The 144179-nt window shown below is 37.5% G+C and overlaps 8 protein-coding genes and 1 long non-coding RNA gene across 20 annotated transcripts in view; 3 read left to right on the top strand and 6 right to left on the bottom strand.

The window, feature by feature from the left end:
- The first annotated feature begins 238 nt into the window (after positions 1-238).
- On the top strand, positions 239-14799 carry LOC116303155 (uncharacterized). Its single transcript, XM_089037205.1, has 11 exons — positions 239-431; positions 1500-1551; positions 3148-3271; positions 4384-4596; positions 5213-5689; positions 10720-10869; positions 10953-11657; positions 12027-13616; positions 13933-14061; positions 14134-14262; positions 14647-14799. Exons 3-11 carry the CDS (start codon positions 3172-3174, stop codon positions 14718-14720), a joined length of 3567 nt encoding a protein of 1188 aa, XP_088893331.1. The 5' UTR covers positions 239-431; positions 1500-1551; positions 3148-3171; the 3' UTR covers positions 14721-14799.
- A 1306-nt stretch (positions 14800-16105) lies between these two features.
- On the bottom strand, positions 16106-17953 carry LOC116303162 (putative G protein-coupled receptor 45). The gene has a single exon (XM_031712655.2). The coding sequence runs from the start codon at positions 17742-17744 to the stop codon at positions 16548-16550; it is 1197 nt and encodes a 398-aa protein (XP_031568515.1). The 5' UTR covers positions 17745-17953; the 3' UTR covers positions 16106-16547.
- A 2774-nt stretch (positions 17954-20727) lies between these two features.
- LOC116303160 (protein alan shepard) lies at positions 20728-59588 on the top strand. 9 transcript variants are annotated; one of them, XM_031712648.2, is made up of 20 exons: positions 20728-20808; positions 26473-27448; positions 37935-38228; positions 40243-40302; positions 41991-42140; positions 42781-42947; positions 43658-43716; positions 44290-44381; positions 48507-48569; positions 48994-49088; positions 49258-49319; positions 50143-50202; positions 50303-50331; positions 50477-50523; positions 51118-51166; positions 51642-51680; positions 52154-52219; positions 52581-52790; positions 53597-53763; positions 54576-59588. In XM_031712648.2, the coding sequence occupies exons 3-20, from the start codon at positions 38007-38009 to the stop codon at positions 54577-54579; spliced, it is 1641 nt and encodes a 546-aa protein (XP_031568508.1). In that variant the 5' UTR covers positions 20728-20808; positions 26473-27448; positions 37935-38006; the 3' UTR covers positions 54580-59588. The 9 variants fall into 9 exon arrangements, with proteins under 9 accessions (XP_031568508.1, XP_031568507.1, XP_031568506.1 ...); XM_031712647.2 differs by lacking the exon at positions 20728-20808 and adding an exon at positions 24402-24526; XM_031712646.2 differs by lacking the exons at positions 20728-20808; positions 26473-27448 and adding an exon at positions 30690-30815.
- Positions 58527-74056, bottom strand: LOC116303159 (putative ATP-dependent RNA helicase DDX23). The gene is made up of 31 exons (XM_031712644.2): positions 73720-74056; positions 73340-73384; positions 73067-73103; positions 72624-72683; positions 72415-72501; positions 71940-71991; positions 71475-71533; positions 71214-71279; positions 70892-71004; positions 70023-70086; positions 69858-69937; positions 69608-69744; positions 69262-69350; positions 68954-69029; positions 68557-68626; positions 67836-67902; positions 67367-67432; positions 65498-65542; positions 65350-65389; positions 64941-64990; positions 64704-64850; positions 64050-64111; positions 63297-63328; positions 63125-63182; positions 62402-62471; positions 61999-62037; positions 61877-61920; positions 61229-61312; positions 60649-60695; positions 60294-60415; positions 58527-59749 (listed from the first exon to the last, which is right to left on the bottom strand). Exons 1-31 carry the CDS (start codon positions 73965-73967, stop codon positions 59648-59650), a joined length of 2358 nt encoding a protein of 785 aa, XP_031568504.1. The 5' UTR covers positions 73968-74056; the 3' UTR covers positions 58527-59647.
- Positions 74057-80511: 6455 nt separating this feature from the next.
- Positions 80512-90723, bottom strand: LOC116303154 (PAT complex subunit CCDC47). Its single transcript, XM_031712634.1, has 16 exons — positions 90466-90723; positions 90032-90072; positions 89516-89575; positions 88901-88966; positions 88240-88367; positions 87977-88023; positions 87532-87650; positions 86784-86849; positions 86277-86378; positions 85735-85842; positions 84945-85030; positions 84391-84449; positions 83867-83979; positions 83589-83666; positions 83416-83505; positions 80512-82538 (listed from the first exon to the last, which is right to left on the bottom strand). Exons 1-16 carry the CDS (start codon positions 90698-90700, stop codon positions 82467-82469), a joined length of 1470 nt encoding a protein of 489 aa, XP_031568494.1. The 5' UTR covers positions 90701-90723; the 3' UTR covers positions 80512-82466.
- Positions 90724-93068: 2345 nt separating this feature from the next.
- Positions 93069-98837, bottom strand: LOC116303157 (ADP-ribosylation factor-like protein 5B). The gene is made up of 9 exons (XM_031712640.2): positions 98614-98837; positions 97120-97180; positions 96465-96519; positions 96083-96175; positions 95498-95581; positions 95301-95351; positions 94848-94922; positions 94196-94221; positions 93069-94064 (listed from the first exon to the last, which is right to left on the bottom strand). Exons 1-9 carry the CDS (start codon positions 98657-98659, stop codon positions 94019-94021), a joined length of 537 nt encoding a protein of 178 aa, XP_031568500.1. The 5' UTR covers positions 98660-98837; the 3' UTR covers positions 93069-94018.
- A 992-nt stretch (positions 98838-99829) lies between these two features.
- LOC116303153 (band 4.1-like protein 3) lies at positions 99830-115250 on the bottom strand. 2 transcript variants are annotated; one of them, XM_031712632.2, is made up of 22 exons: positions 114912-115246; positions 112654-112758; positions 112102-112144; positions 111894-111972; positions 111424-111468; positions 111252-111304; positions 111062-111135; positions 110934-110980; positions 110342-110429; positions 110093-110181; positions 109796-109853; positions 109183-109280; positions 108665-108736; positions 108029-108097; positions 107596-107633; positions 106223-106411; positions 105671-105829; positions 104645-105233; positions 102025-102189; positions 101819-101878; positions 101683-101745; positions 99830-101208 (listed from the first exon to the last, which is right to left on the bottom strand). In XM_031712632.2, exons 1-22 carry the CDS (start codon positions 115044-115046, stop codon positions 101061-101063), a joined length of 2466 nt encoding a protein of 821 aa, XP_031568492.1. In that variant the 5' UTR covers positions 115047-115246; the 3' UTR covers positions 99830-101060. The 2 variants fall into 2 exon arrangements, with proteins under 2 accessions (XP_031568492.1, XP_031568493.1); XM_031712633.2 differs by lacking the exons at positions 99830-101208; positions 101683-101745; positions 101819-101878; positions 102025-102189 and adding an exon at positions 103567-103903 and having other exon boundaries at positions 114912-115250.
- Positions 115251-115980: 730 nt separating this feature from the next.
- Positions 115981-141637, top strand: LOC116303158 (ATP-binding cassette sub-family B member 6). 2 transcript variants are annotated; one of them, XM_089036920.1, is made up of 21 exons: positions 115981-116005; positions 116776-117611; positions 117895-117980; positions 118500-118591; positions 119053-119142; positions 119549-119651; positions 119988-120077; positions 120543-120664; positions 121474-121583; positions 121837-121902; positions 122406-122531; positions 124401-124477; positions 132202-132265; positions 133565-133650; positions 134180-134342; positions 135130-135203; positions 135524-135624; positions 136058-136170; positions 137235-137329; positions 138933-139001; positions 140271-141637. In XM_089036920.1, the coding sequence occupies exons 2-21, from the start codon at positions 116802-116804 to the stop codon at positions 140458-140460; spliced, it is 2727 nt and encodes a 908-aa protein (XP_088893046.1). In that variant the 5' UTR covers positions 115981-116005; positions 116776-116801; the 3' UTR covers positions 140461-141637. The 2 variants fall into 2 exon arrangements, with proteins under 2 accessions (XP_088893046.1, XP_088893045.1); XM_089036919.1 differs by having other exon boundaries at positions 115988-116114.
- The window catches only part of LOC116294088 (uncharacterized), a 15772-nt gene continuing 5172 nt past the window's right edge, over positions 133580-144179 (bottom strand). The window contains exons 2-3 of one of the 2 annotated variants that reach the window (XR_004196888.2): positions 135078-135183; positions 133580-134316 (exon numbers count right to left, since the gene is read on the bottom strand). This is a non-coding gene — a long non-coding RNA (uncharacterized LOC116294088). Of the gene's footprint in view, positions 134317-135018; positions 135184-144179 lie in introns of both variants that reach the window. The other variant, XR_004196887.2, reaches the window with a different exon arrangement.

Genomic DNA, 144179 nt, shown 5'->3' on the forward strand with positions numbered 1-144179 from the left:
CATGAACGTATTACCAGATTTTGCTCGCATACAGTCCACAGGATTCCCAACATGCAATAACTTTTGTGTCAAGATTCAAAAACAATTTTGACCATAGTCCTCATAAATAACTGAATTACCTGCATGTGATAGAATGTGCGGTAATGCTGTCTACTGAATTGAAGGAGCAAATTTTTAAAAAAAGGTTGCGAGACAAGTTGCACCAATCGTTACGAAAATTATAATTCTTTTTTACTTTTGGCAACGATTGAGTCTCCGTTGCAACGTGTAAACACCTTGCAACTTGTGTCGCAACGCTGTTGCGAAAATTCAGTGCTTAGTGTTATCGCGCCTTTGGTCTTCTTCGCAGCCGTTGGAGGATCTGTGACCGAAACTAATGACGATTGCGAAGAGACTTTCGCGTCTTTGATAAAAGACTTAGGCAACCAGAGGTTAGTAATTAATTAGCTAGCTATCTATTTCACGGGTATTTCTGCTCTGCTCTGCTCTGCTCCGCTCTGCTCCGCTCGTTTCTCCTCTCCTCTTAATTCTCTTCATTACAGACCTTTAATCTTATTCCTTCTCGACTGTAATGTAGACACAAACATTTCAAGCCAATATCAAGTCTCTTAACTAATATATTAAACGTGTATTACGATATTTACAAAAACAACATCCTTCAATAAACTAACATAAACTACAAATTAAAATTGTGGGCGTTAAAAAGAGAAAAAGTGTGCTAGTTCTTTTAATTATAATCACTGGCATTTGACAACAAAAGAAAACAAAATTAAATATATCAATTTGAAGACTTCATATATTAAAAACACACATCAAAGTCCAAACATGTCAACATAAAGGCTACGCTTCATGCTTTCGTTTAAGACCACTATCAACAAAATTACAAATATCAAGTCTTTTACATTAAAAACTTCCATCAAAATCCAAACTCCTCAACATAAAGACGGTCCTGAAGGGGTAAAATGGAAGCTGGGATTCACATTTTTTGGGCTGGGAAGTTGAGATTTTAAGCACTGGGAGAATGAGATTCACAAGCAATCAAATAATGGGATTGAGATTTGAGCAAAACATAGGCTGGAACTATGTGTGATTTGGTCAAAATGATGGCTGGGAAATGGTATTAGGACCCCCTTCAAGACCTTCCATAAAGTCCTTCACTTCGTGTTTACTTTAATGACGCCGAGCAACCAAAGTGGACAAAGAAAGTCTGATTTGTTTAGAATTAAAACGACTCTTATTTAAAGATTATTTTATCAGCCGACGCAGTACAGCATCAAATGTCTATAAACCCCAAAATTGCAACTCCTAATCTATAGAATTAAAATAAAAGTGAATAAATGTTTTGCCGAGAAGCGAAAAGAAATATTTACACAGCAGTCAAAGGTTGATAATACAAATTTTCTGTGTTTGAAGTGCTAAACAATGGCACGAAGTCTTGATGAACGTTTGGTCTTCCATGAACTCAGGTTAACTTAGTGTTGTTTTTCCTTTCTCTTGAGTACTTTTGAGGGGAACGCTCGAGGGACACAAGCACCAGACGCTGATTCTAAGGTACGTGGGATAGAAAACTTCTTGCCCTAGGTTTGCGCTACTCTTGACCTTAGACTTGAAAACAAACTAAGCTAGTTCGTAAAATCCACACAATCTCAATCTAGAACTTCCCCCGTAAACTCATCGAGGAAAATGAGATGAAACGTTTTTCATTGTTTCGCAGTATTCAGTCTTTTGTGTTCCTTTTAGAGTCAGGTTTTTCATTTTTAAACATTACAATTAAGACAACTACTCTTGCAACCCGATTATGTGAAGCTTCAAAACATTTCATAGTTATATTTTCAAGCGCGGAGAAGGACGGGAGGGAAGGAGAAAAGGCGGCGAACTGAAAAAAGGCAGAGAAGAAGAGAAACGACAGAAAAGTACAGGGATAAAGGATACTCAGGAAGAAAATCATTATTGTTATCAAATTCATTCAGTTTACTAAAGTACTATTTTATTAAGTTTTTCGTTTTTTGTTTTTTGTTTTTGTTTGAGGAGGGCCTGAGAAACGGGGCTCAAATACGCTATGAAATGTAGAGCCAAAGAAAGAGGAAGGCAAGCAGTTATGAAAGCGTTTTGTTATGGGTTAACGAAAGACAAAACTGCAATTTAAAGTGATCATCCGAAACACTTGAAAGTCGAACCATTTTTAGTCTATAGATTAAATCTAATGGTCTATCAGGAATAAACCATAGTGTAGCAAAAAGTGCTGGCTTTCAATTTGAAAACCAACTAACTCACGTTTTCAACCTAATTTCAAGGATTCTCTGTATCAATCTTACATCAGGTGATTTATTTGACCGATGAGTAAGTTTGGCCTCGTGGCCTATTGACTCGTAGACGAAAGACTTTGAAGGGCGAGAGATCTAATTGTTAATTAGATGTAATTACAACAAACAGCAGCAAGACTGCTTTAAGACTCTCGAGTAGTGTTCCCGGCCGTGGCTTGAACTCGTTATTTATCCTCAGAAACAGGTTAACAAAAATTCCGCGTTCGTCTGTCGTGAATGCTCGTTTATTTACGAAGTGTTTAAGCCGGAAATTTGTACATCCAAGCGCTAATTGGTTCCAAAAAATAAAACCAACATGATGCCATGGCTATTGTGGTTATGGACGCAAACGCATGTACAGTCAACTATCGCCTTGCGGACAACCCGATATTACAGACACCTTGCCATTACGGAAAGGAGAAAAATCCCCGACAAAAACACTGACAAAGGAATGACCGTAAATAATTTTAGCTATTGCGTACGCTCGCTATGAGCCTTTTCATAGTTTAAGAATCGATTCCACTGCGCATGCGATTTTATCCCGAATTTTTCACCTTCTTTTGTCTAATCCTTCTTTTGGTTCTTAACTAAACAAAAGGTGAGAAATTCGGGATAAAATCGCATGCGCAGTGGAATCGATTCTTAAACTATGAAAAGGCTTATTACGGACATGAAGTAACAATCCCGAAGATGTCCGCTGTAAAGAGAGTTGGCTGTAGCAAAAAAAAAAATCAATACATTGCAAATGCTGCATTGCGCTCTACATCTATTGCTATGTAAAACAGTTTTTCTTTCCAAACCAATTTCTATTTGCTCAGTTTTGTTTCTTATCTTTTGTAGCTAGCTCTTGCCTCTTGCCTGGTCTTGTATGGAAGTCACAATGCAGTTAATGTACAATGTAGCTCTTCTGTTTGCTTGCCTGTGTTCTCAGCTGGTATACGCAGATTACCATCATTGCAGATACTCTAGTAAGGATGACGTTTCTTAATATCAATTATCATTGTTGTTTGAACTATGTAGGCGAGTGTTTGTTTGTCATTACTAAAGCCTATTGAAAGGTCTTGTTGCTTGGACGTCGTAAACAAAGAAACACAAACCCAGCAGTTTAAATAGTACTTAGTGCGAGCGCAAAAAGTATAGAGCTAAGTTAATGGACGAAAATCAAGTTGCACGGAATTGATGGTCGTTATCAGTGTTGTAGGGTAATTTTTTTCTATTGGACAATAAAATCGTTTATTGTGTAAATGCATGCATTGTTCCTGCCCTCAACAGCACTTTAGATGTTGTGTGTGATCTCTCTCCATATCCAAAATGACTAACGTTATTCCGCCATGTCGTATATCTGCTTATTGAGTGGTGTTTTTTTCATTTGCATTTAAAATAAACCAAATAAAACAAAACACCTAAACCCAAAATGGCGCACGGCCGGTTGAAAACGAGGCATCCAGGGCCAAATTTACAAAAATTTACAGTATTTCAGTCTTATAAATTGATGCTGCAAAATTGTCGCTATCCTGGATGTAAGAAGAAAAGAAAGACAGAACAAGTGAACAAGTGTATCTTTGCATTGACACCCTATTGTTTCTTTGCATTTTGCCCTCGATGCCTCGTTTACATGTAACAAAATCGGCCTTGCATGTAACCATAGATACCAGGCAATGATCTTTTGAGGTCACTTAAAAAGTAACGCGCCAAGAACGCTAAGTTGTTTGACTTCAGTAAACTCATATGCACAGCTGCATTTATCCATGCCTTGTCATTGAAATGATCCGCGCACGTACGGACCTTAAAAAAACAAATAATCATTTGAATAGTGTTTTCTCTTTCTCTCTCTCCTAGTCCCCGTGTTCAGTTTGGTTTCCCGCCAAAAAAAAAACAAAGGGGATATTCTCAAATTCAACTGCTGCTGTTTTCTGATCAGCTAAATAATACGATGAGAACCAGAATGGCTTTGATTAGTTACTGTTTTATTCTACTATGCCAACAGGGTTTTGGGTCGTGTGGTACAATGACATGTTACTCAAACGCGCAAATATTATTATTTCTTAAATTTATTTTCTTTCAAATAAATTTTTTCAAGGGTGGAGTTCATGGAGTGATTGTAGCAATAAATGTGGCCAAGGAACGCAAACACGCACAAGATCTATACGATATGATCGACCGAACTGCCAAGCAACTAGCGAAACACGAGTCTGTAATAAATACGCCAGAACCACTTGTGATTCATCGTCTGGCCAAACTTGTAACCCTAACACTGGGCAATGTGAATGTAAGCCAGGATACAAACCCTCAGGTTAGTCGCGCGCAATCGTTAAACAAAAAGATGATACTCTGGGGAATGACAAGCGGTCTGAAATGCAGGCGTAATCGTTACGTCTTATTAGTTTAGTTAAGAGATATATTTCTTCTCAGAGGTAGTAAGATACCGCAGTGGGTATACACTCAACCCAGGATGCCCAGGATGGAGTCAATGGGAGAGTCACTAAACACTAACGTCAACAAATCATATCCTTACCTCCATTCCCCTAAAACAACTATATGTTAAAAATAAACTGGCATTGGAAAAGGGGAGTCAGTCACAGGCACCCGAGGATATGCCACTGTCCCGGATGTCACTACGTGCCCTCATAAAAACATTACAACTAACTATGAGTAGAAATCCTGTTCGCTTGTTTCTGTTGTTTACCCAGGGGCGGATCCAGGAATTTGTACGTTCAGGGAGGGGTGCACCCCTTAGAAGGGAAAAAAAAAAAAAATTATTTCTTGGTTAAATCTTTGAAGTTGGGGCACAAAGTCAAACCAGGGAGGGGTGCGCACCCCCTGCACCCCTCCCCTGGATCCGCCACTGTTTACCTGGTTATTTGTGAAGGGTTAGACAAGTTTTTTTTTGTTTTCCTTTCTTTCTAAAGGAGGCGATCAACTTCCACATTTCCCCTCCGACTTTGCTTGGAGTTACAATGGAAAATTACCCGGTATGCGGTGCCTTCAGATCAACGAACCAAATGAACCGACGTCAACAACTTGGGATGACAACTACCTGTGTTCCTCCGGTCAAAAAGCTGATCCGGGATTCCGGTGGTCGGCTCATGGAAAGATTAGAAACATGAAATGCGTCTACATTCATAATACCAAGGATTCACATTGGAAATGGAATTACCTGTGTGCGCCATATAATTCGCCGTATCGATTACGGTGGTTTCGCTTTATAACCGCAAACCCAAGTTGGATTAAAGGAAATTATTGTATCAAATGGTTGGAGCCGAATGCCCCAGTTTATACTTACTGGCCGACGGGGAATTACTACCTGTGCAGCAAAAGAATCGGTGGCGGCGATGATGATGATGATGATGACGATGATGGTGATGACGATGGTCACAACAAGCCAGGTACGAATCTTGATTCATTATCCTATAGAAGGGAATACACCCTTCTCATAATGGCTGACGAGCGCACGAAGACGACGACACCCAGTCATCTTTCAAGGCTGCTCGCTCATTCAAAATAGAGACGGATAGCGCAAATTTAGATCAAAACAAAAAGACCATTTCTATACTTTTCTTAAATAATCGCATTTCATTTGCTTTTATATATTTTATGAACTAATGACTAGTTGACCTCGTTTTCGTGCACTTGTCAGCCATTATGAGAAAGGTGTATAAGATGGGTGTATTTTTGTGTATTTTTGGGTTGATTTCTGTTTCAAGACGTGTTCGTGTTGGTGGGGAAATAGTTATACGTCTTTAATCAAACAATCACTTCTCTAAGTATCTAATTACAACTGCGTAAGCTAATATTGTAACATCTCCCCTTTTATAATGTTTGAAATACAGGGCTGGGATGATATAGAAAGATTTTAAAGATTTAAAAAATAAATGACCAAACAAAATGGCTGACTAAACTACGAAATGATTATATGGATATTAAAGTTCAACTGTAACAAAATCAATGTCCTATAAATGTTTGGTAGTCAAGTAAACCGATCAGGTTTCTTAACCACTCTCTGACTTCTTCGCAGTATAGGTGGATTGACCGCGGGTTCTGACGCAGGTAGAACTTGAGGTGTCCTTGCACTGGCTGCCTCTGGTGATGCTTGTGTGTCACTAGCTGGTTCTTTCGGTGCTTCGTCGACGGGCTTTAAAAGCTGTCTGTTTCGGCGAAGTAACTCTCCGTTCGACTCAACTAGGTATGACCTGTCTGAGAGTTTCTCTTTACAGTTCCCTACTTCCCAGGGCTTGCCTCTCTGGTTTGGCGCTACTCTTACCTCTTGGCCTATTTCTAGGTCTGGTAGGACCTTTACATGTCTGTCGTAGTGACTTTTGGCTTTCTGGCGCTTAAGGTGGATTTTGGTTGTCACACCTTCCGCTACTTTGGGATACAGAAGGTTAGTTGCTATGGGGACTAGTGTCTTTGTTCTCCTAGACATCAAGCGCTGTACTGGGCTGCTCTGCATTCCTTGAGTGGGGGTATTCCGATAATCTAGCAAGGCTAACCACGGATCTTTACGGTCTTGCATGGCTTTCTTGAGCAGGCTCTTGGCTACTTTCACTGCTGATTCCGCCTTTCCATTTGACTTTGGGTGGTATGGCGATGAGGTGACATGTTTGAACTCCCAGTCTCTTGCGAATTCAGCAAACTCGTTGCTGACGTATTGAGGCCCGTTGTCGGATACCAGCACATCGGGTATCCCATGTCGACTGAACTGTTCCTTCAGAAACTTGGTAATGGATGCTGAGGTTGTATCTTTCAGGGGACTTATTTCTATGTAGTCTGAGTAGTAATCTACCAAGACTATATAGTCTCTGTTCTGCAGCGTGAAAAGATCTGTGCCTAGTCTGCTCCAAGGTCTGTCGGGTATTTCGTGCGACTGCATTGGCATGCTGGGGTTACTTGGTTGATATTCTGAGCACACATGACAAGCCTTTACTGCATTTTCGATGTCGTGGTTCATTGCTGGCCAGTAAACGCGATCTCGTGCTTTCCTTGCACACGCCTCGATTCCTTGATGACTTGAGTGTAACCTCGCGACTACTTCAGATCTGAGGGCTCGAGGTATGATGATGCGTTGATTCTTGAATAAGATGCCGTTGTGGAGTGTCAGTTCCTCTCGGAAATGCCAGTAGTCTCTGATAGCTACTGGTACTTTGTCACGTACGTCAGGCCATCCTATTAGTATAGTATTCTTAAGTGACTGCATTGTAGGGTCTTGCTCTGTGGCTTTTTGTAGTTGCGCTAACCTTTCACTTGTGACCTTTACATTGTCGAGGGGGTTGATTCCTTCTAGTTCTAGCGCAAACACTTGGAACTCGTCTCCAGGTTCTCCTTGGTCTGCGAGGAAGGCTCGTGAGAGGTGATCTGCCACGTACATTTGTTGTCCTGGCTTGTAAGTTACGTTCAGGTTGTATCGCTGTAGGCGTAATATCATCCTCTGTAACCTGCTGGGTGCTGCTAACAAGGATTTCTTGAAAATCGCTTGCAAAGGTTTGTGGTCTGATTCTACTGTTATCAGCTCTCTCCGTGTGATGTACTGGCTGAACTTTGCACAAGCGAAGACGATTGCAAGACATTCTTTTTCGATTTGTGCGTAGCGTTGCTCAACTGGTGTGAGAGTTCGGGATGCAAACGCTACTGGTTGGCCGTTTTGAAGCAAGGTTGCTCCGAGGCCTTTCTCACTAGCATCACATTGGATAGTGACTTCTTCGCTCATGTCATAGTACTTGAGTACTGGATGCGCAATCACGAGTTGTTTAACTTCTGAGAAGGCTTTGTCGTGCTGGCGTGACCACACAAATCTTGCATTCTTTGTGGTTAGTTCACGAAGAGGCAGTGCGACTTCTGATAGTCGAGGGAGAAACTTGGAGAGATAATTTACAAAGCCTAGTAGGCTGAGTGTCTCTTGCTTGTTGGTAGGCTTTGGCATTTCGGTCACTGCTTTGACCTTATCTGGATCTGGCTTGAGTCCGGTGGATGACAAGATGTGTCCCATGAACTTCACTTCTTTTCTCCGCATGATGAGCTTCTTGCTGTTCAGCTTTAAGTTGATCTGTCTTGCTCTCTTGAGCAGACGTAGCAGATTTTCGTCATGGTTTTTGTTGGCTTCTGCTAATGTGTCACCGTAACCGACCACTAACATATCGTCGCGGAGCACTTCCACGCCTTCTAGGTCTCCCAGTCGCTCGTGTAGGGTGCTTTCGAATTCCTCTGGGGCTGAGCTGACGCCAAAAGGCATGCGTAGATATCTGTAACGGCCAAATGGGGTCCAAAAGGTTGTAAGCTTACTGCTAGCTTCGTCCAAACCGATTTGGTAGAACCCATCCTTTGCGTCTAACGTTGTGAAGACTTTGGCCTTGCCGAGTCTGGGTAGCATCTCGTCCATCGTAGGCATTTGGTATTTGGGTCGTTTGATCGCTTTGTTTAGATCTTTGGGATCCAAACAGATTCGTATCTTTCCAGGTTTGGCTACAACGACCATGCTGCTGATCCATTCGGTGGGTTCTGTCTCTTTGACGATGATTTTCCTTTTCTCGAGTTCAGCTAACTTTGTTTTGACTTCCTGGCGAAGCGTAACTGCGATTCTTCTAGGCGCGTGTTGAACTGGCGTGACATCTGGGTCAACTGCGATTGTAGCGTTACCAATGTTTCCCAATCCTTCGAAGACGTCTCGAAAATCTTTTAAGATACTTTCTTTAGTTAGGGGCAGAGTTCCGGTTTCTTGAACCGCGTGGACTTGATGATCGATGTTTAACTTGATTAGATCTAATTGTTGGCATGTTTCGGCTGATAAAATTGGTTTGTGGTTTCCGTTGACAACCTGAAATTTGAAGCAATGTTTTTCGTTGACCTTAAGTGTCACTTCACCTAATGTTTCCATGACTGATCCATCAAACAATCGTAGTTTGACATTGCTTTGCTTGAGCGTCGGATTACCGTCTTGGTTGATGATTGCTACATCCTTGTGGCTGATTACGTTACAGGTCGCTCCTGTGTCTAGTTGGCAGTCCAAATCCGTTTTATAACTGGAATTGGTGTTCATAAACTCAAGCTTTGCAAAAAGCTGCTTGCCCTTCGTTTTCACCGAACCAACTTCTTCAATCTTCAACGTGAATTCGTCGGATGAGTATTCTCCTTCTTCTGATTCTCCTGATTCAGCTGTCATCGTTTTGACATTGCTTGACCTCGATTTACACACAGACGCGAAATGGTTTTGTTTCTTGCACGTTTTGCATTCACGGCCATAGGCGGGGCAGTCTTCTAACTTGTGTTTCTGAGAACCACCACAGCGGTAGCACTTGTAACTGCTCGTTCGTCGACTTGTAGTTCGTTTACTGTCCTCGCTTGGCGTTCTGTGGGAACGTCTGTTGTTGTACTTGTCACTTGGCTTGCTTGGAGATTTAGGCTTCCGTTCTCGTATTTCATTGATTTCTTCGTTATTTGTCTTATCCACTAGACTCATGGCTTTTAACTGACTGCTAGCTAATTCACTTGAGCGGCAAATGTTGAGGGCTTTGTTGAGATCTAGACTGTCCTCTTTTAAAAGACGTAGTTTTGTTGCGTGTTCTCGTATACCAAGAACGAGTCGATCCCTGATAAGCTCTTCCGTTAACGGACCAAACTGACATGATGAAGCGCATTTTCTAAGGCGATTTACGTAGCCATCTACGGTTTCTTCTGGGCCTTGAGTACAGCTGTTGAACAGATATCGTTCGTACACCACGTTGCGCTTTGGTTTGAAGTAGGCTTCTAGCGCGTTTAAGCATGTGTTTACGTCGTTCTTTTCTTCGTCACTTAACTTGAGATTAAGGAATATTTGCAGACATTCCTTCCCCATTACAGAGCGAAACGTTGCTAGTCGTATCTTTGGGTCTTGCTGGTACAGTCCGGTTGCGACTTCGTAGTCCTCCCACTGTTGTTTAAAGAAGTCCCAATTGTTTACTTGATCTCCTTTGGTATTCATCGGCGTTGGTACCGGAAAATGCGACGTGAATATTGGTCCTCGTGGACCGCTGCTGGTCGAAGCTTCCTCCTTACTTGACATATTACTTCTTCAATGCCTCGGCAGTAGGAACTTAACGGTTTTTTCAGCTACTTTGGAAGCGTTATTTCCAATTTATTTCTGACACCATGTTTCAAGACGTGTTCGTGTTGGTGGGGAAATAGTTATACGTCTTTAATCAAACAATCACTTCTCTAAGTATCTAATTACAACTGCGTAAGCTAATATTGTAACAATTTCATTGCTTTGTCTATCTTGATAATGATGCCTTCAGGCATGATCGCGCGAAACGTCGAGTAAAAGAGAGTTTGTCGTCATTAACTTTGTAATTACATTGGTTGATTTTGTTTTAAATTGCCAACTAGAAAACCGTGGGATAATGCATGACAAAGTATGTAAAACCTATTTTTTTACTAAACTGAATAGGACTGAAACCCAATAAACTGGTATGCACGGAAATAAACGAGTGTGATTCCAAACCATGTCAAAATGGAGGTGTGTGCAGCAATCTTGTGAACAGCTACAATTGCACATGTCCCCCCGGATTCACTGGCTCAAACTGCGAGACAAAAATAGGTAAGTTCTCTGATAAGATCGCCGGCGTTTGAGTACTCTTGACTCAATAGTGCGTTCTTTACCTAATTTAATTTATTCCACAGATTCTACTGTACAGCCAACAACCAACTCGACTATTCATGTAACGACATCTGGAACTAATTATAAATCTACCAAACCTACCACTGACACTCTGCAAAAACGCAAACCCAAACCTAAAACGACTAAACATCCACATAAAAGTACTCCCAAACCTTCACACAAAAAGACTCACAAACCACCGAAAACCTACAAGATAAAAACAACTCACAAACCAAAAACAACTTACAAACCGAAAACCACTCACAAACCAAAACATACTCATAAACCAAAAACCACTCACAAACCAAAATCCACTCACAAACCAAAAACAACTTACAAACCGAAAACCACTCACAAACCAAAGCATAATCATAAACCAAAAACCACTTACAAACCAAAAGCCACTCACAAACCAAAACACACTCGCAAACCAAAAACCACTTACAAACCAAAATCCACTCACAAACCAAAAACAACCCACAAACCAAAAACAACCCACAAACCAAAACATACTCATAAACCCATAACAACTTATAAACCTAAAACAACTTACAAACTAAAAACCACTCACAAACCAAAAACCACTCACAAACCAAAAACAACCCACAAACCAAAAACCACTCACAAACCAAAATCAACCCACAAACCAAAAACCACTCACAAACCAAAAACCACTCACAAACCACGGAAAACTACGAGATTCACCAGCACTCCAACTCCATATCCAGGTTGGATATTAAAGAATATCTTTTCTTTTAAATAACTAGCCATTAACCTAACCGTGACATGTTAAGAGTGTTGCATCTCAAATCATTTTTTTGTCAGCGGCGTAATTTTCCCCCGTGTTAAAGACAAACACACACGATACTGACTCTTTACTAAATATGATAGCTACTGAATTACGACTTTATTCTTCTTCAAATATGTGGTAGCGTTACGTACTGGAAGAATACTTTGTCCAATCAAAACCATAACTATACGAAGTCAAGTTGCCAAATCAATATTCAAATCAATAGAGTTCTTTTCAGCTAGTAACAAATAAGAAGGTTGTAAGTTGTTTTTGGTTGTAAATTGATTTACTAATTATGTCGTTTTAGACTTTTGTGCCTCATTACCATGTCTCAATGGCGCCACCTGTATAAACAACAACAGCGGTTATACATGTGTCTGTAGACCAGGATGGAATGGGAAATTCTGTGGTGTGAACATCGACGAGTGCGCAAAGAATCCCTGTCAGAATGGAGCTACATGTGTAGATGGTGTTAACGATTACTCCTGTGTGTGCGCTCCAGGCTATAATGGACGAGACTGTGATGTGAACATCGACGAGTGCGCAAAGAATCCCTGTCAGAATGGAGCTACTTGCGTAGATGGCATAAATAGTTACTCCTGTGTGTGCGCTCCAGGCTATAATGGACGAGACTGTGATGTGAACATCGACGAGTGCGCAAAGAATCCCTGTCTGAATGGAGCTACATGTGTAGATGGCATAAATAGTTACTCCTGTGTGTGCGCTCCAGGCTATAATGGACGAGACTGTGATGTGAACATCGACGAGTGCGCAAAGAACCCCTGTCAGAATGGAGCTACATGTGTAGATGGCATAAATAGTTACTCCTGTGTGTGCGCTCCAGGCTATAATGGACGAGACTGTGATGTGAACATCGACGAGTGCGCAAAGAATCCCTGTCAGAATGGAGCTACATGTGTAGATGGCATAAATAGTTACTCCTGTGTGTGCGCTCCAGGCTATAATGGACGAGACTGTGATGTGAACATCGACGAGTGCGCAAAGAATCCCTGTCAGAATGGAGCTACATGTGTAGATGGCATAAATAGTTACTCCTGTGTGTGCGCTCCAGGCTATAATGGACGAGACTGTGATGTGAACATCGACGAGTGCGCAAAGAATCCCTGTCTGAATGGAGCTACATGTGTAGATGGCATAAATAGTTACTCCTGTGTGTGCGCTCCAGGCTATAATGGACGAGACTGTGATGTGAACATCGACGAGTGCGCAAAGAATCCCTGTCTGAACAGAGCTACATGTGTAGATGGCATAAATAGTTACTCTTGTGTGTGCGTTCCAGGCTATAATGGACGAGACTGTGATGTGAACATCGAAGAGTGCGCAAAGAATCCCTGTCTGAATGGAGCTACATGTGTAGATGGCATAAATAGTTACTCCTGTGTGTGCGCTCCAGGCTATAATGGACGAGACTGTGATGTGAACATCGACGAGTGCGCAAAGAATCCCTGTCAGAATGGAGCTACATGTGTAGATGGCATAAATAGTTACTCCTGTGTGTGCGCTCCAGGCTATAATGGACGAGACTGTGATGTGAACATCGACGAGTGCGCAAAGAATCCCTGTCTGAACAGAGCTACATGTGTAGATGGCATAAATAGTTACTCCTGTGTGTGCGCTCCAGGCTATAATGGACGAGACTGTGATGTGAACATCGACGAGTGCGCAAAGAATCCCTGTCAGAACAGAGCTACATGTGTAGATGGCATTAACGATTACTCCTGTGTGTGCGTTCCAGGTTATAATGGACGCAACTGTGAAAATGAAATCGATGAGTGCATATCTAACCCATGCCTCAACGGAGCTTATTGTTTTGACGATATCAATCGGTACATTTGCTTATGTCCTCCGGGATACGTTGGCACGCTTTGCGAAAAACGTAAGTTATAAGATGGTGTCCAGTTTCCTACTGTAGACTGCTGTATGATGTAAAGTCTTATGTTAATTGCCTCCCTGTATCTTTGGTATCTAAAATTAGTTTTTGGGAATTTTTTAATTATTTCGGTACCTAGCTGGCCCCATTTTTTTGACAAGTATAGCAGGAAGTGTGCCAAGGATTCTTCACCCCACGACTTGGGGGGAAACCCTACCGAAAAGGAATAGAGTACACACGTGTATGCTCACACCATATTTGTTTTTGAAATCGTAGCTCCTAATTCATACAATAAAACTTCTATTTCATTCATGTTTTATAGGTTGTCCTCCAGGTAAGTATGGATATGACTGCCTACAAAAGTGTGCCTGTCGAAATGGAGCTCGTTGTGACTTTGCCACTGGGTTCTGTAGCTGTAAACCAGGTTGGGTTGGAAAATTCTGTCAAATAGGTAAGTTGACATATGGATTTCCTCAATTTTAATTTGAGTATTAATTTTTGACCTACTTTCTAACTTTTGCAGTCTGTGATGATGGCAAGTATGGACAGGGCTGTAATAGTTATTGCAAATGTCAAAACAATGCAAAATGTGACCACGTTACAGGAGCTTGTACCTGTCCTAAAGACTTTACTGGGAAGTACTGTGAAACAGGTGAATATCTAACTCATAGATGTATGGTGATTTAGGAAAGGGTGGAAGAGACCCTGAACCTTAAAAGACTAATTTAGCTTGGGGCGTAATGTTTTCCCTTTTCAGACCATGTGTCATAAGAATAAGAATCTTTGTTTGAGTTGTATCAATATTAATGTATCTTCTCATGTGCAACTGTTAAACAAAGAAATGGTACTCTAGCCATGACACATGGTCTGTAATGAGAAATCATTACATCCCAGCCAAAAGGGTGTAAGTGAAGGATTCTTTTCCTTATATAAAGAAAATTTCCTTTTTTCTATCCTAAATTTCATTAATTCATTCATATTGACTGACCCACTTTCCTTTTGTTTTACTTTTCCATTTATTTTATTTTCATTTCAGACATGAATATTGGATCAGGTGTGTCATCAGAAGCAGATGCTGATATAAACTACAAGGATTACCTGGGTTTTTAGATGTCCTCCTGGAATAAACGGAATAAACTTATTAATAGAGTCATAATTAAACAGAGTAATAAAGCTGCTTATGAAAGTTTATGGTGGTACTGAATTTTATTAAAAAAATAATGCTGCACTTATTACACTACAAATCCAAAGTTGTTATGATTGGTGAGCGTTTTTTCATTGTATGCCAATTAATCATTAGCATGGTCTTTTGATCACTCCAGTGCAGGGACTGTGGAGCATAGGTTTGATTTGGGGAAGAGGGGCTAATCTGGAGGGTCGTTGAATAGCCCACTTCAAAAGTAATTTAAGTAAAAGCAATCAAAAGTATTTTTTTGCGCAATTACAACATATTTGTTTCATAAAAGTCAGTTCAATTGGGCACTGGGAAACTCATGGCTGAAAATCATTATCAGTGCCTTATTAAAGTTTGAGGTCGTATCAGGTTTGTTGAGTTGGGTTTCCTGTGGTAAAACGACAAACGTGAGGAACGCCTTGTTCAAAAGCATATATGAAGATGGCTTCTGTACTGGTAGAGAGCATTGAGTAGAAAACAAAAGTTGTTTAATCCTCCTCTGTTGGTTTTATCAAGCGAAAAAGCAACTAGGTGAGAGACAATTACTTCCTCTTATTGTATGTATTAATTTTGGAGCTAATTTATTGTGAAAATGTGGAAATATTATTTATTCAATGTACAAAAACAGCTGAGTTGTGTTGCCTAATCGCACAAACCTTCCTGTGTTCTTCTGGAGTTAGATCAGGATAAAACACGATTAATGATCGAAAGATTTGCTCTTGAACAGGCTTTACATTCTCTTAAAACTGGGCCATCCAAAATGAATATATTTGAAGACGAAAATCACCCGATGCTTCGCCTTGTCGTAATCTCTACGATTCTAATTCTTGGAGTGCTGATCATCAATGACCTGTTCCCTTGGGGGGCCTTTGGTATAAGAACGAGAAGAAAGGAGAGTAATATTGTTCTTATAACACTGGCTATTATCGCTTTATTCGTTGAGTGGATTATATACTACATTATGGGTTGAACGATGGATGAATATTAAATGGTATGCTTTATTAAGACATTAAGCTTCTTAACAATGCTCAACGACGACTTCCCAAGCCAGTATTGGTATGAATATTCTCCATTTTTTTGTACTGAAGCCAGAACGAGTAACCTGTTTATCAAAGTAGCCTGTTTATCAAACTCAGAAAAGTGCTATCATTTATGACCTTGTGTCTTCTTTCAAGTTTCAGATTTAAAAAAAGCCTAATATGTAAATAGACTTTCTAGGATTATTTATTTAGGATAAGACTGTTCCCATATTACAATGGGCCTTGATAAGCTAAAGCAGCAATGTAAAATTCTTAAATTCAATATGATATTTATTAATACTGTGAAATAAGTTTAGTGGCTGCTTAGTTATATAGCAGTTGTTACTGCATTTATAGTTTGAAATCGTATTTTGTAATTTATGCATTTTCTTGACTTTTTATTCATATGAATCATTGCTACTTACTGAAACACACCTTATAATGTGGTGCATAGAGTGACTTCACTTTGTCCATGAAAGTTGTATTATTTAGTGACTGACAGTCAAAGTATAGCAAAAGAAAACAATGGAATTTGTGTCTGCTACTATGTATTACGTCGACCATTCTTTCAAGAGAAAAGTAAACTCACTCTAATAGGTCTCTATGTATTCAATGTCCATATTACACCTTTGCTTTAAAGGTTCCACCAGGTGTTTTCCCTCACAATCCTCACATTCTCTCCTTTCTCCTCCCCCCTCCCTCTCTCCTTCCCCCCTTTCAGATAAAATTTAACGTAGAGCTTTATCAAAGATTAGTTTCAATCCATCTCAGCTTCAGTCTTCGTTCAGGAGGAGCAGGCTCTAGACTTAAGAGATTTTTCTGAGTGGACATGTACCATGCTGAACATCTTCTTTCTTCTATATACTCAAAAGATGGATTCGTGTGAGAGATATTGCTACCAAAAGATGTTCCCAAGTCTATCTGGGACCCCTCTCTGAAAAACCCACACGTTAATATCTCACCAAACCCTCGTTTGAATCTAGGATTTCGCATGACTAAAATGACGGGACTGAACACGCTGAATGAGAATCCACAAAAAAGTGCAACGCGAAAAAAGTCCCTTTGAACGTTCAACAATGACATGACTGAATTGACAAAGAATGGCGTCCAACATAAGAAGAAAACAAAAATCACTATAGAAATGGTTATTACTATTCTTCGTTTGGCTCTTATGCCTTTATCGTCTATTATCCCCGTATCTCTTATCCGTTTGAAGTGCTTTTGGACGACACGGATGACGTTATAGTATATAATAATTATTGCAATAATTGGAATCATATATGATATAGTGCTAAAAAATATCACATGGGCAAAGTGAAGCGTTCTTGTTGGGTTATTGAAGTAACATGTTGCAGCTTCTGACTGGTTTGAAATCTTTTTCCAACCCAAAACAGGACCTGTGGCACACAGAAAAGCAATCATCCATGTACAAAGGATTACCAGGAATGTTCTCTTTCGGTTCATAATTCTTTTTAAAGGTTTATAAACAGACAAGTATTTGTGTAGACTCAGGGCAATCAAGGTAAAAACGCACTCCAAGAACCAGAACTGTAACATGAAACAGTTAACTTTACAAAATTCATTACCCCAATTCCATCGGCCTCTGGTTAATCCCATCAACATTAGAGGCACGCAAAACACACACGTACCAATCTCTGCTATCGCGAGATTAGTGAAAAAGATGTTCGTTCGTGTTCTCATTTCGCATTTTAAAGCCACGACCCCAACAACAAGGATGTTCCCTACGAATCCGGCTATAAGAATTAGCGATAGAATGACAACTTGGAAGACATTTACGTTGTCAAGATTAGCTTTCTTGTCTTCCGTCAGGTTGCCCGAAGACTGATTTAAGAAAGGTTCAAGTGTATCTCCTGAAAGTAAACTTTTTGTATCCATGCGATGAAAGCTGATGTTGAATTCCACCTTTTTCGATTTATCCATCCACGCATTTATCTTCCATTTTCGTTACCCATGACGACATCATCGGCTATAAACAAACAGAGAATGGCTACCGACTCATTACATTGGTTTCACTAACTTTTTTTGATTTGTCAACTGTACGCGAATTCACATACAAGTGTGAGTCTAATAAACTCGGCAGGCGATCAAATTATTGTACTTGCAGCCGGAAATCTTTTGTTAACTCCAAGAGTATGTTTAATACCTGATCAATAAACAGTTTGAATACCTTTCAAGTCTGTTTTCCTGTTTGGGACTGTTCTTTTGAATAGGTTTTATCCTTGTTCATCGATGCACCAATAGCGTTGACGCTTTTCTAATACCTTTAAGTCACCTGAAGAATTTAATTCCTATATACATTTTCATAAGCGTTTAATGTTTGAAATATTTACTTAGTCAAAATATCACATGAATATTAATTTTTCGATACAGGGCTGACAGAACGGCACAGAATACCTACCACAATCCTTCGCACGCTCTGTTCCGACGACATTTGAGGCTGAAGATAGCTAGCTAATCTTACAGATGATAATGCTTACTCTCCAAAAAATTACAGAGACACATTTGACGAAAAATCGAAATATGTGTAACATGATCGAAGTATAGTCGAACTACTTTCAGTTTGTGGAAGAACTGCTTATATATGTGGCTAGAAAAATCCCACGTGAAATTGATCAGCTTTGTAACACCGTTCTTAAAACTTGTCTTGAGAATGAACCTTGAATGAAGATGAATTTTTTTTTGATAAAAAAAGCTTAGTGGACAAAGGCAGCGGCGACCACGATTGAATCGCGCATTCCATTTGATTCACGTTGCAGCATTCCAATGAGTAGTGGTAGTGCGATGCTCAAAATGTGAGCAAAAAAGCTTTTTTGAGCGAATCAATGCCAAAAACAGGGGCAAACCCAGGGGCAGGGTTGTGGGGTTTGCAACCCCACCTATGAAATAATAATAATAATAATAATAATAATAATAATGATAATAATAATAATAATAATAATAATAATGATAACACTTTGCCGTTTAGTAAATGCCATAATAGAATTTTGCTCCTTATTACAGTCAAACCAGCTCATATGTTCCTACCGCATACTTGTTTTAGAAAACTCGCCAGCTTTTGCGCTAAAAGCTATAGATTTTCGGTATATCAGTGACTTTTCTGCCTTTTTTCTGTTCTCTCCATCTAAATCTCCAATATACCGTTTTCTCAAAGTTGCGTGCGTATCCAATTGACGGGTCACAAAATTGAAAGACGCAAATTCAGTAAAATTGAGAAGCCAGTTTTATATTTTAAGAGGACAATAATCAATTTTATAAATTCTTATCGGAAAGTATTTAATAGAAATGTATGATAATCCTCATTATAAAGCTCCTGTTCTGGTATCATCGTGGAGCGTCAAGTTCCTTAAATTTAGATGCGCACGCAACACATTTGACGAAAAATCGAAATATGTGTAACATGATCGAAGTATAGTCGAACTACTTTCAGTTTGTGGAAGAACTGCTTATATATGTGGCTAGAAAAATCCCACGTGAAATTGATCAGCTTTGTAACACCGTTCGTAAAACTTGTCTTGAGAATGAACCTTGAATGAAGATGAATTTTTTTTTAATAAAAAAAGCTTAGTGGACAAAGGCAGCGGCGACCACGATTGAATCGCGCATTCAATTTGATTCACGTTGCAGCATTCCAATGAGTAGTGGTAGTGCGAGCTCTAAATGTGAGCAAAAAACGTTTTTGAGCGAATCAATGCCAAAAACAGGGGCAAACCCAAGGGCAGGGTTGTGGGGTTTGCAACCCCACCTATATGAGAATTTTGATTTTTTCTTAAACATCATGAAGTGTTTTTTGTTTGTTAATTAAATAATAATAATAATAATAAAAACACCCTGCCCTTTAGTAAATGCCATAATAAGAATTTTGCTCCTTATTACAGTCAAACCAGCTCATATGTTCCTACAGCATATTTGTTTTAAAAAACTCGCCAGCTTTCGCGTTAAAAGCTATAGATTTTCGGTATATCAGTGACTTTTCTGCCTTTTTTCTGTTCTTTTTTTCTCCATCTAAATCTCCAATATACAAGTTGCGCGCGCATCCAATATTGGCGGGTCACAAAATTGAAAGACGCAAATTCAGTAAAATTTAGAAGCCAGTTTTATATTTAAAAAGGAGAATAATCAATTTTATGAACTCTTATCGGAAAATATTTCATAGAAATGTATGTTAATTCTCATTACAAAGCTCTTGTTATGGTATCGTGGCCCGTCAAGTCCCTTAAATTTAGATGCGCACGCAACCTTGAAAAAATGGTCTATAGACCATTCTCGTATCCAGAGCTCCTCGGCTTCGTTCCTACCCGTCGGAAGCCGAGGAGCTCTGGATACGAGAATGGTCTATAGACTAACATGAAGATATAGAAATATAGATAAGTTAAAGTGCTTGAGAACGAGGTTATTCCGGGCGAAAGACTATAGACTATTTAGTTTGAACGTAATATAAAGATCTCATTTCAGACCACATTTCATTCCCTAGAGCATCATTGCCAGTTAACGGTTGCTCATGTGAAAACACGTAACATATGAATATAGATAAAACTCAAACATACAGTATATGCTCAAGAGAATGACACGTGGTCTGAAACGGGAATACATTACGCCAAAACTAAATGACATATCATGCTGACATGTTAGTCTCGCAACGAGCGCTGTGTGGAAATTCAATTGAAGCGCTAAACCTCTTATTCACTAAAATGATGAGGCCTGTTATGTTGAACTATTGAAAGTGAGAGTCCTGAAAAGGAAAAAAAAACGAAACCCCAAATTTTTTCAACTTCGAGGCCTTATGATCTTTTTGTTTCCGCCAATCATCAGTAAGCGCGGGAATTTCAGACGCGTTTGCGCCGAAGACATTACGTCATGCGCTGTACTTGGATTCCAGCCTGGCCTTTCACTACCGCCATGTTGGAAACGGGGATGGTAGAACTTCAAATTTTTCTTATTTTACAAACTTTATTTTCCCAAAAAGTCATGTTTTACGCCTGACAAGGTAAGTTTGATGTTCATAAATTATTTCTGGATTTATTCCATTTAATTTGCAATGAATATGATACAACTATTTTGACAAGTGAAAAAAGAGAGAGAGAGACAGCACGTAGAACTTTAATTCCTGAGAAACTTTGTTGAATTAGGCTGATATTTATCGGTATTTGCACCGTAAGTAACAAACCATTATTGGTTATGTTGTGCTATTATATTTGGAAAAATATGTAAATGGTAAATATTCGAACTCGTTTAAATTTTTTGAAACGTAGCAAGACAAATCCTATCAATTTTGAATAAGAAATTTATAAAAATATGAATACCATTCAAAAAGTCTTAGCTTGCGTATATATATTTTTTATTTTTCATTTTTGTAAGGGAATAGTATACACAATTTCACAATTTTATGCAAATTCCATTGTTTTCTATTGTTTAACTAGCACTATTTTGTACTATTTAGTAATTAGTGTTTCACGGATTTACTGTGGTCAATCTACTACGTTATGCACTAGGTACGGTGAGGGCCGACTGTATAAGGGAATTTGCATTTTGAATTTTGAATTTCCCCACCCCTAAACAATACTCACTGATTAAAGTCAAATTTCCACCCTTAGTACATAAACGATATGTTTATTGTATTTTCTGGCTTTTTCAAGATGACAGCCATGTAAAATTCCCTACTGTGGTGGAATTAGTATACACTGTAGGTAAAAGGTTACATGGGGACGAGGGAAATTAGGGATAAATTTCACACATGTTTGACAAACACCAAGTTACCATATGATTACTAATAAAATATTAAATTACGGCAAAGAATTCTGCAGTCATAAGCTTAATTTGAATTTGACTTTGAATTTGAACCTAATATCGATGAACATGAAGAAAAAAATTATTTCAATGCCTTTAGGATATTAGTATTTTCAGTTATAGATTAAGCATGCTTTCAGTTCTCTTTAGAAATACAAAAGTCAAGTTATATTATTATTATTATTAAAGTTATATTTTTGCAAATGACTATACTTTACAAAAACTCTAGTTTCTGCCATGAGACTTCCTCTCAGCTTGTCTACCTCGTAGTTTTCTGGGATTTTCTCACTTTTTTGATCCTCACATCAGTTTATAGGTGCATTAAACGTGTGTGATTCCTATGAGTTTGAAAGAAAAGGTATATATCCATTTGTAGGTTTGACTGTATCTAGATTCGCAGCTGAATATCATTATGCTAGTCATTAGTTATATATTGGGGAAAGTTTAAAAATGTGATGAGTAATATTAGTTTATTAATGTCCCAATGGTTTATATAACCAAGCCCTTCGATGTGCAATATATTGTCACAAAGCCCCCCACTTTTTCCCTTTTTCCATTTTAATCTCTTATATTTTCCAATCTTAGCCTCAACTTTTTCTATACTTGTCTGTTATATTTTCCAATCTTAGCTTAACCCTCACCCCCAACCCCCTGGTGGTCTGTGGTATCTTAGGCAAGCGCTGTAAGATGTATGTTGTGTCCCTACATTTATTCATAATTTGTTAGGGACAGTACATTTTTTTCATAAAGTCCCTCTATTTAGAGCTCTCAATTTTGCGAAAAGTGGTGCAATAACTCCTTGTGTAATTATCAATGTATTTTTAAATCAAATGCCTCTTCAGCAGGATTTTTAATATATCTAAAAGACTAGAGCTGGTTATACAAAGCCTAAACCAATCAATCACTGAATTGATGGTTTTCACAGCTGCCATGTTGGATGAATTTAACAAAAGATCTGTCATTATTCTCTTTTGTTATATCATCCAACATGGCTGCCGTGTCTTTTGTTATTTCACTCTCTTGGGAATGATTGCAAACCAGCAATAATTAAGCACTATCCAATGAATAAAAGCCCTATGTCGTGGGTGGTGGATAGTAATCCATAAGATAAAATGCAGTGATAATTCCTATTCAAGGTTCACGCAACTGAATCACAAAATTTGAACATCTAGTTTATCTGATGGAAGAGAATTTATCTGGTGGATAATGCTTATTTGGACTTTATAAATCATTCTCTGGATGTTTTAGGAAATAAATCATGTATAAAAGTGTATGTGTATACACCTAATAATTGAAATATGGCGACCAATTTGAATAGCTATTGTTCTTCAGTGACTAGCGACTGACTAGCCTCTTATACATGGGAAAACGCTTTTATGTTTCCACGTGAACACGAGGCTAGTCAGTCGCTAGTCACTGAAGAACAATAGTTATTCAAATTGGTCGCCATATTTCGATTAGGTGTATACACTTGCCTTAAATTTGATAATTTTCCTTTCTCAAATCCTTTTTGTGTGAAAATCAATATCTTAAAATGTTAATTTAATCGCAATTTTCTTATGAGCTTAATCATGAGAGAGCTGGCAATATAATATGTATGGTTGGCTCAGAATTACCTAGCAATAAGAAAATCCTTGAAAGGAAAATACATTTCGTATCAGTAGCCATTGTAATATTTAAAAAAAATTTAAATGTTAATATTGTAATATTAGAACTCAATAGTGTAATTTGCTAAAGAAATTATTGGCGAGTTTCATAATCATTTATTAAGATGATGATGATGATGATGATAATAATAATGAGATTTTATATAATTTGTTAAAAAAGGTAATTCTTAATGATAATAATCATGATAATAGTAAAGATACTTGCTATGATTTTGAGCGCTTTTACCAATTTATAACATTGCAATTGTTACTTGATCTACTTTTTATGATAAGTAAATAACCATTTTCAAATATAATACTTTATCATAGCTGTCTAAAATACTTTAAGCCACTTAAGAATTAATAGGAAATAGCTTCCCATTATTTTATTTTTCACTTCTAAAATTACTTCCTGCAAAAACCAAGTGTCAGCAAATATCCGCTAAAAACTTGAAATTAAATTACACATGTTTTTTTACTAATGTTATGTTTTTTATATGTTTTATATATTGCTAATCAAAGTTGAATATACATTAAACTTTTTGTAACAATTTTTTCCGCATTCTAACAAATTATGGATTGTCTAATTCTTGCTGAAATTGTAAAAAAAAATAAATAAATAAATAAAAATGATGTACTTCGTTTTTGACAAGTTTCGTCTTTGTCACAAATTTAAATTACTTTCTCATTTAAAGAGCTCTAGTTTTTAGAGAAATAGAGAAAATATTTCATTTTTAGCTTTCTTCCATTTTTGTAAAATATCTTGTTGGCAAGAGTTCCAGCCAGCTAGCGATCAATTGATAAAACTCTCTTAACCGCCAAAGAACGTGGGTTGAATACCCTAATCATATAGACAGTCGTCAATGATTATAATTACGTAGTTTCGTCGCTTTCCATGATGACGAGTTATCATTTATGGACAGTTTTTGTCTGGGTTTATTGTATAATACCAGACGTCCAGCCCTCGTTTTAATGCTCATTCCGGCTAATTTACATCTTTTCAAAGACTATTCATACTTGGCTGAGTGTATTTCCACTCCAATCCTGTAAATGGCCAATTTCTATTGAGTAAAAAAAATTCAAGGACTAAAAATGTTCTCCGCCTTCCTATTCTACTCCTTTGATCGTTTTCTTCTTAGAAGAATTGTTGCGGTACAGTAATGAAAATCTTGCATCGGTTGACTGAGAACAGAAGTACCTTGAACTCAAAATAGATAGTTCAATAAATGTACAAACGTGCCCGGTATCATTCACGACGAGACAGAACTGATGGTAAGTACAAAATCTTCGTAAACGTTAGTTCATGTGTACACTCAAACGGCTAGCTACTAAGGTTAGTTATTCAAGAATGTATCTTACCATTGATACCTATTCATTCACAAGAAAATGTAACGCCGGTGGGCTATTATATCCCGTACTGTATGGCCACGCTGTATTTTCCGCTTACTTAGATCTTGTTTCGATCCTTTCCTATTAAGTTAATTAGTTTAATAATCTTTATTCGCAGTAAAAGTCTTCATGACTCACATTTGCTAGCATTTCCGTGTATATGAAACGGTGTAAAAATTCATAAGATGATCTTCCGCGTGCTTACATAGCTGGCATGTACTGATAAAGTTTATAGAGTGACTACTTTGCCTGTACTGACTTACTGCAGTAAGACACGAGAAACTGCGGTACATCAGTACCGACATAGCGGCAAAATGAAACACGAGGATGGAAAAACGATTCTCACTTCTCGTTTTAGAAACTGATCTTTTATTTATAATCTAACGATTTAAAATTTTTATAACAACCAATTAAAAAGTGTCCGTGAAAAATACAGAAAGCAAACGTCCGTCAGATAATCTCCTTATACAATATTGATTTTTACATGCTCAGTGATTGACTAAAACTAAAATTTTCAAGAGTCAGTTGGCTTTCGTGTGGCTTGATGGAAAATTAGAAGAAAAAAAAATTGATGATCATAAAAAAATGTGATTTATAAATGCAGGCCTCGTGGCTGTTTACTTCTTGTGCACGGTTCAACTAGTATATTGGTTTGTCTGTGGTGAGGATTTGTGCTGCGCACTATTGTCTGGATCTTCAAGTGTGGCATTATTTTGTTATCGAAATCAGCCACTCTTTGCATGATGCTTTAAGATGAATCAACAATCGAGATTTTTCTATTAGTTTTCTCACATCTCACAATTGACAATCATTGGAACGAGACCACCATTCATATCTCTGAAACTAAACGTATTTGACGCATCAGTCTTTATCATCAATTTCAAAATCAATTCTCCCCATGGACTATAGATTTTGCCGAATGATTATCAGAATATATATTCCTTCTCCGAAATGATGGTGAGTGATTTGATTTTGCAAATTGGTATGGACCGCAATTTATTACCAATTTTGCTATTCTTAGCAACTGTTCCAAATACAAGTCGTAAAAAAATTATTACCGATTTTGCTATTCTTAGCAACTGTTCCAAATACAAGTCGTACATCCACTTACATTTTCACTACTGAGTCATCCCTAAAATAATCCATACCGACGGGCTACTCTTAGATTATTCATTGTAACAAATAATTTCCCTAAAAGACGAATCTTGGTCAGTTTCGTTATCGTCTTATCATCAGCGGTAAAAAGCAATAACTGAGACTGAGACAGTGATAAATCAATCTAGTCTAAGTCACTGAGGCTGACATCCACATTGACTGTCATGTCTGACTTTTATTGGCGCGAAACATGAATTAAGAAACACTGGAACAGTTTTGGTGATGCATAAATATTCCTTAATAATCTCTGCAGATATCGGCATAACCCATGTTTTTCACTTATGGTTTTTGATATGGAATTGAATCGAACGACTTTTTAAATACGTTTTCTCGTGTGGGCGTCATTTCTGTAAATCCTTCTTCACATAAGGACTAATCCATCATTTGTTGAACATTTCGTCGGATTTCACTTACTCACCCTTACTCACTTGCATTATGTACTTATGATTTTCATTGTCGTCACTTGTCCCATTCAATGACTAAGTATTTCATAAAGTAGTTTCATATACGAGTTTATATGCACCATAGTAACTGTGCTTTTGGGGGATTTTCTCTGGGTTCTCTAGTTACTAAATACGAGAAAACTCCAAGGAAAATAGGTCTCTATTGTAGATGATTAATTTTGCCTAGCTTGATGACAATGACAGTAATTCCTGAATGATTTTCATTTACAGGAGTGATAAAGACCACATCCATGGCTGTACCATGTCTTTGCCTTCTCTGCGACACGATGGATAGAACCGGATCGCTAGGACGAAGAGAAAGCAACTTTTATACCGCACATTACAAGCCGTTTGGTATGACGGTCCATGATATCTCATAAAATGAGGCTGACCTTCCTTTCATAATACAAGTACGCTGGCAACAAGACAGACTAGATGTGCCAATGGTTGAAGGTTTCAGTGATAATAAGATTGTAATGGTTTTTATCCGACAGCACTTGGAACTTAGTGAGTCTTGAACACGTTTGTAAAGTTCCGTTTTATGTCGATGAGGTGCACTTCGAGTCCCCAGAGAATAATTTGCGCTGAAATACGTATTATATCGCCGTAGTCATAAAGGATACTGTGAAGTTGCGTTGTAATATGATGAAGTCAAGAGAAAATATTCTCTTGATGAAGTTTATTTCTGGCCATAAGGTACTGTATTAACTACAGATCATCACTTGCTAGATTTCATTGTACCAAAAATGTAAAACTTTCTGGACATATTGAGTACTCTGTAGCATGTTGCACGACCACCAACAAGTTAGAAAAAAAAAAAAAGAACTCATTAATTGCAGTATTCTGATTTGATCACAACAACGACAACGAAGAGTTCCTCTCGTGAATTGCAGCTATTTCTGCTGTGAATTGCAGCATTTTCTTGTGCTCTCATGATTGCGAAGTGTTGTAATTTTTACTCTACTCCAATAAACCTGGAAAAGTTGCACGAAGTGCAATATTCTATTGTGAGCCATCATCAGACAATGGAGAGTTGCACAAAATGCGGTATTCTACTGTGAACCATCCACAGACCAGGAAGAGTTGCACATAATGCCGTATTCTACTGTAAACCATCATCAGACCAGGAAAAGTTGCATTCACGAGCATTTTACGAAGAACCACCCACAGACCAGGAAAAATGTGGAATATGCGTCGATGTTTGAAGGTAAGTTTTGATGACTTCATCATTTTTTCATGTTTTCAGTCAGTCGTAAATGAAAATTTCTTGGAGGCTTTTAAAGATACTGTCTTGCTTAGGTTGCAGCAGTTACAATTGCTCATTGCTGCATTACAACTTGATGCTGTTGTTTTATAAGTTTGTGGCGCGCGATTATGTTTCTTCGGCGTTAGGAAACGCAAAGCTTGGTGCCAAGCATTAATACGAGTAACAAAATGGTACAGTATGAACTTGTTGCACATAATCATGACAATGACCTTTGCAAAGGGATGTTGCTCTCATTGCACCTCGTGCATATCTTTTTATGCAACAAATTTTTATTGCTGTATAAGTGGAAAATACTATTACAGTTATGCGATCAGTTGTACAGTTGTTGCTTGAAGTGCTAGACCTTGGGACATGACATCCTATCTGAGCTCCGGAAACATAGTCTGTCATTGTTCTAATACCTCAATTCAGGGTCTTCAGGAGCGGACGCTCAACAATTATCTTTCAAAAGGCCACCCGCTTGTTCGTCACTGCAGTTTGGACTGTTTTTTATTATATGACCGTGAATCTTAGAGCCTGGACACTAGCAAATCGAGCAATCTGATTGGATAGATCGCACCACGGACGGGTCTAGATTCTCCGGTATTAACCGGTCCGATCGCATATTAATCTTACGGCGAAAACATTTTGTCCTTTTCAATGAAAAGTGGTCATATAATAAAACTCTTATCAACCGAGCTTGGTCGGTCTGTACGGGATAATCTTGACCTCGGTCGGGTACAGACCTCTCTGTGCTCGGTCTGCACATTCCGACCTCGGTCAAGATTATCCCGTACAGACCTCCCGCTCGGTTAATAAGATCTAATTATTAAAGCGTGAACCTGATTCTAATTGTTTACTCTTTTGTATCAGAATCCATGTTTCGTTCATACCATGCATTTTGTGGACGAGAATTTTCATCAGTTTTGGTAAAGTTTTGGTACACATTTATTGTGAGTATCTTTGAATTGATTGTGAAAGCTTTGGAAGGATGATCATTTCTTGTATTATATAATACATGAGAGAAAAAGATCGTAGACCTTGATTGAATTGACACGCAACTTTCACTCGATGTATTTTTAGAGCGTACCCTTTCTCAACCCCCTCCTACATATACATTTGGATCCTGATTGTATAGTAGTGAATTCATCTTGTAATCCTAAAACCTGATGCCAAGGTTCAATTTTCTTTCTCTCTTTTTCATTTCTCCAATTAATAGGCAATTTCGTTTTCCGACTTTACGATAAAACACTTTGATACCTTTAGTTTTCGGGAATCCTAAATTCCAGTCTCTCTTAGTGCAACACGTAACATTGAAAGGAATCATTGAGATCCACACATAATTGTAAAGTACATTTTCTTAATATACTGCGGATTTCGTGACTGTTAAAAAGGTACGTGTCATGCAGTGACAACGGTAACTTCTTTCTGTATTAGCTGATTGCTTGAACGATCATCCTGATCATCAGATTCTATCGTTTAGTGATTCCTTCGATGGCTCAAAGGGAAGTTCCAGTTGCCTTACCGTGGAATCTGGGCTTTATATAGAACTTCGCAATGATTTTTGGGTCATCTTATAGATATAGTCGGGTGGTGGGGCTTATAAAAGGGAGGAAAAAACGTCTAAAATCAGTTCCATTCAAATATTTAACCGTGTCCATTTAAACTGAACATTAGTGTTCATGCAACTTTAGCTGTAAAAAGCTGTGCTACGGGGCTGCATTGTGGAATTCTATCGATTGAGGAAACTTACAACCGGATAAACGAATCTTATAACCGGGAGGGATTTTCTATTAGTAGACTGGCAGGCTTATATTCGGTGGTATATAACCGGGGGTAGGGGCTTATTACTTGGATTCTACCGTATTGTGACTGTGACAGGCAGTTTTTCGCAGTGAAAATGAAGAAACTGCGCTTGTACCAGAGGTTTTCTTTTCACGCATGAAAATTACTATCAGGAGTATGTCTAATTAGAACACTTTTTATCCTAACGGCACCCCTGTAGGGGAGAGTTCTTAAGGTCCAACCTGAATCATCGCTTCAATCCTTGACCCATTCGGACAGATCCGATTACTACTTACGCCTAAGTTAAGTCAGTCTGGGAGGTCTTTCTGAAATTGTCGGCTTTTCCTTTCTAATCGTGACATTGTTTTTGTCGCCTGTTTTACGACCGTCAATAACAGTCATCGACCATTGCGGTATTGTCAAAGTAGACTTTTCCTGTTTACCGCATTATTTTAAGGTCAATCTTGATTCATATATACCATCATATTAATTACCTAGTTACAAAATTGTACATAAAGGTCAAGGTGCATTAGATTTGTTCTTTAACAATGAATAATTGCAGCGAATCAGAGCAAGCCTGTCATTGTGCGCTTGGTATCATTAAAGCGCTTCTTACCAAATCAAATTTCGCATCACGACGTTGCTGGTCACAGTTGAAAGATCCTAAATGTTGTCAATGGTGTACTGGTGCCGCGCATTCCAAGCATACCATTTTTAGAGGTTTTCAATTAACGTTTAATTGTCGGATGCGTGGCATGTTTGAAATATTAGTACACAAAAGCGCCATGAAGCGCTTGGGGTTTGAGCACTGAATATTTACCAATTTTGTTCAAGTTGTATTTTTTTCCCTCTCGAATGATATTGATTTATTTTAGTTCTGTTTCTATTTTTGTGTACTCTGATATTTGACCACTGTTACTATAATTAGTGAATTAATAAATTCATAAGCACATCAATTTGCGGTCGTAATAAGTAAGCATGACAAATATATTCTAATTCGAACATTTTGATGCATTTAACTTCACCTAATCGTAATGTAATGTGAAAAAAGACTCATTAGCAGCACACAGGCTTTCTCTCTATATGCCCTGACGCTACACGAGTTCTAGATTGTGAACGTATTTCGAGTTTGTTTTGTTTGTAGCCGATTTCATTAACAATTATCATTTTAATGTTAACAGCACAATATTTGCTTATAATTACGACGACCTGTACACGACAAGAAGCGTACAGGGTTGATAACTTTTGTTTAAATTGTCAAGAGTAGCCTACCTTTACCTCTTTCTATCTTGCTTCTTTCACAGCTTGCGCACTTTCAGTAAATCAAGAATATTTTTACCCATTTCGCATTTTATTTGGACCTCTGAAACACGTGCCTGGCGAATGTTGCGCATGCTCATAGAGTTCCTTGTTTCTCCATTCATTACTGAGTCAGTTTTGAGAGCGATCAGGGGAAACGATTTTGTCAACATTGGTAGTTCGCTTGAGTACTCTATTCACGATCAGTTGACTGGTATTTCCAAGCGGTATTCAGTCTCTTCAGGTAAATCTTTAGCTGTAGATCCAGTGTGTTAGATAATTGAATCAGGGAACATCTCCTGTGTTTCTAGTATTGCGCGTACATCATGTCAATCGTGCGTAAGTCCCTTTGCTTGCGTGATTAATTACATGGAATCTCGTTCACTTGGTCCCGAGAGTTTGAATGGAACCCTGTAGGTATTTAGAAATGCTGTCCATCTTATTCTTATAGTTGTTTTTCCTCTAGCCGTCCCCTAATGTCGTAACAATATATCGTGAGTATTCGTGTTCAATGCTATCGCAGTTTATGGCTACCCTTCTTTAGGCTTGTGTACTCTGTCATTTGCATAAGACGCGGTACTAAATCCTCGCTTATCAAATGCTTTCTCATCAAAAAGAATTTGTCGTATATGTGTTTGTAGTGTTTACCGTATTATGTGAAGTTTAATCTAGCAGAGTCGTTCCTCATTTACGTCCATTGACTAGAACCTGTTCCGTGATAATAGGATTACCGTGCTTCCTTACCGATGTGTGGTTCGGTAGTCGTAGCGTGACAAAAGGCTTGCTGTTTTATCCCTTTGTAAGATGTTTTTCATATCAGTTTATTGTGGTTATTAGTAACGATATTCTTGTGTTTTCACAGCATATCAAGAGTGTACGGGCCACGACTTATTTAGCTTTTTGATCTCGTAAATCACTCGGACCTTGTAGAACGGAAAGTCATTCAATAACGAGCAAGAATGACTAGAATGCTACATACATATAAATAATACCTTTGGCCATAGGAATCATCTCCTATCGCGTATTACTTGCTTATTTCCATTTTAACAACGCATTAACGTGTTTGCATGTTTAATTTAAATATTTGTTGACATTGATTACCACGTAAAAGGGCTTGAAAAGAACATCAAGGACCTCTTTTTACTTTTGGGTCTTATTAGACACTGTTACTCTTCGATGTGCACTCGAACATCTAAATTTACAATATAACTTACAATTACGCGCATGGGTTGGTCGGGCCGAACCGGGGTAGATCATCCTCATGCCTTTAGTGATCATAAATCGTTTTGCTACTACTTAATTTCGAATCTCCAATATGATCCAACGAAACAAAAAACATGCGATTTGCTAGTTTAAATCGATCAGCAGTTCGAAGGAATCCTTTATGGCCCCACGAACCTTGTGGCAGCAGCAGTTGTTTGAGAAGGACTTGACAAATCCAAGTATGGATTGTCGTTTAAATTTATCGTTATTAAATCGAAACAAGACGTTTGGTAACCTAATGTCACAGACTTGTATCACTTGAAAAGTTGCCATAAGAGTTGCCTGCAATGGATACTCTTTCATTGAAGAAATGAGCTTGAAGTAATCAAGACTAGAGTAGCCGGGAACGATGCTCGGAACTTCCCGATCATTAAAGCATTTTTATAGCATTCGTTAATCGTAATCCAAAGATATCTTTGAACTCCAAAGCCGCACAAGAAAATAAGTCTTTAAGGACTTCTCGATTAAAGCTTCTAGTTGGTGCAATTGCATGAATTATTGAAATTTTTGATAGAAAAGTTACGCCGATGGTCGAAACTTGTAAACAATGAGTTTTAGGTGTTTCTGAAATTATCTGGTTTTTTTTTGTGTGTCATAGAATACATCGGGAGTACCTTTTTATGGAACAAACAAATTGTATTCGGAATTCGGTCAAATGATGTTATTCCTTGTACAATAGGCTCAGTCTCGTGGATCTCTTTGTTTAGATGTTGGCTACACGACGAAACTAATACGATCACCTCACTTTGACTAAGAAGTAACACCCATGAAGAACTAAAAAGAAAATTTCATTTGCTTGATGAGATTCTTCATTTGAGATGTCTCCTTGCTCTCGCAGGGATCTAGAAATACTATTTTATCTTTAAATATTTCATTCAGTTGTGATTGCATCATTATGAAGTCCAATCTTCCAAAAATGCTTTTCTACTTGCACCTGCATCTTCGCTCGTGCTGTACCCGTGCAGTTTGTATTAGCAAGATATTGAACTCGGCGTTCTTTAAGATAAAGAGGTAGTTCAGGATTTCTAACGAATTGGCTTTTATCATCACTGACTTGGTAGTGAAATACAACTGACTGGAAGAAGCTTGTCGTTTTCAGTATCCGTATATCCGCATAGTTTATTAGTGGATTATGCATAACTCGAATGCATCTTCATTCTTAGTCTTTCAAATTCCTTGTTATTTGCCTTACAATTTTCAGTGTCTGTGCTAAAACTTCAGACCTGCGTTATTGTTTAGTCAGGGTTAAATTGGTTTTATGTCCAACACCGACAAGCATGAAGGAGCTTCTGTTTCATCAAGAACACTTAACTTATGCAGCTATCGAATAAGTCACAAGGCACATCTTATTGATAAATGAAGGTTACCAGGATAATGATAGCGAATGATTGGTTTGTTTAATCCGTTCCAAACTTCAAAAACTCTTCGAAATAAGACTTTGCATTTGTATTTTTAGGATCTTTCAATAATAGCTTACTTTTTTTGTTTTTGGTTTTAAGATGTTTTATTTCATTTGAAATGTTGCCTTCTTTTATGTGTCGAAGTTGTAGATTGAGGGTTTATTTCAGATAACGTAGACAATAAGTGTTTTTTACTAGCTGTATATATTGCTGGCTGTAGAAACATTTGATAATTGGATTTAGGTCAGTTATATGTTTGTCGTGTCTTAACAGGTACTCATGAGGAAGTACTCAACATGTTCGAACTATCGCCTTATTCTATACATTGTACCATTATGGTTTATCATGAGTTATGACATGCTGCATCAAGGTTGGAAAGCATGAGCCACAAAGCTTACTATGAATTGCACGATCATCATTTTTAGGATAACAAGCCTATTACTCTGTTAGTGTTCTCCCCAAGTCATGTTTACTAGAATTTCATTCAAGAAACTAAGTTTATTACCAATATTGGAGGTTTGGTTAAGGTTTCTAGTAACCACAAAAATTTTGTCCATGAATTGAATGCCAAATCACTAGAGAAAACACAAAATAGTTATTCCACATTTAGCCAGAGTTTCAGCATGGAAAATGTGTATTGTTTTGTACTGGGCAAACACGGTGATACAGGAAATCAGGCACTAAAAGATCCGATTGTAAACACATTTCAAGGTACAATTTTATTAGTCGCATAGTGTCAAAAAAATTTCGTTCCCAAACCCTGCAATTCTGGATTCTTACTAAAAACTGTCGCAGTTCTTTTCTAAAACCATTGCCGTCAAAGCGTCCTCTGTGGCAAGACCATAGTAATCTGATATAAACTAAGACTTCAGAAGTGACAGACGACGTTTTAGGAAGCTGTCCCTTTTGGAGGACGATAAAAATAAGCCACTATTATTTACATATACGTCATGTAAATCTAAAAATACCTTTGGTTATTTCTTGCCCCTCTGTCAGAGAACGAGCAATTTGACGTCATATTGGGGTATAAATAATAAGCCCTTTACGCTGGTGTGTCTGATCTATAGTGGTAACGTTGTTGTTACCTTACCATCAAGAGAAGACGGTGTATGAAGCTATCCCTAATTAACGTTCGTAGCTAGTAAATTTGTCAGTTCCCAAGGTCACGATATCTTATTCTTCTTGTTAACTTGTTTTGATGCGTTGGCTGTCATTCTGAATTGGTCCGCTGAGTACCTAATCAATACTAAACTCCTTTGGTCCATTTTCTGATTTGGCAACAACTGCACTTGGGTGTCAAAAATACCGGCTTTCTGCACCACTGTGTGATTGCCAGTTAGTTTTATCTTTAAAATCATCATGAGCTTGCCGTTACACTACAATATGCAGTTCGATTGCCATTTCGTACATATGGTACTTTTCTTTCATTCTCCTTTCCTCCTGTTGCTACTAAAAAGAGAGTAAAGAATGCTTAGGTGTAGATATGAGAGATTGTCATTTTGTACAGATACTTTTCATTCGTTTTACTCCTTTCTTTCTGTTGCAACTAAAAAAAGAGTAAAGAATACTCGGTGTAGATATGTGTGTTCAAATGGTTTATGTACCTCGCCATTGCTCTTTGCACTTGTTTGACTATCTAAAAGCAACGTATTCTAACTACCTTTTATGAAATATGACAAAGTAATGCTGTGTGTCAGTGTTCCGGACTGAACATTAACCCATCTTTAATGATGCTAAACTAGCAATCTTTCAGTTGTGATCACCGAGGAGCTAGTAATGAATCTCTTGATCTTATGGTTGAAAGTGCGTTTTTGTGCGTTGGTATATAGCATCTTCAGGGTAAAGGAGTCTTTGGTTAAGGAAAAAGAACCTGGAAACTGAAAAATGAAATGAAAGCATAGGAAGAAATAAGATGAGACAAGATAACACTTAGTAAACAGATGCATGCTCATAGTATATTTGTATCCGTATTTGTTTGGTATTTGCTTGGCGTAGAATGTTATCAAGGGGCCACTTTAACTCGCTTTTCTGTCAATCTTCTTTTTTCCTGGACAAGCCATGTGAAACCGTATAAGGCCAAGAGCTTGGAAAACCTACGGTAGTTGATTACGAAAAGAGAGAAATTACGACACATTATTACGATCTTCGAGTATTATAATATTTGCTAGCGTAAACTTTTTGGTCTTTTTTCACTTCAATATTATTATTATTCATTTGATAAAATATTTGTGTCAAAAATAATAGACTTTCTTTTCTTTTCTTTGCTGTTTTTTTTTTTTTTTCATAAAGGATTTTCTCTAAATTGTGATAACATAACACTGAAGCGAGAATCGCGAAGAAGCACGAATCTGAACGAATTCGTTGAAAAGAAGATGAACGACGTTCGAAAAGACTAACTAAAGTGACAATCAAGTCATTTCAAATCTTAATGTCACATTCAACATGCATTTTTTAAACCTTGAAATATAATCGGCTTTAAATAATGCATAGTATATGTGGTGTTTTCTTGAGTAATTATTATTACAAGTTGCTAACCATTAGGTTTTCTATCTTTTAAGATTCTTGCGTGACTGGTACCAGTATGGCTCCATTACGACGTAACGAGTAAATTTCTTTGTTTATTGGCATATATATCATATGAGTTTAAAATGATTAAATCATAAAATCAGTCGTATAAATTCACTTTCTCGATTAATCAAATATTCAAAAAAAAGATTCTTAAATGTAAATCAGGATTAAATAAATTAAAATGTCATGCACGGAAGTGTCCTGATGGGAAAAGGCGGAAAACGAATTGGTTTTTTAAATAATGGGGTCTTACGCCTATCGATAAAAGTTGTAAACTTTTTACCTATGAATGGTTTCCAACAAAGAAAGAAAATAATAATCATACTTTTCTTTTTATGCCGCCGTGTTTCTTTTTTGCATAGGTAGCTGAAGAAACCACTACGCCATTAAAGAGCAATTATTATCTTTCCAACAAAACAACACAAAAGATCGCCAATAAGAAAATAAATTTATCCATCTTATCAATCGGATATAAATTTTACGGTTACCATATGTTAAGATTTCTTTTTCATGTATTATTTTTTTAGTCTGGTTTATTGACTTACCAGAAATTTATCAAACTGATGAACATTTGTTAGCGAGAATTTTCCAATAATGGGATATGAAAAAACTGTTTCGAAAAACTAGTGGCGTTGTCAAATATTTATCGATAATTTTTGTTAACACGTTCAGTTAGTTTATAAATGTTTCACTATAAAGAAGAAAGACTTCGCGTGTACTGTATTTTGATATTCGACATGTCACTTTAGTAGTCCTTCACTCCCAGTATTCCATATTTTTTACTACTAGTAAGTTATCTTTAACCTAAAAGTTTAGTAGCATTGTTAGTGTCACAGTCGGGAAGCAGTATATTGCCTATATTAGAATTCAAAGGAAAATATTTGATAAAGCATCGCCTTGTTTTAGGGTGTCTTTTAGTGATGAATTATCGTGTGTTGTTACCATAATTCGTTTACTTCTACTTTTCACTTATGATTTCGTGCGTTCCTAAAATTGGAGGCAAGACTTAAACGTCGCAACCTTAGACATGGAGTCTCTCACATTTTATACTAAAATCCTATCTTTTTGTGATCTTTTGTGATATTCCAGCTTTTTTAGATTGAATGCTAATCATTGTGGGACCTAATTTGAATCGAACGGAACAAGTAAACATGGAAGTACTCGCGTATGATTGGTTAATGTCTTGTCAAACATGACCGACTGTTGACAATTGACAGCTTTACTATAATAGATTTCTCTAAATGCATTGTGTATCTTACAAGCCTAACGGTAACACACGACAGTTCTATGAAAACCGCTTGTTTTGGTTCAAACAAAAAGTTGGTTTCCAACCATTCAACTAGTGGTAGTAGTGTCACCAAGTTTAATATGAAGGCCGCTGTATTGGCGGCGGACTGAACGGCGCGCTCTCGGGCAAAATTTCGCGATAAATAATTTATCGGTCAACTGAGTACTGCAGCTCTTTCCCGCCAGCGCTTTGATTGGTCAGAATATGGTCACATGTCTTGTACTGTCGAAAATGACAATAATTACCGTCCAATTGTCAATGAGAGCTTTCACGGAAGGAGTGAAAGGTTTGCGTGTAGGAGGTGATAGTGAATGTAAAAGTTCGAGAGGTGATCTTTGGAAGGAGTCAGCGCGCACTCAGCTGTATGGCGGGAAACTAACTTTGATGGCGTTACAGTATTTACTTACTGACCAAAAACATAATTGAACCTAAGACAAAGATACAAGCAAATGAATCGAAGGTGATGCTTTGTTGTTAGATATACAAGAGGTTTTTGGCGGCGTTTACCGCTCCAGGATCATTCGTTTCGTTAAGGGTCTTACCAAAAAGTAGTGCAATCGCGGCTATTCTTCGACACGTGTGATTTGTTTACATTCTTATTTGTTAGTCTCAGGTGTGTTGTACTGTATTCTTTGAGTTTTTTTTAGCTGTGAAGTCGAATTGTGGTTCGTCACTATGCCCCTTTATCTTTATGTAGCGGCCGCCTATTCGCTCGCTCTTTACGGCGGTGTTTACAATCGCCTCGGATTAAGCAACCCTCGCTTACGAAACGTTGTACACATCTCTGTTGTTCTTTCGAACTCGAAAGTTAGAAATGACTTTATTTTCTGCTGTGTCTTTTCAGGCTTCGAGTATTTGGAATGAGGACGCGTACGTTACCTCGTAACTGCCTTTAGAAAGGAGAGGGTCGCGTATAATGAACGATTCTCAAAATACATCTCGTTCTCCAACAATGACGACAGACCGAGCTGCAAACCAGGACAGACCTCAAGCCAAGGAAAAGGACACCCAAAGATCTCCTGCCTCAGACGAAGTTGGAGGTCGACAGTGTGGTACTCCTGATGGAGGGCGACCTACAGAAGATGTTAGTGATATTGATAACAAAATAAAAAACCTACAAGACAAGGATGACAAAAAGGTATTTGAATATTCATAGTTGAATTAGCGAGTCCAAAGATGATCCCGTTGTAATACGACCTCTGTTATTTGTAGCGAAGACAGCTTACACTTAACATCATTTTTTTAGTGCTGTTTGGTAGGTGAGATGGGAACCTTATATAATTCTAAGTTTTCTTAGAAAGGGATCAGTGGTTCTTGTAACTCATAAATAATGAAATCTAGTTATGGAGAATCGTAGAGTGCCTTCGCGTGCAGACATAAGATATAGTCTTCGAATTCCTCGCATTCCCGCGTTTTTAGCGGTCATCATAAACAGAAGATCCGGACCTCATTGTTTCTTGTTGCACTTGCTCTTCCTGGTGGAGCACAGCCAAGACGATTCTGGACCCCAGTAGATGAGGGTATTGTTGTTCACGTCCTTTGATTGAGGCAAACATTGACTAAAGGGTAGTTGCCAGTAAATTATTGTCAACCAATAGTGCTCGACGAGTTTCGTAAATAACCATCTATTACTAGTGTTAGCTTCGCCGTTCAGTCGTAGTTAGATATTTCAAAACATTCAATTTCTTGTTTGAAAAGACATGGCTAGACCATCGAATAGGCTTCTAAATGGTTTTGATTTAGGTGTCGTGTTCCGTAAAATGCTTTGTTGTAAACAACCTTTCTCTGCACAGATTTAATATATTTTAGGATCAATTTGTCGAATAGCACAACAAATAATGATAAAACAACATCTAACTGGGTTTTCGTTTGTAGATTTGATTCATAATGGCTTTCTAGTGCCATCGTTACATCGATTTTTTCGCGTGATTTTTAAAACCGATTTAGTAGGTTGTAACGCGTCGGTAACTTACAAATACCGAATGATGATCATCAGTTCATTATGGTCTATGTAAATTGTTCCCTTCAAATAACTAGTCGTTTTTTATCGTAATTCGTTTTCTCGTTTTAATTCTTTAGCTTTTTTACATCTAAATGTAGTGAAAAGCGTTCTCAATGATAGTGTTTTAACAAGAAATGTTTTAGTCCAAATTGTATGTTAGCGAAAAAGGAGTCTCTTGATGGTGCCTCACCGCATAAACAAGAAGCCCGTGTTTCCCTCGGTAGGCGTTTTCGAATGAAGTTCTACCAAATTATAACATGTTATAACAATACTAAATAACACAGATTTTGTATTAACGGCATCTTTTATTTTCTTCGTTAGCTCAGAATTCAGTGTTCGTTGTGCGTGACCAGTCGGCTGTTCACATAAACGAATTCACGATAGAATTCAATTAAACCCATCAAAATAGTAAACACAATCATTGTGTTTTTATATTTTTTTTCTCATTTTTGTGAAAGAGAAGCCTGTTCAGTGCTTATCAAATCACTTGGTATTCTATAAAGCCAGTACTATGTTATTAAAAGCATTATTTTGATCGATAAAGACACTAACATGGCTTTTTCCTACATATTTCTTTTGGAAGACATACTTGTGTCGATAGTACTTCGCTAATTCGAAAGTTTTCTCCGTCAGCGTCGTTTTTTTATTTCTATTGTAGAATCATGTGTCAAAAAAAACGCCAAAAAACAACGGTTCTTATGAAGTCAGAAAAAGACACATGCGTTATCGAGGATCATATTTGTGTTATGGAAAGTATTATATTGATTAACGAGTTTCACTGAAACAAATGAAAATTTTCAATTTCACTGAACCTTAACTTCGATGTTTTCGAATCTATTTTGCCCCCAATAAGTTCAGGAGCAGACTTAAGTGGCTCATAGGAGATACAAAGGAAGTAATCATTTCTATTGACAAATTCGATTTTATTTTAATAATGTAAAATTATCATTGTAAATTAAAATATTTGCTCCATAAAACAACCTTAACAGCTCGTTGTTTTGTGCCATTTTTTCTAGACATTATGTTATGATAGAGTACTTGCCTAGCATCTCGACCCCCTGTTACAAATAGTTTTCCTTCCTGTAAATAAATATGTGGCCCATTTTACGGTTTTGTTACATGACAGTGTTCTTTGATTTCATGCCTAAAGCAGGCACAAGCAAGACAACAGCAAAACAAGAGAAAACTCCCAAGTAACATACCAAGACAGGTAAACCAACCTAGTAATAGTAGAAATCATTATAAAACCATTTTTTCTTCCCCAAAAACAGCATAGAACATAGACTTATCAGCCACAAAAACATGTGTTTTGTTACTTGATAGCATTCAGACATTTCAAATATCAAGAATCAGGGCAACTGTCCAAGTGGCATATTATAAGCATTATGTTTATTCTCTTGCTTTGAAAAAAGTATTCATAGATAGAAATGGGTCATGCATAAATTTGGAAAATACCACCTGACCTAAGGAGTAAGTTTGTTGATCTTCTCATCTGTGACTTTGTTATACTGCAAAGATGAGCTCATATACCCCTTGCTTCATCTTGTTGTTTTGTAACCTGACTCTTAACGGAAACGTAATATTTAGAATCTGTTGAAATTACTCTATGGTTATCTCTTGACCCAGAATCCCTGTATAACTCTCAAGGCCATTTGGTACTAGACGATTTGTAAATACCCAGCTAGATCTGGGGGATATATTGACTAAAAATATAGGGTTTCTTCATTTATTCGTGTCCATACATTTATTGAATTATTTAGAATTATTTGATAATTTAGTATGTTGTATAAAGAATTCTTTATATGAATTTAATACCAATCTTTTTAGAGTATACATAAACTCCCGAGGATATAACTATCCCCACAAAAATAATATAAAAATAACTTTGTTATGGTTTTGTAAATGCACAACAAATGTATAAATAGATGTGTTTATTTGATGCTCCCAAAAACATTTTTAGTTACCAATTTTTTCCTAAAAACAATAGCAATTATAAAATCACTATTCAGTTAAAGTGTTGTTTGCTTTTCTTAATGTTTCTCTTAGTATGAAGACAAGTTTTAAGGGTGCCCATCTCAAATATTAATTAGTTGAGAACTGATATTTAATATTTTCGAATATAAATTCTTTAACGATTTTCCAACCTTTTGAATTTCTACCATCTCAATACTTATTAGTTGAGAACTCATGATATTTAATATTTACCAATATAAATTCTCTAACAAATTTCCCAAGCTTTTGAATTTGTCCGTTTTAGTTAATTCTCCTATTTTGTTATGCTTTGTTTTGTCATTTTAATAAATGTCATTCATTGAAAGTTAGTGATTTTAATATGTGTATAAGTGTGAATTCCAAATATGTTACCAATTTTTAAGGTATTAGCATACTTAAGAATAAGTATTTGTCATACATATTTTCTCGTGATTTTACCAATGAGGTACAAATCTGTTTGTCTTACGAACAGATCATAAATTTATATGCATACAATTACATTCAAAGTGGTCTTGCATTTGGGATTCACACTGTAAATGATAATCAGAAAATGCTGAAACAAGTTATAAAATTTCATAAGATTTCACAAGTTATTTAGATTTCATTATCCACACTTCTTTTCTTAATGATTTTTTTTTCACAGTGTAAGGATCCAACTATTATCAGGAGCCCCCACTACCCCATCTCCTTTTCCTTCTCTCCCATCTCCCTCTCAATTATTTACTTTGCAGTTATTCTCCTAATATATGAATCTTTAATGAGATTGAGTATCTTGTTTTTCTTTCTTTTTGGCAGTCCTTCATTACTATTGAGATTTTTAAAATGTTAATAATGACCTCAATTAACTACTTTGATGCCTTAGCCTTGAAACCTTAGCCTCAGCCTTACCCTAATTTATTTCAACAGACTAAGTCACCAGTGTATAGTAGTCGTATAAAGCCCCAAAACCCTGGCACTGTCTGGCCTACTAGTTACCCCCCAGCTTGGCATTTTGGATTTAGGGCACCACAATTTCATGCACCCGCCCCTATGTATCCTGGATATCATCAGACTAACGTGAGTATGAAATTCTTAATTATTTGTTATACAGTAATCTTAATTTGTGTGTTAAAATACGCAGCCACCCCAGACAAAAATCGTGACGTGCACTTTGCAATAGACTGCGGTCAATCAAACATGTTGGCATCCTTTACACGCATGTGTGATTCAAAAGGTGCCAAAACTTGTTGATTGTTTACAAGTATTATGAGCCACACTCACCGGGCTGATCTGGGCTGATCCAAACGCGCGTAAATGATGTCAACGTGTTTGGTCGACGGCAGTCTATTGCGAAGTTTACGTCACGATTTTTGTCTGGGGTGGCCACGTAGCAATGCAAATGGCGGTAATACCCATTTAAGTCTTTTCCATATCCATTTATCCTCTGTTGCCCCACCCCCTCCCCTTCAAATATCTGTATCCCTATATTTTCCCCTTCAAATACCCTATTTCCTCAGAATCACTAATGGATGTAGTAAGATATCAGAGCATACAAGGAACAGAGACTTAAATGGCTTACTTGTGCAAACACAGCACTTACATATTTTTTTAGTTGACCCACTTCTATGCCTTTAATCATGAAGCACTACTAAAACTTACATATTATATGCTCAATGAAAAAAGTTGTTTGAATCATTATTTTTTTCTTTTATTTTAGGCTTACTCTGTACAGCCTTCAAATTCTCCTGGATTAAGTAGTAGAAGTTCTAGTGATAGAGGTGACAGCTTACAAGATGGAGAGGAAAAACTCAGCAAGACTAATTTGTATATACGAGGGCTTAAGGCCAACACTACAGATGAAGACTTAGTTAGACTATGCCACAAGTAAGGGCTGCAAGTGCCATGTCGTGTATTTGCATTCATTTTATAATTGTACCTTTGAGCTTAGTACCATAAACTGCACTTTGCCTAATTATATAAGCAGCTTAACATTCATACGCTAGGCAACTAGTCATGAAGACACATCCAGTATGGGCTAATTATGAGGGATAGTCCCCTTTACAGTTCCCTGTGCCATCTGGAAAGGTAGCCATGCCTTTGCATCGAAGCGAGATGAACAGTGAACTTCCAATCATAGAGATATCTTATGGTACAAGGTCTCTATCATTGAAAACTCACTATTTGTCTCACTTTGATATAAAGGCACAACTACCTTACTGTAGGGATTACTGTAGCCATTTTTGTAATTGCAACTTGGTTAATATGTTCTGAACCATTTGTATTTAGGCAATTCAACCGGGTTGTTTTTCAATGTAAAGATCACACTAGGGGAGGTCAGGACTTCTCTATTGCGTGGCCTCTTGAAATTTTAAATTTCCTAGTATGCAAACCTTGCAGACCTGAATTGCAAGAGAACTTCAAAATTGAGTACTACATGTATAAACAGCAATGTCTACAATAGGATACCTAGTATGATCTAGTATGACTCACGAAAGTGTACCAGGATTGATTTCATTCCCAGATTTAGAAACATAAAGCACTAGCAAATTTTCATTCTTAAATTTTTACTAATTTTCAATTTTTTCTGTAAATAGGTATGGAACAATTATTTCAACTAAAGCTATTCTAGACAAAGATACTAATTTATGTAAAGGTAAGAATTAAAAATTTCTGCATCAGTTTCTGATAACGGCAAGTCAAGATCAAAGTATATACCATATCAGTCTAGGAAAAAATATTGTTGATTATCAGTCAATAAACATTAGCAGATTACTTTAATTAAAGCGTTTAAAGATTCTTAAAATCTATGATTGCAACGTCAACCGGAAGTGTAAATAATTTCTCTTTGGGGTTCTGTTCATTGGAGATTTTATTCAAAACATTGTCAGTAAAAGTCAACTCATGCACAAAGAAGACAGACTTTGAAGGCACAAAAACCCCAAAGAGGAGTTTGACTTTGGTTTGATGTAGCCCTCTTGGATTTTACAAATCTTAAGGTCGCTATTGTCTTGCTAATAACCACTATTCCACAATATTTTGCATTAATAGAAGTTAATAGCTACATTTCGTTTCACTGGTTTATGTAAATCACTCTGTTAGCTTATAAATAAACACCACATGAATCACCACTGATAATTCTACATCCTAACCAGTGTTAAAGTATGCCAAAATGCAAAAGTATGGTTTTGTTCTTTACAAAAATGCATTCTTTTCGTTTTCTTTTAAGGTTATGGCTTTGTTGATTTTGAAAGTCCAGCAGCTGCACAGAAAGCAGTTGCTGCCTTAGTTAATAGAGGAATCCAAGCACAGATGGCAAAGGTACTTATGCACACTAGCTATATAATGCTTTATGATAATTTAACTTTTAATTTCCTTGAGGCTACTGTGGCTTTTGTTATAATCTCCTTCTTCCGACTGACCATATCACCCAACTCTTACAGTACGACCAAATGTCAGATTCATTTAACTATGTTACTATTATAGATATAAACACAATATTTTTGAATTTCTCTTTATTTTCGTGTTGGTTGTGCGAGTGATATATCTTATACTCATTAATTATTCATGAGCTTATTGACGCCTCGGCATTTGAAATTCCACTCGGATTTTGAAAACCTAATAGAATACAGCAACTCGTATTTGAAACATTACTTTACATCCATTGGCATTCTACCACATTCTATTTTGTTTCATAATTTATTACCACATTTTATTAAATAATGGATTTTAAGGTTGTTGTAATAGCTGTTATTATGGTCGCATGCAAATGAGATGCAAATGAGACGACAATTATATCAGCCCGATAGCCTCACTTGTATGATTATTAAAACAAAAGAATTTCTCATTGTGGGCCAGTAGCGTAGCGAGGGGGGGCACGTGCCCCCCCAAAATTTGTGAAAAAAAATTTTTTTGAAAAAAGAAAAACAACAAAAAAAACATATTAAACCGAAACGAAAGAGGAAAATAAATTATTACAACCTACAAAAGTGCGAATTTATACGAAGTTATCCAGACGGGCTACCTGTGCACTGCGAACCCGGTCAGAGCCTGGAATCTGCACGTGGGAATTTGAATTTTTTTAATATTTTGGATCAGTGCCCCCCCCAGCTCCTAGGTCCTCGCTACGCCCCTGTTGTGGGCTCAACTGTGGAAGCATGGGTGGTGTAGCAGAACGCTCGCCTCTCAACAATGTGACCCAGGTTTGAGTCCTGACGAGCTCAGTGTTCCCTCCCTCCGCAAAAATCTGATTAAATTCTAATTTGATCCTTGGAGATATTCACGATAGGGCTAACCTCAATATCTCCTTTTGCACTTACCGATGAGAATAAAATAATGTGTTTTTTAAACTGTAATAGTAGCTATTATTCAATAGAAATTATTTTTATCTATTATTTAATTCAAAGCAACTGAGTGAAAATCAATATATGTAACATCCTGACCATGATAAAGGCCACACCCCAAACATCAGTTTGTTTTTTACTTCAAATTCACTGCATTCATTACACCTTTATTCTTTAGGGACCATTCATGATTTATGGTTTGGGGGAGAGGGAAGTAAAAACAGTATCTTATGTCATTTTTGTGTCACAAACTTAGCTGAAACTTGTTTGCTTGCTTCAATTTTCTTTTTATATTATAGTATACAAACTAGTCCTTCTAAGGGTAATGTCTTTCACAACAGAAGGCTTGAATACAGTATATTGCATGTGAGGTTTTCGTGGTTTGTGGGGTCTAACCCATCTTTTTTATTTTAATAAGACAAGGTAATCATAACTTTAAAATATGAATTAATGCAAGTTGGGTGAATTCTGAAAAAGGTTGAAAATATATAAAAAATGATTCAAGACAATTGATATAGAATACAAAAATAATTAATACAACTGTATTATATCAGTAGTTATGAATTGTTGTGAACAAAAGCTGTCAAATATTTTCATTTGTCTTGGCTCTTCATATTTTGAATTTTGAAAAAGAAAATTATTTTAGTTTTTGTTTCAAGTTAATTTGTTCCTATTAAGTGATATTATTTTAGTATTTGAATTCACACCATGACTACATTGTGACCAACCAGTAAGTCAATAGAAACACCAAAATGTTTCCAATTAATGATTCATGTACTGATGTTAAACTTGATTTGAAGTCACATATCTCCACCAGTGGTAACAAGATTTGCTAACATCAAATAACTGGTGATCCTTAATTGCCATAAACAATGATTTTTAAAGTGCATAATCAAATTATTGAATTAGTCATCCTCTGAAGATTAGTTTGTTTCCACATTAATATTATCATTTAAAATCATTTACTGAGTATATAATTACCTAGAGGCTACCATAGTCTCTTTCAAATGAGAAAGTTTTTTCAAAACCTTTGAAACTTTCATTAATATTTCATAATCTAGCAAATTTTGTTAAAATTCAGTGGTGAGAATCAATTGTAGTATTATATCTATTGTGTAGCTCCAGAAATTATCCATACCCCCCTCTCCACAGAGGAATTTGGAATTTCCGAGGGGTGTGAGGGAGGGGGCAAAGAAAGAACAAAATTACAGAGTTTGTGTGGAAGAAAATTGGAATTTCTGAGATGTGGGGAGGGGGGGGGGGGGGGGGTCTTTTAAAAAATTCCTCCATAACAGGGTGAGGGGGATATGGATAATTTCTGGAAATACACATTTGTTGAAATATTCTAAGAAAAAAATTATGAATAATTATGAAAAGAATAATGTGTATTGTGATTATTATGATTTAACAACTTAGTGCTTTTGTTCGTCAATGAGGAATAAATCAAATTTATGATACGAGGCTTTCTAATTATCTCTTTGGAGCTCTGCCAATTTTGCCTTTTTGCAGGTACCAGCAATTAAAAAGGGATTCATTAGTCCATTCGATAGTTCATTCTTCATTGCTTTTAATCTTAAGTAGTAGAAATTAATAAAATATTATCAATGGAATTCAAAGACTTTGAAAAAGTGGGAGCTCTTGACTGAAGAAGAGATAAAGGAACTTAGTAAGTGCATTCAAGTAATGATAAAACACACTAGTTTTTAGCTAGTTATCTCTTCTAAGTACATTCAAGGTCAATCTTTCGGTGTTGATCAAGTTTATTGTTAAAGACTACTTGCTATACTGGTATGAACCTGCTGTTAAGTTATTTTTAAGAAAGAGTAAAAAGTTATATTGCTTCACGGTATGTGGCCAAGAAGAATACGAAATTTTTTTTTCATTTGACATATAAACACAAGGATGCTGTTATTTGTTAGTAAACTTATTGAAAGCTGATTTGTTTTGGTCCAACTGATACATATTACTGTATCATGCTGTGAGACTACAGCTGGTTTAGTAAATGACACCTGCCTTTCATTGTTTCTTCTCAAAATAAACACGTATGCAAACACATGGTATAAATTATATTTACTGTTACCTTTTTCAATTTATTGAAACGGGTATGCCTTAAGGCATTTAATATTAGATCAATATTGCTAATAAATGGATAGAGATGCCTATATTAAAATAGGGTAGCCCATTCAATTCAAGTTATGTCAATGTAAAAAAAACTGATATTATTATAGGGGCCAAAATAAAATCAATTCAATATACTTAGAGACTGACAAAGACCAATGGTACAGATTGATACATTCAAAACATTTGACTCTATGAATACTATTATTAAGGCCCTGTTACACAAACTTTAAGCTGAAACTTGTGTGCAATGACATTGTAAGACAAGTTTCATGGGGGTGTTACATGGAGCAGTTTAGGCTTTGTGAAACTTTTGCTGCAAGAAGGTTTCACAAAAAGTAGAACTGCTTTCTACTTGTGCAACCGAAACTTGTATCTCAAACAATGTTCAAGGTGAGATCGTACAACACCCCCCTGAAACTTGTCTTGCAAAGCCATTGCAAGCAAGTTTCAGCTAAAAGTTTCAATGTGTAACATGGCCTTTACTCTTATAAATTTATACAGAAGGTCACTCAGAGGACCGGAGAGATTGTCACTATTAAACACTTTCCATACATTGGTTCACTACAGACAAGCAAGGCTTCATTGGATAGTTTCAAAAGATTATTCAAATATTTGAAGTTTGCAACCTCGACTGCATGTTTTGTTTTTGACAGAGTGTCCATATTAAGAGGGTGGATTGAAGAGTAAATGCAATCCTCTGTGTCCACAGTAGGGTGTCTGTATTTAGCAAAAGGTTTTTGAGGGGATGGGCATTGACTGTATACATTGATTAAAAGTAAAGAAGCTGAAACTAGCTTTAGCTTCTTTCAAGATTGCAGACATATTTAAATAATTTTACATGCAATTGAATTAATTGAAATGAGATCAATTTTATTCATGTATGCACACGAGAAAGACCCTTACAAATCTGTATCAAATTGTTTAATATTAATATTCTAGTGATAAAGCTAGCCTTGCCTCTGACAAAATGCTTTTATTTCAGCAACAAGAACAAGATCCTACCAATCTTTATATTCAGAATCTTCCACCTCATTATGATGAAGCTGTAAGTCTACTATTAACTCACTTTAACAAACCACTAAGAATAATTATGAAACATTGAAATCTCTGCTTCCCTTCACCCACATATACTTTCCATCCATTCATCCCAGCAATCCATCCCATCCATCCACTCATTCCATCCCCTCCATCCATCCATCCATCCATTTATTTCATCCATCCATTCCTTCTATCAATCTATTCCATCAATTCATTCCATCCAACCACCCCTTTCATTCATCCATTTCCTTCCATCCATCCATTCCTTCCATCCATCCATCCATTTCAACTATTCATTTATTCATTTATTTTTTCTATTCACCTTTTTTACCCACTATGCACTGTAGTGTGTGCATAAAGTCATAAGTTACTGTATGTGTTAGTTAGAACTTACTTTGTCAGTTCATTCATTTTGTTTATTATTCATTTAGATGCTGGAAAATATGTTTAGCAAGTATGGCAAAGTTATTTCTACAAGAATACTACGGGATAAAGACACTAACAGTAAAGGTGTTGGATTTGCAAGGTAATAAACTTTGTTTTTTCTTCATTCATAGTCTAAATAAACATATCTATTGTCTTAAAAAAGGAAGGTCATAACCCAATAAGAATAAATAAACACATGGCTTTAATTGCATTCCTTTCATATATATAGATCTGTACACTAAATCTCTGAACTAAATCTCTCTTTACAGAATGGAGAGCTCAGAAAAATGTGAATTAGTCATTAGAGATTTCAACAAAAAGAGTTTACCAGGTGTGTAGAAATGTCTTTCAAAATTGCTGCAAGGCTTTATTAACAGATAACGATTTATTACTCGAAAACCTAATCTTGAGGTGGTTGCTCCTTTAAATTGAATGAAAAAAATAACTGCTTTGTTTTTGTAAATGATTTGATGTCAATGCTTGACCCAGTTTTGGGTATGACAGTATGACACTGTCAAATTGTTTATTCTTCTGCGTTTTTTATAAAAACGTTTATAATGTAGCTTAGATAGTATGCACTCTCTGACTGGTCAAGAACAGCGCTTTATTAGTAAACAGAGCACAGTTTCTAAAGCCACCCATGTGCACTGCATGCAGCAAACTTGAAAGAATTATCTAAAAAAACATTGAAAACTACAACATATTTTTTCTTTTCAAATAAAACATTTATAACAGGTATTTTCCATACCCTGTTCAGAAATAAAGCACTTGGGAATTGCTGAAAGCACTCAAAGTATGAGAAGCACTAGACTACAGCTCAGTCAAGTTTCTCCTTACCATTCTCTTGTGCTTTATTACTTCCTTATTACTTCATGCTTCATCATTTCCTACATGCTTTATTACTGAACGGAGCACATAAAAAGCTGTTTCAATTGTTAAATATGTGTTATTTTAATGCAATTTATTGGAATATTGATGCATTTAGCACAGCATATTTTCTTGCATTTTGGCTTTTGCCCATTAAATTTACTTAGGTCTAAGTAATTTTTTTCTTTGATTGATGGAAATTGAAAACCCAGATGCATCAATGTTGTCAAGATTGCAGAAACAAGAAGGTGCTCTAACACTAGCTAACAATATTGTCTTATGGCTAGGATCTTTGCAAGAACTTGTGGTCAAGTTTGCAGATGGAGGTCCCAAGAAAAGACAGCCAGGTAGTGGCTAATGCTATTTTTTCGTTATTTTTTTTATCATCATCTTCTTCTTCTTCATGAACATTCTTATTAATGGTCATTGACATTTTCTCACTTGCAGATCAAGCATGGCCAAGAAGTCAGCAAGAGGCAAGTATCTTGTTAATGTAACAATATAGATACATGACACCCCCATATAAACAAGGATGATTTTATAGTGACATCATAGTAACATAGGTAATATAGATTGTGACTTGATATTTGTTGTAATCCCATTTTATTGTTGTTCTTCCAGAGTGGTCTCCAGGTTACTGGCTATGATCCTGTTGTACTGCAGAATGGGTATGTCATTTATCATCAACTACAAATCTTCAATGCATACTGTAGTTTGTGAAAATAAAAACCTAGTCGTTATTTCTCATTAGAGTGCACACCATATATCTGTGAAAAACTTCGTAAGAAATTGCACACATTTTCACAAATTAGTAAGTTCAGTAGACCTCAGCAGACCATAGACCTACAAAACTTTGCACAAAATTGTTAGTCAACTTTTTCACTGATATATGGTATTCACTCTACCAGCTCACAAAATTGAAATAATTATACCCCCTTGACATTGATACAAGTCATAGAAGGTATTGATATATTGGTACAAGATGACTGTGCCTGTTGTTTTATTGTCTATTTATTCTATTGAAAGCTGCCTGAGTCTAGAACAAGTAACAATATTTAACGCCAAGAAAAACCTGACCTTACTTAGCTGATGTTCTTGTGCTTGTAGACAATACCATCACTATCATACTTATCAACATCATTGTCATTGTAGCTATCATCGCTCATCATTTATTTATTCAGTCTATCTTATCTTGTTTATTCAAATTATCTGCATCTTTTTAGTTTGTATTGTCTAACTGTTTCTTCTTTTGTGTCCATTAGTAGTAATACTAGAGTAATAACATCACATGGGGCAGCCATTCCAAGCCAGGTATTAATGAAACTTACTACTAATAATAGAGGCTTTGCACCATCACGTGATGGCAGTTACGAGAGTCGTTTTCCCCTGGGAAAATGAATTTTTTTATGCAAATCAGATTAGACAAGATTCAATAGGCCCTTACGGTCACGTGTCTGTACTGGTGAGCAAAATTTTTTATTTTATTTTAAAGTGGTGATTCTCACCAGTAAATTTCACCTATGGGAATCAAGATGTTCATTCATTTGCTCTCAGTGAATTAATCAGCACGTGATTACTGAGCTGCAAAGGGCCTATTGTTCCTGTCTCCTGTCATGGTTGCTATCACTTGATGGTGTAAAGCCTCTGTAGGATGTAGATTCTTTTGTTGGGACGTTAATTAAAAAGGAAACGGTTATTCTTTCTCATCAGCGATAATAAAATCTTCTGCTTAATATCTTTAATGTATTCCCAGGATGTGAACTTATTGTTTTGATTTGATCTTTAGACTGCATATGTACAAGGTGTACCTGTGGCTGCCTACCAGGTTAGTTTAGATCAGATGTTATGTTAATCAAATAGTGGTGTTACAAGCATGTCATTAATGCACATTAAACGCTGTGGGTTTATAACAGCACTCGTGTTGTTGGGCCCAACAGCAGATATATTTTCCTTTTAGATGTAAAATCTGTTAATTTGCAAAAGTATTACATTGATTCTGCCTTGTTGTCACTTGACTCTATACCTAATGCATAATATTAGAGACCTTTAGCACGACGTTTTTGCTAGGTACCTCAAACCTCAAACTGCAGTTCGACGTCGGGCGTTTTCCATCAAACTTTCGGCATTTAGCAAGATGTAATGTTTCTGGAAGAACCGCCACAATGAGTGTCATTGATGCTGAGTGTTTCTTCGTGTTTGCGGGCGTGTTTCTGGGCCTGATCCATAGCTTTTAGCGGTAAACCCGATGCTAAAGGTCTCTATTAGCACAGTTTTTACATTTCCTGCATTTCGTTTTAGTTACCAACAGGAGGAGGATGGGTGACGCCACAGCACTATCTTCAGATGCAGACTCAAATGCCTCATGTAAGTCTAAAGGCACGATTACACGGAACAATTTTCTCTGCAACTTGTCTCGCAACAGCATTACAACACAAGTTGCATGAGTGTCTCGGAGACGCAATCGCTACGATTACTGCAACTTGTCTCGCAACATTTTTCGAATTGCGCTGTAGGTTACACGCTGCAATGCTCCATGAAACTTGTGTTGAAACGTGCGAGACAAGTTGCAGAGAAAATTTCTTCGTGTAATCGCGCCTTAAGGTCTAGTGAGGACTACTGAACTTGATAATTTTTGCAAAGTTGTGCAATTTCTTATCAAGTTTTTCACGGACATATGGTGTGCACTCTACTAAGTTAACATATATTTATCTTGTTTGTTTAACAGAGTCAACTTGCAGTCAGTCCAGGTACACTAGACCACAACGTAAGTGCAGTTCATCAGTCAGCGCTTGCCAATCAGATGAATCAAATGCACATCTCAGGCTCCCAGTATGTTACAAGTCCTGTCCATGGTTCATTCCCTCAAAGCTCTTGGCAAGTCGTTCAACATTCAGCTGGTCAGGGACATCCCCATCAGCATTATGTTGGCATGGAGGTATTGTTATTTCGTCTTGTTTTGTATGCTACAGGCTTTCTACTGCAGAAATTGCATTACGCAGAAGTCTTGCATTTTACACAAAATAGGACCAAGAAATGCCTTTTAACCCCAGGGTACATTTCATTTGTGTCAACCAAGGCTTCCTAAATATCGTCTTGCACCCACCACACAGCAAAGTGCTTGGGGCTCAGGAGCACTATCACTGCAATATACTGAAAAATTCTTCTATCATCTATTGGTAGTACTAAGTCCAGAGGAGGTTTGACGTAACGGAAAATAAGGCACTCTATTCTGCATGATGAAGCTGCATGACATATATAAGCTTTTGTTATACGTGATAATGGGATTAAAACACTAAAGCAGCTGTAAACAAACCTGCTCAAATATGCTAAGTATTAATAATGTTAATGCTAAACCGTGCGAACGAGTCCTAACTGCTCTCTTGTTAGGCATGATTCTGTTTGTTTGTAAGTTTGTTCCTTTCCCCCCCTTTTTTTTGTTCGTTAAAAAAAAAAAAAAATTGGTATTTGAGAACAAATATGCAAGTATTGCTGCTAAATTGCTGCTGATGTTAAACCCTTTGCCATTCAGTATAAAATTGCTTATATATTTGCAAGGAGATTATTGGTTAAAACAGTTATTTCAGACAGTCTCCATAACTAATAGCTATAAGCTTCTGGTGATGGTATAGGGTCAGGTTAAAAGAAAAAGCGCTATAATACTGATACCGGGTCTCAGCTTGTAAACTCTTAGCTTGTGTGCACTCGCCTAAGCACATAACCACTCATCTTACTTTAATGTAGGACCCTACAATGATAAGCAGTGGCGTTAGTGACCCTGGGCCTCCCTTATCACCTCAGGCCGCTGCAGGAGTACATCAACAGATGCAAGAACAAGCATTAGACGAGCAACGCATGGCAGCATACCCAGCAGCTTATCAACAAAGATGGCAGTTGGATCCCGCACCAAGGTATTTCCTCAGCTTTTAGCCATAATTGCTGGTTTTCAATCATTCCCAAGAGAATGAAATAAAAAAAGACAAAGGCGACCATGTTGGATGATATAACAAAAGAGACTAATGACGAATCTTTTGTTAAATTCATGCAATATGGCAGCTGTGAAAATCATCAATTTTACGTGAGGATTTTAAAGGCACCACGCATAGGTATTTTAGATATATTTCAAATTGAGGTCGCTGCTGACCGTTGGTGACGTAGTCATTAGCAGATCGCGTCGAAAGAGAAATACCCCGACTTAACAATTCATTTTGAGAAATGTGAGAGTTTTCGAATAACACCAGAGAGTTTTCTAATCAACTTAAAAATGTAGTTTCAAGACTATTCCAAAAAGTTTCTTGGTGCGTTTTGATTAATAATCGACTACTTCGACGATATTGCGGCCATCTTGCCAGGGGTAAAACAAAACAAAGATGACGGTAAATATATAGAGTTTAGTGTGTTTGTCTTTCTCTTATGGGTAAAGGTGATTGATATTCCATCTTTATTCATCGACGTCATTATCGTAACAAAGCTTTATTTGCATCCTAGATTCATTCCCCATAATGCTTTGCGATCCAAGATGGCCGCCGTATCGTCGAAGTAGTCCATTGTTACTTCATGTATTGACAAACTAAGGGTTCGTCTGTCTGTGAAATAAGAGCTCTGAGAATCGAAGGAGAGAATATAGATGTATAGGCGATGTATTCTTAGGGCTGTGTACGGGGGAGAGGGCAATTATTGTTATCATTCGGGCTACTTATACTACTTTTGTTTCCTTTCATAGGTGAAGCAGTGGCATCCATGATTATGCGACGAATTCTGATGTTTGCGTCTAGGTAGTTGTCAGTAAATGTAAGTCATGTCTAGAATGTTTGTGTGTAGTGTGGTGTGTGTGCGCGCGATTTGGGTCGTTTAGTGCTTTAATCTCCTGGTCAAAGAACACATTCTTATTTTTTATTTTTTATTTCCAAGATGATAGCCTTTTATACGATAAAGAACAGATTATAACTAGTTTTCGATGATTGTGCGGGGCTATGAAGTACAGTGTAGCTCAATTATTTTTATTGTTCTTAACGCTAACCGTTTCAAGCCTTCAGAGCTTTAGATATAAAAGGACTACAGGCTGTTGAGCTGGTTTTTATGAAACTAAGTACTTGATTCAAACACATCGTCCACGTTTGTAGACAATTATTAGACAAATACAGTCTCGATTCCCAAGGGCTAGATTTTCTTCTCGGTATTCAGTACCAAATACGGACCTCTTTAAGACTGATTCCTTCTGTTTAATCAAGAGTAATATTATTCTGGTTTGTCTCTCATTGGTTGAGAGTGAGAATGGATGATTGACCAACCAGGAGTAAGCTTTATTCTGGTGGTTTGTCTCCCATTGGTCGATAGGGAGAATGGTTGATTGACCAATTAGAAGTAAGGTCAATTCTGACTTGTCTCCTATTAATTGAGTGTGTCAATGAACGATTGACAAATCAGGACTGAGAATGAATGATAACTTGTCTGTTGACAAAAGCCCTGTGTTACTGAGAAGATAAACAAGAAATGACATCCCAAAGCAGCGGCTTTCAAATGACCGTAACGTTAAGGCAGGAAGTTTATTATTTTATAAAGCAGTTCACTCTCAAATTGACTTTTGGATCATCTACGAAGCTGGTCGTCTTTAGAGAATTTCCTAGTTGTCTTAACTTTCCTAGCGTTTCAAAGTAATGGCTATTAAAATGAAATCGCAGGAATAAACCTTTTTTGACGAATTAGAATTGAAATCGATTTTTAGGAAAACACACAGCCATTTGCTTAAAGCGCAATATCTTTTTCTTGAGTAAACATTAGATTTGAATGTACTTAACATCGTTTTATTTGGAAACTAATCTATTCTTTCGATACTTAAGAGCTGTCCTTATGTCTTGAATGCTGTCCTTATCCATTAGATAATGAACCCAGTGCTTTTTTGCGCAAGCCATCATCTTCAAGCTAATCATCTTCATCAGGACGCAAAAAAAAAAAAAAAAAAAAAAAAAAAAAGCTAAATACAATGTCTTGATGGGGCGCGATCCTCAAAAGCGAGGCCTACGCCCACGAAAAAGTACATGCTTGCTTCCTCTTTGTTTTTCTATGCTTTGATCATTGTCTTAGTTTAGTAGTTACTAGTTCATGATGAAGATAAACGGCGGTTGAACTGATCTTCAGTTTATCAAGAATTGAAGCTAACATTGTAGCGACCCTATTTGCCTGTCCGTAGCCAATCAGATGGCTTGCCCATAATCAGCTCTTTTCATTCCTACCGACCATTTCCACATACAAATTCACTATTATATTTTTTGAAATTTTTTGAATTCAATCAGCAGTTCTTGTTTAAGCGTTCATCGTTAAGTTATCTCTACATACAATATATCTCAGTTGGTATATGACGTCGTATACATATAACCACATATATGTATTGGACATGTCTAAGAACGCGAGAACCATACATTGATGGCCTCAAATATTGTACTATTTATGAACCTGGTATTAATATTATTGATTTTTTCTATAAAGGGCCGGACCCTTGTTATTCCTCCCTTATCGCTGGCGATAGTGCTTGAGGATTTTTATTACTCTGTACATATTCTATTGGTACTTCTGGAAGGCTGTAGCGGCACGTGACTTTGTTAACGCGTGATTGGATGAACTATCTATATATATTGGCAGTAAAAAACTTACGGACACCATTATTAAAAGTTAGGCTGTTGCGGACGGAATTTGTGAAATTGAATAAATTCAGTATCTTGAAAAAAACTGAACCTCGAACTTTCACTTCTGATGATTTCGAATTTTCTTGATTTTGTTTTGCTTGGACAAAAACCACAAAAACCAAATGATTTTCGATTCTCTCTTACTAAATATTAGTAATTGTGCCTTTGTCCAGTTGAGCCGGGTAGTCCAACTCGCAGGGACTTTTCACCACACATCATCTTCCTTCATTCGCATCATTTAGATTTTGCGACAACAGTACGAAGAAACTAAATAAATCTAAAATGAGAACTAAAAATCCCTAATACTTTTACTCTACCTACCAGCGGTAGAATGTTATGACAGTGTCCCCTAGTGTGTGACGAACAAAAGGATAATATCTTACTTCCATCTAAGTATCCTAACAGATATTTATTGATCGGTCATTCGACAACATACAAACGTGATAATTTAACTTATATTTTCCCGAACTGTTCATAGATAGATTATATTGATAGTACTTTAAACAAATCCCTTGAAATTACCGAGGTTTTTATTATTTCTAAAACTAAAAATTCTGGTATCAGGAATTGGCAAACCAGAATTATTCGTGAAAATGTCTCCCTTGTGCTTTAACAAAACGTATACACTTATTTCAATAAAGTTAGTCACCTGAAAAGCTATAAAGCTGAGGCCGACCAGGATTATGGGTAGATTCATTTTACACGTTCAACGGCTTGATAACTGTTCATGGACTTACGAATCTTTTACCGGTTACAGTCTCACCTCTTCTGAGCATCATCGAGCTGCAGTTTGTATTAAAAAAGCTTTGTATATATATGCTTTTTTGATATGAAAAGTTTCCCATGATGCTCAATGATCTCAGCTGTCTAGGTTTTTGGTGACTAACTTTATTGAAATAAGTGTATAAATTTGGCTTATAAATATTCTTTTAAATCTCTGCCGCTCAACAAAGGTAAATTTAAGTACATTCGTACCAGAAGTTTCTCTCTCCAGTCGTTCTCGGTCATAGTTTTCGAGAACTGGAGCGAGAAAACTCTGAAACCCAGGGTAGTTTTTAGGGCACTTGAAGATTGTTGTTTTTCGCTGACAGTTTATACTTCGTACATGAGCGCTAGGATTATCGATAGAAAAGGTAATAAAAGAGGAAGAGAACGATAAATCTAGATTGGATAGCAGTTTACTCAAGGCTCTCAGGGGACGATAATCTCAGTGCCATTTTCCAGACACGCGCAATCCCGCTAATTTTTGAAGGGTTTTTTAGTCGAACTTAATAGGATATTAAAAGGTTTTAGGACAATTTGTAGGCTTTATGCATATAAAATCGATTCAATTGACCATTTAGAAACTAAAATTTTTTTTAAAGATTTCCTCAACCGCAAAAAGGATATTTTTGCGAATTTACAGTCGAACTGGACTACGTGACACTTCTATTTAAACTACTTTGCGAAACCATTAGGCCTTATGACCTTGAGACTTTTGAGTACATTTACTATTGTCATGGTGCTAAGGGTGTTATGTGTTTATCTGATAGGACAAAAGTTCTGACGTTAATAGCTCTGCTTTAGAGACACGGCTTTATTTGCCGCTTTCAAATTGTTACACTTGTTAAAAGGTTTTTGTAAAGTTTGATTGGAGCGAATTAGATGCCTTTTGAGGGTCGAGGTATTGTTAATTCCCCCCCCCCCCCCTCCAATGCATGTACAAGCTGTTCTGTTCCCTTAGTGAGAATATAGTGATTAATGTCTTGATCTCCCCAAAATCCCTTTTTATCATGAAGCTCTTAGTAAATTTTTCTCTACAAAGCCGTTCTCGTGGCACTATTTTCCTATCAAATAAAGAAAGCAGTCTAAAGACGGCGAATCATTAGTGTAGGTTATGAGGGTTGGTTAGACTGATATATTGAAGACGCTGCCATGCAGCACGAGTATTGAGACAAAGTCTCATTTTTTCTTTAACTGATTTACATTTTTATGAAATTGAAATGGAGAAATGGATGATTTTTTCGTTTATTTGACATCTTTAGGATTTTTTATAAATAGATTTATTGATTGTTATTGTAGAAGCTCTACATTGAGTAAAACCATGTTCTGTGCCCCTGTTCAAGTTGAAACGGATAACAGCACTATCTGAGTTTTATTACTTGAACAGGTGGGCAAATGGTTAAACTTCTAGAGGGGTTTTCGTATTCATGGAACACGAATGATTCATGATTTTAGTTACACATACACGGTAAGTGTGTTAACACTGACACATCCTCCCATTCATCCAACCAAAAACGCGTAGCTACGGCTATGATAAAATGCGACTATGAAGTTGCCGTGTTATTCCCACTTATACGAAAACTTCTCTATAAGTTAGGATGGATTATTTAGTAGGCTTATATTCACCGTCTTCTACGATAGGGTGGACCAAATTTTGCACCGCGAGAGTATGTCGGCTATTGAGCAATCACAAGGCTATCATTGCAGTATTTCTTCTTGCATAGCTTGCGTTACGCAAATATTTGTCTACCTACTTCGTAGTCAACTATGAATGCGCTCATTCAGTTCTTGTTCCCACAGCCCGCGTTCCTCTTAGTCACCGCGCTTCTTTGCGTAAACCAAAAGGAACACAGGTTATGGAAAATAGAATGGCTCTTTCATCTACGAAAATTAATCCAAGTGTAAGTCTTTGAAGTTCACCCCTGAAGGGTTTGTGGAGGTTAAAAGTATGATACTTGGATCACTCTACTCTTATGAAAAGACCATGAGTTCAAAGAAGAAAAAAAGGAAAGTAAGACAGTACTGAGCTATAGATCTATCTGAATGTAGAGTCACAGAATGTTTTAAGCAACCAGGTATTTTGTGATACATAGTTGAGATGAAAAGAATTTGTCAACGCAAAATGAACATTTGATGCAAAAAAAGCTTATGATTAAACGCAAATGATTAATTTTAGTTGAATTAAGTTGTATTAGAGCGAGTATGTTGAGTTAAGAGAGTAGTAAATAGTAGTGTAGTAATTGTAATGGTAACAAAAACATGCTTGTCAATAAAATATGGTTTCCGTACTAGTCATGGTTTATTCTTAAGATACATTCAGTAAGGACTGAATACAAAACTAAAACTTTTCCTAGACGTAGATGGTTTCTTCTTTCCTCTTCTTGGTGAGTACAGTACCAGGTTTGTGTTGAGCGTCTGGGTGGTTAGCTAGCTCTGAGGGGCAAGTGCTTACCTGCACCATAAAAACAAACAATCTATGTTAACTCTAAATTTGTACCATTCCAACCCAAAACATTAGGATTTTGCCTTCTATCAATCAAACTAGAAGATTTGATCGATTAAAGTCAAAATGGCAGACAGACTATGGGCTATTGACTCATAGGTCACGAGGGCGAGAGGACTAATTTTTTCAGTCGATTCCAACTAGTTGGTCAAAGATATAAATACAAACAAGTTTTGAATTAAAGCTAAATTTAGTATTTTGGTTTTCAAAGCCGGCACTTTTCGCCACTAGTAGGATATAACTTATAGCCTAGTAGTAGCTCATCCAATCAGAATGCAGCATTGATGATATACCACTAGTTGTATTTGACTAAAAGATAATTCGCATTGACCATACCCCAAGTATGAACTTCTGTTCCCTCTCACCCCATTTCACGAGGGAAAGAAGTGGTAGAGAAAAATCAGCGCTGAGAAGATCAGCTCAGCTTGATCAACATCGGCAAAGAATAAAGAAGCGTAGCCTGCTAATCTTTACAGGAGAAGTAAATACTTACAGGACTTGCAAGAAGTACTTGCTTGAGATCGTAAAATAAAGCCGAGTCGGATTGAGTCAGGAAGCTTATGGCCACACCTGTTTTTCCTGCTCGACCTGTTCTACCGATACGATGGGTGTAGTCTAGATGATTAACAAAAAATTAATAAATAGAGTTGAGCTACGACCTCACAACGCCCTTTTAAAAACTATACAGAAATGGTTTTATCCCTTTAGGGGAATAGTTGCAAACCATCATTAGTGAAACATGAGACACCCCAACCTTGCTCTATCAAGATAATCTATGACTGTTGTTCTTTTAGCTACTATAGGGCTGGGGGAGGGTCTGAAGTGTGGTATCTAAAGGAATCTCTTACCTTCTATAGTCTTTGCCATATCGTAATTGATGACATGTGAGACGTCCCTAATAATCAAAACGAACTCATTGATTATCGAAGCATTTGGAGTATTGATGCAAAACCTAACGCCTTAATTTTTGAAGTCGATATATGAGTTAGTCGTGCCCTGACTCGGACATTGTATCAAGGTATCATTAAAAAATTGAATTCATGCACAACACAGCGCACATTTCGTGACGCATAGAGCAGTGTTCGATGACTGTGAAAAAGTTGGTGCCGTATGCGTGCCTCGACACGACCGTGATGTTATCTAGAATTTTGATTGGTGGATTTTTTCTCGCGTAATGTGATTGGTCTGGGAGTGGCGTGACCTCGTCGTTTTCATGTCGTGTTTCGGACATTTGATTGGATAGAGAATAAGATTCCTCGTGCAATGTGATTGGGCTTGCATATGCATTACCGTGTTACGACCGTATTCGCGCCATGAGCTTTTCACAGTCATGAAAACTGCTCTATAGAATACGTAAAGAAACAAGCAGGTAAACAAGCTTAAGATGCGTCAGTTATGAAGCATACAAATATAATGAAAGTTACATACTTGATGTCAATACCACGACCTGCAACATCTGTGCAAACCAGGATGTCTTTAGCACCGTTCTTTAAGCTTGCTAAAGCAAGCTCTCTGCAAGAATACAAACGTCGATTAGGCATTATCATTTTATCATTCAGTCCATCGTATATTGCCATCATCATTATCATTTCTCTTCATCATCTATTTCTCATCATTCATCATTACCATCGCCATCATCATTAAAGGCGCGATTACACGTAGTGATTTTCTCTGCAACTTGTCTCGCAACGGCCTTGCGACACAAGTTGCATGGAGCATTGCAGCGTGTAACCTATAGCGCAATTTGAAAAATGCTGCGAGACGAGTTGCGGCAATCGTTGCGAAAAATTAGAATTCGCTTCTATTTTTGGCAACGATTGCGTCTTCGTTGCACCGTCTAAACACTCTTGCAACTTGTGTCGCAACGCTGTTGCAAGACAAGTTGTAGAGAAAATTGCTCTGTGTAATCGCGCCTTTAATCTATCTCATTAATACTAACACCGTCATCACGCCTCATCATCATCATCAGCAGCAGCAGCAACAGCAACAACAAGGGCAATGATCACAACTAATTATAAGTTCTCATAATATTTAGGGTCGTTTTACCAAGTGTAATACAAATGATGCAGTTCTTACCTCTGTTCTTGGTTACGACCACCGTGCAAGACCGTGGCGCGGAACTGCAAAACGTTATAGAAACATTTCAGAATTTGATAACAAAACAGAACTGAAAAATCATGGCAACACCAAGTACTTACGCCCATTTTCTCTAGAGACTTCGCAAGTACATCTGCTCCCTTGAAAGAGAAAAAGAAGACATTGAGTAATTAAAGTTTCTTTTAGGCCGGCTATGCAACATCTTTTGCATGATAAATGATAATTGATGCAAAAATCAACTCCTAAATTCCAATTGGAATTTCAGTGGATGAAGAGCCACTCTGTGGAAATGCCACTGCTAAACCCTATTTATTTATTTAATTCAAGTGCTTGCTCGATATTTTTGGGGGAATTACGCAGCCCCCTAAATTATCTAACGGTTCTCCCTTTGGTTCGTCCCTAAGTTACTAAGATGATTTCCCATTGTGTGAACAGCCTTCAGAACAAAAAGACAATCTTGTTTAGCTGACTTAGCACATTCAGTGTAATACTATGAAACCTTACCTTCTTTTGGTTTACAAACACCATGATAGGAGGATCAATATTACTGTTAAGGATCTCCAGCAACTTCTTCCTGCAACCAACAAGTCAAACATTTTAGTGTAAAGTTTTAACCAGTTGACCCGAATAGCAAGTTTTCAATAGAAATATGCATGGACGATTGAGCTTGCCCTCCACTCAAGGTTGATGATGATGATAATTAAAATTTATTGAGCTGATTGATACAAAGCAATGGCAACATCGGCTCTCGTAAGAGCACAGCTAGCTGTCCTTTACCTCATGGTAAGGATGAAAGGGGTTGAGTGCAAGATGGAGCTGATATTGCAGTGAGAGTAATACGTTACGTTGATGACAAGCGATGAGCACATCCACTCTCGTAAGACCACAGCTAGCTGTCCCTTACCTCATGGTAAGGATGAAAGGGGTGTGGGTGCAAGATGGAGCTGATATTGTAGTGAGAGTAGTGCGTTACTTTGATGACAAGCGATGAGCACATTCACTCTCGTAAGACCACAGCTAGCTGTCCCTTACCTCATGGTAAGGATGAAAGGGGTTGAGTGCAAGATGGAGCTGATATTGTAGTGAGAGTAATACGTTACGTTGATGACAAGCGATGAGCACATCCACTCTCGTAAGACCACAGCTAGCTGTCCCTTACCTCATGGTAAGGATGAAAGGGGTTGAGTGCAAGATGGAGCTGATATTGTAATGAGTGTAGTGCGATACCTTTTGCCCTGTTCTTTCAACATATAAACACGCTGTTCTGTTCTTTCGACTGGTTTACCTGTGAATACAAAACCCTCATTGTTTAACTGAATCATTAATATAGAGTATCGGTATATCACGGCATGTTAAACAGGGCCTCAATAAGATTGAGGTTTGTACTTCAAAAACTTACCAACTGATCCTATGTAAACAACACAAGGCCTCCTGTTAATAAAGGAAAGAAAAAAGAAATTCAGTCTTCCAACTGAATGATTTTTGTGATGACATTACGACTGGCATTATGATGACCTAACCCCACCCCCTTAGGCTGGTTCTATGAGGGAGCAATGCATTTTCAAGTTACAAGGAATCAAGGAAAAGAGAATCTATAATATCAAGAGTTACAATGGTGCAAAACATTTCATTTTTTGCCTGATGCTTAATTCCTATTGATCTCTATCAATGACTAACTTTATAGTTTACCCCTACAGTTTCAGGGGGGTTCATTTGGAGTTAACACTGGCACTCTTGGAGTGTGTACACACCATGGTATCCTGAGCAAGGCACTCAAGAGTATAATTATTGCTAAATAGCTCTCATTAAATGAGCGCAAGGTCCGTGATGAAGTTATGGGCCGAGTTTTCCCCACTGCCTCATGAAAAAGTGGGGGAAACAATTTGATGTTCCATAACTTACGTGCAGACAGAGCAAGTGGGGTTAATAAGATGTAACTTATCATATGGCAAGGTGAATACAAAAAATTGGGTTTGTGGTCCGTACTGCAAATTGGCAAATGAAAGCATGTAAAATTACCTTGCCAGAATATAATAATTTGTGTTATAGTTGCATCATAATTTAGTGATGGCTATTGTGCCCAACCACTCAGTTAGTGTGAACACAGTGTTGATCAAAGTGAATTACCATGTGCTCAAGGAGATTGACTCACCTTGAATAGGTTTTGGCCAATCTTTCTACTTGTGGTGGCATAGTAGCTGTGAACATGACAGTCTGAAAAGAATAATCAATATTAATTAGTGCTGAAATTAATTCTTTAAGAATATTCTTAACAGACCCCTTGCATGTGACAACAAAGCAGCTCAATTTAAAGGACAAAACAAAAGAATTTCAATCCCCTGAGAGTTGGAAACCTATTGTTATGTCCTCCAAATTAAGCTGTATTCCAACGTGCTGCAAGGGACGTCTATACTTAAGTAGACTAGAAAGTAAAATGCAGTCATTATTTAGGTTCATTATTTTATTTTTCAATCACTAATTCACTCTCTATGTATCTGCCTTATCTTTTTGCATGAGATTTAGTATGTTTTGGTCACCATGTAGTATTATATCAAGGAAGCAGGGGAGGTATATCTCTTATCACCACCGTGACTACGGTATAATTCCCGTACTCAGTATCATAGGTGAGTAGAATTTCTCTCCTGTGTTTCAAGGGTTTTTCTCTTGGTTCTCCGGTTTCCTCCCTCCACGAAAATAAACTTCTAAATTCCAATTCTATCATGGAACAAGGGCCAAAGGTTGGTTAGGCTACTGGCTATTAAATGTTACCCTGGTAAAAGAAGGACGATTTTTTTTTCAGGCTCACCTGTCTGTACTTGTTTTTGCCCATGTGATTTAACAAATGTTCTGGATCCTCAGCAACTTCACTGTCTGGTTTCTGGTTGGTCACTGGGAGGTACTCCAAGATCTTCTGTACATCTGGCTCAAAACCCATGTCGATCATACGATCAGCCTACAAACACCAGGTGAACATACAGTACCAGGTAAGCCTTAGATATTGGATTTTAAATGCTCATACAAGTAAGAATCGCAAACTACAAACCTCATCAAGAATTACATAAGAACATCGACTCAGCACCAAGTAACGATTTTCTGTGAGAAAAGAAATTCCAGCATAAAAATTGAAGGTATATTTTTTAAAGAAGCATGGGTGGTGTAGGAGTGGGAGTGCTTGCCCATAACCAATGCAACCCAGGTTTGGGTTCCACCGGGCTCTGTGTTGTATGTGAGTAGAGGTGTATGTTGGTTCTCTCTTGTGCTTCAAGGGTTTTTCTGCTGGTTCTCTAGTTTTCCTCCCTCCACAAAAATCAACTAATATATTCCAATTGAAATTTCTGTGAATGACGAGCCACTCTTTGGAAATACTGTTAAATCCCATTTTGTTATCCTACTGTAGGTGAAAAATGTGATGTTAAAAGTTGAACTGTGAAACAAACATGAGGAGCACCTACCTAATACATCAATCAGTCGACCAGGTGTTGCAATAACAACCTGAATAAAAAAAAGCAAGATATTTTCAAGGTATGAAATACCTCAAACAAGACAGTAATAACGTTTGTGTGATGGCAGGTTTACTACCTTTGCTGCCACCATACTTACCTCACATCCAAGACGCAGTTGAAAACCTTGATCTTCACGAGACAGCTAAAATGAAAAACATGAAAATGTATTGTAAGTTATGCTATACAGTACTTCAAGATATTGAGTCAGGACCCCAAACGTTTTCTTGGTATTAGAGTAGTTTTACTTGACCCGTGAAAGAATAATAAGCATGATACACAGTAGTAGATACTAATTCCATTGTTTTCTTGTTTTACTTGGACTATTACACCTTTTGCTGTTCATTAAGAGAAAATGTACATTCATTTGTGCCAATAGTTGTATCAATAACGTGTAATGTACTTTCATCAACACCACAAGTAACATCATTAGCGCGGATCAACTTTCAATAACGACAATTGAATATGCGTGTACATTCATAGGCATCAATGGACAATCAATAGCGCGTTTGTACATTCATATGCGCGGAATGTATTTTCTTGTGCGCGAAATTCAACTTCAACAACACCAATTGACAGACAATTGCATTTATGGACAATCATTTACCCAAAAGTGAAAATTCATTAGTGCTATTAGCATAATCATTGACAATCTATAACGCGCTTGGACAATCATGAGGGTCAACGTTATATTCTATAGCGTGGTTCGACAAACATTTGCATGATTCGAATAAACAATAAGAGAAATAAAACAATCATTAGCGTTTTTTTTTTTAATCACTTTACACGTAATACATATAAAAAACTCAGGAACCTGCCTCCATAATAGCGGCTGCGTAGGAGAATAGCAATTAGCTCACTTAAAGCAGCAATTAAAGCCGACATCAGCCGTCCAGAGATCCAACAACATACGAACTATTGGGCTGAGGCAAGATGACAAGGGATTGCGCTAGGTCTCTACAGAAAGCAGTTGCTAATGGAAGGGTTCCAGAGAAATGTGGTAACCATCACTATCGCTAAATGTGATCAGTGGTTCAGATATATGCAAACGTATTTGCCACGATGTATAAATGGCGAAGAAATTGAAGGCTAAAATAGTTTTTTTTTAAATCGCTATTGATTGTTTTATTTCTCTTATTGTTCATTCGAATCATGCAAATGTTTGTCGAACCACGCTATAGAATATAACGTTGACCCTCATGATTGTCCAAGCGCGTTATAGATTGTCAATGGTTATGCTAATAGCACTAATGAATTTTCACTTTTGGGTAAATGATTGTCCATAAATGCAATTGTCTGTCAATTGGTGTTGTTGAAGTTGAATTTCGCGCACAAGAAAATACATTCCGCGCATATGAATGTACAAACGCGCTATTGATTGTCCATTGATGCCTATGAATGTACACGCATATTCAATTGTCGTTATTGAAAGTTGATCCGCGCTAATGATGTTACTTGTGGTGTTGATGAAAGTACATTACACGTTATTGATACAACTATTGGCACAAATGAATGTACATTTTCTGTTAATGAACAGCAAAAGGTGTACTATTACTCACTAGTTATACAACTTTGTTTCATGGACCAAGTAAAATCAACCTGGGAGGGGAGGGAGGGGGGGGGGCTTACTCCCCTATACAGGTATGTGCCACCAATAAAGGGTATGGTTGTCAGCAATTCTACTTTGGAACACAGTGTATAAAATCATGCTTGCTCTCTGGAACAGGGTATGTGAAATAACACTCTCTTGTTCTGGAACAGGGTATATGTAAAATCATGCTCTCTTTTTCTGGAACAGGGTATCTATTTTTGCAAGTACCGGAAAAGGGTTTGTTATATGAATTTCAGCTATTTTACTTTGGAACAGGGTCAGGGTTCAGAGGACTCAGTGGCACATCCCTACCCTAAACAGGCAAGGTTGGGTACCCCAGGAAAATTACTCTAACATCTATCTGACATATGTACTCACCCCACCAACTATGGACACACATCTTATTCCCAAAGGACGGCCAAACTTCAGAAGCTCCTCTTCAATCTAGAAAAGTACATAACAGCTTCAATATCAACTCCTTGAAATTAGCCAATCAGCAAACATTTTGTTCGTAGCTCAATATTTCCTAGTTCCAGGTTTTCAGCTCAATGAACGACAGCTTTTATCCGAAAATAAAGAAAATAAAACTTAACCAGGGAAAGATTCACTAAATATTTTATAGGAATAGCATTTTTCATTGTTGTTGTTGGAAAATATTTCGTTCTGAAAGTAGAAGTAAAAGCTGCTTGGAAATTTATGCTGTGACAAACAATGAACTGCATGCCTAAATTCCAAACCATAAGTGTAATGCTGTATCATTATTATAATTAAATACTCTCATCTTTATATTTTGTTTGACCAGGCTTGACAAAATATAGCAAGCAGACTAATAAGATCTATTTTTCACCTGTTGAGCTAACTCTCTGGTTGGGGCCATAATAAGTGCATAGGGTCCCTGGTCGGAATCCTCAACCCTACAAAATACATAACAAAGAGTTCAGTAATTTAATTTCAATCAAGTATGTTTACACCTGTGTGGACATGGTAACTGATTAACCATTCAAGACATGAGTGAAAACAAGGGAAGTAAACTCGAGTCAAACTTGAACCAATGAAGAGCAAGCAATGAAGCCAGCTAGATACTTGACACTTTGATGTTATCAACAACCGTGGGATAGGAATGAGTGATGATTGTGAATGACTGAGGCCAATATGATACTGATTTTGCTCTCTCCTGATTGGCTAAAGTATTTTATTTTAAAATTTGTTCAAGTGGTCCCAGTTAGTCTAATGAAGAAATAGAAAACGAGCGTGCATGCTGTGTGCAGTTATAAATCACACAGGGGTTGACAGAACACGAGAGAAGTGTTAGGAGAAGCATGATGCGTAGCGGAGTGCTTCTCTAAACTTCTCGAGTGTTCTGCCAATCCCCAAGTGCTTTATAACTCCACACAGCACAGCAAGCAAGTTTTCTATTTCTTTTATAAAATGCAAAGGGCGCATGCATGCTGTGTGCTGTCATAAAGCATGTGCTCCCAACCAATCAGAATGCAAGATTTATAACAGTTATTTTATCATTTGATTTTTCTCTGAATAAAAAAACTCTGACCCCCTGTTACTATACTAACCTGTCCAGCTTGGGTAGACCTCTAATCCAACACAACAAGGGAATGGTAAAGGCTGCTGTTTTACCACTACCTACAATCACAAAGCAAACACAATTCACAATCATTAGAGCACTTTTCATATTTTGGCATTTGAGACAACTCCATTTTTCGGCATCTGTCAATTTTTTTTCATTACATAACTTCCTTAACATAACATTACATAAAATATTCATAACATAACTTAACACTTCTCTTTCACGTCAGCATGCAATCCATTTAATTAACATTAGTTATCATACTCTTGGAAAACACTGTTTCCAAGCTAAAAGGGCTATACAATGTAGGTAATGGTTTTGTGAAAAACATGAAATCCAAGAATACTGGCAAATTGAAGCTCTTCATATATCATCCTTCTTACCAGTCTCTGCTACACCAATGATATCTCTGTTTTGCATTCCGATTGGTATTGCCTGCCGCTGAATTGGTGTTGGTTCCTTAAATCCAAAACATTCAATATCAGTAGTTGTGTGTATCTGAGTTTAACAGATGAGGGCCATTCTGGTTTAACTTGGGTACAAACAGCACCATGTTTGGACCCAAACTAGACCACAATGCATCATGTTTTCCATCTCAGAGTAGGACTATAGAGGTATAACATTACATAACACAACATACTGTAACATGACATGACATGGCAAACTAATAAATGTTTCATGCATAACTTACTGTATAGTTCAGCTTCTTACAAATCTCTAATATTTCTGGTGGAAGACCGGATTCTTCCCAGGTTCGTATGGGGTTAGGAATACGGCCACCTAGAGAATTGATTGGGTTTATAGAGTTAGAAAAAATAACCACCTACCAGGACTGATTCATAAAGTTTGTGAAAAGACCTTGCAACTGAGACAGACAGACACATAGACAGACAGACAGACAGACTGACTGACTGACTGACCAGCCAACTGCCTGACCAACTGACTGACAGAAAAAAAGCAAAAGAAATTGTTGAGCAAACAAATAAAATTTCTTCTATAAGTTATTTGTAAAAATAATGTTACTTTAAAGCTTTAACCTTTGGTGCTGATGTTGAAATCTTCCCTAAATATTCTCCAATCCCTATCAGTCATTTCGTCCTGTTTCTTCTTAGACCAGTGACGATCATCATGAGCCAATTTCTTTTCCTTTGCTTTGACTTTAAGGATGCGTGAGCTGAACAGTTGGATTAAGAATCAAGAAATTCTTAATTATGAATTTATGAATAGTAAATTTCAATGATTAATTTTGCAGAATGTTTTAGATAAAATACATGTAAATATAATAACCTTTCCTGATCTTTTTCCGCCTGTGTACGTCTTCTTTCCAGCATTTCTTGGTAAAACTTTCCAGCTTCTTTCTTTTGAGTCTGTCACATTTAAGAGAATAGAAATAAATAGACATGAGACAAAATATTTTTGATGACATTTCCATACTAAGGTGGGGAGAAATACCTTGATATCAATCCCTCCGATGTGTCCTCTACCAAACATCTGAGCTTGATGTCTCTCTTTGTATCTAATGATCATCAAAAGATAACATATTATAGATCTAGAGGTATGCAACTGTAGACAACTTAGAGGCTGTTTTATCATTTATCTTATAGGGGGCGGGGGAGGATGGGTGAGAAAATATATGCCCAATCCTTTTTGACATCCCCTCCCCTGGCCTGTTCCCCCCCAACATTTTGAAGGCTTTCCTATATATGATTTGAATTATTTCAAGGCCCTACTTTTCAGGGTCCCTAAAATTTGAAGCCCCCCCTCCCCCCACTGATAAATAATAACAGTCCCTTATACACATACATTTAATCAGGACCACAGTGGATAGAGTTGGATCAGTTGGGAGTTTTGCCAACTGATGCAGCTAATTTAGATAATAATTTAATAATTTGTCTGAACTTGCTCAACAGCAATCGAAACCTTCATACAGTAACCATGAACCCAAAAATTGGAAAATAGAGGCTTTCCACCATCACATGCTGGCACCCATAAAACAGTAGCAGAACAATAAAATCCCTTTGCTCTTGGGAATTGAAATTTTTCTCATATAAAACAATTGTATTGTTCCTGCCATCTAACATGGCTGCCGTCACGTGATGGTGCAAAGCCTCTATAGCCAGTACAAAAGTAACATTTGAAAAGTTTTATGCTCGAGCCGAACCAAACCTAACATTTTGAACCCCCTCCACTCCAGACAAAATCCTGGATTGGCCTCTGTTATGAGCTGTTGTAAGACTATTAATCTGGAAATTTGTGACTGTCATTATGTTACTGTCGATAGGCAACTGTCATTATGCAACTGTTACAACACTACAACTTACATTGGGTTGTAATCTACTGATGTATCTTCTAGAGCATCCCAGTCAAACACGAATTTACGATCGCTTAACTTGCGCACCTTCCTACGCCTCTTATTCAATCCAAGATATCGTTCCTGTGAAATGTAACAAAAGAGAAAACCTAGAGACACCAAATAGATGGAAATTTGGTGGTTGAAGCCGAGTTTGTTGGCTACTGTATGTTCAGAGTTTAGAGCATTTAACAACATAGAATTTCTGTCATACCCAATTATAACTGTCTTATGAGTCAGTATGCATCTTATTAATATGTACTGTACTTTCTTAAATAAGAAAAAAAAGTTACCTTTATCGCATCAAGCTCTTTTTCAATATATTTATCTTGCCTGGCCTTGTCTCTTTTCTCATCTTCCTATAACACATCAAGACAAAGTACCAGCTTCATAAACAACAATAATAATAATGGGGTACTTCTATATTTCAAATATCTCAATGTGCTTTACATTTATAACCAGTGGAGGACTTTACGGGCTGCGTATTAATGTCTAAATATAATAAGGATCCAATGCAAGGCTATCCATTTGACTAAAAGGTATATAATACATACCCCTTCTACCTCTGCTTTTTCACGTCGTTCCCTTCTTTCTCTTCTTTCCCTTTCATCCTCTAAAAAAACATTGCAGTGATGTGTTTAATAACTTGAAGAAAACTGATCAAGGAACAGTAGTAACTGGAAAATATTGCTGACAGAGTTATTTTAAAAATGCAAATTGTGTTTCATCAAGCAAATCCTTGAAAGAAATTTCTGAGCTCTGGGTGGGATTCGAACATGTGATGTTCTGCTAGCTAGTCAGGTGCTCTAACCAACTGAACTAATGGAACTCAAGTTGATGAGTGAGGTCTACATGGTATTTAAGCTTTAAGTGATTCTACTTGGCCTGTGAAAAGATAGTAAGCATAACTCATTTACTTTGACTGTTAGTGACACTTATTATACCTGTTTCACTTGGGAGGTGGGAGGTTTCACTGGCCAAGTAAAATCACTCTATTCAATCCATGTAATACTGTGTACCTTTAGAATGTTGAGCTTCTCTTAAAAATGTCTCCCTCTTTTGTCTCTCCTCCTAGAGAGTACAAATTACCAGTTTAAAATAATTGGAAAACTGCTAAAACCACATCAAACTTTCTACTGGAGAAAAAACTATGGGTGTTACATTCTTCTTGGAAGCTTTGTAATGATAGTGGACATTAAAAAGTCACGGAACATTGCAGCTATAATATGACTATGATAATAATAATATCAGCTATCATAATGATAACGATGATAATAATAATATCAGCTATGATAATGATAACGATAATGATAATGAATTTGATAATGATAACGATAGCGGTAATGAATTTGATAATGATAATGATAACGATAATGATCATAATAATAACTATATTAATGTGTCACAGTTTAACACACGAGTACCCTACTAATTGGGAAGACCTATTGGTAACAATATAAGGTAATCTAGATAATGGTATTTATATATCCAGACCTCCGTTTTTCTTTTTTGCTCTTCTACTTGCTGCTGGCGTCTTTTCAGTGCTTCTTGTGCCCTTTGTTCTTTAGTCAAAAATGTTGGCTGCAAAATTGAAAATTCTTTCAATGTTGTTTCAAAATGATAAACTGTATTTTTGTCTCAAGTCTTCTACCTTGGCACTTCTCTTTTGCTAATCAGATAGACCTGTATTCATAGATTATTACCTTTTCTAGAGCTTTCTTCTCGGCCTCTCGTTTGGCAATCATTTCTTCCAGTGATAATGGCTGTGAGTAACAAACCAATAACATTAAGTACTATTTTAAATAATTAATCAATTGATTAATAGCTTTATTACTGGCCTTTATCATCAAACGACAGTAGAGGCCAGTTAACGATTAATGTCAAAGTCCCAATGAAGGTTTTTAACACTCAATTTATACAGTGGCCAATACTCCATTTCACAGTTCCATTCAGTGACCAAGAATAATAGTTCCTAGCTGAGGATGGAGCAAAACTACAGTTTATCATGTGTGGTAACTCCAGCCTTGGCTTGGAACTATTATTCGTGGTCACTGAATGGCACTGTAAAATGAAGTATTGACAATTTCCCAAGAATGTGCACTAAATAGAGGTTTAACCATTCTCAGATACAACATGTTCAATATACCTCAACTTTCACTTTCTTTTGTTCTTCTTCTTCCTCACTGTAAATCATAAAACAATGTAAATGTTTCCAACAATCTAAAATATATTTATTAGTCCTAAGTAAACAAGGGAATAAAAAGAAAAACAACAACAAAAGCATATTATAGCCACGAAGAAGCTTCCCTGCAGCTTCTCTACCACCACTCCCCTCCTGTCACAGCAGAAAAAGACTTGTGTACAAGTATGTAGCTAGCTAGTACGAATCACATAAATAATTTTGAGAGGAATATCAAACCTTTTTCTGTCTTCTCTGCTTCTATGAGGTGATCTGGATCTGGACCTGAACATTAATTCAATAGAATAGCATTTAATACCAACTCCATTGCATAAAAGACGATGGATTGTGAGCATAAACATGATCAATATAATCCACTTTGTTGGGCTCCCTGTGGTACTGGAATCCAACATGGAAGTTGATACTTATTTTGATATTAAACTACAACAGTATTCTAGTGGCTGTTATCATTGCTAATAACTAACTAGTTATATGTCACATTTCTTTGATTCCTTTCCGATATATATTTAAAAAATAAGTCGTTCTGGAATCATGAATTACAAAACTTCTACAATACCTTCTCAAAGTTTTAATATCACTGACTGTCAATAACAACCTACCTTGACCGTCTTCGATGCTTTCGATCCCTTGACCTGTCCCTTTTCCTATCTCTATCTCTTTTCCTATCATCTTTATCCCTATCTCTATGTCTATCTCGGTCTTTTTCTCTTTTTCTCTCTCTGGATCGATCACGTTCTCTAGACTTGTGCTTGTCTCGTCGGTCACGATCTCTTTCTCTCTCCTTCTGCTTCGACCTTTCACGTTCTAGCTCCTTAGAAGGCGAATCACGGTCGTCTTCAGATCCCATTTTTACTCAGAAACGATGAAGTAATTACCAAAATCAAGAGAAAAGTTTACTTTTTCGATTTATTGAAGTTTACTGGACAAAGTAAAACATGGCGGCCAAAATCTAATGGTAGTAGCCGCTGACACGCTCCCATCATACATCGCGGTCCTCGCGGTAAGAATTTCAAACCTGCTGCACTTCCAAATTAGTTCCCCTCCCCTCTCGTTCCCAAATATTTTGCTTTCGTATAAGAGCAGAGCATTTTCAAAAACTTTCCTTATTATCTATTTTTTATTTAATAATTGCATATCTTAATATTCTTTACCGCTGTCCTTCCTTCAGCTTCGGGATCAGTTCAGGGAAGAGGAACGGCATTAATTGGTGGTTTTCAACTATTTCCAAGAGAATCAAAAGAGGAAGACATGGCGGCCATACTGGTGGACAGGTAAAAAAGGATATATAGCAGTACGTTCGACATAATTGTGAAAAGACAACATGCTGTGGAACTACTGTGCCGTGTCGTGACGGCGTCTAACCGTCTCCGAGCATTCTGGTTGAATTGATAAGGAGTGCTTTGATTGGTTCGACGGACGTTCTACCGTGACCGGTGTGTCATTAATGAATATCATTGGGAGTATCATTTATATGATGTGGGAGGTCCTTTACTGGGATAAAAGGAAAGACAGTTATAGTACTGATGATGTTCCATGCCTTTGAACAAGTGCAAGTGGATCTACTTCAACGAGTCTATACTGCATGATCTAAGTTTAGTTTTCGCAGTCATTCCAAACGGTCTCAGTGCTTGTATAAACATTGCTGCAACAGATTATTGCTATACCAGAAAGGGCGGATCCAGCCAAAATTTTAGGGGGGGGGGGGCTAATTGAGTTTAGGGGGGGGGGCTATTTGAGTTTCTTCCGTCAACACAACGGAAAACAATATAAGAAAGCATCGTTTGTTTCTTCTGAAGGGGAGGGGGGGGGGGTTCAGACCCCCTTTGCCCCCCCCCCCCTGGATCCGCCCTTGACCAGCATTCATTTTTTATATACAAGATATAGATATTACTAGAATACCAGCATTCATTTTTTTATATACTAGATATAGATATCACTAGAATGCATTTTTATTTGCATGACAAGAGCTATTAAAATATACGATCCGTAACCCTGCCCAGGCTCAGACTGACAACCCCGATCCTCGATTGCGCAATATCCCGGCCAGCGGTCTCAATGGAGCGCAATAAAGTCATTGACAGATTCCATGCATCGCCTCATAGGAAAGTCGAGTCCAGTTTGGTTCTTCCTTGAAGATGTCTGTATCAAGAGTGAGTTAGAAAACTGATAAACGACTCACGGACAACGTACATATTACTTGGCACACGTCTTAGGCTTTGTGTTGCTTTGAAACTCATGCGTCTATCTTGACCTTCCACTGCTTTAAGCGGCTAAGCCGTGCCACGACGAGTTCATCTTAATTGTCCAACAAAGTTTTTTAAACTCTGCCACTTAGCCACCAGATCAGAAGGAACCTCGAATTTCGTGCTTACTGCCAACACAGTTCAAGTCCTTTACTTCTATAACTCCAAAACTTCAAATGCAGTTAAGTGTACCTTTTTTTTAATTACGAACCATTTAACTTACTTAATCTGAAAGCTTTATAATTTTTAATTTGCTTAATTATGATTCATGATAACGCAGTATGAACAACGGCGCGCAAGTTCAAACTAGTTTCAAATTATATATATGGTTTTAAGAGTCCTGCCAGCTATTTTTGCTTTGGGTGTTCGTTCGGATCGAGTAAGTTATCTGTTATTTTATTTTATCGTTTCCTTATTTATTTTACGACTGTTGTGAGTGATAACGAATAATACTGAGTTTTATGGGCTGTATTTTTCATCATATATGCATTTCAAGTGTTGGTCGCGGAATCATTTGGCTCAGTTTCAAATGCAAAGTTTTTCATTTTGGTTTTGATTCTATGTAGAACAGAGACGATAGACTAGTCGCAGCTCTTTTCCTACAGGTGCGAGGGAAGACAATTGATGTTGATGAGGAAAGCACGACTATATTCAGTATGACTCAAGTTTAAAACTTGTCATACTGAGATCTATGCACGGGTATGCAAGCACACTGCATTGATTTCAGTATGACAAGTCACGCGTACTCATCAACAGCCGATTGTTTTTCCTCACACCTGTAGAAAAAGAGCTGCGAATAGTCTATTATAGTCTCTGCATGGAATTAAGGTCCTGTTACACTCTGAAATTTTCTCAGCAACTTGCCTCGTAATGCTTGAAAAATGCAGCTTTGCAAGTTGTCGAGGTAAGGTTTTACATTGCTACACGAGCATGCGTTCTTAAAAAAATTGCCTTACAATTGCGAGAAAAGTTGTTGATACACGTGCACTGTGCAATGGCGTTGCGGAAAAGTAGAACCGAGTTCTATTTCGAGCAACGCACAACAAAAAAATTGCGAGACAACATCTGTTACCTTGTGTAATTGCCCTATTTCGCTATGACGTCACTGCTTGTTTATGTGGGGGATAGGATCGCCAAATCCAATAGAAAATTCAACAAAATTTGCTTCTTGCGAAACAGTTTAGTCTAAAATGGCCTGGTTTTCAGATATGATATGTGTTAATATGTACTAAAAAATATTCTGAGCGTTTGCTGGTTATTCTACTTCTCTTCGTGGATTTGATACGGGTTTTAGAACAATTTTCGGCGAATTTGCGTTGATTTGACCCTCTCCGACGACCATGATCCTTTGCGTTTAAACAATAGATTGTTTTGATGTGACGTCATAGTGAAATAGGGCAATTCTCCAGTTGCTGGAAATTTTCTGCAAACGACGTAGACTCCCCTTTTATACATTTTTTTGTAGGTGTCTTAGTACTTTTTGTAGGTGTCTTAGTATTATAAAAATACTTGGTTAAGGCTTTATTGTATGTTCCATCGATCTCGTATGTTGTTTGTCATCATTTGTAAATATATGAATATCGTTAATGTATAGAAAAGATTACAAGGAACATTTCTATCAATAGACTCTGAAGAATAATCCTAAAATAACTGAGGAAAGGGGTAAAAACTATGTAGGGCGTAACCAGAGGTACAAATGCTAATTGGAGGAGCTAAGAGGTTTACTTGTGAGTTCAAAGCATACCATTAGCTAAACTTGTGCGTGATGGTAGCCGTGCTGAAATATTATATCGATATTTTCATATAGCTAATTGATTATTCTTTTTCTTGTTTTCATAAAATAAGTAATAGTAATTAGAAAACTGATGTCTTGCTTAGTGTGTCTGTAAAAACATTCATTTTCGATAGAGAGGTTTCGCAGCGCCCATGCTGTTGGACAGAAACAATACAACACTTTTACTTAATTTTCAACTTACAAATCGTTTTAATAAAGGTTGAATACAATGTTTTTGGCAAAATATGATCATAGTGAATAGCGTGAGCATTATTAATACTAAATACTTGGCTGTCTTTTGGTTAAGAATCGCTATGATTAAAGGATTTGGAAATATGCTAATTAGTTTATATGAGGATAAAGGCGTGGGCGTACTCTCCCTCCTTGTCATAGGTAATACACCGATCCCTATTATGCTTAAGTGTTCCCCAAAACAATGGAGAAGTTTTCCCAATATTTAACAGGAACTTTCTCTTCGCCACTGATTGCAATGGTAAAATAAAAAGCCGTGGTATATCCGATCTTTTTAACCAATTAACTATGAGTAATTTGGATATTTCTGAAACATGCACTCTTTCTCGTAATTTGATGATGACAGCTAAAACATAATAAATTAGGGCGGCATTCAGATTGTATTAGATGAGAGAATAGCGACCTTTAGATACGACGACGAGTACGAATACGAGTTTTAAAATTGGTCCTGTGCACGTGGTTAACACTGAATCGTATTCGATTTCCGATTTTTTACAATCTAAAGTTTCAATCTACGTACACGATCACGACTACAAAAAGATAGTGCCTCTCTTTAAAAGTTAAACACTCGTACTCGTTCTCGTACTCGTCGTCGGATCTAAAGGTCTCTCATAGCAACTTGGTTGCTTAGCCCTTATCGATTGTTTAATTATAAAAGTGTTGATGATAAAGAGATGATCCTTTTGTGTTAAACCTTTTGTTTGACTTTTTGTTCAATATGCATAATTTTCAAATGCCAGTCCCCGCTTTTCAATATGCTCCGCGGTCCCTGAGGCTATCGACCTAATTAGCGCCCTGCCATTGTCATTATCAGCCAATATCCAAGCCGCAGAAAGAGTTTCTTTACTAAATGCATTTTAATAGATTTCATTCGATGATTCCCCCCCGAGCAATAATAATTGTAAAAAATACTTATATATCTGCGGCATTTTCGATGCGGATCCAAATAAACATCGCGTCTCGGCCGGAATACGTGTGGACGCAAATATTGGAACGAAAAAATTTCATATTCAAAAGTATCCGAATACTTGTCAACGGGGTTGAAGTTTTGGCATACCTATGCATTCAATTACGATAGAAATGTTCCACATCACTCGGTACTCTGTTCAACTTACTTGAACCACGAAAACGCGATTCTATCATTTTCTCTTAAGCATATTCGTTGAATTCACCCATCAAATGTCTCTGAAAATATCTAGCTTAAAAATAAAGATTGAAGTAAAAGGATTATCATTTAGGCCAAGAGTTTTCTCAACATTTAGATGGGCGTAACCACGATAGTCAACAAACTGATCCGATATTGAATACTAATGTTCTGGCTCAATGAAGTTTTACAAAAGACTGACTCTAAAAGCGTTGATGCTTTACTTCAGGAAATCCAGTGATTATGCTAGTTAAAAAAGTGTTTGTTTGACTGCCGCTTTGTACGAATATATACATGTAGAAAAAGGACCTTTGCATAGCTTGTTGATTGGTATGATAACATTACGAGATCTGTGGGTGAAACGTCAAAAAAAGTGGAAAAACTGAGAGGAATTAGATAAAATTTCATTCACTGAAGATGAAGAAAATCTCAGCGCTGCCAAGTCCACCAGTCTTGAGAAGTCAAGTAAATAATAAGCCCAACGAACAAGGTAAAGCAAACGGTGACTCGATGAAAATCCCATCTAACGTATCAGCCATGTTCGCTACAGACCAAGAGCCCCTTCCTGAGCACGAATGTGTATCTTACATCTACAATTTATCCACTTCGAAAACGTTTTTGACCAGCAAGAAGACCAAGAAATGGAAAAACGTGGCAGTGTTATTAACAATCTTGGTAACACTCTTTTCGTTGGTGTCTAGTGTGCTATTCTTTGTACTATCATCGGAAATGAACAGCTCTGCGACGATAGCCTTGGGGATGGACGCGTTGTTTGCCGTCATGGGAGCAGGATTTGTGTTGTGGCGACTATATTGCCCTGATGGCGAAAGAAGAACGATAGTCTTCCGCGAGAAGGTTGGCTCTTTGTTCTTTGGAGGCACTTTTATACTATCGGGAATGATTACTTTGGGAATCTCAACATATCGTTTATTTATTTCCTTACATTCGGAAAAACCAAAATTAGTTTTGATCACTATTGCTGTAGCAATAGCCATTTCAGGCATACTGACTTTCGCCTTGTATAATGTTGCTCGTAAACTAAACAGCCCAATAATGATGGCAATAACAATAGATACCTTTTTTGCGTGTGTGTTGTTAGTTGGAGGTTTTTCCGCAGAGCTCATATACATGCAAACTAGGCCTAATCTTTGGTTTTTGGACGATGCTGTTTCAATTGTTTTTTCTTTCTTCTTTATGCTATGTGGAACAAGCTTGATTAGCAAGATGGTCAAGTCCACAAAGGAGGGACAATCTTCAGAAAACTAACCCGTATATTCATAGGAAGTAAATAAAAAGTAATTACGAGCTTATCGTGATCAAAGTAACTTTTCAATCAGTGCACACGCCGCTACATAGGCTACTTAGGATAAGCTTGAACAAGAAAGCAAGACCCTCTGCGATTTGACCAAATACCGCCCTGTTTCTTGTATAGGTGTTTTCGTTTCACGATTTCTTTGCGTACGAAAAGTAGGAATTTCTAATCGTATTAAAATAACTAGCCTTTCTCACCACCAAATACTTTTAAGCCATATTTAGTTGCATAGTCCCCATAGTTGGGCAAATCGGTCGGTCATTTTGCACTTTCTTTACTCACAAATAGAACAGCTTTTTTCCGTGCTCCGTTCAGTAATCGAGCACGCATGAAGTACAGTTTTTGAATTCTTACGGCGCTTCCTGCGTGAACGGAGCACGGAAAAATGTTTTCTTTGTTAATTATTATATAGTAAATAATTTTATTTCGGTATTGAATTTATTTACGCAAAAAGAAAGAAGGTCGCAGGTTTTAGCAGCAGTCTTTTCGACCGATCAGCCCACGCGTACTATCCTAACTATAAAATAAAAGAATATGTGTACGAGAATATATATGAAATACATATTTGTACTGCGGTACGGGTTGTAATGTATCAAATTGAGCTGATCCTCGCAGGATCATAAATACCGAAAATAAAAGAATATATAAATATAACAGTTATAGTACTTGATGCTTGATAAAAAGTTTACTAAACTTCCTTATTTCCAACAACTGAACATAAACCGCGACAAAAAATACGGAATTCCATTACCCAGAATATTATCCCTTATAATACACTCAACCAAATTACTCGATTCTGATTAGACGAGAGGAGTACAATTAAACCCCAAATTGTACTTTGTAGACTCCCAATTAAGTTTTTCAGCTTTGTGAGTGTATTATCAACAAAAAATCGCACAATCGTCCGTACAATTTTGAATCGTGATGTTTTGAAAGTTCTCAAATTGTACTCGATGGCTCGTTCAATTTTGAAAACTTTCAAAACATCACTCGTACTTATAAATTCCAAGAAAAAGTGTGATTTCCTATACAAATTCAATGCCTTCTCCAAGCCTAAATTGCAAAGTTCAATAAATGATGCATTCTGGTCTAGGTTGGGTACGAACACCATATAAGGCATGGTGAACCAAAGATGTTTGTACCTTCAGCTAGGCAAAAATGCACCATGACTGTGACCCTTTGAACCCTGTCAAATTAGAGTGAAGGCATTAAACCCGTAAAATAAAAATTACTAGTCAACATGTTTTAGTCAAATAGACATAAAAGAAAACAATGGAGTTAAGGTCTACTAAAGTGTATTAGTCTAATATCTATTTCACGGGTTTAATCACTTCACTCTAGTTTTGAACTTATGGCAAAGTTTTCAAATGTTATTTCAACTTGAGGAGCTCAGCACCTGCAGTACTGATATATCCATTTCAAAAATGGTTGTCCACGGAGCCAAAGGCACGGCGATAGGTCATTCCAAGATCCAAGAACAGTTACGTTAGTGTTGAGATACCCAGTGTCGTTCGCATTCGACGAAACCATTTCAAAGTCTTCGATAGTATGTGTTTAGCTGTATACCCAGAATTCCTTTCAGTCTTAGAATGACCTATTGACTATTTCCTTTGGCTGCGACAACCTTTTGTTGCTGGCTTAGAACATTAAGGAGAAGTATAATGATAAAGTTAGGGCTTAAATACCACCTGCCCATTTAAAAAACTAGTACAAAAAACATATAACGAACTAATAAATTTTTATACGCTTGTCCAGAGAACTCGATGAATTTTGGTTCAAGGCGCGATCACGCGGAGCAATTTTCTCTGCAACTTGTCTCGCAACGGCGTTGCGACACAAGTTGCATGGAGCATTGCAGTGTGTAACCTACAGCGCAGTCTTTAAAACAAGTTGCACCAATCGTTGCAAAAAGTACAATTAGTTTCTACTTTTGGCATAGTCTCCTTCACAGCCGTTATTGGTTTCGGTCCCAGATCCTGAGACTACTTTTGGCAACGATAGCATTTCCATTTCACCGTTTAAACACTTTTGCAACTTGTGTTGCAACGCTGTTGCGAGACACGTTGCATAAAAAATTGCTCCGCGTAATCGCGCCTTTAGCCCTTGCTACATACATAATGCATGATACTACTTATATAGAAGTTATAAATATTTAACATTGTGCATTTTAAGAGCCAGTCGATCATTATCTAAGCTAAACTTCTTCATACACGAGCAACAATTTTGTGCAACTTATTACGAAACATTTTTCAGTTGCAAGTTCCAAAGCAATATATTAAAAAAAATTCAATTGCACGAAGAGCAGTTCCTACATGTATCTTGTCCGAGACGAAGTTACGAGCAGCATTTTAGAAATTTATTTACGTTGTTACTGACAATTAATTGATTGTTATACGTAAGTCTGCCTTAATTAGACTGTTCAATAGACTCTATCCCGAATTCGCTTGACTGGTCACGAAACAATGGTTTGAAGTCGAGGTTGAACTTGATGAATAAGAGAATCAAGTCCAGTCTCGACTTCAAGCCATTTTTTCGTGGTCAGTCAAGCGAATTCGGGATAGGTCTATTGCTTTACGATTAAGTTTTAACGGATGGGAGGAAGAGTTATGAAAAACAGTTCTTTAGCCACGAGCTTTGATTTGCTTGATCTTAAAAGGGTTTCTTCTCTTTGCCTCTTTCTTGTTTTCACGTTCCTGGGGAAAAAAATTATACAAACGGCTGAGTTCACTTTTTTTTAGAAATGCGGACAGATTTCTTAAATTTTTAAATTAAAGATGATAAAAAATCCTTGGAAAAGCAATGCTGCAAGTGTCCATCATCTCCAGGTAATAATTTCTAAAACGTTTGAGTTTTCAAATGGCAATCTTATAGAGGTTGGAGTCCCATTAAATAAGGGTTGCCCACTTGATCGTTTCATAGAGGTTGGTCGTGTACTAGATGTTGGTCGTATTATAGAGGTTTGTTTTTCATAGAGGTATCCCATTAAATAAGGGTTGCCCACTTGATCGTTTCATAGAGGTTGGTTGTATACTAGAGGTTGGTCGTATTATAGAGGTTTGTTTTTCCTAGAGGGTGTCCCACTAAATAAGGATTGCCCACTTGATCGTTTCATAGTTGGTTGGTCGTATAATAGAGGTTGGTCGTTTAAGAGGTTGGTTGTTTAATAGAAGTCTCACTAAATAGAGGTTGTGCACTTGATCATTTCAAAGAGGTTGGTCGATTAATAGAAGTTGTGCACTTGATCGTTTAAAAGAGGTTGGTCGTTAAATATAGGTCTCACTAAATAGAGGTTGTCCACTTGATCGTTCAAAAGAGGTCGGCCATTCAATAGAGGTCTCACTAAATAGAGGTTGTCCACTTGATCGTTCAAAAGAGGTCGGCCATTCAATAGAGGTCTCACTAAATAGAGGTTGTCCACTTGATCGTTCAAAAGAGGTCGGCCATTCAATAGAGGTCTCACTAAATAGAGGTTGTCCACTTGATGGGTTCTACAGTAGTACTAGAAATACTACGATTACCCTTCTCTTCATGTAAATGTTCTATGGTTGTCTGACATTCTTTTAATCTCACCTCTAGACGCCGCTGTCTATCAGGATCTTCTTCTTGCATCATTTTTTCTTTGCTTTCTCTTGCTTTCTCCTCACGACGAAGTTGAGCAGCCTTTTTGAATCAAGAAAAAAAAAAAAGGTTTCACAAACTGACCAAGTAATGAATATTAATAAATAGCCATATTTAGAGCATACCTCTTGTCTTTGAGCATGGTTTTGCTTCAAGATACTCTCTTCAAGATCACGGCGATTTTTCTCAGCTCTTGCTTTGGCCTGTGGATGGACAAGGTATTATGATAATACTGTATATATTACTTATAATATTGTAAATGTAGTTATAATACTAGTAAATGTAGTTAGTATAATACTAGTAAATATTAAATTTCCTTTGTAGCACCCAAGAGAAGTGTTAGAAGACTGAAGCATTATGCATAGGGTTCTAAGACAAAAATCTACCCTGATCCAATACTCACGTCTTTTCCCAGCTTGAACCTGCGTACTCTATCAATACAAAAGAGGACCAGCCTCGTCATGGGTTCTAGTTTTACCATATCTTGAGCCTTGGTGTTACCTTTACTGTTACCAACTAAACAAAAAAGACAACGTCAGGTTCAGGGGTACGACTCGCACATATAAGAGTGGGTGGACGATCCTCGGAAATTTTAAAAATGACTCATACGTGTAGAAGGTACTAGAGTCTTGTCTCTGTCATTAATATAATCTCAGGTATCTCATTACTTGATTAACGCCCTTACAGAGGTACCAGCTTACTCTTTTATGATCCTTTTACATTTGTGACACCCTAAGAGGTACCAAATCAAAGGACAGGAAGCCTAAAAGTCATACCAAGCATCTACCCCTTTTTCAATCAAAAATTAACATACTTGGAATTTTTATGGTTTTCCAATGAACTGAATTGTTTAGCTTGGACATAATATTTTCCAATTTCAGACTATTTGTCATTCCCTTAGATTGAATATAACAATATTATTTGTACCTTTAAAGTTGAAAATCAAGACTTTCTTTGGTTTGACAGGTTTTGCATTTCCTTGATCACTACAGAGAGAGAATTAGGAAATAAAGACATTTTATAGACAATGGAAGGTAAATTTGCAAGCTTCTTTGGTAACAGTTTTAACCAAGAAAGATATTATTGACAACAAAAATACACCCTACTGATCCATCTGAAAGGAAAATTCATTTGCTTTATGCTAAGAAACAAAACATTGACTTCCAGCGAATGGTACACCAACTACTGGAAGAACTTAAAAGGGCTGGAAAAGTGGATTACCTCTATTGGAAGAAGTAGTTTTAGGGAACTTTCTGATCAGAATGACACATACCATTGGTTTTTTCAACCAGAATTTAATGGGTAAATGGTAAGCACCTCTGGTCTTTTTGCACATTTATCTTTTCACACAAGTCATTTTGTACAAAATTGAGCTTTTCATACGAATTCAAGGTGTGATCTGCACAAAGGAATAGACTGACCAAGTCATACCCCCTTAACTATCTATTAAAAGAGCAAAGTGCTGTCAGTACTCTACTTACTCATCCTCCTGTTTTGGGCCAACATATTGATCAGAGAATATCATTGATTCAAACATATCTTCATATGTGTTTATCATTTTGCTAACCTGAGGCAGGAAAAGATTATGTCTTAGCAAAATTTGCATGACTGTAAAGAACACAGTGGGCAGGTCTACAGTATGACAGTGAGAAGTTACAGCAGATTTATATGACTGAGGAACCAGGGAAGACATACACAGGGCTTAAAATAATGGCCAGATATCAGACAATGTCAGTCCAGAATTGGAACTTGTCTGGTCAAATCCTTGCCTTGCTGGTCATTTTGAGCAGTAACGTTGAGCAAGAAACAAGGTATGACTGAGCTAAAACTAAATTGCCGGTCATCATGATAGGCGACTTATCAGCCATTATTTTAGCCCTGGAAACGGTATTTTGAATAGATGAAGTTTCAAGGGCTAACATTCTGGTTATAATATGTTATAACTATCTAACATCTATCTATCTCTTTTTTATGGCAGTAGAGAACCAAGGCAAACACAATTACAATTCTGGTTATGTTGTCTTATGCAAATGATTTAAATATTCCTTAACCCTAGAAGTAATACCAGCAGGGCTAAACTGATCAAACTGTTCTGTTAAGCTTGGTCCTCACTAGTGCATAAGGCACGAGCATAAACATATAAGTGTACATCCTCACTGGGAAATTCAGTGACATAAGCACAAGCAGAAGAAGAATGGAATGTCTTGATCTTTATGCTTATGATATGCTTATGTCACTAGTGAGGACCAAAATTCCATTATTGAGACCAACCTGCTGTGATAACAGAATATTTGCTGCTTCAGTAGACTCTGTTAATATCACAAGAGATGATGGAAGATCATACTTATTTCCACTCCTTTTGTCTGGACAGAAGAAATTCTGAAAATAAGACGGGATAATAACTGTGAATAATAGTTCGATAAACATATGGAATAATCTGGGATACTCTCAAGCCATCCATGTGCAATTTTAAAAGACCTTTGTAATCAATCAGTTGATCAATCTCAATTATCCAAAGAGAACTTTATGTCACTCTAAAGCATGTATGTACATTAGTTATACTACTGTAGTATGGTAACATCGCAGGCCACATAATAAGTAAATATTGGAGTGCTGACAAATTTTATTCAATTTATTTATTCAACAATAAAGAAAAAATAGCATATACAATAATTCATGAGGCCCAAGCCAGAGGCTTTTGGGGCATTAAGATAGGATATAATTAGATAGACAAAATCTTGCCTTTTTGCTGAACTCATTAAAAAAATAGAAACCAAAAAACAAGTATGAAAATTTTGGCAGAAATAACTTACCAAATCTAACAATTCTTTCTGCATTTTTGTTGCCATTTTCTTGGGTACAACAGCAAGTACAAAGTTGTCCATCTCTTCATCCGTCATATGTACAGTTATTGTCTATAAAAGATGGTATATTTATAAGAATACAAATCATTGACACAAGGGTTTGACCTGGAGCAGCAATACAGGTTGCATAACCCTACCCCTCTTACAACAACCAGGTATATATCAATATGAACCTCAGAAATGAAAAGAAAACCTCAATATTACATGTAGTAAGAAATCTAAGTTTTAGCTCATAACATTTAAACATAAATTCAAATATTTTATATGGATTTGTGAAGGAAAATTGACTTGACAGCAAGCTCTCGATTTTTTCAAAAAATAGCTTTTTTATCTTATGTCTAAGCATAATAGTAAGTTGTAAAAAATTAGGGATACATATTTCCATTGTTATTTTTTTTCTCCTTCCTACCAGTCTTTCTTTCTTAGGTTTATTTAATTTAATTTTTTGATACTTACAATAGTATCCCTTACTGGCTTGACAAGATGGGACATCACATTTACAAGATCATGCCTTTTTTGTAACTGAAAATGCACATGAAAAATAATCCATTTAAAAAACTGCAAGAATGGCTTACAACCATTAACTTTTTCAAAGTTAACTATAATAAAGAATAAATACCAAAGCATTAAGCCAAACTTAAGCCAAACAAGTACAAAGCATAGTTCTGATATATTTGGTAGATAATTTCATATCATCAACAGAAATAGAATAATAAGTAAGTGAGTATGGCCTAACACTGCTGATGGGATTTGAACCCATTAACTTTGCAATACTGGTGCAATGTTCTAACCACTTGAGCTGTCTAAGCCACAGGGGTAGACAGGCAAACAATATATAAATTCATATTTGGCAAACAACCTAAATGTTATAACCTTAACCATGGGATTGGTTCAATGTGACTTCAATGTGATACTGATTTGCTCTTGTCTGATTGGTTACAGCATTGTTGTCGCTCTCTAAAATGATTGGTTAATTTTGGTCTTCACTGTAAACCCCCATTTGGGTTGTTATGTGGATAAGGTCTTAATAAGTAGCATAACATACCTTGAGCTCTACCAGTAACCCATTACATCCAACCCTACCAGTACACCACAGGTGTATCTTAATAAGTAGCATAACATACCTTGAGCTCTACCAGTAACCCATTACATCCAACCCTTCCAGTACACCACAGGGTATATCTTAATAAGTAGCATAACATACCTTGAGCTCTACCAGTAACCCATTACATCCAACCCTTCCAGTACACCACAGGGTATAGAGGCTCTCGCTCTCCTTCACCAAAATACCTTGCTGTGGTTCATCAGCAGAACCATCGTCACCTACAATGAGTTAAGAACTAGTCAATTTCTGGATATCAAAACACACACAAAGTATGTGTTTACGTGTACAGTACAGCAGATTGTGCTTATAAATTCAGAAATTCACTAAAAGTTAACTTGTGTTATTTGAGCAAGACCTTATGGTGTTTATTTGAGCATGTCATAATTGCTAACTGCCAATAGCCCCAAGTTGAAGCTTTGTCAACTTAGGTTTGAATAAATTTTGATCCTGATCACAGGAGAACACAGTAGTTTATGATAGCCTCTAGTACTATTTAAGAGATGGCTCATAAAACAAGTATCTCTCTGCCTATTTATTAACTTACCTACAATGTGGAAGTTATTCTCCAACAGCTCTTTGTTAGATTTAAACCTAAAACCCAAAAGATTGTGTTAAATCATATAGAACTTATGTGTGGTGTTCTAATGCAGGCCTGTCGCTAAGGGTGGTTTGATGGTTTGAATGAAGCCCCCAAAGTTTTAGTTTTTCAAGAAATGGTAGATAAACAAATCTCTCTTCGTAGGTCCTAGCGGCAGGCCTGCAATGATACAAGAACAAAAAGAGCCCCTGTAGTTGAGATGAACTCACCAAGCTGTTGCTAGTTTGGAGTTTTTATTTCTTCCAGCAAAGAAGTTTAGAGCATATGCTACAAGTCCTGCTAAGGTTAGAATCTCGGCATAAAAACCTTCCCAATTAGCTCGTAAATGAAGGGGGACCTAGAACAAATAACATAGCATAAGTATTTATAAAAATAGAACCATCACAACAATAACATGAAATAGGTCATTGAAATATTCATAACAGCAAACTTAATAGAAAACAAATACATGGTTTATAGGAATACTTCAGTTTTGAATTCTCTGTCCTACAGGGTTAGAACAACCATCACAACAATAACATGAAATAGGTCATTGAAATATTCATAACAGCAAACTTAATAGAAAACAAATACATGGTTTATAGGAATACTTCAGTTTCAAATTCTCTGCTCTACAGGGTTAGCCTTGATTGATCGTATTGAATTAATTAATGAATATTGAATATTAATGCAATCCAGTGAAGATCCGTGGAATTTCATACCCATTTGTATTGTTGAAGTTGTGCATTCTTTACTTCACCGTTGGTATGTGAATATTTGGACACTAAAATGAGTCTGTAATCGCAGAACACAGTGGTTTTTGACTAATTCAAAAATGGTCTATACCACACCAAGAAGTCATAAGTATGATTGTTAGATATGTGTTTGTACCTTTTCAATCTTAAGGTCTGGTTGAGGACCTGGTTTGCCCTTAGCTCCTTTATCTTTGTTATAGCCCTAAGGATTGTATAACCTCAATATTAGTTTATTACTGTATGTACGATCAAGATACAGAGTCCAGTCATAGAATAGAATAGAATAGTGCGATATTTTATTACAGAGGGCTCAAACTCTAGAATGTCAGTAACCTTGCATATCTTTTTCCCATCAAGTAATCAATACTTTTTATTTAAATGTTTATAGAGTATCTTTAATTATTATATAGTTAGGATAGTATGTGCCTGCTGATTGGCCGAAAACTGTGCTTTATTAGTGAATGGAGCACGTCAGTGCTGATGCCATTTGTGTGTGTGAAGTGCTGCTAGATCCTGCAAACAGGCTTTCATTTCGTACAAATAAATGCAATACTGAAATACATAAGTAGTAACTATATAATAAAAGGAATAAAATGGCTTTATTTGTGCTTCCTTCAGTAATAATAAAACACTTAGTAAGTGCTGCAAGGAGTTAATTTTTATTCAAACTATTTTTTTTGGAAAACATAAAACTGGAATGTTCAATGAAATCCTCATTACGACAGCAATGATGACAAGTCATTTTTTTTACCTCAAACTCTTCTTCATCTGTAAAGTGATCAAATTCTTCTTCACCCTCTGGCTCATCAGGCTATGGATGATTGCATATGCAAATCACTTAACCAGAATTGAAAAAATATATACAACTATACAGTGCATAGAGTTCTCTCTTCTTAACTCATGAAGCTAGAAGTTGTTTGAAGAGAATTTGTTTGAATGTGCCACCTTTCGTCTGTGACACAGTTTTGAGTCTGCCAGTCTCAGTGTCCTATGTGAGTACAGCTGTTTGTTGGTTCTCTCCTGTGCTTCAAGGATTTTTCTCTGGGTTCGCTGGTTTTCCTCCTTCCTCAAAAATCAACTTTTAAACTCCAATTTGATCTTTGGGCTTTCACCTAGTTGGAGTCTAGCTGTTGTGGTTGTCCCATGCTGTGATACAACAGCTCAATCTTAATATATATATTTCCAATCACTCTTGTGATTGTCTCATGCTGTGATACAACAGCTAAATCTTAATACCTTTTTCCCCAATCAATTTGGCTCTACTAACCTCTACAGTAGCATCATCATCATCTTTGTCTTCTTCTTGAACTATTAACAACAATACAAAAATATGCTCCAACACTCCATTCATTTTGGTAAAAATCATGAGACACCGACGTTGCTAATATTTGGGTATTGAAATCAGGTGTTTTAAACTTTATTAAATCTATGCTTAAGGAAACAATGAACAGTTAGTTCTAATCACGTGAAATATTACGGAGGCAATATAAAATCATGCTTATTAATAGTCAACAGAGTCAACACGAAAACGTATCACGTGAAATATTACGGAGGCAATATAAAATCATGCTTATTAATAGTCAACAGAGTCAACACGAAAACGTAGAAAAGATGAGTCCCCTAATAAAATCAGAAATCAAAACCCCATTCAACAACTTCAGAAAGGTTAGCTTTAATATGAAAAGATCTAGTTAATTATACCTTGTTCTCGATTTGGAGGAGTAGTAGGTGTTGGTGGCGTTTCTACTTCTGCCGGCGCCTCTTCGTCATCATCGTCTACTTCCTGCTCGAATTCAGCAAAATCATTAGACGAATCACTACCAGCTTCTACGTTATCTTCAGTAGCTGTTACATAGGTAATGAGTAAGACAAGGAGCATCAAAAGCATTAAAAACCAAGGTCTGAGTAGCTTCACGTATCCACGAACAGACGCCATCTTTACAATGAAATCAAAATGGCGCCGACAGGTGTTCCCAGGATGCTTTTGGAGGTTAAAAAAGACAGGTAGCCCACCTACATCTGCTCTTTCCTTTTCTAATAAAATGATTTTGCTCTTTTCAGTATCAGTTTTCCTTTTTTTTTTTTTTTTTTTGTTGTTATTTATTTGTATTGCGGAGAAAAATTTGTTTAAAAAAGTTGACTGACCTTATTCGCCTTTACCAAAATACTTATCTGATAATTACTTGACACCTTAACTTTCCTAACCTTTTCATTTGAAAGAAATGAAAAAAAAAAAAAATTATAAAAGCTTTCACTATTACACAGGTAGGTGTTGGCGATTGTTTTTTTGAAAAGTAATGAACAACAACAGTTCTAGGCTGCAGCAAAATTTTCAGGCTACGAACTTTGAATTCATTTCACTTGGTTCTACTTCATATATCCCATCTAACGAATATGAATCCCATTCCCATCCTGCAAATTGTATACAAAAATTCACTTTCCTTTTCCATGATCCTTTCTTTACTTTGACCAAAACATCAGTTAAATATCCTTTCCTAATAAGATAATTTTGTGTTTTCAAAACACTTTAAAATCTCCTGTACAATGTTTTTGGAAATATAGATATATTTGAATTGTTGCACATCCTGTTCAAAATTACAAAAAAATGAAATCTATGTATCGGTAGTTCTCTCCACACTAAAGATATACTATGCACAAGAAATACCAACTCTATCTTGGTGTTGCAGGGTGCCTGCATTATGAAGACAATAAAACAATAGCTGGGAACCATGAGTTTGGAGGTAAGTAATACCCTTTAATACAAAAACCCAAAACCCAGAATACAACACATCTTGCAACACCAAGAAAGACCTGAAATACCTTTGAATGTCAAATGAAGAAATACCATGACAAGCACTACGGAAAATTAAACACTTTATTATAGGAAGGTACAAATACACACAAAATGAATTCTTAAATGAATAACCTAAATATGAGAATTAATAGGAGCCATAAATTGAAATAATTATGAAAGCTAATCACATGTTAAGGAATTAATAAATAAATCTTGAGGATTGAAAAAAAAATCTAAAAAATATTTTTCATTCAATGTTTAAAATCAATGAAACAAAAGATAACTAAAGTTTTGTTTTAAAGAATTGCTATCATATATAATATATATATATGTATATGGAAACAGTTTTTCAGTTGTCCTTTGTTTCATCCAATGAATAGCATTCTGATGCATTTCAGTCCTTGACCCCAGCCTTATAGCCATTCAGATTTTATCAAAGACAGTGGAATTCATTGAATGAAACATGGAACATTATTATTGTGATCATGAGATTGTGTTTCAAAGGTGATAAAGATAATAAAGCATTTTTATTCTCACTTTTCATGTTGATATAGCAGCCATCTTGGTGTAGATAAGATTTTTCATCAACCAACATGGCTGTCATGACAATGTTTATTAAAATCTTAAGCCTGGTTCTCAGACAACAGCAGTATGCCTACCATGGTACTGCAGGTTGCTGTGGTATAATTCTTCATGAACTTGATATAGTATACAGTATAGTGCATACTATATATCATGCAGTGAAAAAGTTAACAAAATTGTACAAATTAGTGCAAATTTTTGTAGGTCTACGGTCTGAACTTACTAATTTGTGCAATTTCTTTCCAAGTTTTTCACAGGTATATGGTATACACTCTATCAGAATAGGCCTAATTCATTGTTTTCTGATTTCAAATCAATTGAAATGTGAAAAAAATTACACCAAGAGTAATGAGATCTATTGATATGTATTATCTCACAAAAAAACCTAAAGTTAGTTTAATTGCTGTTATCATAGACTTGTGGCTCTAAAATATATTACTGATGTAATAAACAGACGTTATAATTGTATTTCAAGGAAAAAATTTGATTTGCAAAATCACTTATTTGTGAACTGTGTACACTGTAGTAGTATGGCTGCAGTATTTTTAAATGTGGAATTTTCTTTTTGGAGGATGATAAACATTTGAAATATCAAAATGCAAATGAGACAACCTAAATTCAAGGCTAATTATTTATTATACAAAAATGCTATTGTGAAAAGTACTGCTCTTTTTCATTTGCAAATCATCCTTATAACTGAAACATGTGGTTTTCTAAACTTTTAGGTTAATTCAGTCTTAAATTTACATCATCTCATTTGCATATTTATATTTCAAATGTTTGAGAAGAGGAAACCACATACAAAAATACTGCAACTAACTACTACGCTGTTCACATATAAGTGATTTTGAAAATTACTTTTTTCCCTTGACATACTGTACGCTTTAACTTGAAAACCTAGATCCACCCCCGTAACAGAAGATATAGCTTCCAAAGTGTTAGAGCCAAGTTTTATTAAGTTAATAATAAAGAAAAAAAATTGCTATAAATATCACAGAGTTTATACCTATACACTTACAAGGAAATTATTATTGCTAATGAAATTTAAATTTATATACATTCACAACAGTTAAATTATACTATCTATATTTAAAGTTCAAGTTCCCAATTAACTAGTTCCTTATTTTCTTTTAACTTTGAATTGATGATTGCTTTCTAGATCATAAGGATTATTTGTTGCGTTGTGTAAAATAAAACACTGTTTTTTTTGGAGTACTCTATGTGGAAGTGACAATCTAGAGGCCAAGATACAACTGAGGTAATTATTGAGTGAAACAATGAAACTTGTACTGTGTCCAATTCTATAAAACACTGGGGGCTACCCACTGGAGAAGTAGAATTGAGTTTCATTTCTATAAAATTGTGTATAATAATATTTTCCCAATGAACATGCCTTCATCATTACTGGTAATGGCTTCATGAAATCAGCCAGAGAAATGAGTTTCCTATGTTCCACTGGCCAGAAATAGGGGCTGTTCTTTTGGTCTAAGTTTGTTGTTGGTACTGTTCAGGCACATTTGACATGCTTTGAAAACTCTGTTGCCAGTGATGTTACTTGCAACAGTCTTGTAGACACCTTCCTTAATGTTTGCCACCACTTGTCACCATGCTTTCTGGACTAAAATACTTGCAGTTTGACAAGAAAAAAGAAACCATTTATGTTCCCCTTGGATTGTCTTTATGTGAGCTCATTACAGGAGATCACCAGTCAAGTATTACTTGGAATAAATACACTGCATTCCATGGATTTGTGGCTAATCTCTAGTAGTAATGGATGAAGATTTTCATAGGATTTTAGGAACCTGTTAGGAGGCTTAATTGGAACGTCATTGAAGATATGGAAGTTATAAAATAATATATTTTCTATAAAACAAGCAATCACTTTCTTGCTTGTGTGGTAATCCACTCCAGTCCTTGATACAACCTGGCAGAGAACAGATAAAAAATTAATCACAATATACCAATACCTTTGTCATTCCCCACGGGGGCATGTAGATTTGATTATGAAAATAATGCAAAAAAATCATTAAAAATGAATGACAGTATGATACTCACCCTTCCCCTGTCAGGGCACAGCAAGGCTGAAATAAGAACAAAGATCATTTTAGAATTTATAATAAATAGAGGATATTACATGGGGACGCGGAGATACGAAATTTATCTTCGAGTGTTGAAAAGATCTCTCACAAGTGAGCGCAGCCAACGAGTGAGAGATTTTCAACACGAGAAGATAAATTTCGTATCTCCAAGTGCCAATGTAATATTCTGTTTATTATATAATTATCAATGAAAGTATGTTTTGGTTTTTTCAGGCAATTCTTTCCGTGTATTTTTGAATAGCCATCGCAATGGTGTTATTTTTACGTGTGAAGATATCAATTTTTCGAAATAGAGAAAAATAGATATTTCATAGGTAATTATATAATGATATACAATATATCACTTTACTGTAAACTATAAACTGATAAACAAAATATTACATGTTAAGAGCCTGATATCTTTTTTTATCTGCTGGTCTTTCATATTATCTCACTCGTGGACTCACTCATTCATGATATGATATGGAAACTTGTGAACAAAAATGACAAAAATGATACAGTATCAAGCTCTTAACAAGTGATAATCTTTATTTATCAAAATAATATTTTTTAGTATTGCCTTTTATTTTTTGGATTAAGTTGGATCATATTTTTGCAATTTCTTTTACCTGGATATGCCATCCATGATCCTTGATACAGGATAAGTTGAGCTGTTCAGAAATATCTGCTACTGACATGGAGCCCTAAGAAAGAAATTTATATAATAAACCATAGTTATAATGAAATCAAATCCTATTGCTTACTATCAATCACGTGACTTTTTGGAGTTGACTGGGGGGCAACTAGTGGATGCCAAGTCAAAACATATCAAAATAAGTCCTCAAACTATTGTATTTGACTATTTTCAAGACATCAAACCAGAAAACAAGAAATCAAAACAACCTCCAGGATTCTACAAGCCATTAAAAAAGAGCTATTACCGGAAGTGACATCTATTGATAGCAACCTATAAAAGGTATTCAAATCCTTAAAATTGTACTTATTATTGCTATTATGAAACAGAAAACATAGGCAAAATATTCTTTAAAAATATTGCAATCATACTAAATGCTTTTACATACTGATATATCTTGTTTATTTGCAAAAACGAGGATGGCAGTTTGCTTCAGTTCCTGTAAAGCAGACACAACAAGAAAATACTTAGACAACAACTTTACTTATCACATATTTATATTTATTCACATATTTATATCAGTCTGGAAAGTAACCATGTCACAGGAAAGATAACCATACTGTAATAATAACACATTTGACTTACTTCATTTGCTAGCATTTGATACAGTTCAGCCTTGGAGATGGCTAGTCTTTCTCTGTCTGTACTATCGATGACTAAAATTAAAAACTAGAAGAAAAAAAACAGAAACAAGCAATAAGAAAATGTGTAAGATATAGACGGTGTAACAAGTTGCTATAAACCCTGGTTATGACTAATTTTTTGATGGACTTACATCATAAAACAAACTGGGAAGCTTAGATCCGGATTTGTGTTACTAGATTAGTAGGCTTATGACCAGGGGGGCTTGTAATGCTTGTAACAGGGGTAGGGTATAACTGGAAGCTGGAATTTTATTGTATAATTTTAGGATATACTTTTTACCACTTCAAAATTTGTAAATGTTTTACGACTATTTTTAGTTTGAAATACAATGTTGTGACAAACTGGCAGCAAAAGTTGTAGGAATAGGGTGAAAAATTAACATTCTTTCTGTTCGTCTTGAGGCTTTTGTGTTCCATATAGATTATACCAGGTTTTTTCAAAAATGTTTTCAACACATCGTGCTTCAAACCAAAAAAAACCTCATGTATAATTCTTTCTGTTCATTCAAATTTAATAATTCCTTACTCTAGTATTTGCATAATATGTATTCCATGCCGCTCTTAATGACTCCTGGCCTCCTATGTCCCACATTATAAAGTGTATATTCTTCCAAACAATCTAAAGCAAATATAATATATAAAATGTTAGTATTAATAAGTTTCATTAATATTTTTTATTTTTATGAAATGCATGAGAAAAATCAGACTTAATTGGAAATAATCATTCCTGAAGCACTGAATTTTGAATATATATTGGAATAATATTCATAATTATAGAAGTGAAACAATAACCAAGTCCAGAAGTCTAAAATTAAAAATCAAAATTGATGTATTAAAGGCTATGAGGTTTTGAGAATAGCTGATATAGTATCTAGGGAGTATAAAGTTGATGAATTTTTAATGAATACCTCTTCAACGTTGCTGCCTATTGTTGGTGATGTGTGGACTACTTCATTCATTAGACTGGAACAAGACAAGAGACACTTTTTTAGCAACAATGACATATCATTAAAATACCATGTTTTTTCAAGAGTTTTTAGGTGTAAATCAGATAAATAAAAATCTGATCTAAGAGTCTAAATTACAAGTACAGAATAGACAATAGCAACTGAATCAATCCTAGCATGAGGTAACGGTTACCCTGGCACTGTCTTACCTATTTGGCCTCTCAGGGGAGGGGAGGGGAACTTCTGGGAGAAATGGGAAAGCTGATGATCTACCCTTCTCTGAGAAATTGTTAACCGACTAACAGTCATGATGGTGGCAAAGCATGGTTATATGTAACAAAGTCATGGCATCATGGGTTTTACAATCATGTTTATACAATCTTTATGTTGTAATTTCATTTTTAATACACATCCAAAAGTAATAGTTAGTGACAACGAAAGTCCAATTGATGGGTTGCAAGCATTGCCAAGGAAATTAAAAGACAAACCTTGCCACCATCTTTGTGATGTTAACAATGGATGCTAAAGAGAAATCTTTTGTTAAATAGCACCAACATGGCTGCTATGGCGTAATGTGCAATCGAAGAATATCTAAAGAAAGACTTGCAATACTTACAACTGATATAGTATAGTGGTTTTCCCAGCATTATCCAATCCAACAATGATAACTTTGTGTTCTGGAATGAAGCAATAATAATTATCATTTGTATAGATGTTTCATTTGATTTTGTCCTTTAGGCCTGCTCCATATGCCCCTCTACTCATGTGCCGAGCCTTTTACAATGTTTGACTTGTTTGGAGGGACTGATGAATGGCAAACTTAATATGTTGAACTATAGGCCCCTTGTGCTGAACATAATTAAAGGACTAGTACAGCAAAAGGGCAGCTGAATGAATCAGTTTGGTCCGGCAGTTTCAATTTGGTACGTCAAACACTGACACTGGAGCAGCACCTCAATCACTTGCTGCTCTTTTGCCATACTTAATTCATCAATTTGGTTCGGCACATTAGTAGAACAGCATATGGAAGGAATATAATTTCACTTCATTTTTAATATTACTAGAGAGAGAAGGATATCATACTGTACATAAAATTTAATGTAAGGGAATATTTATCCCTGTTTTCATTTTCATTGCTGTTCAAAACAATTTGAAAGGTTAATAATTGGCAATAGATTACTGTCAATTAAGTAACTCATTAGAGTACATTTCCCATATTTACATACTTAAACGATTTTACCATACTTTACATAAATGTAACCTGGGAATATTTATCACTGTTTTCATTTTCATTGCTGTTCAAGACAATTTGAGAGGTTAATTGGAAATAGATTATTGTCAATTAAATAAATTGTTAGAGTACATTTCCTATATATTTACATACTTTGACCATTTTATGATTGAATTATGGTAGCCTAATTGCCCATTTTTAACTTTCGTCTTGAACATTCAGTGGCAATAAAAGCAGTGATTAGGGTTTTTAGTAATCTTATTGGATATTGATTCAATATTCCTGAAAAGGTCCTAAAAAATATATAATTAATGTATTCAAAAATACAAAGATACCACAAATCACGTTAGGAAAGAAGTGACACCATTCTTAAATTTCAATAAAGCTATTTACTTCTATTATATTTATCCATCATGTTGTGATTTTTGTTGTCGCAATTTCATTTTAATTCGCGGCATAAAAAAACCCAGCTTGAATCTGATAAATTTATACACTGCTTCGTCTTACCCCTAATTTTGATCGTAAAAACACTAACGGTCCGTTGATTTGAGATTAAATAGCTTAGTTTTAGTACAGTATATAAAAATAATCGTTTGTTTAAATTGTTATATATACACAGGTACGATCAGCAAACATCAAAGTAAGAACGAAAACTCGATCGGAAAATTTGATCAACGTAGAGATTTTTGGTCATGTAAGTTTTATTTTAGAAACGTATAAATAGTGCTACTTCTTGAATCATTTACCCTCAGTAGCTTATATTTATCATTGAACTACCACATAGAGGGTTAAAGGGTTTAAAAAGCATTAAATTTATAAGTTAAAATGACCAAATTCGGGAATCCCAAGAAAACAGTCATACGTATGGACACAACATACCTTCATTACTGAACCAACTAAAGAGTTTCGAGAAAAGTAAGCCCATTTCTGATCCCAAGACTAAAATAGTAGGTTCTACAGAAGCTCCTATAAATCTATAAACTATTCTTGGATGCCAGAATGTCCATAGTCGATCGCAAAGATTTTTTTTTCGATGATTATTCAGGGCTGAAAACCATCTTCCCACACGATCAAGGATTTTGTTGAGAAATTCAAGGACTAGTGCGCATGCTCGATGGAAGCCTCGTTTTGACGCTTGGTTGTTTCGTGACGTGGAAGCCTTATCGTCGAAACAAAGTATGTTATGAAAAAATAGAAAAATCTGGAATACTATTCTGTTCGTTTTTGTTTGATGACATTCTGTTTAAGTAGCCAACACGTAGGGATCCTCACAATAGATTACGTAAATATGGAAGAGCGACAGACAATACAACTGAGTGTGTTTGTACTAGTATTTCGTCATGTATTTGGGTGAAAGTCTCCTTTCCACGTCTGGCTACAGTGTCTTCCAGCTGATAGACTGGCTTTCCTTTAGAATGACTTACTGACGTCACCGACGGTCCGCAGGCATGCACTGCAAAGTTCCGTAGCTCTGAATAAAGCCGAGAACCCATGACAAGCTGACAACAAGTCAAATATAAATTTTTAAATATTTTTCAGCCCTTTCTTTCTGATTGTTTTTCCCTTTTAAACCTGTACTATAATGCTGGCACTTTTTGCGCATGGATTTGTAAAAGAGATGGGGAAGTATAGACCGCGGTGGAACGGTTTTCATAGTGGGGAAGGCAGGTAATTACACCGGAAAACTCACCCCCGCATCCCGCAGTTAGTCATCGTAAAATTATTTCCCCCGGAAAACGGTGCGGGAAACCAACTATAATTCACGTGTGTATAGCCGACCCATAGCGGATAAAGGAATTTTAGAAGGGGGTGCTCATTACAAAGGTTTCCCAGGAATTCGAGGAAAGGGGGGGGGGGGGGGGGGTGACTGTTACTAACGTTGTACTGAGAAATTTGAGCAAAAGGGGGGGGGGGTGACTATTCAGTTACCACTCATGGATCCGCCCCTGCGACCTTATGCACCAAGTCAATCTGAGCTTTCCGACAAAAAAGTAGAATTTCCTCCAAGCTACGTGAACGTAGCCGGAATTAGTTATTGGCCGCACCACCTATAGGGTGCTTAATAGATGTCCGTACAAATGACCTAACAAGAACATTATTACTGTAATATCTAATTTAATAATTTAACGAAAATGCCACATTATTTATATTTGAGAATGATTACATGTGTAATTATTGAGGTTTGTGCTGTTATCTTTAAAAAATATTATGATAGAGATTAAGATATCTGATTGAACTTGATTCCCGGATAAAAGGAAAACGCAACATGACCTTGTTATTTGTATATCAATTCTACATCATCCGATCGTATTATTATTATTGCTCTTATCATCATTGCTGCTTGATTGATTTTTCCGTAGTTGCTTTGGTTTGCGGTTTTTATTGCATTTACGTTTAACTGTAATACAAACAAATCAAGCGAATCCTCAAAATATTGCAAAGAGATTTTAAGTCTATTCCTGTAAGTGACTGGATCATTACCAGTCTTTTTCATCGAAGCTAGAGATCGCAAGACCCCATCTTACGATGTTTTGCGTCCTCTTATCCACAAGGGCCAGATTTTTACAAAATTAAACGACTAATTTTGAAATGTAAGTCAGCAACGAATAGACTTAGTTGAGCAAATTTAAAACTAACAGTTCTTAGAACATATAAGCCGAGGCCGAAAGGGTACATGGGAAATACGTTAGTGATACAACTCTTGGAACATAAATCGTTGCACTCAGTGGCAGAAAGCATGGGGAGGCTTTTACGTAACTCATGTTTCATTATCACTGTGTGTATCGAATCCGGCATTCCGAGGTTAAGGAATAACTGGGTCACGTTGGCATCGTAGAAACTTTTAGGGCTGTTTTATGGGACAAAATAGACGCCATTTTGGAAATATGTCCCTTAAAACAGCCCCACAATGCACTGCAATCCCAACTCTACCTTGAAATGGCTAATGCATCAGACACGTTCGTATTTTGAACGAGCTTAACCAGCTCATGGACGACACGTGTTTATAAACGATTGATTGATTGATTGTTTGTTTGTTTGATTGATTGATTGATTGATTGATTGATTAGAGGATTATCATGTCCTTTCCCAGCATACATTTGGGTCTCGGCTTCTATGTTCTATGTTTAGAACCAGACAAGGATTAACGTATTTCTAAATCCAATATCCAACCTTGAGGCATGCGCAACATTATTGAACAATTACATTAAAAAATATATGCGGATTATAGTATATGTGAATGCACTGTAGCGACAAATAAAAATATGTAATATATTGTGTATGTATTAGGAGAAACAATTCGAGCGACCACGATGACTTTGGCACCGTTATAAGTCCGTCACTAGAATATTATGATCACTTGTTTGCACAGCGGCTGGATTGGGTACCGCAGGAGCATTCTGACTGACAGATGTTGAGATGTTGTGAAGATTATCGATGTGAAGTGGAGTGGTATTCATGTTATTGTTCACAGAACTAAAACAAAAAAAGAAAAGAAAGTTATTTCTGTTACAGCTATTCGGATGAGGAAACGTGTCCCTGGTTTGAACGACGCTTGGCTTACTGTAGCGGTGTGAGCGATAACCTTCAAAAAATACGACCATGGATCGATGTTTTCCCATTTTAGACCACGTGCCATTCTCTTGAGAATAAGATTCTTTGTTTGAGTTGTATCCATATTCATTTGTCTTCTCATGCGCAACCGCTAAACAAATGAATAATACTCTAGAGAATGACACACTGCCTGAATGGGTCTATTGCCTTTTGGTTCTTCTCTGTGCTTCAAGTGTTTTACTTCAGGTTTTCTGAGTGGATAGAAAGCCACTCTATGAAAGTGCCACCGCTAATAATTAATTCCGTCGGCCATTGTTTCTTCTTTGATCAAGAATGTCGTCACCATCCAGTAAAATAGTGAAAAAAAGAATTACAGAATGGCTCTGGTCTACTCACGTTTTGGCTAAGTTGTTCATAGAAGAAGTTTTTTTCTCGGAGCTCGCGGCTACTTTGTCTTCCCTAAGAGAATAGATAAGTTTAAACGTTGGATTTTGTTGCGGTGTATTTGTAAGTGTATTTGTTTTATATTTACCTTCCATCTTGCGGTAAAATATGTTCAAGAATTCTGATATCCGGCAGAGAACTTCGTCTCCTGTAAAGAAAAAGATCAAGGACAAAACATCAATAACCAAAACCAGTGAAAACAAAATAAGCATTAGGGTAAAAAAATAAAAAATAAATAGAAAAAAGTTGAAAGCGACGACCTAAAGACACGGATTCAACCTTAGCGCAACTCACTTTTTCTCCTTTTCTGATTTCGTTGCGGCGTCCGTCAAGGCGTCCTGGGACGAGCTGATACCACCAACGTACGACAAGCGCTTAGTGACGTCATCATCAGCTGCTTCGGGATTGGCTGGTGCTTCAAACACGTGGAAGGTCCTCTGGGCGTCCAGATTATAAAACCTATGCGTACGCACAGTGGAGCTTAATTATATCATGCATTGTTAACTTAGTGATTGCCCAACACCTCTGTCTTGCAATATCTTAACAGAACCACTGCATTATCTACAGCACCGCACCATCGCAACAAGCTTCACAACCGGATACCAAAACCAAGCGCATGCCCACTTGTAACACATCCTCAACAAGCTCAACTTATGTGCACTACACTAGAACAGTGCTTATTGTGGTTTCAAGTTGTACCGTGAGCTTATGCTATAGTCATTTGTGGTCAGCGGTGATTCTTACTCCAAATATGGTAAGTAGACTTTGATACTGTTATCTGTTATTATTCTAGACCCCAGACCCTTGTCATTCTTACTGCGCATGCACGACGAAAAGTCTAATTTTTTTGAGCATGCGCAGTAAGAATGATAGGGTTCTCTGGGGCCAGATTGTGATATTATGGTTAATGTTGTGTACAGCTTTACATATGCACATCAAGAGTTTTGCGCTACTGCTCTAAGCGCATGCCCAAGGGGGTCAAAAACTGGGATCATGGCGGGTTGTAAAAATTGCTATATTTTGGTATATATGATTTGGAATTAGCTTAACGCTACTTGCTCTTGAATATTTAATGAAAACGGTGCTTGATAAGAAAAATACAATTAAAATATAGAAATTATTACACCACGTGAACCTACTTTTTGACCCCTTGAGAATGCGCTTAGAGCAGTAGCGCGGAACTCTTGATGCATTATACAAATATAGAAATTCTTTCTCTACCATTCTTTATTTCTATAATATTAAATACTTTGACAAATACGATTTTACAAATATTTTATATAACGTATTATGATTCTATAGTTATTATCTTTTATCATTATAATTTAGGGTTATACGGAATTCTTAGACGTAACCTTGTCGGGTCGGGTGCCACCCGTAGTATTTCACACAGGTCAGTTTAAAATCATCGTAGGTTAATTGCTGCATTCATCGAGCAGTTTTCGTATGACTGTGAAAAGCTCACGGCACAAACACGGTCGTGACACGACCAGAGATACGCCAGCCCAATCACATTGCTTGAGAAGAATTTACTCTTTATCCAAACAAATACCCGGAACACGGCATAAACAAGGCGCGGACACGTTCACACCAAGGTCACGGCACTGCCAGACCAATCACATTGCGCGAGAAAAAAATTCCTCAATCAGAATTCTAAAAACCCGCAAGGTGGCAATAAGGCACGCGTAGTCTACGGCACCGACTTTTTCACAGTCATGCAAAAACTGCTCTAACGCACGTCACATCTTCCGTTTGCAACCACGGTGCGACACCTTCATGAAAAATTCCATTTATAAAGTTTAATGCAAGAACTCCTTTTATACTACGAACAGCTACAATAATCAGGCCCCTGTTTTATTCAAAATATTGACAAATTAATATTTAATTATTTTGACAAATTGATATTTATTTTAAACTTTTATTTATTTTCTTAAATTTATTTATCTTTAATACATGTAATTATAATAACTTAGCTTTATTTTGGGATCTTGTGTCATGTTTATACCACAGGAAGCCCATTCAACATTGCTAACACGAGGTCAGCTAAATATTCTAAATTACTTTCTTCTTATTTTATTCTATGCATGTGCGTTTGATTAGGTGGTGTTGCATTTACTTTATGGTTGGTTTATTTAGGGTTGATCATTAAAGCAGAGTTCCACTGTAAATGTATCTGTGTGGAGTAAACAAAGAGAAATAGAAAGAAAAAAAAAAACAAGATTAAATATGATTTATCATGCATTTAGGACAAAATATTTCAAGTGGAAGCTCATAACGTGGGCTCCCAATCAAAGCATCAAGCTGCGAACACAGTAACAATATCTGGTAATTTTTGTCTCTTCTCGTTGTAAGATGTTCCCCAAAGAGACCCATAGTCCAGCTTGAGTCTTGCTTCTTGTGCCTCTCTGCTCAAGCGACACCAGTATTATACAAAGAAAACTGATATCGAGAAAGAAGTTTTCCTGAGCGTCATGAGGGGGTCACTGTCTTAGCAATAAGAAATTATAACCTCGTTTTGCAGTTGCAAGGGAGCTGTAATTTATGTTCTTTTTATTAGGAGAGGCCTGGAAAACTCTTACAAAGCAGGTATATTTGTCAGTCAAGACGAATTTTTAGTGTTTTAGTGTATTCTCCGTGTTTTTTAATCCTCTACATCACTGATTTGTATTGTCAAACCCGAACAGCACCACCCCTGTCTATAACCACCCTTATCTCCTCGTAATAAACATATATTCTCAATATTCAATCCAATCTATCTTAGATCCATTCTTAAGATGCTTAGATGATTTAAATACGGACAAAACGTTTCTCGATCATTCAAAAGCTGCACCAACCACGCTAAACCAAAAGTACTAGTAAACAGCTAGTGATGGCTGACTGTCTATAAAATACCAAATATTAAAATATGCCTTACTTTGCTTCCTGTTTTTCTTGGTTGTCTTCAGAGAAGTCCGGTGCATAAGGCGCATCACGTGACGCTACGATCTCTGGCCGACTACTCGCCGACGAAGACGACCGACTTGACTTCTTTGCCTTGTCGTCATTCATCAAAACAAAAGTTTTGACATTTCTCCTTGATTCCTTGCCCGATTCATACGCAACTGTTATACCCGAATCAACATCAGTCTCCGGTAGGGAGAATATATTCATAGGGGGTTTCTGCACCTTGGTTGTACCGGCAAATGATTTATTCCGGGGCTGCTTCAAATCATTTTCTGATGAAGTATCGCCCCCAGATTCTCCACGTTGGATGCGTACGTTGCCAGGGAACGACTGCGATCTCGATGGCAGCTTACTATCCCTTTGTTCGTTGCTAGGTAACTCCTCTGTATCCAAGGCGGGTCCCCCGTCTGTTTCGGAAGCCTTTAAAGAACCGTTGCTCCTGTCGGAACTCTTGCGAGCCGGTAGTTCTGTAGTAATGACGGCTTTCCCTGTAAGGCTCGTTACTTTCATTGACTCCGACTTTTTCTTGAGCTTGATTTTCCTGACGTCTGAGCCAGGACCTACCAATACGATAAATATAGGTAGTCAGCAATATAGAAAATATTTGTGAAAGCAACTGATTCTAACGCACGGTTTAAACTAAACTGAGGGCTCATTGGGATGAAGGTAGACTGAGTGACTAGATAGTTGATTTGAACAAGTCCATTTCCTCCCCGGTTCGGTATTGTAAAAAAACGCGCGCTTTTGGTTGGCTGTTGGAGCGGGTGGAATTTTCTAGCTCTGACCACGGTCCGGTAACCTGGGATACCGACCGAAATGCTAACCACTTTTTTCTTCCCCAGGGAACAGTAAAAACCAAAAGAAATTACCATGGCCTAACAGCAGCAGTAGGTACACCCTACCTTTAGTAATGAGGCCTATCCACTCAATGAGACAGCAATAATTTACGCCGAAAACGTACATAGTTGTACTATGAACTGGACTGATTAACTCTTACCGAAGAAAATGGGTGGTTTAAGAATTCTCATCTGGTTGATGGAATTATGGTGTTTATCACCATCATCGTATTCTACGTAGTACTTCTGGTGTTCCATCCCGATGACTTTACCAGATAAATAAGCAGGTAAAGTGGGCCAGTGAGCTATAACGCGTGTACCTGCAGAAAATGCAGATTGCAGAGTATTATAGATAATAGATACAGAGTGGGTATCATCATACATCTTCAACTTATAGTGGATATCTTTATGCAGTAAACCAAAGTCCCGGACAGAGGGTGAATTTTGAAGCGAATAAATCCTAGACCTCGTAAAGGTTTACTAAATTTATCAGCAGATTTCTTGGCCACCTGCCTAGCAGTGAGAGAGGCTGTCTCAATCTCCCCCTCCACCATCCTTAAAATAAATTTCTCAACTACACTCTTTTTTAAACTCAGTGTGAGGTGCTCAGTCCTCCCTGCCTGGTCCTCTCCCAAAAACGTGGACATGATGGGTTTTAAACGAACAACTGCCAACTATCTTGACCTATAAGTACAGTTTTTAATGCTGCCTACCGATTTGTATTTCGCTAGCGTCAGGATCTTGATCAAATACGACACATTCAGGGTCGGTACGATCATGAGCAATCGTGTCCCCATTATCAAACTTGATGTGGATCATTTGTCCTAGTCCTGTGACGACCCCCTTGTAAAAGTCGCCATTCAAGGCCTTACCCCAGACACGGGATCCAACGCGAATATATCCTTTAAAAAAACATCGTCATAAGTGGTGTTAGGTTATGAGGATCATAACATGATTTATTCTTAGCCCGCGTGGTGGAATTTTAGAGCTTGCCTTAGCCACACGGCTGATAACAAGCCTGGGGTCATACGTCGATTGAGGGGATAGTATATGTCGGAGGGAATTGGAAACGAAATAGTCTTCAGTCGATGGCGCACACATTTTTCCACTTTTCGGACTGAAGACGTTACTCATCTTTAGTTGCATGTTATCATCGCGCAATCTACAATTTTTAAATTAAAACTTCCATGTTGCTTCCATGTTCTTAAGTTAAAAATTCCATGTTGCTATCGTGCAATACTGAGCCTTTAGCAACTGCATGTTTGCGCATCATTACGTCACCTTCACCCCCACCCCACCCCAACACCTCCAGTATCCATTTCGTGCAAAATGGTCAAGCTATGCCACATTGAAAGCACCAACATATCGATCTCCGCTTCACAACCTCGTGTAAACACTGCAAGACAAACGACTACTTATAACCGCAAAGGTCACTCATAAGATAAAATAAAACCTCGTGCGAATCTTTACATGTTCACTGTTAAATACTCATCAACATCACTTGACGAACGTTCAATCAATTAAGGGATTAGCAAGCATCAATAGGACGTTTGCATGATGGCGTCACTGACCTCTACTACCAGACTCCCTTGCACACTTTCTTTTATTCAGTTAATTAGCACCAATTGTCTTACTATTCTCATAGGGAAATACAAATTTGAATAAGAAAGAAAATTCGCGAAGCATTATGGTATTGGGAGTCAAATGACGCCATCATGCAAACGTCCTATAGAATGATCAATCATGACTGTAGACAGATAAGGTGAGGTTGGCAAATCCTTGTCTAAGATAAAATTGTCAAACTCGAAACTTCATATCATCACGAGTATTGATTACCAAAGAACTTCCTCTTGAATGTTCGACTATATTACTCAACAAGATCCATAGTTTTGGCCCAGAAAACATCATTCTAATAAAACGCGCAGTTTCAGATGTAAGAGGAAGGTTTATGTCTCAGAACAAACCTGATAGAATATAAATTTAAGTTTTTCTGATGGAACGAAGTGTATTGAGGTGTTGCCAGGGAACAAAATGATTCAAGAGCCATACTAGTTAGATATAATTGCTGGTCGATTTAACGACTTACCGATTGTAGAACGTTTGGTAAACCTTTCACTGCTAGCCCTAAAATTCCAATAAACAAATGCATTAGGGATCAAATCTACATCCTTGTCAAGACAAATAGAAAGTTTTGCAATAAACGACATAAAGAATTGAATTCCTCAAGAACAACAAAAGTTCTCAGTAGTAATACATTTAAATCTAGCACTGAAGTAGTCTAGTCTAGTGAGGACAAGACTGAACCAGCGACAGATTCATCTACATCTGCTTTTACTAACAAGCAAGGTTTATCGTCAAGCAACTTGGTACACTGATTATATTCCAGCCAGACGATTGCACTGGTATTTACTTACTCTTATCGCAAGATCTAATGACCTAGGTTCATTTCTAGGGTGTGTATAGAAGTTCTTTGTCAGTCAAGTATGTCAGATATTAAAAACAATGATCAGTTAGTTTACCTTTTAAATTTCATTGACTTGCGAGCACTAAGACGTGAATCCTTTTGAGCTTGGTACTCTGTTTTACCGCTAGAATGAATTGGAATAAGGAATAAAATAGAAAATGAAGAGCTCAAGGAAGTCGCGTCTTACAATTGCGCGCACATTTTTTCTTTTTTTAATAGGAAAATTACTTTTAGTATCTCCAAAACTAAAAGTCAAATTTCAGAAATAGATATAATGTATGTTTTCATGTAAATGCTAAACACGTATTTGCTAAACAACGTATTTGTATTGAAAATAGTGACCACGGACACCCAGAACAGTATCAAGCATTTCATCAGGTCTCTGAGGGGGAGGGGGTACTCACTGGTACCAAACACCAAAAACGATAATATCAGGTCATTTTTTTACCATTCTTTTGATCTTGTCCTTAATGAGATTAGGTGGGCCGCATAATGAAGAGGAAGAGACTTTTCGTTTTAATTTCTTCTTCTTCTTCTTTTTTTTGTTTGATTTTTTGATTTTAGTAGGTTCGGTTGTGTAAGGATACTAGTAGCCTGCGTGGCGGCTCTGGGGGATTGGGAAGGAGGGGGGAGGGGGAAGAGGAAGGAGAAGAAGGAGAGCCGGCTAGGATACTGGGGGAGACTGTCTTACCTATATCTGAATCTAGAGCCAAACCTAAGGAAACTTGACGTTCGTTTTGGTTTACTGGCTGGTTTGATGAGCCTGTTGAAGAGGACAAAACAAATGGAAATTAAACAAGTTCTAAATAGCCATGACCTAAAACCCCCTAAATTCAACACTGAAATAGAATGGATGACATTTGGAAAAATACTTGGGGATTAGTCAGGAGTGCATGATACGAAGGAGTGTGTGGTTGGTTGGTTGGTGCACCCTTACAATATACGGGCACTGTCGTAACGTAGAAGCAGGATAAATGGTTCATGCAACAATGCGATTGCACCATTTATCAGTTTCTGCAACTATTGGGTGCGATGTTTCCCAGCAGCCAAACAAAAGTGGGAGCAGGCTCTACTTCTGCAAAGTGAGTTTTTGACAAAGACTTTAAATTTTCAATCAACAAGTGTGGGCCAAAGTTGTAACAAAACACTAAATCCACTCTATTTTTAATAAAAAGGTCAGTAACACTGTTTAAAGCCTGTTTCCCTTACCTAAAGAAAGTATGATGCTCTACAGCACATTTCCATAAGTGTTTGGCAGCTTGAGCAGTTGGTAACGCATAGTGGTAAACATCAGCATGTTTTTGGTCCTTCAACAGTGAAAACAAATAAGATCTCATTAATTCATGCCAGAATACTGAGTCTCCCCAGCTTCCGCATGTCATACAGGGGCAGTTTTTTCTAGGGGGCAGGAACCACGGAGAAAGAGGGGGGATCAGCTGGGGGGCTATATCCTTTTCCCATAATATAGACCCATATTATAGTCTCTTATATTTTCCCATCTTAGCCCCCACTTTTCCCTATACTATTCTCTTATTTATTTCCTAATCTTAGCCCCCAACCCCCTTTTTAGGGTGGTCCGTAGTCCTTGGGGGGTGGGGTGCACCATCCAGGTTTTTTGCTTAGGAGGGGGTACATTCTTTGCTTACAAACTCAAACATTAATAATGCAGTAGATATCAGCTCATCTAGGGGGAGTGCACTCCCTCTGCACCCCTCCCCTAGATCCGCCCCTGTGATTAGAGATCTAGATGGTTCTTGATTGTAGCAAAATGGAGTAGCAGAGGCCTCTCAAATTGCAAGAGCAATGTGCAGTCTTTACTAACCTCTTGAACTTCGAGAATGAAATGTTTCTTTTTGAAAGTCAGTTTTGATATTCTTGGCCTTAAAAAAAACATTATAAACTTTTAAGTACATTGTGATTTTAGCTTCTCTTTATTATCAAGATACCAGTACTAGTAAATGTAATTTTTCATTGCATTTCTTCTATTTCCTGGATTTGTTATTGCAAGCAGAAAATTGATAAGGGCAAACTCGAGCTTAGTTAGGACACATGACATTCTGATAAAAGAGTAAAATAACATGCAGTAGGGTTTATTTACTACATGTGTGGATCTGCTTACCAAAAGAAAAATGCCACTTTGTCATTATCTTTTATAACAGTGATGCCTTTTGGAGTAAGTCCTAACTGACAATCCATCTTATTTGGACCCTAAATGAGGACAATAAGTTAATATAATGAAACTTGTACTACAATTGTATGTAAATTGTATGATACTGTACTAGACACAGAATTTGACCAATTTGAATTATGTTCAAGTATGAATGAACTGCAGCAATTAGCTCCAACTATATTATTATTTGTTACTTACTATGACATTGTGTAGGTTTATTCCATAAAAATCAAGTTTTTTCACAATTCGCAGAAAATTCACTTCACATTCTGCAGGATTCAAGCCACTGAAAGTAACCGGTAAATGTAATTAGTTTTATATAGATTTCTTTAGGTGCATTTATCGGAAACGATTATTGATCCCAATATTTAATGATTTTGGTTAAGTTGCAAATTTATACTCTGGGGGAGAGGGGGAGGCATTGGAAAGGGAAGAGCATGGCATCTTTTGTGTGGTATCTCTTGGGGTTAAAAGTCAGCCAGCAACACCCTCTTAAAAAGACCTGGTATTTTTTAGGGGTGTTTTTGAACCTTTTTGATGAACATACACTTATAAACCAGAGTTAACTCCTCTATCCTATCCTCTACTCCTCTCTCCTTCTGGTACTTTTTAGGGGTGTTTTGAACATTTTTGATGAACATACACTTATAAACCAGAGTTAACTCCTCTATCCTATCCTCTACTCCTCTCTCCTTCTGGTATTTTTTAGGGGTGTTTTTGAACATTTTTGATGAACATACACTATTGTAAGCCAGAGTTAACTCCTCTATGCTCTTGGGCAAACACTTACACTAAAGTTTTGTGTCTCTTTTTGATTTCTTTTTCTAGCTCTTTGTTCTAAAAAACAGGATTTACACATTGATTAATCTTTTCAAAGATTAACAAATGAAAAAGATGATTGCTTTATCTATTTTATACCTGGTTAGGATAAAATCTAAATTCATCCATGTAGTCATCTCCATGTAAATCTGCCTCATAATCTCCTAGTTGAGCTAAACCCAAACCAAAGTATATTATTAACAATAAGAGGAATCAGGGCAAATCAATACCAATGCATGCACTAAGCCATCTTGCACAATTTTAAAATGTTCTAATCCAAGCTACTTACATTGCAAACTAAATGCAACCAAATCTACAGCCATCTTTTGAGGTACCTCAAGTCTATTGGAAAGTTAAGATAATCATGCAATAAGAAAAATATTAAAAATGACATTGAAGAACAATTTTTAAAAAAAGCATATAAAAAGACATGCCTTGTCATGAAGGGGTATCATACTCACTTAGATTTTGCAATGTCTTGTTTTATTTGTAGGAAGAAGTGATACCTTCGGCAGTAATAAAATTATAATACTTGAATTTTATGCAAAGTTCCATGGAGGCAGAGGGGGTGGGAGGGAAGGGGGAGGTAGAACTGGTGTATTTTACTTTTGATCTGCCCTTTCCTGCTGCAGAAAAATTGTTGGCCCTCCAAAATATTTTACACAAAAAATAGTATAGTAACCCCTACTCAAATGCTTGTATAACATTGTGTGATCCTCCCTGTAAGTTTGCATTAAAAAATGGCCCTCCCTGCATTTGCACTACCACCCCCCACCTAATTGAAGGTCAGTTTCTTTAATATCAACTGCTAAAGGTTGGGGAGTGTTTGGGGAACTGATACTCATGAACACGCATGAATCAATTTTGCCCTTTGGATCAACATTTAAATATGTTGATATAGAGGTAATGAATTAAAAATATGACTCCTTACCTGGTTAGTTCTTCTCCAAGATCATGAGGCTCTGCTGCATAAAACTTGACTCTAAAGTGTAATGTGTAAGGAGGTCCAACTGGAAACAAAATGGAAAATGGGGAAAAATTATCCTATACTTTCCAGAATCAATGAAAAAGTAGATTCAGTAAAAAAGCTGGCAAAGATGCTAAAATATAAATTGGAAAACCTGAAAAAACCAACTCACTTTTAACTTGTTTCTTGATTTTCTTTGTTGGATCTAGCCAATGCTAAACAAGATTAACATAAAAATATAAATGAAAGAAAGAATGGTTTTCACATACAAGTGGGCAGATAAGGTGTGCAGTTGATTGCCTTGCACTATATTAGTGATAAAATAACAGAGAAACTGAAACATTTGTATCAATTGATTTCTTGACAAATATTTACTTTGCTCTTTATTTTTAAAATACTCTCCAATGACCTAATCAAGCTGAATAACTAAAATACATACAAACAAACAAACATACATACAATCATGGTATAACATTCATCACTACAAGGTTAAGAATAATAGAGCAGTCACAGGCCATGACAGGCCAGCAAAATTAGTTTTAGCTTTGTCATACCTAGTTTCCAGCTTAAGGTTACTGGTCAAAATGTCTGGCAAAGCAAAGACTTGACCAGTTTTTCCAATTCTGGGCAGACATTGTCTGATGACTGTCCTATATTTTTAGCCCTGTGATTAAAAACCTAATTTCCCCAACTAATAAGATGTCAGCATAGAATACAAACTTACTGAAACTTGATGCGTATCCATGAACTGCAAACCAAAATAGTCTTTCTCTACTAGATCTAGATTCTTGAATACTTGATCCAACAACACCTGGCCTTTGCTCTTTTTCTGCAACAAATAACATTAAGTACCTCATTAGTATATAAAATTTTGATCTACTGTTGATGTCATATTGTGGTGAATGAGAGGACATACCATGCTAAACCATCAGACCAAGTTCAAGTTCAAGTTCAGTTTTATTTACACTTTTAACAAAAGAAGTTACAGAATAAGAAAAGATTAATGACAGATATTAAAAAAGAAAACCTAATTAAAGATAGTTTTAAATAATGATGTCATTTATGAAAAAATGTGTAGTGGTCAAAGGAGCATAGCTTTCGAGTTGACCACTGCACTGGATAGGTAAGGTGGAAGGCTCAAATGCCAAATCTTATAAATATTCATAAATGCTTTGGAGCTAAGAATAGATGTTCTTTATATAAAAAATATTCTGTATGCAGCATATAGACCCCTTGTATTGATTTCCTAGTGTATATGTTTCCTGCCCATTACTAAGATTCTTTGTACATGCATATTATATATCTTCTTAAGCATTACTGTCAGACAAAGAAACAATATCCAAGGGTCTTAAATGCGAAAACATTACATGTACAACCAAATTAAAGAGGTCTATTAGGAAGCCATTAAGTCTCAAAATTATTCTCACTCAAACACCCCCCCCCCCTCCCCCACAAGTGCTGATCCTAAACACACTTCTTGGCCCAGGCTTTAATTTCATTATGTTAAAATATTTTGTAAATTAAAGAGAGAAAATTGTTGCTGGTTTTGCTATGGTTAAGTCAAATTCATTAAGGTTAACATTCTCATAAATTGGAAAAACATATGATTTTTCATCTGATTAAACGCAATTTGATTTGATAAAAAAACAATATTGAAAATGTCTAGATGGATGTGTTTGGGTCTGTTTATCTAGAGATCACATTAGTTTTGGCACATTGAAGCTCAAATTCATTATGATAAAAATAAATAATAGAGCAGTTTCGGCTTTTATTTTGGTTACATCAAGATATTTAAACTTATTTTAGAACGTTTTACTACTAATCACGATATCACTCTTATCTTTTACAATCAAAATAAATTTAATTAATGTTTTTTCAAACTTTAAGATGGGTATGAGGCCTGCATGATGTATTAAATATAATAATAATAATAATAATAATAACCAAGAAAGATATGCAATTTGAAGAAAAATAGCTGTAATATACGATGCATGGCGAATGTATTAATAGCTTCAACCAGCTAATGGCTATAGATTACAGACTCCATAATCTGCTCAAGAATGCACAATAGAAGAGATCGAATGATCGCGATGATTCAAAGTAAAATTCTAAGCATACTATCTCTCCATTATGTCTTATGACTCAAGAGATTAGGCTGGGTATTCACAGCACAAAAGTGCTTTTTTGTTTTTTATTTTGTGAACGTATTCAGAGCAATGTTACAATGTACATGTCAGTTTGATAAGTAACTATTGAAATAAGACTATGTTATAAACTGTTTTTGTAAGAATTCTAAATTCGCGAACGAGCAATTAATCGAGACAGTAATTCCCCACAGATATAGTTTTTTTTGCATAATTAGCTGTATTTTTAAATTTCCAAAGAAAAAAAAACAACAACAAAGAATCTAAAGAAATTCTACCCGCTTCGATTCAGACGAACAGTCAATTGGGTACAATTTTATGTGCAATCGTAAATACGAATATTTAAGCTAAAGCGTCTGTAAGAATAAAAATATAGGATAAATATAGAATAACTATAGGCGCATTTATTAGAGGAATATTTGGACAATGAACGATCTAATATTCTAGAAAGAAAGGAAGGAAGCCAAGTGTAAGAATACAACATTGAAGGCGATCTACAAACTCTTCTGTTTATTTTCTAAACAGGTGGTAAAGGATGGGAAAAAAAAATGAAACCTCCAGGAAACTCTAAAGTATAAATGACTTAAAGATTGATTATATAAAAGAATATCTTACAATTGCGCACAGATATTAATTAAAATGGAATTTAGCTGAGACATATTAGCATACTGGCACACGCTTCAACATAACTGTTCTATCAATAAACATCAAATGATTGGTCTGGGATTACGGCTTTATTCAAGCAATCTAGTTAAACTATCAAACCACAATGACATCTAAAGTTAAGAAGTTATCCTGTTAGCTCAAAAAAGACAAAAAATAAAGCTTAAAAACTTACGTGCAAGTGGAAAGTGAGGTCGGTGTCATCAAGAAGCAAGACCTTGAATTCTAACGAATTTTTGTCCCTTACTTGCTCTCCCTCCTTCGGGCGAAATCGTCTTCTAAATCTCTGGCTAAGTCTGTACAATGCCATTTTTTCTTCTGGCTAAGTATTATGACAATATTAAAAAGGGATGATTTAAAATTCTACATTTACTTGACGTTGTTCACACGCAAACTGCACTTGGCAAGAACTTTTCGTAAACTTCGTACTGTTTTCGGACGCCCCTCGATAGGACTCGGAAATTGCTGGACTTCCGGCTGAAACGCGTCGCTCGTCGTTCGATCCAACGTTTATCGTACGATAAAGAATCGTTAGCAAAACAATGGGACGCTTCTGAAAGGAAAAACAAGTCCAAAATAAATGTAATTTAGTGATGAACTAATTTAGGGCTGGCCCAACTAACATTTAAAGCATTTTTGGAATCTTTATGAAAGTAATACACTCTAATGACGTCATTATTGCCAAGGGCAAGGGTCAAATTCTTCGTTCTAGACACATAGCCGCTCAGCATGAACAGGTGAAAACAAATGAACCTTCGTTTGTAGATAGTCTTTCGTACTATATTTTCCATTTCTAGGTGTCATTATGGCTGGTTCTTTTAGCTTCAGCCAGTATTACAAAGGTTTTACCAGGAATGCGAGGAAGAGGGGGTGGCTTACTGAGGATAATACTGAGAAATTTGAGCAAAAACCCAACCAGCTTCTGTTCCTAGGCAACCCACCTTTAACTATACCGAATAACAAAAGCTAACGATAGCTATACTTTTGGTCAAAGCGAGTTTATAGTAAATTTTATGTTTAATGACGTTTCTTTTCAGTTCACAATATTTTTCCATTTCAAACCATATGTCAATCCTTTCAGCATGGTTTCTTCGTTTTCCGGTAAATATCGAAAAAAATACATGCATAGAATGAAACTCAAACATGATGTTATTTCCAAAAGGATTGAAGTGGGAAAACATCGACGCTCTCCACTTGTTGACCGGGCTCCCTGTGTATTATCTTCGATCCCAGTCTTCAAAAGAGTTTGAAGTGCAGACAAAGCCCATGGTGAGTCATGCTACACTGTAACAAAACCTAAACATTTGCACTCAAAATTTTCTTCTTTAGTTGATTTTCTCCGCTTATGTAGAGTTTTAGCTACTGTTCTGTAATGCAGGTAAGTTTTTGTTCAGTAAAATGAACTACAGAAATTATGTTATGAGCGATTATATACGCTCAAAAGGAAAGTGAATCTTAAGACTGCGATCAAAACATTACAGTATTTAAGGCAAAATGATTTTGAAAACAATCTTTCCATACACGGATTAATCCATATTTTATTTGTTTTTATTACTTCATAGAATTTATTTGTTGTCATTTATCTTTCTTATAAGTATATTTTTAACGCCTTTGGCGGGATTTTTTTCGTTAATTAATAACTAACTTATACTTCTAGTAAGCTTACTGTATGACACGATGCCAACTGCTGCACTCACTGCTGCATATTACTATAGGCAGGTTTTTACAGCTACGTCTTTGTTCTTGTAGAGGAGAAATTCTCAACTTTTTACCGATTCTTGAACCCTTTTGTCGTTTTTGCCATTGTCGCAGGGTATACATATGAGAGGTTCAAGTTTGATATTTATTTTTTCAATTCCTATTACGTAACCTTACGTTTAGGAATGTTTAGGCTCATTGTTCAAGTACAAAACTATTGATAATTCTTGCAGAAAGTTGAAACAGTTTTTCTAAAACCACAGCCAAGAAGTTGTATTTTTCAGACATAATTTATCACTCTATTTTTTGATATTAAAACAAGTTCTTGACATTTTTTACAGATGCTTAGCAACGTTGCTTTGACACAATGAAAGTTTGTTCAATTTACTGTGAGTTTAACGAAAGCCTCATTCATGGAGCATCAGAAGATGAAGGGCTACCAAGATGTATCATGGAAACCTACCCTCCAGCAATTTTACTAGCTCTGATCTTGTTTATTGGCCTCGTCAAATATATTCAACGAAAAGAAAGATATAAAAATGCCTATAGAAATTTTGATTCAACAGAGGATGCAGAGTCAGGGCCAGTACCCAACAATGAAATTCCCCACGATATTAGATTCGGGACAGTCAATAGGACAAACTCTAAGGAGAATGGTCATCCTCAAATTCCCAATCCAGTGAAGTTTGTTCATGGCACTGACCAAATGTCCTTCCTCTTCACGTTCCAACAATTTCTGCATGTGTGTCTGATGATTGTACCACTGATTGATTTTGCAACCAAAGGAGGCCTTGATTCGTCCAGGTTACAGGGTGTGACTATCTTCTTTGATGCTGCATCTCTTCTCTTATGGCTGATTGGTCTCCTGGTTTTGCGATATGAAAGTATTGCCTTTTTCAAAGCAAAGAGATCTTCCCACTCACTTGGGATGATCCTCTTCTGGGGTCTTGCCTTTATCAACGAGAACCTGTCTTTTATTTCCTGGAATAATAAACACTGGTGGTTTGAACACAAAACTACCATCAAACAAGTAGAATTAGGTCTTTTTATAACTAGGTATGTCTGTATTTCTTTGCTCTTTTTGCTTGGACTCAAGGCTCCAGGACTGTACAAACCAGAACCTGTTCTTGAGGTACATGTACGTGAAAGGCAAGGGCCTAATGAAGCAACATCTGTGGTAAGTCGTAATTGGTTTATTTTAATTCAATTTTTTTTTGTCCTGTCATACTTGAAATACAGTATGCCTCTGGCCTGACAAATGTCACACTGTTGTAGATAGTAGTAGAAATGACATTTCAACTGCAAATTTCCAGTTCTTTTTATCATAACAGGTTTTCGTATAGGCTGGGTAGTGGTCATAATTAATATTTGTTACCTATTGAATCTGTCTTACGACTGATTAGTACTTTTAACCTAGACCTTGTGTATTGTAACATTGTTTTAATATGTTATACCTATAGGTTTCTGATCGATCTGGTCAATCTGCTTTCAAAGATTTCTGGAAAAAATGCAAGATGCTTTGGCCATTTTTATGGCCTTCAAACAGGTCAGTATGTAAAAAATAAATGTGGGTCTTAATTAAAGTAGTAAATAACCAGCTGAGCGGCGAATTTCGTTTCAGCCAATCACAGTGGGCTTAGCTGTTTTGCCACCAGCCCTCATTTCCAGGTCACTTTAACCCAACTTTTGCATATTTTTCTGTTTACTTAAATTGACTAAAATATAATATATGTGCTGACATATACAAGAAGCAGAAATATGGAAAGGAAGAATGAAAACAATTTCACCATTTTCTTTGGGTTGTTGCTGTTTGTCCCCCCTCCCCCCCCCCCCCCATGACCATAATTCTTAGCCTTAAAACAAGGGATTGTGTTCATGCATTTGTGTTTGCAATTGCATTTGATCTGAAGTGAAACACTTGTCACACAGCTGCTAAGTATACAGTAGAATGCCATAATCTCTTGTTTAGCCACTTTAGTTCACTGCTCCTTTTTAAAAATTTTGACAAGATTACATTGCCGCTGAGTCTAATACTGTAGTTATTTGTCCTCTTAACCATTACAAGGTGGCTTCAGTTAAAAGTAGTGGTCTGTTTTATCTTACTGGCTCTTGGAAGAGTTGTCAATGTTCTCATTCCCTACTCCTACAAACTTATTGGTAAGTTTATGCCAGTACAACTGTGACATGTTTGTCTGATGATGGTGATGGTGATGGTGATGGTGATGGTGGTGGTGATGGTGGTGGTGATGTTGAAGATGGTGATGATGATGACTGATGATACATACATATATATTACATACGTATACACACATACACACAGATATACATGCACACATACATACACACATACATACATACATACGTACACATCTTATCGGTCGCTTGACCAAGGTCAATCCATGCACAAATACTTACAGTAAGTGGCATAACTGTTTAAATTATTATTTTTTTTATACAACCCATCTTTATTGTTTCTGATATAATTTCCCTGGTAAGGTGCATCAGAAACATTGCACCCAGCTGATAATGGACATTAATCCTAAATGCTTTGTGAAGTCTAGACATTATTTTAAACTACATGTAGATGTGATTTTCTGTATTACTGTTGTTCTTCACAGTCAACAAGTTAACTGGTGTCGGCAATCATAAGGTTGTAGATCCTTATGCATTGATTGGTATTTATGTAGCTCTGAAATGGATGGGAACAGGTAAAGTGGCATTCTATCCGTATATTACCAGCATCTTGTGATAGAATCTTACTGTAGCTTTAAATATATTTTGAATATATTTTTCATATTTTGCTGAGCTAAGCTATAAAGACTTGCACTATTACGTGACAGCAGCCATGTTAGATGGCAGGAATAATAGGATTGTTTTACATGAGAAATACTCCCATTTTGAGTTTGCCTTTGTTCAGCATTTGCCTCCATGCTGTGCAAATATGTTATTTTCTTTTATTAAGGGCCATTGTATAATGAGGAATGTACATACTACAGAACAGTTCATGGGTTTTGGTTGAATGGCAGAATATTTAAATGCATGACTGAAGCTAAAGGCTGAGAGAAACAGAATTCAACTGGAGTATTGATGAATCTATACCTGTCTTTTCTCCAGGAAACTCAGGGGCTTTGAGCAACTTGCGTACTTTTGTATGGATAAGAATCCAGCAGTTTACAAGTAGAACTCTTCAAGTTAGACTCTTTGAACATCTTCACAGGTACTGTATTCATGTTTCTACTGTATCTATTATAAATGCTCCACGCGCACTACCACTACATTCTATATTTACACCATACAATATACAACACACATGTTGATTCTTTTGAAGAGAGAAAAACCAGAGAATCCGGGGCCTAAAAAATCCTCAGGGCAAGGGAAAGAACAACACATCAAACAAACTAAACTCATATATGATCCAGTAAACCTCTAGACCACCTATGCTTAATCATAAGAGAAACATACATCCAGATTTTCACAAGGTCTACATTGTCTATTTGTTTTTTCATTCAGCATACTTTTTTCAATTTTCCTATTTTTTCACTTTTTTCATTAGTTTGTCTTTGAGGTGGCACATTACCAGGAAGACTGGTGAGGTCATAACAATGGTGAATCGAGGATCAAACAGTATTTACAACCTTCTCAAGTGAGTTGCAGACAATAATAATGATAATTTTGAATGGATTACTTCGACGATGCGGCAGCCATCTTGAATCACAAGCCATTATGGTTTACACACGGGACAAAACAAAACAAACATGCTGAAATGATGACCCCTTGATATTTGAGAAATTTTCTCAGTTGTAGAACTGTCCATTTCCCAAAATTCATCTCTTGTCAAGATGTCCTGTTATGAACCTTAAATATCAATTGACTCCATTCTAGTAACGAAGCTTTGTCTTTTTGCCCCCTGGACGACCCACAGTGTCTTGTGATTCAAGATGGCTGCTGCATTGTCGAAGTAGTCCATTTTCTTGATGAAACAAATATCACATCTTTTATTATTTTAAAATCTTAACAATACAATGCATGTTTTTACTGTAAGCTAAGCAATCTAACTGACTCTACCCAATGCAGTAATCCTTATTCCTAAGACTTTTTTCTTCCACAGTTATATCCTATTCAACATTGTGCCAACAATTGCTGATATTATTATTGCCATAGTGTATTTCATTGTTGCTTTCAATGGCTGGTTTGGTCTCATTGTCTTTATCTCAATGTCAGCTTACTTAGGTAGGTTATATGCAGTGCAACTGGATAATTGGGGTGTGCAGGTTTTTACCTGCAAAAAAAAAAACGTTTCTTGAAATCCATATCTCTTTTTATGTTCACTCTGAGATTTTCACGTGTACTTCAGCTTGTACCATGCAGAACGTTAGCTTGGTTTACAAGAGCAATGCAAGTGCAAAATGCAAGCTGAATTATGAGTAAATTTATTAATGCAGAGGCAAAGGCAAAATTCTTGATTTCCTTGCATTTGTACTTGCATTTGTACTTGCATTTGAACTTGCTTTCTCATTCATCAAAGTGTGAACTTGAATGCCTTCATGCAAGCAAATGCAAGACTAAAATCTCATTACATGTTCATTCATTCTTTACACGTGGGTTTCTTAAATTTCTTGTATTTGTGGTCGACATGGACAGTCTATGCCTGGGTTACCTGTTTTGTCTTGAGTGAAATATTCCCTAGTAAAAGGTGGCTAAGAAGGGTTTTTTACTGTATAGACCCCTTGCATGTGACATCAAACGAAGCTCAATTTGGAGGACAGAACAAAAGAATTTCAATCTCCTAAGAGTTGAAAACCTATGGTCCCCTTGCAGCACTTTGGAATGCAGCTCAATCTGAGGGACAAAACGATAGGTTCCAATTCTCAGGAGATCTTGGAATTCTTTTGTTTTGTCTCCCAGATCGAGCTGCTTTGACGTCACATGTAAGGGGTCTATTGTCATGTCCTCCAAATTTTGCTGCATCCCGACGTGCTGCAAGGGGTCTATTAGTACAGTATGTGACTAGTAATCTTCTGTGTATTTATCGTATTTAGCTTCTACAATCATAGTCACAGAATGGAGGACAAAATTCCGGCGTGACATGAATATCAGGGACAATGATGCCAAAGCAAAAGCTGTGGATTCTCTTCTCAACTTTGAAACTGTAAGAAAATATTTAGATAAAAAATAGTGTCTTGGTTTGCACCATCACGTGAAGGCAGACATGACAGGAGACAGAAACAATTGAATCTGGTCTAATCTGATTTACATGAGAAAGAGTCCAGTTTCCCAGGGGAAAAATACTCTATTGTTGTGCATCCGGTCATGGCTGCCTTCAAGTGATGTAGTGAAAAGCCTCTTAAGCGTCTCGTCTTACTTCTTATATGCATATATCTTTTTGCTCGTTTCTTGTGCAGGTCAAATATTATGCAGGTGAAGAATTTGAAGTGAACCGATTGAATGACGCCATTGTTGGCTACCAGGTCAGTTGAACCCCTAACCCCTCCCCTCCCCGTTACAATTAGCAAAAAGTCTTGTATTTTTTAATTCCTGCGTCAAAACTGAGTGTCGCCAATGCACCAAAAAGTCTCGCAAATTTTTTTCACAAAAGGAATGTTGCTGTTTGTGTGGAAAAATGATGTTACATCAAATAGTGTTCCAGAATTGTTGCCACAATTGTTGCAAAACTAGGGAAACTCATTTCAACTTCTCATAACGTAAAATTGCAAAATAAGTTTAATATGCTAAACAAGGTCATACCAAGTCCAAACTGAGCTTTTGACGATGTGAATGCAATCAGCAAAAGGTCAAAACGATATGACATTACGAAACTTTTTCTGCACGTTTATACGCCATAATTTGTTCTGTGCTAACATTATTTTCACTGAATGACCCCGTAGCACAGCTCTAACCAGTTGGAGAAATAAATAAATCATAACAGTTTTAATACGTCTTAACTAACCCATGTGTGTTTGCTGCCCACCAGGAATGTGAATGGAAGGTACTTGGCTCATTAGCCATACTCAACACAGCTCAGAATACCATCATTAATGTTGGTCTTCTAGTTGGTGCAATGTACTGTGGACATCTGGTGGTGAATGGAACACTAGGGGTAAGATAATTCGTGGGTAACATATACAATTCTGCGCTACAGCGCACCCATATGATACGTCATACTGTAACATTAAAATGGTTTCCCATAAGAATGGTTTTCGTAGTGGGAAACATACGCTACTGTCTTTCAGCGTACCCATATGATACGTCATGCTGTAACATTAAAATGGTTTCCCATAAGAATGGTTTTCGTAGTGGGAAACATACGCTACTGTCTTTCAGCGTACCCATATGATACAGCATGCTGTAACATTAAAATGGTTTCCCATAAGAATTGTTTTCGTAGTGAGAAATATACGCTACTGACTTACAGCGCACCCATATGATACAGCATGCTGTAACATCAAAATGGTTTCCCATAAGAATTGTTTTCGTAGTGGGAAATATACGCTACTGACTTACAGCGCACCCAAATGATACAGCATGCTGTAACATCAAAATGGTTTCCCATAAGAATTGTTTTCGTAGTGGGAAATATACGCTACTGACTTACAGCGCACCCAAATGATACAGCATGCTGTAACATTAAAATGGTTTCCCATAAGAATGGTTTTCGTAGTGGGAAATATACGCTACTGTCTTTCAGCAGTTTCAGCGCACGTAAATGATACGACATGACCTAACATTGAAATGGCTTTCCATTTGCTTCCAGTACTTCATCCAATCACAACACGTAGTAACGGCTACTTTAAGAAAGGGTATATATAGGCCCAAGTACAACTACGAATTTGCCAATTCATCATTCATTCAAGACATGTATACATCATACACATATCCGAGTCCTACTCACTCGCCTGGATTTTTCCTTGTTTTGTGATGGCATGGTGAGAACAGTCAGATATGCATGTATTTTTTAGTATACGTGCGATCCCATCTCTAAACTAATGTTGCTTCCTGTTATGACAAATCTCCTAACAGTGGTCATCTAACCTTGTACACCTACACGTAGAAAGTTCTGCCAACTTCACGATTTTATTCCTGTTGAGCCTCTTCCTCGATACTAATACCTTTGACTTCCAACTGAGCTCAATAATATTTTGCCAAGATCTCCCTGAAGAACATGTTCAAACCTCGCAAATAGGGAATAGTTCAATTAAAAATGCACAGATTCTCTGAGTGGGTGGGATGAGGTGAATTCTTGATGGCTTAAAAGAAACTATTCGTAGAATTCCGATACTATTTTATTCAAAATCTTCCGCAAAACTAATACCTTGGACGACCAACTGAGCTTAATGATATCGTGCCAAGAAAAGACATTTTCAAAACCCGCGAAATGAATGCTTTGAGGATGATTAAGAATTTTCTAAAGAGGGTGTGGTTAGGTGGATACTCATTGGCTAAAAGGGAACTATTTGTAAAATTTCATATTCACCACCTTACATACATCGGTTGGTATCCTCCTACGCAGCCGCTATTAGTGTCGTCATGCAACGCTCACTCCCCTTACGCTAGCTAGCTACCAGCTACTTAGGGGAGTGAGCGTTGCGTGACGACCCTAATAGCGGCTGCGTATGAGACTATCCGGTTGCAAATTCGTTTGCTAATGATAAGAATAGAGCGCGAAACTTTGAATTGCGATAAATATAAACCCGTCTACCGGAAGAACCGAAAAGAGCGGGAAAAGTGGATTACCTCAATCAGCTTTCCGGTACTTTGCGATCGGACATATAGCGTTCGTTTTTCCAATTTCCGTTTTTTCTGGGTAAATGGTAAGCACCCCTGGTCACACGCAAAGCATTTAAAACCCTGCCAGGATAACGCTGCGCTCCCAAAGCTGATTCACAGTTGTTTGACAAACCACTACATTAAGCTAGATGTATTGTCTCGAGGATCATTCGGCTTAAAACGTTTCTTTTTCCTATCATAGGTTGGAGAATTTGTCCAGTTCATCACGTACATGGTACAGTTGTACGTGCCTTTGAATTTTTTTGGCACCTACTACAGGTCAGTACAGGTTCAATCATTGACTTTAACCACAGCTCTTTTGGGAACAATTTTGTGTCGTATATAAAGATCTTTTGAGTGTACTAGTCATGAACACTGTACGTCATTCCAGTATAAAATTAGACTTCCAGGTCAAAATGAAAAGCAAATTCTGCAAAGATTTCTTTTTTTTTTAGTGCGATTCGTTAGCTTCGGATCAAATCGTTGGTTTTATTTTTACGGTTTTAATATGAGCATCTGGACCCGGAAATACTTTTTAGCGTAACAGGTCTATTCAAGGCTCATGGTATCAAGGGTTAGAGGTGCATAACCAGTTGCACTGAGGGACCACTCAGGCAAGAAATAGGCCGTTTGCATGATGGCGCCATTTTACTTCCACTACCTACAAGCCTTTTATCATCAGCCAGTCGGATATTACTTCTGTTATTGCGCTCTTCATAATATAAACATGGTACCAAACTGGGTAGTTTGTGTTACACACGGTACTTTCCGTTCGAACCAATAGTTGACACGTTTTTGCTGGAACTTATATTTACTGCTTCTTTCTTTGAGATCTATGCTCAGTACATGTGTGTAAGAATATATATCTCTATATATCTCTGGTTACAAAACTACTATCTGGTTACATGAACATTTCGTCACACACTCTAATATTTACATAAAGACTTAGTCACGAAATGCCGTACTAGTTTTGTGTCTCACATACTCCCCCACTTAAAATGATGTCCTCCTGGACATGACAAAACACTAAACATAAATCAGACGTGTACACTATTCAAAGACTATCTACAGATTATAGAGTTCAAGTGAATTGGGTTGATCAGGCCCAATCAGTTAATTGCTGTCTCGTTTTCTATAGTCCATATGACTTCTCTTGTCCGCCGGCGCTGGGCACGTCGTCTCTCTAATGTTTCGTGTAGTAGGACGTGTGTAGTCCCTGACTAATCATTGTGTATTTGACACAGTCCCGTTCCAGTTTTTTTTTTTTTTTTTTGATAAACTATAAGAATAATATGCTAAAAATATATCTGTTAGTACTGCGGGTTGTAAGTGTTGTAGCCATTAAACTGTTGGCGATACACTGTCCATGGGTATACAGGTTGGTTGTAAGGTTGTTGAACTTGTCCTTGTCTAGACAAGACTGGTGGGTTGATGAAGGTCCCTCCGTGTGCAGGAGCGGGGTAGTGATACGTCCCTCCGTAATAAGGGTAAGCTGCGATACCATTTGCATGGTACCAGTTAGTCATTGGTGTCCCAAGAGTGTTGTAGGTTAGCGTCTGTGGAGGGCGTCTCTCGCGGACTGGTCTGCCTTCCGGTTCTGTAGGAGGAACTGCTTCTAATTCTGTGTCAGGTTCGCCTACAGTGATGAGCTGAGGTTGAGCGTCCTCAAGGTTCTGAGCTTGGTCATGGCTTGCGTAGTCTTCCTGAGGTAGATTGTCTTGCTGGGATACCTGGTCTTCTTGTGGGGGGTCTGTTTCCGCTGACTCATTATGTTCACGTTCATTAGTTGCTGGATTCAGTTCGTTTGGTAAAAACCCTCTAAACTGTTCTTCTGACTCGTCATCAGATGGACTGTCATTAGTTAGAAACTGAGGTTGTGTCAAGGCCGGTCTATCTTGATTCTGGTTTGCTTGCCTTTGTTCCATTTGTAGCTGGGTGTGGCCCAGTGGAAGTGAGTCACATGGTAGGAGTAGATTCCTGTGGAGTATTCTTCTTTTACCGTCGATTGGGCGTCCTTCCGGTCTCACAACGTATACCGGGATTCCCTCTCTCTTTTGTACTACCACATGAACCTTGTCCTCCCAATGTGATCTAAGCTTTCCTGGCCCTCCACGTTCAGAGAGGTTCCTGACCAAAACGCGGTCACCTGGCTGCAACTGTGTGTAGTGAACCTTCTGGTCATAGTTCTTCTTTCCTCTAGAGGTAGAGATATCAGCATTTTTCGCTGCCTTCAGGTATGCTTCCTGCATTGCTGTGTGCCATTTCTTAGCGAACTCGGTGTAGCTGGATGTTCCCTTTTTGTTTGATGTTCCGAGAATTATGTCGATCGGTAGTCTTGGAGTCCGGCCAAACATCAAATAAAATGGCGAGTAACCAGTTGAGCTGCTTTTAGTACAATTGTACGCGTGCACTACTTTATTTAGCGAGTCTTTCCATCTACTTTTCGCGGTTTCAGGCAAAGTTCTTAACATCGACAGCAGTGTCCGATTGAAGTGCTCTGCTTTCCCATTGCACTGTGGGTGATATGGAGTCGTCCGCACTCGAGATGTTCCTGATAGACGCTGGAGTTGTTGAAAGAGTTTGTTCTCAAATTCCTTTCCTTGATCGTGTACGATTGCACCAGGAAATCCGAATCGGAGAAAGAAGTCGTTGTACAGTCGTTCAGCTGCAGTTGCTGCTGATTTGTTTCTAGTTGCATATGCCTGCGCAAAGCGAGTGAAGTGATCGACTACTACCAGTATGTACTCATAACCACCCACGCTGCGCTCTAGATGAAGGTAGTCCACAGAGATTAGTTCAAAAGGCGCGGATGTGCTGATGGGTTGCAGAGGAGCACGAGTCTCTCGATTCGGTTTGCGTTGCTTGATACATTCGCATACGTGAGATACAAAATGAGTGATGTCTCTCTCCATGTTTGGCCAGAAGACTCGTTCACGTGCGAGGTGTACAACCCTCTCTGCCCCTAAATGTCCCATATCCTTGTGGAGTTCCTTGAACACTAAGTTGTGGTATTGTGGAGGAAGTACAAGCTGTTTATACTCTCCAATATGTCGGCGTAGTAGTCCACAGTCGTCTATATGTAGTTTATTCCAGTGTCGAACCAGAGATTTTGTCTGTGGTTGCTCCCTCCTCATCTCTCTGACTGTGGGGCAGCGTCCTTCAGTCTTCATGGCTAGTACGCGTCCTATTGCTGGGTCTTGTCGTTGAGCTTCCAAAATGGTATCTGTTGGGAGGCCGTTAATTGTCACTCCACTCAACATTTCTTCATCTGGAGTTATTAGAGTACCACCCACTGCTGCTATCCAGACGGCTTCACCTTTCTCTTGAGCATGGAGTCCATTGAAGGCCGCTGAGACGTCTTCTCTCGTTGTCGTGGTTGTGCAGGATTCCATGTAGGTGTTGATGTCAAGAGGCATTCTCGAGAGAGCATCGGCGTCACCATTTACGCTACCTGGGCGATACTTGATTGAAAACCTGAAATCAGCAAGTTCTGCTACCCAACGTTGGCCGGTCGCGTTCAATTTAGCTGTCGACAGTACATACGTAAGGGGATTGTTGTCTGTGTAGACGGTAAACTGCGGTGCGTAATAGAGATATTCGCGGAAATGGTTACAAATAGCCCATTTTAATGCTAGGAATTCTAGTTTGCCTGAATGTAAGTTGTAATTCTTCTCAGCCTTCGTGAGTGCCCGCGAACCATACCCTATCACTCGCATAATACCGTTCTGCCTTTGATAGAGCACGGCTCCTAATCCCTCCTTTGATGCATCTGTGTGCAGTACAAACGACGTGTTGTAGTCTGGATAACCAAGTATGGGTGGTGTAGCCAAACAATTCAGCAGCTTCTCTAAGGCTTCCTGATGCTTGGCTGCCCAGGTTACTGGTTGCGAGGACGAAACGGCAGGCTGACTTCGTTTTCCACGGCGGAACGTTTTCTTGCACTGTTCTGGTGTGCTAGTTTCGTTTCGTCCTTGTAGGAGTTCAAACAGAGGACACGCAATCCTTGAGAAGTCCTGAATATATCGCCGATAATATCCGACCAGCCCGAGAAGTTTTCTTACATCCCCGACTGTTTTGGGTTGCGAGTTTTTCAGTACTAGTACTGCGGCAACGTTCGATGGGTCGGGTTTATATCCTTCTGCGGATACGATTTGTCCCAGGTAACGGACTTCTCTTTGAAACAGCTTACACTTAGCAGGTTTTAACTTAATACCATGGGATCGTAAACGACGTAGAACCTGTCGGATGTGCTCGACATGGTCCTCAAAAGTCCTACTGTACACGATGACGTCATCGATGTAGGGGACGCAACAGTCATCTCGCATGTCGTGGAGACAGCCTTCCATGAATCGTTGGAACTCAGCAGGCGCTGTCATTAAACCAAAAGGAATTCTAACCCATTCATAGAGGCCCCATGGAGTCACGAATGCTGTAAGGTTTCGACAAGATGGATGGATGAATCCTTGGTGATAGGCTTTTCCTTGGTCCAACAACGAGAACCAGCTGTTCCCTCCAAGGTTCTCTAGAGTTGTCTGCACACGCGGCAGTGGGTGTCGGTCTGGAACTGTGCGCTCGTTCAGCTGACGATAGTCGACACACAGACGTAGGCTGCCATCCTTCTTACGAACGCACACTACTGGTGAAGAGTAAGAGGATCTCGAGTGTCGTATCCAGCCACGGTTTAGAAGGTCCTCCACGTACTGTTTTACCTCAGGATACAGAGGTCTCGGGATTGCTGTGTACGTTTTCTGGACTGGTCTGGTGTCTGACAGGTTGATAGACATTTGCAGCTCTTCAGCACAGCCGATGTCGTTGTCGTCTTGGGAGAAACTGTGGGCCTCTTCTTTGAGCATGCTCAGAGCGATGTTCTTTTGCTCGTCTGTCAGGCCGTCTACGCTAGGTAGGTGGGAGATTTCCTCGGCGCTAAAATCCGTTTCGCTGGGTGGTGTCGCTTGTTGACATGGTAGATCTCTCCGTGTTACCTCGACAGGTGTCACCGACCGTACTTGGTAGAGGCTACCGAGAACAGTGTGGCCCTTAATACGTACGTCATGGTCAGAGTGGTTCTCGACACTGATTTTCACGCGACTGGATGAGCCTCCCGAGATAGTCACTACAGATTCTGGTACATTTATTTCACTCGGCCACGAGGCTTGGGGGTCTGGTTCAAACAAAACTGGAATCTTACCCTCAGTCGGACCAACCTTTGCTGAGCACTTTATAATTGTTGCTTGCTTTTTGGGTATTACAATGTCTCGCTTGCAAGTTTTAATTTCGGCAAGTTCGCAGTATGGATCAACCGCGCGCAGCGTACTCACTAGCCCTTCTACGTCGCTTCTTTTCAGATGAGTCATTGTCGCCGCCATACTGACTACTATTCCGTCCTTTGTTTCCCCTTCACGTTTAACAAGTTCTGCGATAACATTGTACCCAATAATAGGTGTGTCTAATTGGTCTCGTGAAACCAAGAAAGGAACTTTGACTTTAGCTCCCTCTCCTCCTGACAAAAGCTCAAAGTCTATTTCGACCCAACCCTCAAATGGGAAAGGGGTACCGTTGGCCGCTGTCAGGTTTAGATTTTGCCCATCTAAAAGTTCCCCTATTTTACGCACGGTAGTCCCATCCATTTGTTTGTCAATCCAGTCTTTGGGGAGGATAGAAACCTGAGCCCCAGTATCCCATAATGCATCAGTTTTGCGACCATTTAACAAACAAGTTATCATGCATTTCTTCCCCACCAAATTAACAACTTTGGTGAGTTGTCCTGGCGTGAGGTGTGTGCGGTAAAATCCTTGTTCTCTCATCTCTTCATTCTCTTGCTGGGTGAGATAGCCTATTGCATTGCAAAGTGTTTTGTGCTCATTCCAATGTGCAAACTTACACGCACTTGAACAGTAATTAACACTTTCGCATCCCGAACAAAGTATGACTGTTTCTTGTTTCCCTTGTACTCCGCACGACACGCACACATGGGACTCTTTGTTTTCCCGGACTACTCCCTGTCCCCCGGGCGTAGCCGTCGGGAGTTTCCCGACTTTGTTTTGCAACCCCGCGCGAAGTGTTCACCCGATCCACATTTAAAACAATGACTACAACTTTCAGCGTTGTTTTCTTCACATTTAGTGCAACGGCGAACATTCCTCTCTTCCTTCCTTCTTTCGCGCGGTTTATTTAAATCCGATCGAATTGCAGCCACTTCAGCCTGAAGAGCCTTGAGCGTTGCCATGTAGCTATCTTCACTCTGTGCTTTCCCACTGCCATGGTTCTTTGGCGCTGGTATTTTTCTATCGTTTTGTTCGACAGGAGCGTGAATTTGATTAACGAGCGCTTTGCGTGACCCAGGACTCAGCTTACTCATGCGCTCAGACTCTTCCGACGCCGCAGCATTTAATTTCTCCATTAGCTCTTCGTCACTAGCGTCAGCGTTTAACAGATGTGGCCGAAGCTTTGTGCGTATGGATTCCGACTGCAGGCCGGTCTCGATCACGTGGCGAAATAAACCATTTACTAACGCAGAGTCATACTTAACAGTTCCTTCGTTCGTTTGCGATGCAAAGAGAACTTGTTGGCGCAAATCCATGACTCTAATTAGAAAATCTTGCGGAGACTCCTTCGCAGCCTGACATGCCGTTGTCAATTCTTGGTAAAGCTCTGTACTAGATTTCTGTTTATAATGTGCTTTTAGAATCTGCTCAAGTTTTCCTATCGTTAGCGCTGGCATCATTTCTAAATAAGATCTTAATTTAAGTGATGGACTAATCGCTCTGATCACGCCTTCGATTACTTCTGTCTCGCTGTATTTGTTCTTAAGACCAACCTCGATTTGCCTCAAGAGACTTACGAGAGACAAGCGGTCTTTGTGCGTATCTCCTCCAATCATACCAATGATACGAAAATCGCGCCTGAGTGCATTTCGTACATCTACGACGCCTACGTCACTAAGAGTACATACCGGTTCGATTGCTTCCTGTTTTGATGATTTGTTACCTGGTTGTAGAGATACCAACTTTTCGTTTGCTTCGTTGATTTGCTTCTGGTAATCCTCCATCATCTTCTTGAAGTTCTCTTGCATCTTCTCTAGTTCTTTCTTCGCTTTGTCGTATTCAGCATCCTTCTGCGCTGTGTTGCTCTCCTTGGTGAATTTGCCGATGTCTTCAATGACTAACTGTTTGTCCTCTGAGCTCTCTATTACTTCTTCGACTGTCCTCCGTATTTTCCTCGATAACTTTAGTTTTCCTTCATCTTCACAAGGCACCTTGAGGTGTTCTGCTAACTCCTGCAAGCGTTCTAGCGACAAATTCAAAATTTCTTGCTCCAATCTCAACTGCTGAGCCTCTAAATCAAAATCCATCGTAGCCGGCTTGGTCTGTTATTACACCACACCCCCAAATCTTGCAAAACCACGTTCTCTAAAGTTTTCTGGCGTTCAAACGGACATTAATTCCTCTTAGGCCACGTACATCAAGTCTTCAGTACCATACGAAGGGAATGCTTGACTTATTTGCGATGAAAGCATTCAAAGGAACGCTAATTTCGTATCCATGTGCGTCCAACACAACATCAACTTCTTTGACCACGAGGTCAATCGTCTTCCAGGTCTAGAGAACCGCCTTTTTACGAGAAATTCCTCGATTAGCGGTCCTGGCAGGGTCGCCAAAATGTTACACACGGTACTTTCCGTTCGAACCAATAGTTGACACGTTTTTGCTGGAACTTATATTTACTGCTTCTTTCTTTGAGATCTATGCTCAGTACATGTGTGTAAGAATATATATCTCTATATATCTCTGGTTACAAAACTACTATCTGGTTACATGAACATTTCGTCACACACTCTAATATTTACATAAAGACTTAGTCACGAAATGCCGTACTAGTTTTGTGTCTCACATTTGCAGTGTTGGATCTAGACGAAATGGATCGTTGGAGGCTGAAACCTTCTGTTCTAGCTTCTGTTCTTAATGCATGCACTGATGTTTGCAACTGATATTTTTATTCCATAGGTTAATCCAGAGTAGCTTTGTTGACATGGAGAACATGTTTGATCTGTTTTCACAGGGCCGTGAGGTTAGTTACCTAATTATATGGATGGGGGCAGATCTGGTCACGGGTGCAGTGGTCAGTACTTAGGGATGGACCATTATATAATCGAGGGGGGGGGGGAGGGTTGCAGGACTTTATGTTGCACGATATTTATTTTTTTGTAGCCTTCGTGGCGGCTCTGGGGGATTGGGGAGGAGGGGGAGGGGAAGATAATTATTTTTTTGTAGCCAGCGGGGCCACCAAAAATTGTAAATTGTTTAGTGTTTGCTCGATATTCATTTTTTGAAAGGAGAGGGTGCGCGATATTTTTTTTCGTAGATAAAGTGCTTGCTCGATATTTTTTTGAGATTTACGCAAGCTCTCCCTCATCACATTGTCAAAGTAGTGTGGATCCGCATACTACTTTGACACTGTGATTGCGAAATTTATTGTCAATAAGAGGACAGACACATAAAAATCTGATGTCAATTTGTTTTTTACAATAACAAAAACGATAAAAACTTCTCATTTTTAGCGATCAAAACAACCAACGGAAAGAGCGCGCGCTTGTTGACGTCAGCTTTATCTGTCTGTCCTCTTATTGATGATAAAAAATAACCAATCAGTGCTCGAGAAATTTGTAAGTTATTGTAAAATATCTAATAGTCACTTTACAGGTAGCCCAAGCTTGGTTTCTGTGGTGTCCTGTTATAAGGAAATGTTAGTCCGTTTTAAGATTTTTTTCCTTACTGGTGGGGAAAAAAATCTTAAAACGGGCTAAATTCAAAAAATCACCACGCAGAGTGAAAGAAGTGCTATTCCTCAATGATCGGGTAAACTTTCAAGGCTTCATTTTACGTTTAGATGATTTTATTGAAATTTTTGATGAATCCCCATACATTTCCTTATAACAGGACACCGCAGAAACCAAGCTTGGGCTACCTGTGGTCACTTAGGGGGATTGTACAGGTCGAAGTCAAGGGTGACGTAGCGGTAGTGCACTCACCTCTCGACTCTAAAAGTCTCTGGTTTGATTCCTGGACTTGTCATCACAAGTGAATAGAATATGGAGGGGTTTTTTTTCCTCCGCTAAAACCAACACTGACCTCAAATGAACCCTTCTCAAGATTATCTTGAATGTAATCTATGAGGCTAACATGGAAATACAAGAGAAATGCCACAAACTCCATCGAGAAAACGTTTCACTTCTTTCGTATTTCCATGTTAACCTCGCATTCAGGGGTCAATTCCACGCTAAGGGGTTGTATCAAGATATATATAAGATTTGAAGGTTCACTAGAGTTCAATGTATTTTATCATAAGGGTTTAAATACTTTTTTTCAGGTTCTAGATCCTCCAGACGCAACTATTCTCAATGTTTCTAATGGGCTTATTGAGTTCAAGGACGTGAGTTTTGGTTACAATCTGAGGTAAGGCATTTCACATCAAGGCGAACGCATGATCTTTGTAGGAGATTTTTCTACCTGTGAACAGTCTTCATGTGCAAATATTGCTTTTCTCGAGTGAAAATGTACGGGAATTCGAGAAACAAGGGTGATGTTGTGATAGTGCACCTGCATCTCGGGTCTCTGGTTCAATTCCTGGACTCGACATCACTTGTGAGCAGAGTTTGTAAGGTCTCTCCCTTGATGGTTTTTCTCTGGGTTCTTTGCTATTGCTCTCCCACAAATCCAATCGAGCTAAATTTCGAATTCGATCTTTTAGTGAGATCATCTGAGAGCTCCTGAGTGTTTATTTTAGGAGTCGATATAATTGAAGTTTTATTTTAGTCTTATTGGTTAGAGCCTGCAAGGAACTCTAGGCTCCGCGGGAACTGACGAGAATGGTGTGTGGCACGAGTGATATTACGGTCTTCTTAGATGTCATTAGGTTCGGCTCATTTGAAATTCGGCGTTTGACATAAGCCTCAGACGAAGTCTTCAAAATTCTATTTTTTAGCAACCACGTCGTGAAAAATGTTTCCTTCAAAGTGTATCCTGGTCAGACGGTAGCATTTGTTGGAAACTCGGGTGGCGGGAAGAGCACGATTATCAGGCTGTTGTACAGATTTTATGACATCCTTGAAGGATCTATCTCTGTTGATGGTCAAGATATATCAAAGGTAAAAAAAATCATTCCTTTTAGTATTAATTTATGTTCATTATGGCTTTCTAAATTGAATTGGATTGAATGGCTTTGACATCGTCGAAAATCTCAGATTTACCTACTCGAAAATTTCTGGATTGTGCTATTGGTCATGTAAGAGTCAGTCCTGACTTTTTGCTTGTGACGTCAAAGCAGCTCGATCTGAGGGACAAGGCAAAAGAATTCCAATCTTCTGAAAATTGGAACCTATTGTTTTGACCCCAGATTGAGCTGCATTCCGAAGTGCTGCAGGGGGTCTATAGACTTTTAAACGTATTAAAATACGTTATATATATATGCCATTAATGCTTTCGAGTACTATTAAATGGGATATCCCACGCGTTACTTGAATTTTCTATCTCTACGCCTTTAGGCGAGTGAGTATACAAACAAAATCCAAGTGACAAGTGGAATATTCCATGGTGTGGCACAAAAAGCATTGTATAACTATTTTATCTCCCACCGTAGAAAATATAAATGCTTTGATTCAACGCGCGACGAACATACGACAGCTTTCCTGCATTCGGATTGGCTGTACTTTCTATGGTGTGGGATAAATGAATATATCAGCGTACGCTTAGTAAATTATTGTAGTTTCAGTGCTTGGGGTGGGTGACTGGGGGGGGGGGGGGGGGGGGGGGGAGTGGAAGTACCTTTACGTTCGCCCTCGGACGACAGTGAGTTTTCCACTAAACTCTTTTCTAACCCTGACCTGTTCCAGTTAAATTTTGCAAAAACGACGATGTATTGGTTGTTTTGACCAGGTGACGCAGAAATCACTTCGCAGTGCTATTGGTGTTGTTCCTCAAGACACAGTACTGTTCAACAATGATATAAGGTATAAAAATGAGATGAGTACAAAATTGGGTTATTAAAGGTCCCTTTTAAATATAGATAGGGTGATCCAGGTCTTGGGACAAGCCTTGTTTTATTTCCCCAGTGGACACCAAACATTAAGGAGTTGACCGTATCTCTAAGCCATCCAATCTTTATAGGGATATATCATTATGAATTACGGCCATGACCCCCCATACTATGACCCCCCATCCCATGACCCCCTAATATGAATCTGTATTTCATCATTATTATATCATCCATCGTGAAAACTTTCCCACATTTGGACTATAAAAGCATCATCAACCATATGGTTTTTTGAAGGTACAACATTCGGTATGGTCGTTTGGACAGTTCCGATGAAGAAGTCGAGGAGGCGGCTATGGCTGCTGATATTCATGGTAGAATAATGACATTCCCTAAAGGTAAGCCCCACCAACCGACTCGGAATCAGTAAGAATCCACCATAGTAAATCACCCTTTGTTAGGTTGGGCTTTTGTTTAATTGGAATGCCACATAAATGACTACTTCGACGATACGGCGGCCGTCTTGTCCAGGGGGCAAATATAACTGAAAGCTTTGTTACAATAATGGCGTCGATTGACATTAACCAGACACCAAGGCAGAAATTTCTCAAATATCGTGTGGTCGTCATAGGCGACCCATACTACCTTGCGAATCAAGATGGCCGCCGTATCGTCAGAGTAGTCCATTCAATCAGGTTTTAGATTATTTGCGTCACGAAGCATACAAAATGGCCTAAAATTTAAAGTTACATTATATGCACTGCTCATGCAAGCCGTTTCCCAAATCTTTGTGGTTTAAGTACTGAGGTAATGTATTTGTACCATGCACAGGCTACGAGACCTTGGTGGGAGAAAGAGGCCTTAAACTAAGTGGTGGAGAGAAACAGCGTGTTGCTATCGCCAGAACTGTCCTCAAGAATCCGCCGATAGTACTCTTAGATGAGGTAAAACAAATACGTATGTCTCATAGTTGAATGAATGAAATACCGAATGAATAAAAAAGTGAATGGATGTGAAGAAAATGGGAGAGGTATTAAGTTAAAAGCATATGTGTGTGTCTTGTAAGTTTTAATTCCGATATCCTGCGTTATTTGTGTATAGTTTGACATTTAGTTGTTGATGACGGTGAATAGACACCATCACGTGCCCATGCCCATAATACCGCTTGGACTGCCTGTGGCTAGATGGCAGAACAATAAGATGCCTTTGCTCTCGGGAATTGAATTCTTCCTCATGTAAAACGATCGTATAGTTCCTGCCATCTAACATGGCTCCCGTCACGTGGTGGTGCAAAACCTCTATGATGATACTGAATAAAGCCATGCATATTAATATAGCACATTGACTTTGTCATGATAACAATAATAATATTCATATTTATAAAGCACAGATTAGCATAAAATGTTCATCTGCGCTGTTTACAAAAAAAATGTATTATTTTGATGTAATACAGTGTTGTGTGTTACATGTGGATGTTGACTGATGACAATAATTAAGATTAATAATAATGTCCATGATATTGATCACTATCTATGATGCTGATTGAACATGATGACGATATTGGTCATGCATGTTGATGATGATGATGTCCATGATGATAATGATTACTATCTATGATCTCGATTGACCTGATGACGATATTGGTCATGCATATTGATGATGACGATGTCTGGGAAATCAAGGGTGGCTTACCTATAAGCCTGAAGCGAGATGACGTTTTACCCCCGACTTTATACCATGATAGTTTTGAAAATTCTTTCATATTAAAATTTTTGATTCCTTAGAGAATACAGGAACAATAGCCATAATTAAAGAACAAAAGCAGTGTGAAAAGGATTATGGTCTAGAGACGGGGGTAAAACGTGATCTCGCTTCAGGCTTATTACCTCTAGCGTCTCGGCGTTCATGCAATTTTTGTATTCCATTCCGTCATCATCATCATCATCATCATGATATGATAGTGATGATTATAATGGATATAATGCCAATTTTTCCCCCTCTTTATCAGGCAACATCAGCTCTCGATAGCAAGACAGAAAGGAACATCCAAGAGTCTCTCAACAACATGTGCATCAATCGTACCACCATCGTAGTGGCACACAGGTCTGAACTTTACTTTATTCTTGCACCTTTTTTCGTTAGTATTAGTACCATTTTAATTGCGAGCCAACCTAGTATGGTCCTGGTGTCAGCGTTTTTGAAAGAATTTCTGTAGAAATGTTCTAGTGTCAAATTCTCTGTGCGAGCAGCACTTCCTTTTCACACGACTATATCTAGTTTTCACAGTTACTGATGAGGAACTCGAGTAATTAGGCGAGCAGCTCTTCACGGAAATATCTAGTTTTTCACAGTCTCTGATGAGGAACTCGAGTTTCATTAGTGCAAGCAGCTCTTCACGGAAATATCTAGTTTGCACAGTTACTGATGAGCAACTCGAGTATCATTATACTCGAGTAAGATTCTTGAGTACCTTTCCTCTTCAGGTTCATCGAGACCTGGGATGGTCTCCATCCCCCAATTGCCTAAAAACTGCCTGTCCTCTTGACCTTTCAACAGCGTCCAGTTTTATCAGACATTTAAAGAGAGAAAGAATGCACACATGACAACCCCTCGTATTTTCTTGATTATCTGAGTGAATAATCGGGCTTATACTCTTGAAATCTAAAGAAGCAAAGAAAGAATGTGCAACGATGTGTGTGACCCCATCGAGAGATGAAGAAATTTTGATTTTTTTTCTTCTTTTCTATGATTAATGTTCCACTTGATAATATAATTACCTAATTCCACTACAGAAATCTCGCTAAACTAAAAGACGAAAGAAGAATTCACGCGCGAGGACACTGTGTGTGGTTTCTTCGAGAAAAATGAAGATTTTAAGATCGTTTTAGTTAATCTGATAATGTGATAGTTCTGAGTGATTGTTTCCGTTTAGGACGCGGATGTCTCATCAGACTGGGCGGGCTGTAAGCATCTTTTTGTGAATCCCAACATCTCATTGTTTACTATCAATCACGTGACTTTTTGGAGTTGACTGGGGGCAAACAAGCGGTTAGTCTCCCTCGCATCCGTTTTTAGTGTCGGTCGTCACGCAGCGTTGCGTGACCGACACTAAAAACGGATGCGAGGGAGACTAGCAAGCGGTTGACTGATTGGCAACTAGCGGATGTTAAGTCAAAACATATCAAAATAAGTCCTCAAACTATTTTATTTGACTATTTCTACGACATGAAACCAGAAAACAAGAGATCAAAACAACCTCCAAGATTCTACAAGCCATTAAAAAGAGCTATTACCGGAAGTGACGTCTATTGATAGCAACCTATTGCGCAAGATTCTTTATTCAGTTAAAAAGCGCATGTCTGATCAGATTGGTTGTTAACACTAGTGCAGTTTGGAGGCCTAAGACGTACTGAATTTTTGAAGGCTATTTTACTATCCTATCGTGAAAAATGCTTGGTTTTCTTGATTCCTTTCTCGGATTTTTAAAACAGAAATAATATAAGAATGCCATAACTTTCTGCGAATTTTTCTTCCCTCACGATGCAAAATCTTAATTTTCATGAGTTTTCTAATAAACTCAAATCAAAGAAACATTGCATAATGCACGCCTGGGAACTCTGTGTGTGGTGCCTTCGAGAGATGCAGAGATTTAAAAAGTTTGTTTAATCTGATAACGTATCATTTTTTTTCCTCTTTATCCCTTCAGGCTCTCAACTATTGTCAACGCAGATCAGATTCTGGTCTTAAACGAAGGAGAGATTGTCGAAAGAGGAAGGTCAGTCAGTAGTGCAGAAATAGCAAATAAATCAAGTCATTATCGACTCAGTCTTTGTCGGTAGGGGCTTACTACATATCAATCTTATTTTCCATTTAGCAACTTATCAATTAAATAAGCAGTAAAGGAAGCAAAGAATCTAGGGCTTGGTAAACCACAGTTTCTCCAACTAAAAACGCATTATTTCTGGGGAGACCGGGCAACTATCAACAAGGCTGGATAAAATGAACATTTATATATTATATGTAGTTGTATAAAACCATTGAGCTCGACAAAATGCAGCCTGGGAAACTAAGATATTCATGGCATCGTTTCCACGATTATCCAATTTCGACCCTGTCCTTCCAAGATATAAAACTCGGCAAAGCAGAAGCAGTATTGCCATATTAAAATCCCCACCCTTCCCCTCCCCCCACCCTCCTCCCCCTTTCCCCCTCCCCACTCCCTACTTAGCGATGTTTTTTTCTGACCCCCCCCCCCCAAGACCAGCCAATTCGCAACCCACCTTTCGGTCAAGTCTTATCAGGCTTATCTGACATTTTCAAATATTTGCTTTACCTTCTGCAAAATTCTGAAGTTTGAAGTCTTTGATCTCTCATCTTGATGACCAATAATATTTAAAATACTTCGCAATATTATTATCGATATGACAAATATTTGACTTAAACCTCCTTTCCTGATAAAACGAATATTTTAAAACGTCAAGCTAGCATATGATAAGGGCCTAGAGACCCCTTTTTAACTTGTCTTGGATGCAAGGCTAACAGGAACTAGAACGTTTTCACAGGAATAAACCATGTTTTTTTATTAAGGTCAAAACACTAGGAATGTCACTTTTTCTACCTTGCCATGAACATGTCTTATCTCAGCGTTCCTCAGCAATCAATTGCTGAAACATGAGGATATTCCTTATTCAAATTTTTTATCGTTTTATTGTTTTTGTAAGATGGTCTTTAAGGGTTGTGGCGTGATTCATCAAACTCCAAGAATGCTTTATCTATTTCGTATATAAAGTTTGTAATATTAATAAAGGATATAGGCTTTGCTCCACCACGTGATGGCAGCCATGACAGGAGGCAGGAAAAATCGTATCTGGTCTAATCTGATTTGTCATGAGAAGGAATTTATTTTCACAAGGGGAAAAGACTTTATTGGCGTGCCTCCTATCATGTGATGATGCAAACGAACGAACGAACGAAAACAAGGCATTTCTAGAAAATAACAGGAAATTAGTAAGATGATATAATTAACAAGCATTCTTCATTGCAGACACGAAGAACTGCTGGCTCTAGGTGGATACTACGCCAACATGTGGCAGCAGCAGTCGAGAAAAAATTTAAAAGACAAAGAAGATGCCGAGGCAGACGACGACGACGACGACGAAGGAGATGAAGATGACGATAATGCTTTAGATAGTGATGAGGAAAACAAGGATACTGGGAAAGAGAAAACATCTTAGAGCAGACTAGGTTGTTGCATGCTGATAAAGGTCCTTATATATGTAATGGTTAGACTAGCGTAAGGTAAGATTCAAGGTAAGAGCCAGTGTTACATACTTGTACTGAATTATCATGTTAGGCCACTGCGCCAAACCAAATCCTACTCTTCTTTCAAGAATGGAAAATTCTCCTGGCTTAAAGGTGTTTGAGGCCACTGCGCCAAACCTTCTCCTTCTCTGAGCTTTCTTCTTTCAAGAATGGAAAATTTTCCTAGCTTAAAGGTCTTTGAGGCCACTGCGCCGAACCTTCTCCTTCTCTGAGCTTTCGTCTTTCAACAATGGAAAATTTTCCTAGCATAAAGGTTTTTAAGGCCAATGCGCCAAACCTTCTCCTTCTCTGAGCTTTCTTCGTTTTGGCCCACATGGAGGAGACGGAATTTTGGTGCAAGGGTTCTGGAGCAATGTCTTCTTGTTTATTGTTATATGCTGGACCTAATGTTGGGACCGTTTTTCGTGATCTTTCATCAGTGTTGGGTCAGACATTGGTTAAATGGTGGGTCAAATGTTGGGTCCTTTGTCAGGGCCCTAAGAACTGAATGGCATGACATCCACAGACACACACACAACTTAAAGTTAAGTTAGAAGAGATAACAAGCTAAAACCTAGTGTGTAAAGTTAAGTTGCCAGCTTCATATGCTATATGATCAGCCAATTAATCTCTTTTGGGGTAATCTCTATTAAGCCACGCATTATTTTACTTTTCGTATTCCAAAAGACCTAAGTATAAGACCGAGTTCAATTCGAGCTGGGTTTGATTTGTGAGTTATGTGTGCCCTGACTTTCATCTTCCTAGAGTTTGTTTAAGGTGTCAATAAATTTTAGAAGGTGTGACAACCTTCACTATTTGGACTTGCCAAACAGATCCCCTCCCCTTCCCCCAGCCAGTTTTTGTCAGTTTGTTTTATTATTTTACTACAATTCATATGGATATCGTTCTTTCAAAGCTTGTTTTAAAATTTAAAAAAAATAATTCATGAGTATTTTAATTGTTAAATAAATAACAAGGAATAATAAAACCATAAAGCTAGTGTAAAACTTTAAAACTAACGTGAAGCATTGTTTGCTCATGCCTAATCGTCCTATTTATCTTATTATTATTATTATAAAATAAATAAATAAAAACTTATAAAAAATGCAATATATGTGGTACAGTAACTTAATAACAACTCAACAGAGCATAATTCTTGATTACCTTCTTAGCAAAGGGTTCCCCTTCTCTTTCCTTCCTTATAGAAGACTTCTGCAATAGGACATGGTACAGTATTCCAATAATATTCCCAACAGAGCATTGAATACTTGGTACCTTGTTTAGCAGAGAGTTTCCTTCCTTATAGAAGACTTCTGCATAGGACATGTTACAGTATTCCAATAATATTCCCAACAGAGCATAATACTTGATACCTTGTTTAGCAGAGAGTTTCCTTACTTAAAGAGAACTTCTGCATAGGATATTTTACGGTATCCCAATAATATTCCCAACAGAGCATAATACTTGATACCTTGTTTAGCATAGAGTTTCCTTCCTTAAAAAAGACTTCTGCATAGGACATGGTACGTTATCCTAATAATATTCCCAACAGAGCATAATACTTGATACCTTGTTTAGCAGAGAGTTTCCTTACTTATAGAAGACTTCTGCATAGGACATGGTACGGTATCCTAATAATATTCCCAACAGAGCATAATACTTGATACCTTGTTTAGCATAGAGTTTCCTTCCTTAAAGAAGACTTCTGCATAGGACATGGTACGTTATCCTAATAATATTCCCAACAGAGCATAATACTTGATACCTTGTTTAGCAGAGAGTTTCCTTACTTAAAGAAGACTTCTGCATAGGACATGGTACGGTATCCCAATAATATTCCCAACAGAGCATAATACTTGATACCTTGTTTAGCAGGAAGTTTCCTTACTTAAAGAAGACTTCTGCATAGGACATGGTACGTTATCCCAATAATATTCCCAACAGAGCATAATACTTGATACCCTGCTTAGCAGAGATTTTCCTTCCTTAAAGAAGACTTCTGCATAGGACATGGTACGGTATCCCAATAATATTCCCAACAGAGCATAATACTTGATACCCTGTTTAGCAGAGAGTTTCCTTACTTAAAGAAGACTTCTGCATAGGAAATGGTACGTTATCCTAATAATATTCCCAACAGAGCATAATACTTGATACCCTGTTTAGCAGAGATTTTCCTTCCTTAAAGAAGACTTCTGCATAGGACATGGTACGGTATCCCAATAATATTCCCAACAGAGCATAATACTTGATACCCTGTTTAGCAGAGAGTTTCCTTACTTAAAGAAGACTTCTGCATAGGAAATGGTACGTTATCCTAATAATATTCCCAACAGAGCATAATACTTGATACCCTGTTTAGCAGAGAGTTTTCTTCCTTATAGGTTTTTTTTAGGTGATTGACTCTCGAAAATCTCGTTAAGCTAGCTCTTTGGGCATGAACTTCTTCAGACCTGCTAACCTTATTTTCTGGACCCTTTTGTAAGCTATTTTGAATAACAGTTGCCTTGTGGATGGTAAGATTTGTATTCGGCAATATGTAATGTTACGGGGCTTAATCCTGCTAACTTTGATTCTTTCTCTGTTAAAAGCCTGAGCTTCTCAATTTTGCACTGTTGATATTTAATACAGCTGAATTTAACGGTTTTTAACTAAAATTGACACAAGGGCATTTCGTGCAGCCAGCAGTTAAAATGCATCCCACACATCTCATTAGTCTTGAAAGAAACTGTAGTCTGTCAGTCATTAACTCAGTAGGTCATTCAGTGGATAATTCAGTTAGTGAGTTACAAATTCGATCAGTAGGTCAGGTCAGTCTGTGTGTTAATAAGTCTGTCAGTCAGTCAGTATGTCATTCAGTAGGTCTAATTCATTAATTACTAAGTTATTTAGTCCGAGAGAAAGAGAAATCCAATAAGTGGGTCAGTAGTTCAGTCAGTCAGTCAGTCATGTTGTCAGTAAGTCAGAGTCAGTCTGTCATGCAGTCATGCAGTCAGTCAGTCAGTCATGCAGTCAGTCAGTCAGTCATGCAGTCAGTCAGTCATGCAGTCAGTCAGTCATGCAGTCAGTCAGTCAGTCAGAGTCAGTCTGTCATGCAGTCAGTCAGTCATGCAGTCAGTCAGTCATGCACTCAGTCAGTCATGCACTCAGTCAGTCATGCACTGAGTCAGTCAGAGTCAGTCTGTCATGCAGTCAGTCAGTTATGCAGTCAGTCAGTCATGCAGTCAGTCAGTCATGCAGTCAGTCAGTCATGCAGTCAGTCAGTCAGAGTCGGTCTGTCATGCAGTCAGTCAGTCATGCACTCAGTCAGTCAGAGTCAGTCTGTCATGCAGTCAGTCAGTTATGCAGTCAGTCAGTCATGCAGTCAGTCAGTCAGAGTCAGTCTGTCATGCAGTCAGTCAGTCATGCAGTCAGTAAGTCAGAGTCAGTCTGTCATGCAGTCAGTCAGTCATGCAGTCAGTCATGCAGTCAGTCAGTCAGAGTCAGTCTGTCATGCAGTCAGTCAGTCATGCACTCAGTCAGTCAGAGTCAGTCTGTCATGCAGTCAGTCAGTTATGCACTCAGTCAGTCATGCAGTCAGTCAGTCATGCACTCAATCACTTGTGAAGGCTGTAACCCGTAAAATAACCAACCTAAAAGATACCAAATTGCT

The sequence above is a fragment of the Actinia tenebrosa genome, unplaced genomic scaffold (assembly GCF_029948245.1).
Source record: "Actinia tenebrosa isolate PJP-AT-01 unplaced genomic scaffold, QUT_ActTen_1.0 PGA_scaffold4__44_contigs__length_22323623, whole genome shotgun sequence".
NCBI classification, from domain to species: Eukaryota; Metazoa; Cnidaria; class Anthozoa; order Actiniaria; family Actiniidae; genus Actinia; species Actinia tenebrosa.

Bases quoted from the DNA above. Each gene is read 5' to 3' on its own strand.
- LOC116303158 (XM_089036920.1), top strand. From the start codon at position 116,802: ATGAAAGTTTGTTCAATTTACTGTGAGTTTAACGAAAGCCTCATTCAT. The intron at 119,652-119,987 runs GTACTGTATTCA...TTTTTTCATTAG, and splicing joins CTCTTTGAACATCTTCACAG to TTTGTCTTTGAGGTGGCACA. The intron at 136,171-137,234 runs GTAAAACAAATA...CCTCTTTATCAG, and splicing joins CGATAGTACTCTTAGATGAG to GCAACATCAGCTCTCGATAG.
- LOC116303159 (XM_031712644.2), bottom strand. From the start codon at position 73,967: ATGGGATCTGAAGACGACCGTGATTCGCCTTCTAAGGAGCTAGAACGT. The intron at 72,502-72,623 runs GTAATAATCTAT...TCAATTTTGCAG, and splicing joins AGAAGAAAGCTCTAGAAAAG to CCAACATTTTTGACTAAAGA. The intron at 69,030-69,261 runs GTAAGTTATGCA...TTTGGATTTAAG, and splicing joins GTAAGAAGCTGAACTATACA to GAACCAACACCAATTCAGCG.
- LOC116303155 (XM_089037205.1), top strand. From the start codon at position 3,172: ATGGAAGTCACAATGCAGTTAATGTACAATGTAGCTCTTCTGTTTGCT. The intron at 14,062-14,133 runs GTAAGTTGACAT...TAACTTTTGCAG, and splicing joins TGGAAAATTCTGTCAAATAG to TCTGTGATGATGGCAAGTAT. The intron at 14,263-14,646 runs GTGAATATCTAA...TTTTCATTTCAG, and splicing joins TGGGAAGTACTGTGAAACAG to ACATGAATATTGGATCAGGT.
- LOC116303153 (XM_031712632.2), bottom strand. From the start codon at position 115,046: ATGGCATTGTACAGACTTAGCCAGAGATTTAGAAGACGATTTCGCCCG. The intron at 110,981-111,061 runs GTATAAAATAGA...CCTGTTTTTTAG, and splicing joins TTAGATTTTATCCTAACCAG to AACAAAGAGCTAGAAAAAGA. The intron at 101,209-101,682 runs GTGAGTAGACCA...TTTTTGTTTTAG, and splicing joins ATGAACAACTTAGCCAAAAC to TTCTGTGAACAATAACATGA.
- LOC116303154 (XM_031712634.1), bottom strand. From the start codon at position 90,700: ATGGCGTCTGTTCGTGGATACGTGAAGCTACTCAGACCTTGGTTTTTA. The intron at 88,024-88,239 runs GTGAGTTCATCT...TTTGGGTTTTAG, and splicing joins TCCAAACTAGCAACAGCTTG to GTTTAAATCTAACAAAGAGC. The intron at 83,506-83,588 runs GTATGCTCTAAA...TGATTCAAAAAG, and splicing joins ACCATGCTCAAAGACAAGAG to GCTGCTCAACTTCGTCGTGA.
- LOC116303162 (XM_031712655.2), bottom strand. From the start codon at position 17,744: ATGGATAAATCGAAAAAGGTGGAATTCAACATCAGCTTTCATCGCATG.
- LOC116303157 (XM_031712640.2), bottom strand. From the start codon at position 98,659: ATGGGCTTACTTTTCTCGAAACTCTTTAGTTGGTTCAGTAATGAAG. The intron at 97,181-98,613 runs GTATGTTGTGTC...GCTTCATTCCAG, and splicing joins TAGTTGGTTCAGTAATGAAG to AACACAAAGTTATCATTGTT. The intron at 94,923-95,300 runs GTATGTAAAAGC...TTTCTTTCTTAG, and splicing joins CAAATAAACAAGATATATCA to GGCTCCATGTCAGTAGCAGA.
- LOC116303160 (XM_031712648.2), top strand. From the start codon at position 38,007: ATGAACGATTCTCAAAATACATCTCGTTCTCCAACAATGACGACAGAC. The intron at 50,203-50,302 runs GTAGTGGCTAAT...TCTCACTTGCAG, and splicing joins TCCCAAGAAAAGACAGCCAG to ATCAAGCATGGCCAAGAAGT. The intron at 51,167-51,641 runs GTATTAATGAAA...TTTGATCTTTAG, and splicing joins GGGCAGCCATTCCAAGCCAG to ACTGCATATGTACAAGGTGT.